The sequence below is a fragment of the Choristoneura fumiferana genome, chromosome Z (genome assembly GCF_025370935.1).
Source record: "Choristoneura fumiferana chromosome Z, NRCan_CFum_1, whole genome shotgun sequence".
Classification (NCBI taxonomy): Eukaryota; Metazoa; Arthropoda; class Insecta; order Lepidoptera; family Tortricidae; genus Choristoneura; species Choristoneura fumiferana.
In genome coordinates, this window is record NC_133472.1 from 42,358,221 (window position 1) to 42,495,187 (window position 136,967).

A 136,967-nucleotide genomic window follows, 5' to 3' on the forward strand; every position below is an offset into this window, starting at 1 on the left:
TAAAAGGGAAACATTCTACGAAAGTGAATCGCAAGTTTGTAAAGTAACCAAATAAGTTAAGTGAAAGTAGCGTGTTCTCCCTTGTCACGACATGAGCTTGCCCAAATTAGACGCAAGTTTTATTGTAACGAGAAATGCTAAGGTAACGTACGAGCGCTCGTCACTGCCCCAATAGTTGGCATCTTTAATCTTACGTCATTAGGAGGGTGGATCAACTAGGGGAGACTGAGGAGAATTGTGACAGAGGAGAGTAGTGACAAAGTTGTTTTTTCGGAACTTATTAACTGCTAGCGAGTTCGCAATAGCGCGCGTTTTTTAGTTCAAGTCTCGAACTATCAAACGCGTGCTGTTGCAAGCTCGATATCAGTTAATAAGTTACCAAAAATCGACGTTCTCAATGCTCTCCTCTGTCACAACTCTCCTCGGTTTCCCCTATTCCTTGTTGTTATTCTATCCCGTCAGTGAGTGGCAAAAGTACTACAGTTTAATAGAAGAAATGTTGTCTCACATTATACTAACATGCTTAATACATGACCAATTATAGAAGGGTCTTAAAACCACCACAAAAATGCATGTTTGGCAAATTTTGATCCTACAAACTTACGGTTTAAGGAGTGACTCAGGAGACTGTAACTATAGCAACGAGTGACAAGAAAAAGTTGATCGACCCCGGAGTAGATGACAGCAGGGTGTCGTCTATTGGGTAATAGCGTGATGAGCACTGGGACGTTTACCTTTATTACACACATCATAAAAAATGGGATACTCATCATTATAACTAGACAAATGGGTCAGTCGAAAGTTTCAACCGTCTCATTTTTGTGGACTTTCTTCTGTGAAAATGGCCGAAGATTCTTATACAGTTTTTGAGTTCATCATCATCCCAGCCTATATACGTCCGAAGCAAAGGGTAAAAATGGAAACCCTATTACTAAGCCGTCGATGTCCGTCCGTCTGTCACCAGGCTGTATCTCATGAACCGTGATAATTAGACAGTTAAAATTTTCACAGATTATGTTATAAATGTGGCCGCTATCATCATCATCATCCCAGCCTATATACGTCCCACTGCTGGGCACAGGCCTCTCAGAACAAGAGGGCTTGGGCCATAGTTCCCACGCGGGCCCAGTGCGGATTGGGAACTTCACACGCACCATTGAATTGCTTCGCAGGTTTGTGCAGGTTTCCTCACGATGTTTTCCTTCACCGCCAAGCTCGTGGTAAATTTCAAATGTAATTCCGCACATGAATTTCGAAAAACTCAGAGGTGCGAGCCGGGGATTGAACCCACGACCCTCTGTTTGAGAGTCGTGGGTTTTTGAGTTATCTGGTAGAAATACAGGAGCTCCAACTGAACTGTACTCTCTGAACTCTGAACTCGAATTCGTAAAAAAATAACCAGAAAAATGAGGTTTGAGTCTCTCGAATAATTGATGTTTTGACTCATTAGTAATACTAATACGAGTAGGTATGCCTATATTGAAATGTTCAAAATTGTTTACTGATAAAAAATATCCCTAGAGACTTTTGATGAGTGTATTGTTATTACTGGTACCCACCCGCAAACGTAAATCAAATCCAGCAGTTGAATAGAAATTCCGGTGTTATTAATGTTAACCAATGGCCAAGCCATGGGTATTCCCAAATTTGTCGCTCCATAAAGAAGTAGATATGGGGACCGAAGGAGCTGGCAGCTACCTCGGATAAAGAATTGGCTTAGCCACGGCTTAGCTATTCAAAGAGAGCGCTGCTAGCATGTTAGGTACCTTGCCTTAGGGGACTTCTTTCAATAATTTGTTTCAGTTTTATGCATTTTAAGTTTAGAATAGTGGTATGTCAATAGATATACTACCTACTTTAATTGTTAATAACTGTTTTTTGTTTACGCGTATAAAAAGACGAAAATTTTATGATTAAAATTCGGGTTTTATTCCGCGTACCTTGGTTTTAGCGAAGCTCGATATTTCGCGCCATGATCACGAGAACAAAACCTGAATTTAAGTCTTAAAATTAGTAATGACCGCAATAGTCTAAAACATTTTGTTCAAAAGACTTAAACATCGTGCAAAGTCACACCTGCCACCTCTATTCAAATTCAAATTCAAACCATTTATTCAGTAAATAGGCCGCAATGGGCACTTTTACACGTTTTTTAAACTACCAGCGCTTTTGGAAACACCATCATTGCCAAGAAGAATGCGCCGCAAGAAACTTGGCAGAAAGTCATTTTTTCAAAAATCTAGTCTATTGACGTATTATGGGTATCAAGTACAAGTATGAAGTACGGTACTTGTACGGTCAAAAATACATCCAGCAAAAGAAACTGGCATTAAAAATGTTTTTTTAACGAACCATCTCGCTCCCGCATAAAGTCTGCTATTTACATTTTTGATTTCCTTTTGAAATCGAGGCGTAATCCGACAAAGTTAACCAGTGCAACGGCCAAAATTGGAAACTCAAATCTACTAGTAAATTTTTCCTATACCGTGAGACACTAGCGCCATCGCCAGCGGTAAAATAAAGTTGGTATCCGAGGCGTCTCGTCTGGACACAAAAAATGCATTCCTAAGGGAATTTAGGGCGCATCCCATGAAATTATCCAAAAAAATTAGGCATGCAGTTAAGCATGGAAATAATCGGCCGCGTGTTGAAGACTCGTGCTGCGGGTTCTGTAATTCAAAAGCAAGCTAAAACAACTTTTTCTACAGTAGGTATAGTCCAGGAAACATTAATTGACCATCTGTAAGCTTCACTACGTACAGTCGTACCATTTGATTCCTGATATCGTAGAACGTTCTCACAGTAAGTGTCATAATGAATTCCCTTGTCAACCAAAGCGAGTCACTATGACTTTTTGACCGACTTCAAAAAAGGAGGAGGTTATCAATTCGGTAGTATTTTTTTTTCTACGAAAATGTTCCACAGTACGTAATAAGTTACCAATTTATTAAGATTGGTTTTTTTGGAATCTTTTTGTATTTTTTATTTCAATTCCAAATTTTTACTTTTACGGTCATCCTGTAAAACCGAAATTGAAAAAACCACCATCAGTGGTGTAGCGGTATAGCACGCGGTACGGATTACCGAGGACCTGGGTCCGATTCCCAGTGATGGTCTTATTTTTCTGTTTGACCATCAGTGGTGTAGCGTTATAGCACGCGGTACGGATTACCAAGGACCTGGGTTCGATTCCCAGTGATGATCTTATTTTTCTGTTTTTTCTGTGCATCTATATTTCAGTTTGTATTTTCAATTTTACCAATTTATATTTCGTGAACTATAACTTAATGGTACACTGGAAGGGAGTCCTAAAAAGGGTTCCTTTCTTTCTCCTTTTGAATACGAAACCCTAAAAGTGTGGTCACGATATTCCTTTTGGGCGGGCCCTATACTACGAAATACCTAATTCGGACTTCGTGTCTTGCCGTCCCGCTGACGCTTATATTATTTAATACGAGAGTGAGAGGGACGGTACGATACGAACTTCGATTTCCGAATTTCGAAATAGCCCCCCCAAACAAATTTGGTGGAACGTGCGTCATTATACGGTGAAATTTTATGCTATAGCACAGAATAAGTAATAGTACAAGTACAGAAGTTTCACTGCCGTACAAAAGTGACGTTTAGGCATAAGAATCGTGCCTACTGTATGCTTCTCTGTCTATCGCATAACTCGTGTTCACTCGCACGCGTTGAGTCGCACTGAATCGCCTCAACGTTGGGGAGGCCCAGTATGTACTTGTAGCTCGGCGGCGGAATGGCCTAGTGACACCCCCCTGGCTATAGGCAACAATTTTATGTTCTTAAGACACGTTTTAACATAAAGATGGGTTTTCGTTTCGTACTAACTAGTTAACAGCATTGCATTTCAGGCTCTTTAGCTACTACGAAGTGCAAAGTTCGATTTGCCGTTGCTTGGGCCAATCGTCTTTTTAACGTAGCTTGTTACCATGGATTGTTGTTGTAGATATAGTTTAGATATAGTTAGTGTTTAGTATTGTAACTAAGGGACCCCATACATCCCTGTATTTCTTTTATTATTATTTTTAATTTTTTTCTTTAATTGTATAATATAGTTTTTAAGTATTTTATTTGTAATTATATTTTTATGAAAAAATGACTTTCTGCCAAGTTTCTTGCGGCGCATTCTTCTTGGCAATGATAGTCGTTCCGAAAGCGCTGGTAGTTTAAAAAAATGACGTGTAAAAGTGCCCATTGCGGCCTATTTACTGAATAAATCATTTGAATTTGAATTTGAATGGTCCTGAGTTACTTATTAAAAGTATCCCTTTTACGGGGTACCTACAAATTCACTATAAGTTAGGAGTTGTGGCGGTTTATGGCAATTTCTACACACACAACATTTTTACTATTTTTACTTTATTTGACTATTTTGTATATATTTTATAAATTAAAACTTAACAATGCCTTTTATCGAACAGAAAAACAATTTTTAAGCTACCTTTACAAATAACAAAGTTACACAGTTTTTAAATTCAAGATTAGACAGAGAAAGACATACTGGCATGTGACGTCACACGCCAGTACCGCCATACTTGCTGTTTTTTCCAAAAAGTCTATATAAATCCAATTTTCAACCGATTTAAATTTTCTCTTCGCTAAACACTATCTGTTTATCTATATTTTCATAATAATATTAAGATATGGCAAAATCAGGAGTTGTCAAATACCGTAATTCTGCTTTTATAGAACACAGTAGGTTAGGTTAGATTTGTTTAATGAAAGTACCGAAAAATATATAGTTTCAGAGAAAATCCTTAGTTGGCAAATTAAGCAAATGAAACATTTGGGAAACGTGAGTTGGGAAAGGCAGAGAACCCATTTTTATTTGTCTTATTACGAGTTCTGTTGGTTAGACAGTTGGTAAGGCTTTAGCCAAGTCATTAAAGCTTGATGTCGTTATAATGACAAGCCGAAACAGCGGAAGCGAGGGTCTCGTGACTTCCGGTGTGAGGGGGACTTTTTTCCAACTGGGAACTTTATTGCGAAATTTGTTTTTAGATAATTTGAATGTAATTTGAATTAATATGCCGCACGTTGTTTGAAACTGTAAAAGTTCGTTTTTAAAGCTAAATGGAGCACACGATAGCTCCCGAACACAATGAAAGACAGGTTGAATGTACTATGTGTTGGTAGGTAATATTTATTGGCAAAATATAACTTTTTCATCACACTTGCTCGTAAACAGTGTCGAAACATGCAGCCTACCTTGGTTGCAACCCCCCAAATAAAACCCTCGACCTTAATGTGCTTGTCATGAAGCCCGTGGTCGGTAAATGAGTCATTGCACGTACAAATTTTCTTGTCATGAAGCCCAAGGTCGGTAAATGAGTCAATGTGCGTACTGATGGTGCTGCGCGCGCTGCTGCAGGACCACATGGAGGAGGCGGAGAACGGCACTGCCAAGAGCGCAGCCCAAGGTATCGCCAATATTTGGAACAATTTTTTTTTCTTTTACAAATATAAAATTTTACTCGCAAATGTGATGAAAAACATTGTATGTCGCACGGGCGGTACTAGAATTACGAACATCTTCGACTTCGGGCTTCTAATAGACTCTCGTTCGTAATTCCTTATTAACCGCCCTTAAGACACAATGTACTATTTTTTAAAGGACAATATTCATTTTATTTAAACAAACGCATTATAGAAAAGGTATAATTGAAGTAGGTACTTATACTAAACTATCCTAAAACTAACTTAACTATATATTACAATTCCCCCAAGTCCTGTCCCTGCGGAAGAGTGCCTATAAGGCTGGTTTCATTTCCGCGCTGTATCCTGATCCCAAGAATTTATTTTTATTTTGTCAAAAAAATGGTGTATATTTACAGAGCTGGTAACTCCAATTTTGACAGGCAGGTAGCTGACGTTAAAATATAATCGGCCTACTGCTACTGCAAGTTGGACTCGCGCACACGATGGTAAGACGGACAGACGAAAATAGAAACATTGGAACATAGAACTTTCTCCTTTTTTGAAGTCGGTTAAACACGTGAATGATATTGAATAACTACACGTGGCAACGATAACTGTGAGATTTGTAAATGAAAAAAAAAACAACAGACACAGCTCTCTCGCGCGTGTGATGGCGGAGCAGTCACACGCAAGTCGGTCGACGCTTGTTTCCAGCGATAAATCTGGTCAAGTGACCCTATTTTGAATTTCCCGCGACTCAAAAAAGCCGATGGCTGCTTACAGGAGTGATCTTAGTCTTGGAAGCTGATTTATTAACCTCCTTTAGTGGCAGTCGTGGCAGTGGTACAAATAAAAGAAATTGGAATGAATGGAAAAAACAGTTATTTCCTAAATTGAAGAGGTTTTTTTCCAGCGATAAAGCTCAACATTTTCAGCTTTATCGCTATATGTCACGTGACCAGATTTGACGCTGGAAACGAGCGTCGAGCGACTCCATGTGGCCGCGCCTTTAAAGTTGTAGTTTACTGAAGGTCAAGTTTATCAGCTCAGCAAGGAACGCGCGCAGCTTCCTCTGTTATTAAACAAGCGGTGCCGTTAATTAACAGTTAATTAAACGCTAACGTAATCGCCCCGCGTCGCGGCCACGCTCGAGTGACGCGGGCGCAGTATGTAGATACAAATACCTAACCAAAAGCCCGGCGGGGCTACTATGAAATTCGAAAATCGAAATTCGTGTCGTTCCGTCTCTCTGGCTCTTTAATACGAGAGTGAGAGGGACGGCACGATGCGAACTTCGATTTTCGAATTTTAGAGTAGGCCCTCAGTACTACGAAATGCGATTAGAACTTCGCATCGTACCGTCTTGCTCATCTCATCGTACAGTGAAATTGTGAATCAACTTTTTATCAGCAGTGTTTCCGAACTACGAGAACTTACACGAAAAGGGTTTATACAGTGTGTTACCGGCCGCCAGGGTTTTTTTAAGGGAGGTTAAAGTAACGTATTTCTGTAAGTAACTTAACCGTGATATTAATTTAATTCATACACTAAGGGGCTGTTTCACCATCCATTGATTAGTGTTAACGGGCGGTTAGGTGTGATGCCGTCTCTATTTGTTTTGTTCGAATAGACGGAGACGGCATCACATTTAACCGTCGGTTAACGCTAATCAATGGATGGTGAAACAGCCCCTAAATTTAAGACTTTGTTAACTTTCTAACAAAATTATAATTGCCAGCAATGTCCGTGAATAGTAGGGAATCAGTTACTGTCCAGCTGACCTAATTTGGCAGACACTCCAATGACTTCTACAGGAAGTAAAGACACGTGTCAAACGAATGTCAAAGACTCAAAACAAACCTCGATTGAATGTACAGCAAAGTAAATTGACAAGTAACAATCGAAGTATCTGTCGGCTGTCATTTACACACTTACTTGTCAATTTACTTTGCTGTAAATTGCTGGCAATTATAATAAAATAAATAAAAAATAATAAAAATGTATTTATTTATCAACTCACAAAGGACCACATTAGATACATTTTCACATAAGTTTGTTTACGCAAGTTCCAAACATGAAGAATCCTTTGCGAGAGACTGGAGTCTGAACTAGGTGGGTACCTGTACTACAGATCACCAGCAAATTTATCGGCAAAAATAAATTTGTTTGAAAGTTAACAAAGTCTGAATTTTAGTTTATTAATTAAAATAATGTCATGGTTAAGTCATAAAATTAAAAAAAAGCCTGGTTGCCGGTAATACGCCGTATTTTTTTAAAGGCTGGCAACGGAGCAATGATTCTCCTTGAGTAGTTGGTACTCATGGGCGGTGGTGATCATTTCCCATCACATCCGCTTGCTCGTTTGCCTCCTTGTCATAATATAAAAAACTAACCCGGTTTTAGCTTGATAGCTATAAGAATATAATAGCTATAAATATAGCTTTTAAAAACAATTCAAAGTCAAAGTCAAAATATCTTTTCAATTTAGGCTATAACATGCACTTATGAATGTCAAAAAATCTACCACCGGTTCGGAAAAACCTCCGTTGAGAAGAATCCGGCAAGAAACTCAACGAGGTATATATTTTTTAGTTTTTTAATATTTCTAAATATTACCTATACTGTACCTACAGTTCATTCGCATCAGCCATGTAAAGCAACATTTTTTATGTTTGTAGCGTGACAGGGAATGACAATTATTGGGCTTTAAGATTTAGGATAGTGTATAATAGAAAATAATATTTAATACTACCTTATGCCCGCGGCTTCGGCTTCTTTCCACGTGAAAGACAAACATACAAACACAATTTCGCATTTACAATATTAGTATATGCCTGTATGGAATAAGGGAAAATCTAAAAATCTCTTATTTCTTAAAGTCGCTGAACTAATGTCGTTCAGTTTGACGAGTACCTACGATCTACTTCTAATTATTTGCTCCTGTTAAAGGGCACATCCTGTATAACACAGAAGATAAAATATAAGTGTCAACAGTAAAAGTACAATAAACAACATTTCTAAGACGCAACTGTAATATAACACTAGATATTTTTTTTATCTAGTCAATGAGGCTATCGCGAATGAATTCGCCGCTAGAGGCGCTAGTGTAAGCGTGAGGTCTCCGAAATGTCAAATCTCATAGTTTTTGGGTGAACTACGCGGGTTTATTTATAATTAGAATAATTTTGTGAATATTTTGCAATATCTGAAATTAATTATGGCAAATATGCGTTCCGGGGCAATGAATGTCTATGTTTTGAGACAGTTTTGTCTTTCGGAAACCTTTGTCCTCCCTTTTTTCCGAACAAAACGGGGACTTTGCAACACTGTGGCATGCTCGATATTTTTATGCTACGGTTTTAAGGTGTATTAAATATGATTTTAATCTAAACTTTGTTTTAACGCCCGTAATAACAGACTTTGAAAGCCATACTTAAAAACCTCACGCAACAGTGCGCCATCTAGTGAGACAAAAAACGATAGCCCTCATTGAGTTTACATCTCACTATAACCATACAAAATGTATGGGAGGGAACGAGTGATGCCAGATCTACTGATAAAGCAGTAAGATCTACCTGATTTTAGAACTATCCACTGATCTACTGTCTTACTTTTAAAATTGAAGAAATCTACCTGATTTTTTAATTGCACGGATAAATCCAAGCTACTAAATATACAAAAACAAATTTCGTCTCAAAAACGTGTCTGTTAGTGGTTTTTGCCTACTCTGTGGTAACGTCGATGGGAACTAACATATACTAGTAGCGTAAAGTTTTTAAAAACTATGAAAATGGGAAGCATCAATAATTTGAGTCGAAACTTTCGACTTTCGCGTGGGACCGGCGCGGGCGCCGCAAAACGCTAAAAACGAGAACGACTAGCGAATCACGAACGATGTTTATTCTATATTGAATAAGTATCTTTACGTTGGCTCTGGGGGGCTACTACGAAATTCCAAAATCGAGGTTCGTATCGTACCATCCCTCTCTTTCTCGTATTAAATAGTATTAGCGTTAGCATCAGTACTGTACCTGTGCTTTCTCACTTCTTACTATGTTATGTTTAATAAAGAGTTATTAATCCTAATTTCACATTGTATGTAAATTTGTCGTATTTCGGTTCCCGTAGAATTATTGTGTTTATATATCTGCACTAGCTTTTGCCCGCGGCTTCGCCCGCGTATAATCCGGTTATCGCGCGCTGTTCCCTTAGGAACTGTACACTTTTCCGGGATAAAAAGTAGCCTATGTCACCCTCTGGCCCATAAACTATCTCTATGCCAAAAATCACGTCGATCCGTCGCTCCGTTTCGTCGTGAAAGACGGACAAACATACAAACACACACACTTTCGCATTTATAATATTAGTATGGATTTAACAAAAATTCTATTCCTCTAAGTACGAGGCGGGGGTGAAAGATATTTACTAGCCTTAGTAAATTAGCTAAATTTATAAATAAATAAATAAGCACACGTCAGGAGATAAATTCTCGTTCCCGAAAACATTCTCAAAAGTTGCCGAGAACTTCTCATGTTGAAAGTTTCGCAACTTTGGAAACTTCTCGTCGGTGCACTGCTAAGCTTTACTCGAAGTTTTTGTTTTTTTAAATCGTTTTTTTGGAGAACATACATGTCTAAATATGTTTTAAAAAATAAACATAAATTAATTAAACATATACCTAAATTAATACCCTAATTGTGATTTGTATTTAATAGTAATAATAATTTATAATCTTACGACATGATATCGATTTTTGTGATCTGAAATAAATTATTTATTACTATGAATAAAAAGACAATAAGAAAACTAGGTCGCGTTCGATCTTGATTTTAACTCTAGATCTCTAGTTTGCGAATCCAACACTATACCGCACACCGCTGAACCAACACGCCAATGGTAGAGCTATCGAAATTGTGCGTGTAAGTTATACTAAAAAAAACACTATGGCATAAATAAATGCATTTTCCCAGGGATATGATGCCGATATCAATAAATAAACAAATACCTACACAAGAATTGCTCGTTTAGAGATACAGGATAATTAATTCTGTGATGATAATCAACGTCAAAGCAGCTGTAAAATTTTAAGTAAATTATTGCAAGCTATTTAAATACTTACTTAGTTAAACGCACTGTTTATCGCACTCACATTTATTCTCTTCATCGAAACACAATTCGATGTGCAAAGACCATTTCAGAGAACGTAATTCCACGTTTTATTGGTTTTTTTAATAAAAAAAAACACTTCGAAGCACGCATTTGCTTTCTAGGGTTCTTTCAACCTCCTAAGGGCCATCTGTCACAGTCACAGTGTTGTATCTATAAAACCACACCAGATAACACACTGTGTTTTTTTTCTCTAATTCTTATTCTATACCTAATTATTATTCTCTTATGCACGACTTTAATTAGATAAAATACTTGTCGCTTAAGCAAAATTTTTACATTCTAAAAATTGCCACAGAATCCCTTGTTATCGCGAAGAACTTTAACCGCTATCTTCAAACACTATTGAATGTGCGAATAAGCCAATCAAATAAAAACTTCATTCATTCACAACACATTCGATCCATCGTTAATAGTCATGAATAAGAGTTATTTTACTACACATTTTACGCTCTAAATATTACTTAAAAGAAAAAAAAACTGTTCTGAAAAATGGATCTACGTCCACGTCTTTACAGCGTATTGATTTTAAAACCCTATCAATCAAAAATACCGTTCGAAAGTGGTCAAAATTGTGCTCAATTTGAAGTACGAGAGGAGTTAACAGCCTCAATTAATCTCGTCAACTTGTGAAGATACGCAAAATTTACGACACGACTTTCGAACGGCATTTTGGCGGATGCGTTTCCAAAAACGCTCCGCACGCAAAACAAAATTCAAAATTTGCTTTCAGTTGTGTAACAAACTTTCCAAAAAATTATTTCGCGTTGTTTCTAGAAACATATCAACATGGTTAATTTAAATTAAACACTAATGCCGAGCTGTATAAAAAGCCAAAACGCCTTGTTTTAATCACCTGCGACTAGAAGTAGTGTTGTCCATCGATAAACATCCATGGTGTTGTTTCACTGAACTTCACTCACGTAACGCATGGCGCGCGGCGGTCGATGCGGCACTGGCGCTGGCAGGTGCGCGTGCGTCGGTGCGCCCGGAGGGGTGGGGGGCGCTATGGCGGGAACGCGTACGAAATACTATTCGCCGTTTACTATAGTCACTACCCTATGGGGTACAGTCGAACAAAATGTATCATGTACCAAGATACCTTTGTGCTACCAATCCATTCCAGCCTGTATACGTCCCACTGCTGGGCACAAGCCTCCTCTCATAACAAGAGGGCTTGGGCCATAGCTCCCACGCGGGCCCAGTGCGGATTGGCAACTTCACACGCAACATTGAATTGATTCGCTGGTGTGTGCAGGTTTCCTCACGATGTTTTCCTTTACCGCAAAGCTCGTGGTAAATTTCAAAATGATGTGACGTGTGTTTATGATGTGTAGCTACGTATTAATTAATTTACTTTGAAATATATATTATACTTACTACCTACAAAAAGGGAACTCTATTAATGTCCCTTACTGTCTGTCTGTCACTAGAGATGCAAAATTAATTTCACTGAAAATGCTGATAAAATACGGTAATTTATACAGCGTGTAAATTTTATACGGGCGTATATTGTAATGGCGATTAGTATTAGACCTAGGTAACCTATTTACATTCATTTCTTTAGGAAATTAGGTTTCTTTTCTGTAGCTACGTTTATGCAAGAAAATGTTCAAAGCGTGTGTGTTCTTACAGTGTGGAGGTGGAGGAACTGCACGAAGACACATTTCTTGTATGAACGTAGCTATCATAAGGTCACGGGTGAGCAAGTACCTAATACAAGTTAGGAGTATCACATAGACGAAGGAGTCACAACCACAAGGGGTTTCGGGAGCATAAAGATCGATAATGATGATTGTTGTTTTATAATGCGTTGACTCGAGTACTGTTGTGCGTACGCGCATAGAATACGATGCGCACTGGGTCAGCGGGGCACGTGCTGGATACCAGAACAGATATCCCCAGAGCTTTGGAGACGTTTGCATTGTTTAAATTAAAGGTCTCTTCTACCATTACACCGTATCACACCACGAGCGTAATAGGGCGTTTACTTGCCCTTTCTTTTTTTAAATTTTTGAAAGTAATGGTGTTTTCCAACTCAGAATCAAGATCGAGTCCGATCGTTTAAAAAATGACCACAGTTTTATATTAAAAGCAATAAGTCAGTTTTGTCACGGTATCGTGTGTGAAAAAGACGTCGCAAAACTGTCATTTTTTTGGGGATTTTTTTTAACTATCTGAATCGATTGTGCTCTTGATTCTGAATAGGAAAAACTATTATTTTTCCAAAATTTCAAAAAAAAAAGAAATGGTATACTTTACTAGGTAGAAATGGTATATAAACGCCCAATAGCAATGTGTCAGGCAAAAATATATTCTTTGTATTGAAAAGTATGAGACTATACTATCTATGCCCACTATCAGCGGCGGCCTTACCCATTGCGAGGCTCCGGGCGGCGGCTCTATGTCCTTCGTGAAAAGTATGTGATGCAAAAATATCTAGTTGAAAAATCTATATTTTTTAGGGTTCCGGAGCCAAAATGGCAAAAACGGAACCCTTATAGTTTCGCCATGTCTGTCAGTCTGTCTGTCAGTCCGCCCGTCCGCAGTTTTTCTCAGGGACTATCAATGCTAGAAAGCTGTAATTTTGCACGAATATGTATGTAAACTATGCCGACAAAATGGTACAATCAAAATTACAAAAATATTTTTTTTAGTGTACCTCCCATAGATGTAATGTGGGGTGATTTTTTTTCTCATCCAAACTTGTAGTGTTGGGTATCGTTGGATAGGTCTATCAAAATCATTAGGGGGTTGCTAAAACGATTTTTCGATTCAGTGATTTGGTTGCAAAATATTCAACTTTAAAGTGCAAATTTTCATTAAAATCGAGCGTCCCCCCCCCTCTAAAATCTAAACCGGTGGGTGGTAAATTTTGAAAAAAATCAGAATGGTAGTAATTTTATCAAACTTTCAAGGAAAACTATAAGGGCTAAGTTTGCTTGATATTTATTAGTAGTTTAAGAGTAAATAGCAGCCTAAGTTATAACCTCTTCAATTTCGGCATAAACATTGTTTTTTTTTCATTCACTCCAATTTCTTTTAGCAAGTGTAGTAACTTAGAAGACGTAGTTTTATAGTACCTAGGTAGTATAGATTTACAGCTATCACACGCACTATCGGTGATCACACGGTATTCTGGAGTGGTATGATTTTAAAAATCGATCCCCGCCGCGGCCTAAAACATTACGGAGAAGCTAAACAAACTGCGGGGCTACTACGAAATTCTAAAATCGAAGTTCGTGTCGTTCCGTCCCTCTGACTAACTAACTAACTAACTAATTTGGCTCAGGGACCCAAAGAGGGTCTTGGCCTCCGAAACGAGAGCACGCCATCTGTCCCGATCGTGCGCAGCCTCTTGCCAGTCGTCGACTTGGAGACGTCGCAGATCCGCCTGGACACTGTCCTCCCAGCGGTACCTGGGTCGCCCGACCGGGCGGCGACCAGCCGGTCGTCCCACGTATGCTCTTTTGGCAGCCCGATCCTCTCCCATTCGTAGTAGGTGGCCGAACCAGCGAAGTCTGTGTGATTTTGTTACGCCGATGATGTTGGGTTCAGCCACCAGCTCCTGGATCTCTCTGTTTTTACGGATCCTCCACGTGCCGTCGTCTCTCTTGACAGGTCCCAGGATCTTACGCAAGACCTTCCTTTCCGCTACAAGGAGTTGATATTCCTCTTTTTGTGTTAGTGCGTCCCTCTGACACTTATACTATTTAATACGAGAGCGAGAGGATCTTCGAATTTCGGAGGAGGCCCTCTAGACTTTTGTATAAAACCGAATGCAGCATAAATTACGCAACACACAAGTCAAAGAATAACTCTCGTTTGGCCTCACCCTAAGAAGCAGAGACGCGGAATGCAAGTTCCATGAAAAAACAAAATCGAGTTAAACTGCGCTTCCGGTTATTAAAAAAAAAAAAAGAGTTTTTCTCATAACTTCCCTTATTGCACAACTTTACAAGTAGACAACCGAGACAGATCAATTGCGCGAGAAAGCGACGGGGATTGTCTAAAAGTAGTATGAAATTAACTCTCGTTAACGAGACCCTGGTACCGGCTGCCGTACAAACTGAAACGAGAATTTACTAATATTTTATTATTATTATTATTTATAATATACGACAGGGCGTGATGCGTGTACTTCATGTTTCACTTGTGTAATTGTAGGATACATTGTCTTCAAAGTACTTATCAAGTCAGTTTTTAAAATAATTTACTGAAGGTGCACTGATCACTGTCGCCTTTCGGCTTAGGACGGCAGTTTTGTAGCCCTTCAGATACGGATCCATAGAAATTAAGTTACTTCCATAACAATTCTATAATACATCCGTAAAATCCATCAGGTTTGTGCAGCTCTCCTCAAAATGTTTTTCTTCGCTGTAAACTACTTTACAATACTCATAAATACTTACTTATGGTATTTTGCTCATGGATTACGAAAACTCAAAGGTGCGAGGCCGGTTTTGAACCCACGATCATGTGCTTGAGAGGCCAGAGGTCAAACCACAGGTCACCATGGCTTTTTTTGTACAATCAACTTCATAAACTGGTGAGCAAAAATTTGATCAAACATATCTGAACATGCTTCTACGCCGTTAACAAAAGAATCGTGTTCAGATGTTTTTGATCAAATTTTTGCTCAGAAGATATTCTTCTTTTAAACATTTGTGTGGCAGCCGGCAATCGAGTCCAGAGCCCTAAAACACAAAGTTCTATAATTTGAGCAATTCCTCTATGCTTTGTTGGCGACGCTCCATAAAATAAAATACCAATTTATTTAGTAATTTAACAGGTTTTAAAACTTTTCTTGGTCGCGCAGCAGGAGATGCGCAAAGCACCATAACCTCCCTATTTTTTTTTGATCCAAAAATTGGTAAACAACTCAGAAATACTTTTGAAGTAGCGTAAAACGTTGATGTTTGCTTTTTATCATTCTAAACACATTAAGAATAATCGTCTAAACAAAAATGTCGTCGAAGTGTTCGATCGTGAAACACTGGCCACATCGTTTCTATGAATACCTCCTATCCAGTGTTAGCAGAGCCCCATTCTTAAGCTTGCAAATTTAGGTACGCAATGTGGGGTAATTTTAGGTTTTCGTACTTTTTTTGCACACACAATGAGGGCTATCGCGTATGAATTCGCCGCTAGAGGCGCTAGTGTAGCGAGAGGTCTCCGAAATGTCAAATTTGCCACGCGGGTTTATTTAGCAAGACCGTAAGGGCCCGGGCCCACTTAGCGTCTTTCGAGCGTTGTCGTCTAGTAAACGCCCGCGCAGCGCCGACGTAACGTTCACGTTGCGGCGCCGCGACGCTTGGGCGTCTTTCGGACGCCAGCGTCTCGTTAACGCCCACGCAGCGTCGACGCGGCGTCCGCGCGTCCGAAAGACGCCACTGGCGTCGCGGCGCCGCAACGTGAACGGGGCGTTTACTAAACGACGACGCTCGAAAGACGCTAAGTGGGCCCGGGCCCTATCGTCAAAATAACCCCACGATACTAACGCCATCTAGCGATATTAGCACTCATTTATATGTAGCCTACAACTTGAATTGTTCGTTTTCTTACAATCGTCATGGCATGTTTGTGAATAAAGTTTTTATCTATCTATCTACTAGCTTTTGCCCGCGGCTTCGCCCTCGTGGAATTCGGTTATCGCGCGCTATTCTATGTATTCGGGAATTGTGCATTTTTCCCGGATAAAATCACGTCGATCCGTCGCTCTGTTTCGACGTGAAAGACGGACAAACATACAAGCACACACATTTTCGCATTTATAATATTAGTATGGATTGCAGCTCAACGGCAGCTTCCCTGGTATGCAGGTTCAGTGGCGACGATTGGGGCCAGAGGGGCGGGCCGCGCGGGGCAACTTTCTCTACCTGCGCGTGCGACTCTACGCATTATCAGAGGCTTGGCTTAGATTCAATGTCATTGTTTTATTGACGGTATCTCTTCTGCAAACTTATTTGAGGACTCACTTGTGTTAAAAAAAAGTTTAAGAAAAGTAAAGTACACTCAGCGGCAATAAATCTGGCCCTCATATGTATGCAGTTCCATGTAATTGTGTATGTAGAGTGGGCCAAATTTTGTGCCGCTGATATCTCTTACGATGACCAGAGCCTGGTGGATAGGGGGCCTAATTACAAAACTTGAGGTCCCAGGTTTGATCTTCGGTCGGGATAGATATATGAATGTAAATTACGAATGTTTGTTCTCAACACAACAACTAATAATTCAAGTAATTTTGGTTTTTAATCTGCTTCTAGTGTTCGGATTGGCTTGAAATTTGGCACTTTAACTGATGGTTGTATGTCAATGCAAATTAAGCACCTACTTCACCTTAGGCTCTAAGGCTCTATCTATCTCACCCTCCGATAAAACGCCGCTCCCGAATACAGCCCAAGCATAAGTCAAACTCAAAATATTTTTATTCAATGAGGGCTATCGTTTTTTGTCTCACTAGATGGCGCACTGTTGCGTGAGGTTTTTAAGTATGGCTTTCAAAGTCTGTTATAACGGGCGTGAAAACAAAGTTTAGATTAAAATCATATTTAATACACCTTAAAACCGTACCATAAAAATATCGAGCATGTCACAGTGTTGCTTAGTCCCCGTTTTGTTCGGAAAAAGGGAGGAAAAAGGTTTCCGAAAGACAAAACTGTCTCAAAACACAGACATTCATTGCCCCGGAACGCATATTTGCCATAAGTAATTTCAGATATTGCAAAATATTCACAAAATTATTCTAATTATAAATAAACCCGCGTAGCTCACTCAAAAACTATGAGATTTGACATTTCGGAGACCTCACGCTACACTAGCGCCTCTAGTGGCGAATTCATACGCGATAGCCCTCATTTAGGTTATAGCAAGCACTTTGCGAATGTAAAAATAATCTGCCACCGCTCCCTCTTGTCGGAAGAACATGCTTTAACTCAATCTAATACATAATGTTATTCGAGACAAGCAGCAAACGCGTCTTGTTTTGTTTACCATGTCACATAAATATATTCATTCATTAATGAGATGAATCCACTGTATTAAAAATGCGAACGTTTGTATGTGAGTTTGTTTGTTATGGGTGACACTCTTTCCCGGCCTGGACAATACCGACATGGAAATACCGACCACGTTTTTCGTGTACTGTACGCCCTTAGAAGCTCATATCAGTTTCTATACGAATGTACCATGAGCCAAATAAATGGTCTATTAATTTTTCCTATCAAATAAATATGTCGCTTAAGTCGAACTTTCAAGGTGACGGACACGTCTATTGGCATTACAGTTTTATGACATGCAAACGATTATCAGCTTCAGGGTGTTAGACCACCACAATATTTGGCTGATGGTGATGGTATTCCCGGGAAAGAGTTTCATCCCTTATTATTCTTTCACGCCTCCACTGAACGAATTTGTACGAAACTTGGACGTCTAAATGACATAAGGAAAGGTTGTTATAAAATTTAGCACAGTTTTTTCGGGTCATTTGCAGACATTTTATTTATTTAGTGTTCCGTAGACAAAATGGCAAAACGGAACCCTTATAGTTTCGCCATGTCTGTTTGTCTGTCTCTCTGTCCGTCCGCGGCTTTGCTCAGGGACTATCAATGCTAGAAATCTGTAATTTTGTACGATTATATATGTAAACTATGCCGACAAAATGGTATCTACAATAAAAAACTCAAAAATAAAAAAAATTTAGAGTACTTTCCTCCCATAGACGTAAAGTCATTGGATAGTTCTTTTAAAACCATTAAGGGGGTTGCTAAAACGGTTTTTTGATTCGGTGATTTGTTTGCAAGATATTCAACTTTAAAGTGCAAATTTTCAATAAAATCGAGCGTCCCCGCCTCTCTCTAATATCTAAACCAGTATGTGGAAAATTTAAAAAAATCTTGATTGTAGTAAGTATATCAAACTTACAAGGAAAACTATAACGGTTAAGTTTTCTTGAGACTTAGTAGTAGTAGAGTAAATATGCAGCCTAAGGTATAAAATATCTAAACTTGGAATATTCCGTACCAATTACGAAATCCTTAGAAAAATATTACTGATTTTTTTCGTAATGGCTACGAAACCCTATTCCGGGCGTGTCCGACACGCTCTTGGCTGGTTTTTTAGGCTTATCTTAATCAGAATCGTTTGTACACCTCGCTGCGCGCTCGCCTCGCTATCAACTCGCCCGCAAATCGCAAGTGTGGTAAGGCTCTACGCCTACACGACGAACGTATTTAAATGTGCGTTTGGCTAACAATATAGGGGAGTGGTTTGAACACTGTCCGTAAAAAGAAACACTGAACACATTCACATTCACGTATGTTTTTGGCGAGAAATCATCTGCAACTGAGTGCAGTGCAGGGTGCTGCGCGCTGGGTGCTCGGAAGTGCTCGGGTACTGACCACTTCCACTATAAAGTACCTAAACAGTAGCCGTCTTAAACATTGGAGCTATCTATAATCCCGCTAATATTATTAAAGTTTGTGAGTCTCTTTGTTAGCTTGTTACTTCATCACGTCTAAACCAATTAACCGATTTGTGAATATGAAATTCGGTATACAGATAGTTTGCTTAAAGAATTATTAAAGATAGTTAGCGATTAACGAATTCTACGCCGACGGAGTCGCGGGTAACGGCTACCTTACAGTACCCTTAGTTTAAGTTTTCGGTTACAAAATACGTCTCGATCGCGTTCACGTTAAAATCTCAATTTGTATGGAAACACGAACATCGCAAACGTTCCGCTAGAGGCGCTGTTCGTGTTTCCATATAAATTGAGATTTTAACTCGATCGCGTTCACGTTAAAATCTCAATTTGTATGGAAACACGAACATCGCAAACGTTCCGCTAGAGGCGCTGTTCGTGTTTCCATATAAATTGAGATTTTAACGTGAACGCGATCGAGACGTATTTTGTAATCGAAAACTTACACTGAGGGCACTGACTAGATATAAATATTTTCATTTCTTTACAAGTATATTTAGTATTAGATTCTTGACCAGAATTTGTTACACATTTATTCTTAGTTATGATTAATTTTTTGAATTTTTGACCGCTTATAGTTTGTTTTATTTTTACTTTCTTCAGTACTTACCTAATATGTACAGCCGTGGTGGCCGAGTGGTTAGACCTTATGGCCTTTTAAGCAGAATATCCTAGCTTCAAACCCCGGCTCGCACCGCTGAGTTTTTCGAAACTCATGTGCGGAATGACATTTGAAATTTACCATTTACGGTGAAGGAAATCATCGCGAGGAAACCTGCACAAACCTGCAAAGCAATTTAATGGTGTGTGTGAAGTTCCCAATCCACACTAGGGCCGCGCGGGAACTACTTCCCAAGCCTTAGCTTCTGAGAGGAGGCCTATGCCCAGCAGTGGGACGTATTATATAGGCTGGGATGATAATAATGACGTTCAGGCAAACCATTTGATTCCTGACCCACCGTAGAACGTGTCGTAATAAATTCGCATCTCAAGCAATGCGAGTCACTATGACTTTTTCTACGAAAGAGTCCACAGTAGGTCATGATTCAGTTGGTTCGAGTGTACTTACCTAACGTACTTATTAATCTTTTCATCACACTTGCTTGTAAACAGCGTCGAAACATGCAGGCTACCTTGGTTGCAACCCCCCAAATAAAACCCTCGACCTTAATGTGCTCGCCATGAAACCCGTGGTCGGTATATGAGTCATTGCTCGTACAAATTTTCTTGTCATGAAGCCCAAGGTCGGTCAATGAGTCAATGTGCGTACTGATACTGCATGGCGCGCTGCTGCGCATGGTGCAGCAGCAGGACCACAATGACCACATGCACACGCGGCTCAGGCACATGCTGAGGGGGGGAGGACGGCGCTGCCAAGACGCAGCCTAAGGTATCGCCAATATTTGGAACAATTATATTTTTTCTTTTACAAATATAAAATTTTACTCGCAAATGTGAGCAAAAACATTGTATGTCGCACGGGCGGTACTAGAATTACGAACATCGACTCATTAAAGCCCTAAGTCTTCGACTTCGGGCTTCTAATAGACTCTCGTTCGTAATTCCTTATTTACCGCCCTTAAGACACAATGTACTATTGTACATATTGTGTGTAACTAACTTGAATTACAGAATTTTAAGATCCACCTGAGTCACTAATTCAGCGCAAGCTCAGTCCGAAATACTGCTTTTATTAGTTACCTACTCATGCGCTTATTACTTACAGTATGTATTCAGTTTGCAAAGCCGACCTCTTGGAGAAGAGCCAACTGCATGATACAGTCATTGTGTAATCATTTATATTATTATGTACATGCTTAACATACTGAATATTCACAGATGGCGAGTCCGATTTGTACTTGGCCGGGCTTTAGCTTTGCAACAAATAAATCTATGTTACTGTTGAACAAACTGAATCATGCGACCCAGGGTGGAAGTGGAACCTTTTAATAATCAATTTCACTAAGATTTCTTTGACAAAAGCACAGGGCGGCCACGCCATACAAAATACGCGTTCTTGCATCTACATAGGCACGACGACGTGTGTACACGCGTCAATGTGTGCGTAAGACACACAGGGCTGACTATCGCAAAACCCTAGTACTATAGGGTATGTAGGTATGGCTTAGATGTGTAAATAAATGTAATCGTTAATCATATATTTTTATTGAAACCTACTTAAAATGTGTCTGTCTATGTATTTAAGCATTATTATTTCAAATTACAATTAATATATGACTACAAACTTGAACGAATCATTCGGTACCTAAATAATTTGTTATTTCATGTATTAATTGCGATACTTTTAGAAAGCATTATTATTTACATTAGGAAATCGAAAAAAACTCCTTTTCTTATCTTTGGCTGTTGGCAAACACCCATACAATGCACAGTATATCACCATTTCGTTCGCAAAATTATTGCTCCCGAACTTAGTGCCGTGCGACGACGGTGCGACCGACACACATCGCGTTGCGCGCCCGACTGCTTTCCTGCGGTTTTCCTGCAATCTGCGCTTGAGGGGTGGGGTAACTCGAACCGGTGCGGGGCGGAGCGTGGCCATTCTGTACGTCAGTACTATTATATATTCTGTGACAAAAGTATGAGATGTCAATATGACATTAGTAGCACAAAGGTTCCACCTTGGGTCGTGATTCAATTTGTTTGAATGTACATAAAGTAGCTCACTAAATTTCACGAATATCGGTTGAAAAATGTCGAACAAACAACCGAACAGCGTCATCTGCAGGTGGTAGGACCTTGTGCAAGGTCCGCCTGGATTGCTACCACCATCTTGCTCGCTAATCCTCCCGTGAAGCTGGTGCTTGCACTGTTGTGTTTCGGCGTGGAGAGTAAGACAGCCGGTGAAATTACTGGCACTTGAGGTATCCCATCTTAGAACTCTAGGTTGGCAACGCATCTGCAATCCCCCTGGTGTTGCAGGTGTTTATGGGGAGTGGTGATCTCGTACCATCAGGAGACCTACTTGCTCGTTTATCATCCAGTCGAATAAAAATAATCTGTCAGTGCGACTTTTGGAATAAAACAAAGTAGGTAGTTTCATGTTGTGATATACACTGTTGCGTGCGATGCGTAATTGATTTTATAAGGAGAATAAGTAGTTTTTTTTAATAAATGAAGATGTTTGTGTTTATTGGACCCCTAGTATAGATACCCTTAATGTTTGCGATTGTAATAGAAATACTGGCACTTCGGTGATTCAGAAAGTTAACAATTTCTGAAAACTACAGATTTACGATCCTATTTAGAACGAAGCATTGTTACTTATTTTAATATGCCACTATAATTAACAAATGTATTGACAATTAGACACCCATTACGCTACCTTTAAGGATAACTGACCCCATTCGACTAAAACAAAAGCATTTGTAGAAAACTAACCTACTTTAATACAATCAACACATACTGATACCCCTTCCATATACGTAAAAGGATTGTAAATTCTACACAATCCATCAAGCCGTCCATTTGTGTTTGGACAGTCTATATTATCGCCAACATACCACTTCATATTAAAGTACTATAGCTTCCAAGTTATACAGTTCAATTTGGATACAGAGCGCGGTTTATTAAAGTGGTGATTTTCAAATGGGTAGCTTTTGTAGACGACATTATGGTATGGTATGCGGGAAACACTTTCTTTTAACGCTTGTTTGGATGTTTAGATGAGCCAGGCTGGCCAACAGGCTATAGATAACAGGGGTTTAATGGACTGACGGTGCTGCTTGAATAATGATGAGGCTTATCGGTCTAATGGACATGGCGACGATTTGGCTTGAGTTTTGGCTTGAAATGTGCATGTTTTGGTTTACAACTTTTAGAAGTGAACAGTGGCAGATGGAGGCAGTGACAACGAGGGGCTAGCCGGGGCAGCACTGGGGCCCCCAAAGTTGATTAGCAAATTATAATTAAACTTATTTGTTACTTCGTTTTATTGCGTAACACCAAAAGCTACTTTATTTCAGTGCATTGGTTTTTTGGCCGAGCATTAAAACAAAATCATCAATGAGCTAGCGAAGTTCGAAAATCCAAGTTCCCATCGTACCGTCCCTCTCGCTCTCGTATTAAATAGTACAAGTGTCAGAGGGATCGAACGACACTAACTTCGATTTTCGAATTTCGTAGTAGCCCTGCAGCTTTTTCATGCTGAAGTCAAATTTCACCAGCAGTGATCAGCGCCGCCCATGGACACCTACTACAGTACCATAGAACTGCTCTGCTGACGCTTAGACTAGTATTACTTACCAATAGGTACATGCTGTTTGATTAAAGTAACTTTAAATAAGTAGATTGTCATTAATTTCATTACTTACTTACTTATTACTATCCGCAAACAAGAGAAGTAGATTTTTTTTGTTTTGATAATTTAGCTATAAGAAATAAGATAGACATAAATAATATCGTTGATTTTGATATAAATTATGGTCATTTTGATCTCATGCTTATTCATAGTTATAAGGGCTGAATACTGGATTCGTCGAGGCTGATTATTGGATTTTAGAGGCTGTCCACTGGCAAAAAGTGCCATTTTTTGTTTGAATTTAAATATAAATTTTATAAAGAGAAGATTGTTTTTGATATATTTTGTTTAAAAACTATAATAAACAATGAATTCAATCATGTACTACGTTTCATTATTCGACGAATCCTGTAAAAATGCCAGCTTTCCAAACTTCAAAAAGTCGTTATGAGGCTGACCACTGGTGCCATTACCCTACCTACCTAAGCTAGTTTTTAACGTTTTAAACTTTTGTGGTTTTCACTCATAGTCAAAATACCAGAGAGAGAAATGACAGTTTTTGTATGCGCAATCTGTCATTGGATTGCGATCCATCGGAAACGTTAGACAATACGGCCTAGTCAGGACTTATCACGCTAAAACACACGAGTATCTAATTATTTACTTCGACGTAAATGATTACTCCTCGTGTGTTTTAGCGTGATAAGTCCTGTTTGTGATATGTTGACTATAAGCTAGTTTCTACATGGCGTACAGTCACCAGCATTAATATCTGCCACAGCGGAGCGTGCAAAAATATCAGATATTTATGCACGATTGATGTGTCAGATATTGCTGCTGGTGACTGTACCGTCGACATCGGCATGTTTTGTTTTTTATTTTTTGCTAATGTTTATACCCTCTGTTGCGTACCGGTTATGCACATAAAATATGTAGTTAAACGCAGTGTGAAATTAAGTTTTTAACGACAATTTTTTATGATCAACTTGACAAAATAAAAATCAAAACAAAGTCTACACATGTGTAGAAGAAACCAGAAACATTCTACATGGTCCGTGTACGTCAGTCTTTATAAATGTCAAATTAGAAGCGCAACTAGCGTGCAACGAAACGTATTTGTGTCTAATCAATAAAAACCGCCCAAATGCGATAGACTTACAGCGCCCACGTTCCCCACACTTAATAACACCTACTCAATTTACCAGCATTAGGTAGTAGAGTACGAGAATAACACTTGCATTAGCCCAACAAGCCCAACGTTAGCCTTTTAGCTTAGGGTATGTAAATAAAATATGAGTTAGAATTACTTAAAATCAACAATATAGTGAGATAATAGTGTTCGTTAAGTATAGATTTGTGTAACAGTGCCTAATTTAACAAATAATGAGCGATATGAGTAACTTTAAGATGCCGGAAGATTGCGCAAAGCAGTGGGAGATATTGCTGCTTCTTTTATCTTCTGAAGAGAAGAAAATAGACAGAACGAGTGACTTTGAAACCGACACGATGAACTACTTTCTGAAAAATGAAGGAGTTAGGTTAGTAAATATTTATTTAAAATATAGGCCAATCAAATAAGATCCTTAAAAAACGATTTACAGCTTGCTGGAAATTAAGTCTTCGAAAAATTCTAATTGCATTGGTATTAAAAATATTTTTAAACCCGGACTACAAATGAAACCCCGTCTGGACGCTCCCCGGACGCCCTCTAAACTAGGACAAATCCGGGGAAACCCGGACGGATGGCGGCCCTAACGGTACCTCTTTTTAAATAATTGCCATTGGAAAATGGTAAAAATTTTTAAACAACGAAAGTAACCCTTAGACTATAAAAACAGGAGGACCAGGCTGGGACATAGTTCCTGGGCCATTCACCATGTCACCTCTCAGCACTGAAAGGTTCAGCCTCAATTTTTCCTATTAATAAATGAGTCATAAGTATGAAATTGACTTTTTTATTTATTTATTCGACTGGCTGGCAAACAAGCAAGTCTCCTGATGGTAAGAGATCACCACCGCCCATAAACATCTGCAACACCAGGGGTATTGCAGATGCGTTGCCAACCTAGAGGCCTAAGCTGGGATACCTCAAGTGCCAGTAATTTCACCGGCTCTCTTAGGATTAGCGAGCAAGATGGTGGTAGCAATCCGGGTGGACCTTGCACAAAGTCCTACCACCTGCAAACTATTAATTTCTATCTATTTCATTATAATTTTATTTCTGTATTATCATTTCAGAAAAATCCTATTACATTGGCTTAGTGAAATGCGTTCGACGTATGCAAAAAAAGTTAGTGATACAGACACCGCATTGAAATGTGATGAAGTATCACTCCTCTGGCGGCAACAGGGGAATGAGAAATTCCGCGCTAACCACGTACTGGACAGCTATAAGTGCTACACGAAGAGTGTCATGTACGCTACACATGATGGAACAATGTACCCTCTGGCCTTGGCTAATAGGTCTGCTGCTTTGCTACGGTTAAAAAGATTTCAGGTAATACTTTATATGCAGTAATACTACTTAACTTATGTGATAATATTTTATATGCATTAATATTTTTTTAATTAATTTTATTGTGTTAAATGATCTTGTAACTAATAAACTCACGTCTTAAATCGAGTTTAGCTCGACATGTTTCGGGCTATGTCGTAGCCCTTCTTCATAGGAGTACGCAACTTATATGAGTGAGTCTCATGGTAGTTTCATGTTAAATTTATTGTGCCACTATCATCTGGTTAAGATCACTATGTAAACATTAATTACCTTAATCCTTAAAGTCGTCATGACTTATTTTGTACCAAAGCTCGGTACAAAGTAGAGTTTTAACGGAACTCCACCTCCATCTCCATAATTGTGGAAGTTCTACAAGAAATCATATCTCCACCTCCTTGTCTGCGGCCATAATATTACTGAGTTGTAAGGGAGGTTTATTTATGTTGATAAAATGTGTTTAATTAATGATTCTCTAACCTAGGCCTCTGTTAGGCAAAACTATTCATATGACAATTTATATGGAAAAATACTTTGATCACAAAAGCGAATGTCAATCAACCATTAATTGCAACTGCAAAGTATAATAGTTTTATAACAGTCTAAATAGCTGTTGCCGCTCTATTTGCGAAGAATTTGTTTATCACAATCCCGCGGGTGCTATGCCATTTTCTTGGATAAAACTATCCTATTTTGCCTTCAAATTATCCTCATACTAAATTTCATCTAAATCGTTTTGCAGTTTAAACACGAAGATGCAACAAACAGGCACGAGCTACTTCCGCTAATATAATTAACGGAATATGGACTATAATCTAATATACAACTCCTTCGAAACGGCTTGAACGATTTTTATGAAATTTTTTGTGTATATTCGGTAGGTCTGAGAATAGGATGTAAAGTATTTTTCATACCTCTACGCGGACGGAGTCACGGGCAACAGCTAGTATAATATAAGATTATGTTTAATGATTTATTGCCGTGGAGATTTCAATTGAAAAAAAAAACACCGATTTCAATTATCTGCATACCAAATCTGTTTGATCGTTCTAGTATAAAAATGCAACTAATATATTTGCACACATAAAATTGTGTACTTATAGTATGGTAGAGTGCTTGTGCTCATATAATGAATCTCATAATTTTATTTAAATTTTAATTGTGTTTTTGATTTTTTGAAATTTTTATTTAACTGCTAAGCGAATGTGAACACTGCTGTCCATCGAGAAGTTTCCTAAACGCGAATATAATTTGACCAGCACTACTATATAATGTGTACTTTCCTTATGTAACAATAATCTACTGACCTGCCAAAGGAAACTTTCAAAAATTGCGGAATTATTCATATAGAAAAATTTCGAAAACTTGTCACAATTTTGTATGGGGATTGAAACTTTCAATTTCTTAAATTGAAATCCCTACTAATATTATAAATGCGAAAGTAACTCTGTCTGTCTGTCTGTCTGTCTGTTACGCTTTCACGTCGAAACCACTGAACCGATTTTGATGAAATTTGGTATATAGGTATTTTGAACCCCAAGGATCAACATAGGATACCGCGATAACCTAGATCCGCGCAGACGAAGTCGCGGGCTTAAGCTAGTTTCCTATATTTCTTGTGAAAGTTTCCAGAAATTTCCGAGAACTTTCTCAACTTTTTGGAAACTTGCTACAACTTTCTGGTGCTTTAAATGCATGGTCCATGGTCCACTGCTGGACATAGGGCTCTTCCATGGCGCGCCAACACGCTGTCTTCAGCTCCTCGCATCCGCCGCCAGCGACCCTCTTAAGGTCGTCCGTCCACCGTGCCTCAGGACGCCCTGCACTACGTTTTCCCGTCCGTGGTCTATTCGAGGACTCGTCTGCTCCACTGTTCATCAGTCCTGCGACAGACGTGGCCAACGCCACTTCAGCGAACTAATTCATGAGCATGAGTTTCGCATCCTCTTTTGTCCAGGAGTGTCTCTCGGACGTGAGCCTGTCGCTAGAGGCGGGCTACCCGCGCGAGCAGCGGCATAAGCTGCTGCTGCGCCGCGCTGACTGCCTCGTGGAGCTGCGCCGGCGGCGCCGCGCCGCCGCCGCGCTAGCAGAGGCGCGCGCGCTCTCGGCGGCGGCGCCGCTATCGCCAGCCGATACAGGTCAGTGTCTTAAGAGGAAACCCTGAGGGCGAAAGAATGAGGGCTATCGCGAATGAATTCGCCGCTAGAGGCGCTAGTGTAGCGTGAGGTCTCCGAAATGTCAAATCTCATAGTTTTTGGGTGAGCTACGCGGGTTTATTTACAATTAGAATAATTTTGTGAATATTTTGCAATATCTGAAATGAATTATGGCAAATATGCGTTCCGGGGCAATGAATGTCTGTGTTTTGAGACAGTTATGTCTTTCGGAAACCTTTGTCCTCCCTTTTTTCCGAACAAAACAGGGGCTATGCAACACTGTGGCATGCTCGATATTTATATGGTACGGTTTTAAGGTGTATTAAATATGATTTTAATCTAAACTTTGTTTTCACGCCCGTAATAACAGCCTTTAAAACCACACTTAAAAACCTCACGCAACAGTGCGCCATCTAGTGAGACACAAAACGATAGCCCTCATTGAGAAATAGGTATTTGTAATAGTTATTTGTGTCACGAGGGAGCTAAATGATGTGTTTACGGCGAGGACGGTACGTTAATCCAGAATGTAGCGAAGGATTCTGCAACAGAATCCTAAGCGTAGCGAGGGTTTCTAAAGTAGAATCCTGAGCGTAATGAGGGATTCAAGTGTTAACGCGCAAGGTGAAAATAATTTTGACTCATACAACTTTTGACACCATGACGAATATTGAAATAAAACAATTATAAATATAATTAAAGAGCAACCAGCATAGAAAATGGCATGGTTTTACAATAAAGTTCAAAAAATTGCATTTGCAAAAAAATACTCTGAAAATAATTGAACAGAAAAGTTGCACTTTGATCCCTCTCGTGCTCGTCAGGGAGGAAAAGTTACTTTTCTGAATGAGAGGTGTGAAAAATCTATTGCTGTCGCCTCAACGTCAAGCCTCCCCCCCCCCGCAGAACGCGTTGGATACAACTGCAGCTTCGACCGAAAATACTATTCAAAAAAATACATAACATCAACGTTTCGTAGTCCCCTGATTTCTTCTCCAAAACATGACCTATTAACTAATTTTTACATAAAGAATTAAAGAAATGCTTTGGCCGTGTTCCAATGTTTTCCTTTTTTTTTATAATCTAGTCAAATTTAAAAAAAATCAAAGTCACGCAACGAGCTATGGAGAGAGCTATGCTTGGAGTTTCTTTGCGCGATAGAATCCGGAATACGGAAATTCGTCGAAGAACTAAAGTCACTGACATAGCTGGAAAAATATGCAAATTGAAGTGGCAATGAGCAGGCCACATCGCTCGAAGAACAAATAACCGTTGGGGGAGAAAAGTCCTCGAGTGGCGACCACGAACCGGAAGACGAAGCGTTGGCAGGCCTCCCACCAGGTGGACTGACGACATCGTGAGAGTAGCGGGAAACCGGTGGATGCAAGTGGCGAGTTGTCGTTCATTGTGGCGTTCTAAGGGGGAGGCCTTTGTCCAGCAGTGGACGTCTTCGGACTGATGATGATGATGATGATGAGTCAAATTTGCTTTCTGGATGTTTCAACACAGCGGAAAATCTGGCATTTATTAGGTTTTTGTAGGTTAATATCCCTTTTAATACTTTATGAAAAAAATAAAAACATAAGGCCATAGATTTTTGGAAAAACAAATATTGCTTTACTGGCATTATCCAGGAAGCAAACAGGACACTTATATGGAAAAACGGACCTTGTGTTTCCTCTTAACACTCGTGTACAAGCCAATTTTGATTCTTATAAAACTACTATGGTCTCCTACAAACGTCATCGGCCGCTTACGGCGTCACGTCGTACGCTGCGTCACTATCACAATGCTTATTATAGCAATGTATTGTTGTGGTCTCTTTCACACGTTGACGTTGGCTTCTTAACGTCAATATTCAAACTAAATAAATGTTACCGTATTTTGTGAAATTTTAGACAAATTTTTGACTAAAGATAAAATAAAATTATAAATGTAGTTTTTTTTTATGTTCATTCTTGTTTCAATGTATTATTACCTGTAGTGAACTGTCATATCATAGCTTACTGTATCTCATCATCTATATTATTTAATGTATTTATTGTTTAGTTTAACTTAGTGTAGTGTATCGTTATCCCACCGAAAACTGGCTGATTATCAAACAAGTCGTCCACCTACCCACCGTGTCTCTGTCAACCTCGACACTGGCAGAATCATTAGGAATTGATGGAGCCACTTTTCCTAAATTTGAATTGAATTGAAATGTTACCGTATAAGTTATTATACGAAAAACCATATCTTAACTGAGATTCTATCCCAAGACAAAAATTGCAAGTCTGCTATACCGCCAGCCACCGCACACGCCTAGATAGTATTGAAAAGTAGCAAATTTTGCACGCAATGCCTTTTTTTTTTATTCGACTGGATGGCAAACGAGCAAGTGGGTCTCCTGATGGTAAGAGATCACCACCGCCCATAAACATCTGCAACACCAGGGGTATTGCAGACGCGTTGCCAACCTAGAGGTCTAAGATGGGATACCTCACGTGCCAGTAATTTCACCGGCTGTCTTACTCTCCACGCCGAAACACAACAGTGCAAGCACTGCTGCTTCACGGCAGGATTAGCGAGCAAGATGGTGGTAGCAATCCGGGCGGACCTTGCACAAGGTCCTACCACCTGCAAAAAAAAAGCTGCTGTACTGAAAAGTAGCAAATTTTGCACGCAATGCCTTTTTATTTCTCAGTGGAGTTCGATCGGCTGGTACAAGCTATGGAGGACAAGATGGCCGCCCAAGAGGACAAAGAGGAGACGAAGGAGGAGCCCCTCCCGGGGCTGTATCTGGGGGAGAACCCTGACTTCCACGCCGCATCCAATGCAGTCGAACTAAGGTACTGACAGAGCTGGACGTCTAAAAAGATAATCTGACTAATATTATAAATGCAAAAGTTTGTAAGTCTGTTTGTTACCTTGTCACGTCTAAACTGCTGAACGGATTTAGATGAAATTCGGTGTACAGATAGTTTAAGCCCCAGGAAAGGATATAGGATAGTTTTTTCTCAGAAAATTGAATAGTTCCAGCGGGGTAGCGTAGCGATAGAACCAGACATAGGAGTCCAGGGGCCAAATTTTAGGACAGATAGAGAGTTCCTATATCGATAAACTGAACTATAGATGCTTTTTCCATGTACTAGTGATCACCCCCAGCATTGTGTGTGTTTTCCATATACTAGTGATCGCCCCCAGCACTGTGTGTGTTTTTTCGTAAGTATTGTTCTGTAGACTATTATAAAGTTCATATAACATATTTAAATGAAATGATGAAAAAACAAGCTGAGATATGTGGTGCATAGGGGAAATTCGTGTCTGTACACCTGTCCAGTGGTGGTGTAGCGGTATAGCACGCGGCACCGAATGCCGACGGCCTGGGTTCGATTCCCAGCGCTGGTCTATTTTCTGTTTTTTCTGTGCATCTATGTTTCAGTTTGTATTTTCGATATGGATTTTACGGGATGACCGTAAAGGTAACGAAATTTAGAGTTGAACATAAAATACAAAAAGGCTAAAAACCAATATAACTTTTAATAATAACAAATTTTGCAAACAAAACTTTGAGTGATCGCTAGTATATAGAAAAACATCGATAATTGAGTTCGTCCATAAATTAACTCTCTAGCTGTCATAAAATATTACCCCCTGGATTCCTATGTCTGGATTTGCTCCATGCGGCGACCGCAAAGGTGTAAGGAACACGGTAGTCGGCCGCATTCGGCGAGCGACAGCTGCACCGCCTTAACATGGCCGCCGCAGTAGACGGACAGACTAATGTAAAGACGACGTTCGTTCGCTGAAGTAGTTTGAAACTACTAGCTTCATGTACGATTGTATTGCTGTTTGTTTTCCTCAATAAAGAAAATAAAAATAAATAAATAAATAAAATAAACAAATTCGGTGACTGCATTAGGTGAACGACATTATTTTGTATTTTTCTATAATTGTATAATGTTGTTTTTATGTATTTTATTTGTAATTATTTTATTTTGAAAAAAAAAGACTTTCTGCCAAGTTTCTTGCGGCGCATTATTCTATAAATTATTTGAATTTGACGCTTTATATTGACGTTTTTATGCATCTTTACTCTAAAAAGTATACTTATCCATGAATATTTATTTTTGTTCATAGACGAAATGACGCGGCCGGCCGCCACGTGGTCACAAAAGAGGCGACGCGACGGGGCGACGTCCTGTTCTCAGAGGAGCCCTACGCGTGGGTGGCGCTGCCGACGGACAGCCCCGTCTGCGAGGGCTGTTGCCAACAGGACATCAACCCAGTGCCGTGAGTAGTCCACTCACGGTAAGACGTCGGGTGACAACCAGAAGTCACTAAGTACCAAATACCTTCTCAATATGAAATTACTAACGAGATACGATATTTTGAAGAGCAGTGGCAGAAATTTTAGTGAGTTTTGCTTGGAGCCGGCGAAGGCGAAAGAGAGCCTGTGGAGTCGACATTGACATTAAAATTAAATAAATATCATGGGACACTTGACACCAATTGACCTAAAACTAAACAAAGCTTGTACTATGGATACTAGGCAAGGGATAAATATACTTATATAGATGCATACATACTAATATTATAAAGCGAGAGTGTGTGTGTTTGTATGTCTATTCCGTCTTTCATGTCGAAACAGAGCGACGGATCGACGTGATTTTTGGCACAGAGATAGTTTATGGGCCAGAGAGTGACATAAGCAACTTTTAATCCCGGAAAATGTACAGTTCCTGAGGGAGCAGCGCGCGATAACCGAATCGCACGCGGGCAAAAGCTAATACATATTAAATATCCAAGACCCGAGAACAAACATTCGTATTATTCATACAAATATCTGCCCCGGCCTGGAATCGAACCCAGGATCTCAAGCTTCGTAGTCAGGATCTCTAACCACTTGCCTATCCGGTCGTCCAAAATACAATGCTTACTGATAAATGCGGATGTTTGTTTGTTTTTTACACTTTTTTTGGTACTTACATTATTTAAAGGTACAAGGTTTTTTAAAAGTAGTGACAATGTTATAACCCTACCTATACATACTTATCCTACTAAGAGTTTGTGAGTGAGTGAGTGAGTGAGTAAGTGAGGGAGTGAGTGAGTATGTTTGCTACTCCTTCACGCTGAAACGGCTGGACGGATTTGGATGAAATTTGGTATATAGATATCTGGACATCTGGAATAAAACATAGGCCACTTTTTATTCCGACATTCCCACGGGATAGAGATAAAATCTCGAAACAACAACCGCTGGGCATAGAGTCATGAAATTTGACATGATTGTTTTTAATGTAACGTCAACGAAAACCACGATTTAATTTTCCAGAATTCCCACGGGAATTTTTTAAAATCCCAAAATTTTAATTCAGCTACTAGATCTAATGATTTACGTGTGCGAAGCCGCGAGTAAACGCTAGTATGTATATATACCTTGTTTATAATAACGAATGGAAAATTGACAAAAAATGGAATGCCTTGAAAGAGTTGAAAGGAATAATTGAGACGTTTAGGCCCGCCGCGCACGGTTGATTTTCCAGTGGCGCGTTCGCGGACACTCGTGCGCGGCGGCCCTTGTCCAATTAATGGCATTAGATAGATCTGCACGTATTGTCGCTTTCTAATTACTAGAAGAATTTTGTTGGAATAGTCAAAGTCAAAATATCTTTATTCAATTTAGGCTACAACAAGCACTTATGAATGTCAAAAAAAATCTACCACCGGTTCGGAAAAACCTCTGCTGAGAAGAATCCGGCAAGAAACTCAACGAGGTATACATTTTTTTAAACAGATTTACAATATTATTAAATGATATGTATACATCACAAGTATTTAACACAACTTTATTTTTAACACAGTAGGTTCGCTATTTGAAGGGCGGAAATAATTTAATATTAAAAAATAATAATTTTAAATTGCCCTGTTTGTTTTTGGGTCGATTGTTGCAAGTTCATTTTGACTCATTTCCAATGGTCGGATTGGCTTGACATGGATTTATTTGGTATACGTAAGTTTGATGACAATGCAAGTACAGTCAACAAAAAATACAGCCAGAGAAAAGCTAGTATTAAAAATGAAATTTTAACAGTAACTTATTCTACTATGTTACTATGAAATACGATATCTAGAATGAATAAAATTCAATCATTTAATAATTTAATTTTTATTTTTCAAAACTTCCGGGTTCGATTCCCGGACTGAGTGCAAGTTTTTTTTTAAATGTATCAATTCAGTTTTTCTTGTTAAAATCGATGGCATGGCTCCTAAGAACAGATCTTCGTAAGTCTTATAGTTTGACCACCCTGTATAAATCAAATGAGCCATCCTGTACAAAAACGTTTTTGTTTGTGCACAGTTGCGGGGGCTGTTCGCGGGTGGCGTTTTGCAGCGCGTCGTGCCGCGCGCGCGCCGCCGCCCACCGCTGGGAGTGCGTCGGCGCCGCAGCCAACCTCTATCCCACTATCGGGATCGCTCATCTCGCTCTCAGGTATAGTGGTACAGTACCCGGCGAAAAAGATTGCACATCGGTCTTCGGAAAAAGACAATGAAGGCTATCGCGTATGAATTCGCCGCTAGAGGCGCTAGTGTAGCGTGAGGTCTCCGAAATGTCAAATCTCATAGTTTTTGGGTGAGCTACGCGGGTTTATTTATAATTAGACTTTTTTGTGAATATTTTGCATTACCTGAAATTAATTATGGCAATTATGCGTTACGGGGCAATGAATGTCTGTATTTTGAGACAGTTTTGTCTTTTGGAAACTTTTGTAATCCCTTTTTATCCGAACAAAACGGGACTAACCGACACTGTGGTTGCTGGATATTTTTATGGTACGGTTTTAAGGTGTTTTAAATATGATTTTAATCTAAACTTTGTTTTAACGCCCGTAATAACAGACCCTGAAAGCCACACTTAAAAACCTCACGCAACAGTGCGCCATCTAGTGAGACAAAAAACGATAGCCCTCATTGGCTGTTCACGACGATTCCCGAACACTGGCGACCGTCCTAATCATGGTATTTATTAAGTGACGTTTTGTATCAAATAAATACTCCACAGAAAACCCAGAAAAATCCGAAAAAATGAAAAAAGAAAACCGGAAAAATGGGTTCGATTCCCAGTGCTGGTCTTATTTTTCTGGTTTTTCTGTGCATCTATATTTCAGTTTGTATTTTCAATTTAGGTTTTACGGGATGACCGTAAAAGTAAAAATTTGGAATTGAAATAAAAAATACAAAAAGGTTCCTAAAAACCAATCTCAAAATTAATCAATAAAACTAAACAATTATAATTATATAGTAAGTAATGCATAAACATAGTAAGTGAACTATTGTTTCAGTGGAAATATTTCATTTCCTCGCCATCGAAGTGAAAGCAGAGTGTAAAACTCGAGCATTAAACCTATTTTACCCTCGACATGTCTATCCACCCTCGCCGTATCGGCTCGAGTGGCAATATGAACGTCTCGGGTAAAACGGCTCGTTTTATGCTCTTGTTCTACAATCTACTATTATTTATTTCGTATATCTTTTCCCCTTCCAGGGTACTATTAATAAGCGCGGAGCACGGGTTCCCCCCCCTCCCGCGCGACGAGCCCGAGCCCGCCACCGCTGAACAGCTGTTCCGCGGCTACGAGCGCGTCGACTCCATACAGATATATAAAGCGGACACCCACCCGTTCTACAGGATGTTCAATCTGGTGACCAACTTCGACAAGATGAACAATAGCGATTACATACAGTATGCTCTGGTGAGTGGACAACATTTTTGCAAGCTTGTGTTTGTATGTTTAAATGGGATTTTTAAGAGTTTTTTTTTCAGACTGCCACAATGCTCACGCTTTATTTGGAAAACTACACGGAATTCTTCAGTTATCTGCCATCCAGGGTGAGTGAGTTAAGTTTTAAAATCTAATATATAAAATTCTCGTGTCACAATGTCTGTAACAAAACTCCTCCGAAACGGCTTGACCGATTTTTATGTTTTTTTTTTGTATCTGTTCGGTAGGTCTGAGAATAGGACGTAATCTATTTTTCATAATTCTATGCGGACGAAGCTGCGGGTAACAGCTAGTAATATAAAGGGTAGCTCATTTAGATCGGTCAGTATGGGAAAGTCTGAAACTATCAGACATACTAAGATCTGTTCTTAGGAACCATGTCATCGATTTTAATAACAAGAAAAACTGCATTCATACATTTAAAAAAAACTTGTAATAAGTTCGTTAATCGAACCCGGTCGACTTCAAAAAAGGAGATGGTTCTTAATTCGTCTGTTTTTTGTATATTTATTACGCGATAACTCCGCCAATTGGGGACCGATTTTCAAATTTCTTTTTTTAGCATCAAGTCAAGCATTTTCATTCAGAGATCATTAAAGGACGTTGTCGCAGGTGCCGTACGCGCTCTCGGGTTCGCAGTTACGACTGGCGGCGGCGGGCGTCGTGCTGCGCGGGCTCGGCCAGCTGGTCTGCAACGGACACGCCACGCTCAGCCTCGCCGCCGTCGACGATGGCGACGGTAAGCAAAGAGTCCAAACGTCACCGTCTACAGACGACAGCGCCTCTGGTGTCTGGATGACGAAACACAACCGCCAAAGATGTCGGTCTTTTTTGCCGCGAACTTGCAAAATCTGGAACGAGCTTCCCGCTGGGGTCTTCCCATCGAGTTTTTTTATTTTTATTTATTTGACTGGATGGCAAACGAGCAAGTGGGTCTTCTGATGGTAAGAGATCACCACCGCCCATAGACACCTGCAATACCAGGGGGATTGCAGATGCGTTGCCAACCTAGAGGCCTAAGATGGGATACCTCAAGTGCCAGTAATTTCACCGGCTGTCTTACTCTCCACACCGAAACACAACAGTGCAAGCACTGCTGCTTCACGGCAGGATTAGCGAGCAAGATGGTGGTAGCAATCCGGGCGGACCTTGCACAAGGTCCTACCACCGGAGTTACGACCTGGGTGCCTTTAAGAGGCGAGTGTACAATTTTCTGCAGGGCCGACAACGCACTGGCATCGCGTAAAGCGCTGCGGGTGTCTATGGACAGTGGTGATCACTTAACATCAGGTGACCCACTAGTTTGTTTGACACTCTGAAAAAAAAAAAAAAAAAAAAAAAACAGTAAAAGTTGACTGACCCAGTAAACGTTACCTGTGTAGGTCGGACGGTGACCGAGCGAGAGGTGCGCCGAGCTACCGCCATATACCCCTCCGCCGCCATGATGAATCACTCCTGCGAACCTAACATCATCAACACGTGAGTATAAGTGCAATATAATGTACACAATAAACAAAAGGGTGCTTACTATAGGGAACAAACGTAAGATGACCAGTTGTATGTAGTAGTAACGTGTCCGTATTCGCTGGGTGCGAAGTACTAGGTGGGGGTAATGAAATCTATCGCAGCGCTAATAGTGGCCGAAAGTAGAAATAATGTAGGCTCTGTCATCTGTTGTACTCATATGAATCTGTCATTAACAAAGCAATTTGTGTAGACTTAACTGCCTAATTTTAGTAATAGATGTTTGTCTTCTTGAATTATTGAACACTGTCCCTGTTTTGTTCTTAATTCCTCTACATCCCGGACATGTCCAGCAGATACCAACAATTTTCCTTTTGAAACGGTTTGTGGTTGAAATGTTATATTGAGTAATACACAGACAAAATTTAATTTATTACTAGCGATACAAGAATAATTATATATGTTTACTATTATTTAAAGAAACCATTAAAGTAGGTTTATCTTTTTGTTTTACAATAAAAGTACGACTAAACATGAAGTAAACAAACCCTGACATAACCAAAATAAAACACACTTTTTGAATAAATTTTACTTACCTCATTTAATTTTAATGACCAAAAATGAATTCACAGCCCTTTGTCCACCCAAATCACGGTATCACAGTAATTTTGTATTATAAATTAATACGTGATAGGTTTGATTTTTGTCACAATGTCGCAATGAAATTTCAAAACGTCAGAACCTCAGAGCCGGCAAACTTGCGGACGCTAGGTGGCGCTGATGTCGTGCACAGAGCCAATACTTAGATAAGTTGATGTTCCGTAATCGAAGGACTTAGGTCCTATATTATCAATTATGTGCATATCCGCATACAACACAGGTCGTATTGCCTAATGTTTCTGACGTTTGTGATCGCAATCAAATGACAGTTTTTGTATGCGAAATCTGTCATTTGAAAATGTGACAGAGTAATAATTGTTTTGTTTCTTTATCGTTTTACATTGCGCCAGTTTAATTCCCGAATAGTGTTGTAAAAAAAAAACGGTATTCTTTCTGAAGTGAATAACAACAACAATTTTTTCAAGACGAAACTAAACTTTCATTAGATAGTTATCATTCAATATGAGTTCATATTCATATTTATTAATTCGCAATTGAAAGCTTTTTGTCCATAAATATTTAAAATATACCTACAATGATTGGCACCACATCAGAGAAATTTCTTTCCAGGTTTCCGGTTATCGTTTGCCCGAATTTCATATGCCATAATGTATCGTTTTCTATCATTTTCATTGGTCATAAAATAATTTATTTCTGAAATAGTATTTTCCTCAGAGTTGACATTAAACTAACCTAACACTATTGCATTCTATAAGATGAAATTAAAAAAAAACTCTGGAAACAGCACGGTTTTATATATTTTATGGCAAACGTTGGTATTGCAAGTAAAATTATGGCAAATGAAGTTATGGTAAGTGAAGTAATTCGCTTTCTGCATGTGAGTGCCTATTAAAATTATTGTCAAAAGCTGGCAAACAAACAATCAATGTCGTTTTATATTACATTCAGTAAAAAAAGCAAGCCTAATAATAATATCCTTTTCACGCTTTTTTTTAAATTTTTATTACTATTCTCGAAACAATTAGATTCAAATTGCTTCTCAAAACAACACCTGAAACAACAACAATAAAAAAAGTTATGCGTGGTCATACATAAATAAAAAGAAATACACGCGTCGACTTGAAAACCTCCGTTTTTTTCGTCGGTTAAAACTTCGTCCAAATTTTTATGGTCCCCCGTTTGCAGCTTCCACAAGAACCGGCTGATAATCCGCTGCGCGTCGGAGCTGCCGGCCGGCGGCGAGGTGTTTAACTGTTACGGCCCTGCGCGTGCGCGCGAGCCCGCCGCGCACCGCCGCGCGTCGCTGCGCGCGCAGTACATGTTCACGTGCGCGTGCACCGCTTGCCGAGACCCGCAGCGGCGCGACTTCGTGGTCAGACCCTATTCGTTTTTTTTTGCATTAGAATGAGGGTAAGCGATATTGGCGAGTTTTAATGAAAAATACGTCACAGCAAATATGAAATACAATTAGCAAAGTCTATGATAATTTTCATTATTTCGATATCATAAGTACTTAATAGTTACTGTTTTTAAACGTTTTCCAATAAAAAAAACTCGTCAAGATTGTTTACCCTATTTCTAATGTTAAAAAAAACAATAAATTAAAAATATCAAAAAACCCGACTGCCTTAAAATATACTCAAAAGAAAAAAACAAGCCTAGTGGGCTAGAACTTTGTTAAGTAGCTAACTTAAAGTTCAACAGTCAGGACCAATTAGGTAAGATTTTTTGAGCGTCACGATTTGAATGAGTCCTGACTGTTGAACTTTAAGTTAGCTACTTAGCAAAGTTTCTAGCCCACTAGGCTTGTTGTCTTCTTATTAGTATTTTTTAAGGCAGTCGGGTTTTTTGATATTTTTAATTTATTGTTTTATTTCACACTTTTTTGTGAAAATGGTATAACCCGTAAAATGGTATAATGGTAAAACGGTTATAACCCGTATATTTTTAGAAAGGGCTAATTATTAGCTTTCATCTGATACCCCACTTGATAGGTTTGAATAAAAAACATTTTTTGAAAACTTACAACTTGGCAGAAATCCGCCATTTTGATTTTTTAAGAATTAAATGTACCCAGTGTCACTCGCGTCGTTAAGACGAATCCAATGACGTGTCATTGAGTAGTTACGAGAGGACATAGGAATAGACATACATACATACTTTCATACATACATACGCGTCAAACACATAACCCTCCTTCGCAGTCAAGTAAAAAACAAACTATACGAAGTTTAAAATTAGAACCTTGTATCTAGCCGTCTCACTGACGCTTATTATTATTTAATACGAAAGTGAGAAGGAACGCTACGTTATGAATATTGATTTTTGAATTTCGTAGTAGCTCCCCATTGCACTCCGCACACTGTATACTGCAAACGAACCGCCCAGCCCAGAGAGATGGGCATTTTTAGAATAAATGTTTACTCGAATAAACAATTCGAATAATAGTAGATTGTACAACAAGAGCATAAAACGAGCCATTTTACCCAAGACCCGATAGACCCGTCGAGGGGAAAATGGGTCGAGTGGTCGATGCTCGAGTTTTACACTCTGCTTTTCACTTCGATGGCGAGGAAATGAAATAGCAACAGTGGAAACAATTATTCACTTACTATGTACCTTTTTATTGTTCACGCATTACTATTATAATTATTATTTTTTAGTTTTATTGATCTATTTTAATTGATTTTTAGTTTTATATAAATAAAAAAATATGTAGAAACTTCTTTGTTTGTGGCTGTTTACACCTGATTGCCTTAGTCTTAGACGAAGATTTTACTTTATGCACTAGAGCATAAAAAGTCGTTTTATGTCGCCTAGATCCAGCATAAACACGAACTTTACGAGCATTAGAAGTGAAATCAATTTTTTTTTGCGAATAACAATAAACATCACGCCTGTATTCCCAAATGAGGTAGGCAGAGCACACGAACCGTTGCCGCTTCGGAGCCACTTAGCAATTTATTCTCGAATCATTTACGAGGAATCGTCATTTGAAAAAAAACGTACAACAATATTTACTGCTGTCCTAGATTCAAACCAGGGCCCAGGGGGCGGTCATCCTCCTCCATCCCCCTCCAAAATGATTTATTCAGTAAATAGGCCGCAATGGGCACTTTTACACGTCATTTTTTTAAACTACCAGCGCTTTCGGAAAGACCATCATTGCCAAGAAGAATGCGCCGCAAGAAACTTGGCAGAAAGTCATTTTTTCATAAAAATATAATTACAAATAAAATACTTAAAAACTATATTATAAAATTAAAGAAAAAAAAAAGAAAAAATAATAATAAAAGAAATACAGGGATCCAGATTCTCCTTTGCTATAAAAATAATACTGTACGTGACGCAACCTTGAGCCCAGGGCGGTTACGACCCCTTGCATCTAACACTAATTTATTTATTTGTCGTAGGATAGGACTTAGAGAGCCGGGATCCGACCCTGACATGATCAATGTGGGCATAACAAGTGGGATTCGGACAGAGAATGAAACTATTCTGAAGAACTAACAAAAGTCCACTAATTGTGGTCAAGATAAAACCAAAACAATACGACACTCATTCATTGAAATCTTAGAAATGCAACTATCATAACGATTCACAATAACTTAAGGCAAAGCCTAGTTAATAATAAAGAAACGCGTAACAGTTCCTGAGACTGTCGACTCGGGCCAGACTTCTTTTACAAACTGACTGTTGACGATCGCTTTTCCCGCGTCCAGATCTCAGGCTCTGTCAAGCGCGCCACGCATGGCAACACTGGCGTTTCGTTAGTGCTATAATGCCAATCCTTAATAAACCACACATGGTAATGACCATACAAGGACCATACTCATAATTCTACGTATTTATTAATACTCATAAATAATATCAATGAATGAACAAAACTATCTACTGTTGTTGACCCAGCCCAGGGCCCATAGGGGTCATGACCCTACATGTACTGGTGTACCAAGGGAAACTTTCCAAAATTGCGGAATGTTTCATATAGGAAAATTTCGGAAACTTCTCACAATTTTGTATGGGGATTTCATAAAATTTCTTATGTTTATTTCCGAGAACTTTCTCAACCTTTTAGAAACTTTCTGCAACTTGCACATTGTAGTCCCTCCGGATCCGCCGTTACCACTGACACCCTGTTACAGCTCCTGTTCTCTGCCTACGCGTGCCAGTCGTGCAAGGGCCCGGTGGTGTGCGCCGGCGCACGGGCGCAATGCGCGCAGTGCCGGGCGCCCTTCCAACTGGCGAAATCACTCGCCACCATAGAACGGGCGCACGAGCTACTTCTACAAGGTAATAAACATCAGCCAGACCACACTACAAAACACACGTACAAAATACGCGTTCGTGTAGATTCAACTACATAAACACGATGACGTGTACACGCGTCAATGTGTGCGTAAGACACACAGGGCTGACTATCGCAAAACCCTAGTACTATAAGTACTTATATGTAGTATGGCTTAGATATGTGCAAATGAATGTAATCGTTAATCTTAGGTACCTATGTATTTAAACCTACTTAAAATGTGTCTGTCTGTGTACTTCAGCATTATTATTTTCAGTTAAAATAGATATACGAGTACAAACTTAAACAAATTATTCGTTAGGTAGTTATTTCATGTATTAGTCGCGATAATTTCAGAAATCATTATTTATTTATAAAAGGAAGTGGGTACCGTTACCATTTCGCAAAATTATTGCTCCCGTACTTAGTGCCGTGCGGCCAACATACATCGCGTTGCTCACCCGACTGGAAAATAAGCCTAGTGGTCTAGAACTCTGTTTAGTAGCCAATTTAAAGTTCACCAGTCGGGACCCATTACTAAGAGTTTTTGAGCGTCACGATTTAAATGGGTCCCGACTGTTGAACTTTAAATAAGCTACTAAACAGAGTTCTAGACCACTAGGCTTATTTTCTTCCTTTAAGTTTTGGCAGTCGGGTATTTTTTTTTAATTTAATGTTTTATTTAACACTTTTTTGATATTTATGTGAAAACGGTAGATTAAAAGTATTATAACCCAAATATATTTAGAATGGGCTAATTATTAGCTTTCATTTGATACCCATATTGTTACAATACAAAATATATTTTTTCATTCCTTCGCCATATTTTTTTTTGCGGACGCCATATTGAAATATTATATAGCCTATGTCACTCCGACAGTTATGACGAATCCAATGATACCTCATATGTTAAAATCCGTCCAGCCGTTTAGGCTGCAGCGAGGACCAAAGAAATGGACATACATACCCACATACATACATACATACGCTCGAAAAACATAACCCTCCTTCGGGCAGTCGGGTAAAAATACATACCCCACAACACATCCTTGCACATCTCTGGTGGAACGCAGCCTTAGCTCCGAGCGGTGTTGATGACGTGTGACGTCCCAAACTAGAGCACGTCCGAACCACCAGAGCACAAGTGTGGCACCATCTCGTCTTTTGCCGTCGTCCATCAGCATCCCGCTCGGTTTATTCATTTTATTTTTGTTTTATCGCATTATACAGTGTTTTTTTTTAGTATTCACATATGAAAAGAAACAAAAAATTAGGCGCAGGTAATTTTTCGTTGCGTTTCGAGTAATTCCGAGCGATTTGGTTCTATCGTTCCACAGAGTGCAGTGTCTGTGGATTGCTCTCTCGTAATGCACTAATAGTATAAAATGATATGAATAGTTCGTTCTAGTTCATTGTAAGGAACTAATTATTTTTAGTACAGTCGGTGCCCTAACATAAGTATCCACTTTTTTATGCAACTCGTATAAAAAAGTGGATAAATAAGTCAGGGTACTGATCGTACATTAGTATCTTATTTCGTAATGATTTTAATTTGAATTTGAAAGCATTCGTTACCTGCAGAGATAAACTTTCAGCTTTTATAAAATAACGAAGATCTTACTACCGCTTGCTCTTGCTCTATGATTGATCTCTTTCCTGCCAGCGGACCGAGCGTCGTCGATAGAGGAGAGATGCGAGCGGACGCACGCGGCGTTCAAACTGAAGCAGCAGGTGTGGCACCGGCACCACAGCTCGCTGCGCGCCGCGGCCGACCGGCTGGCGCGGCTGTACGCTGACGCAGGTGGGGGCGCGCCACTATCGGCTCTGTGCACGACATCAGCGCCACCTAGCGTCCGCAACTTTTATGGCTCTGATGCTCTGACGTTTTGAAATTTCGTCGCGACATTGTGACAAAAATCAAACCTATAACGTACTAATTTATAATACAAAATTACTGTGATACCGTGATTTACTGTGACAAAAGGTTTGTGAATTCATTTTTGGCCATTAAAATTAAATGAGGTAAGTAAAATTTATTCAAAAAGTGTGTTTTATTTTCGTTATGTCAGGGTTTGTTTATTTCATGTTTAGTTGTACTTTTGCTGTAAAACGAAAAGATAAAGCTATCTTATTGGTTTCTTTGAATAATAGTAAAATTATATTATTGTTGTCTAAAATTAGGTAGTCTAGTAGCTATTACGGCTCAAGAGATAGAGCCTCGTGACAGACGGACGGACAGACGGAGTCTCAGTAATAAGGTTCCGTTGACACCCTTTGGGTACGGAACCTTGAAAAAACCACCAACTCAACTAAGTATATCAAAAAACTCATCAGTTCTGTTTAGACAGAGAACGCGCTAGTTGCTTTGTGATTTTTAAAACGTCTGTATCATCTCACCATCATCATCCCAGCCTATTTACGTCCCACTGCTGGGCACAGGCCTCCTCTCAGAATGAGAGGGCTTTGGCCGTAGTTCCCACGCGGGCCCAGTGCGGATTGGGAACTTGTGTCTATCTGTTTCAGGTGAATTCACGAAAAGCGTCGAGCTTATAAAGCAGAACATACAGAGCCACGAGTACCAGTTTGGTTCCTTTAGCGTGGAAGTAAGTACCTCTCACGACCAATAGGCGCCGATGGATGCAATATGGCGGCGAAAGCATAACATGGATAAGACTTTCATATAATTTTGAGTAAATTTATGCATAAAAATTGTTTACTCAGCAAGTACATATTTTACAAGCTAATTTAAAAGAAATGAGGCCTTTGTTTAGTTTATTTTGTTTATTAATTCAAAATTAGGTATATTACAACATACTTTATATAAATGTCAAGTTACAAGAATTTATTTTTGTTTAGTTTTTTTTTCCTCTCTTTTCTAAGCACCCGTGCAAATTCGGGGCGGGTCGCTAGTACAACATAAAAAACTACCACCACGCAATGTTTGGGAATGTAAAATTGTGAATTTTGCGAGCGAAGCGTAGTCATGTGCTGGTATTTTATTAAAAAAAACTTGGTCTAATGGCAGGTGGCGCATGAGCTGAGGAAACTATCAGATGTGATGCTGGAGAGGATACTGAATTCGCCGCAGAATCCTGACTATAGGTGAGGCGTTTAAAATATTCACAGCTCGAATAATAAGTTTGACCCTGTTTACTTCAATCCATTAAAATCGCTCCAGCAGCGATACAGTGCGGGGTCACAAACCTAACGAGTTGCACGAGATCAAAGTCAAAGTCAAAGTCAAAATATCTTTATTCAATTTAGGCTGCTATTTACTTCGATTGAGAGGAAATTAAATAACAACAGTGGAAATAATTGTTCACTTACTAGGTACCTTTTATTGTTAGAGCGAGACCGCGCTTATTACCATTTCATTATACAGTACCTATTTAAATACGTATCTAAAAACAAATCAAAAATAACAACATATACAGAGATGTACTTATCCATAACCCAATCGATGTTTCCAGAGACTGGTGCCTCGAAACCCACAAGATATTAAAGAAGGCGGTCCAGCTGACCTCTCTGAACTACGGTTCGTGGGAGCCGCTGGTCCGCCGGCTGCGCGGCCACGAGGCGCTGGTGGCGGGATTACTGGCAGATAGTCAAGCGCCCGCGCCGGCCAACACCGTACACAGAGACCTGCATTACAACCTCAAGATATAGGTGTCTTGACCGTTGGAGAGGCCTGTTGAAGTATACCATTCAAACGTAGTACATATACGGTAGTCGAAATTTAACCTTATTCTCAACATCGTACGGACTGCGCCAATGTAGTATACGGTAGTCGAAATTTAACCTTATTCTCAACATCCTACCGGCTGCGCCAATGTAGTATACGGTAGTCGAAATTTAACCTTATTCTCAACATCCTACCGGCTCCGCCAATGTAGTATACGGCAGTCCAAATTGAACCTTATTCTCAACATACTACTGGCTGCTCCAACTTAGTATACGGTAGTCCAAATTGAACCTTATTCTCAACATACTACTGGCTGCTCCAACTTAGTATACGGTAGTCCGAATTGAACCTTATTCTCAACATCTTACCGGCTGCGCCAATGTAGTATACAGTAGTAAAGAACACGCGAAAGTCCGAGCAAGTGATTTATTCAAACTTAATCCAACTCATGCCTGCATTATATACACATAAGCGCGTGGGTGAACAACAAACTGACGCGTTTTGAACTCAACCAGAGTTAATCCTCAGAGCAACACAACCGTTCATCGTCAACCGTTAGTCTAACATCTGGTTGCATGGTTGACGGTTGTGTTGCTCTGGTTGGTGGCCGTTGGGGCCGACAACTTCTCGACACGCGCTAGGACGTCCATCAACGAGGCAGACGGATGACCTGGTTAAAGCCGCGGGTTCAAGGTGGATACAGGCTTCCAACCGAAGCAACTGGGGGTATATGGAGGAGGCGTTTGTCCAACATACTTCCCTATGGCTGATATGATGATGATGACTTAATTGTAACTCGTTTCGGACCATTATGTAATCGAGCTAGTATTTTATTTCGTCATTTGAAATGGAATACGGTATTTGACTATTTTGTATATGTTTTATAAATTAAAACTACACAATGCCTGTTATCGAATAGAGAAACAATTTTTTAGCTGCTGTACAAATAACAAAGTTATAAAGGTTTGAAATTCAAAGAGAGAAAGACATACTGGCATGTGACGTCACACGCCCAGTAGCGCCATACTTGCTGCATAAAGAAAAGCGTTTGAGAAAGAGACAGGTATATAGATTTTTCAAAAAAATCACTAAGTCCAATTTTCAACCGATTTAAGTTTTCTCTTCGCTAAACACTGTATCTATATCTATATTTTCATAATAATATTAAGATATGGCAAATTCAGGAGTTGTCAAATACCGTATTGTCTAGTTTAAGTAAACCTAAATGTAGCACCAATATTGAACATTGCATTCCAGACGTGAGTTCCTATAACAAATTTTATAAATCACTGCTAATACGGTCGTTGAATATTGAACAATACAAAATGTAGTTTTACCGATTCACTGACACAACAGGCACACCGTTCTGGTGGAGTACGTTTGTCTTTTAATTTTTACTCTCCTCTAAACTCATTTGACTGGGTAACTGGTTGGTTGGGCGATTTAAAAAAAATTACCTTTTTTTATTAATTTTGGAAAAGTATGGTTTTTCCTACTCAGAATCAAGAGCGCAATCGATTCCGACACTTTAAAAAAATGACAGTTTTGCGACGTTTTTTTCATACACTCAGTATGGGCGTGGCGTGACAAAACTCACTGATATAATTTTGTATGAAAAAATGGGGACATTTTTTTAAACAATCAGAATCGATTGTGCTTTGTTTGTTGTTCATTCTGAATCGGAAAAACCATATTTTTCCAAAATTTCCGAAAAAAGAATGGGTAGGTACACTTTTTTTTAAAAACGCCCGGTTACCCTATGACTAAGATATGAGCTCATAGCTGCAGGAACTCGCGGCGGTGGCATGTCGCACATAGAAATTAGTGATCGAACGCTTTACTAAAACGTAGCATAGACTAGCTTAGCTACTATTTTTATACAGTATGATGATAAAGAGTAGAAAAAAAACTTTTTTTTAAGATTTGTTGCCATATCTTACGCAAAAAATGACAGCTGATGACAGTTGCAAAAAGTGGCAACCGTTTTCTAATCTCTATCGTCGTACTTTAACTTCGATCAACAATAATGTTAAACAAATATAAAAAGTTCATTCTTTAGTATGTAGACACGGAAATAAATATGGCTTTTTAGGGCTTCAGACCCTAGACTTAAACGGAATCCTAGACTTAGTAGGGACCACTCTTATGTATTGGCACTTTAATATATATAAAAAAATAGTAAAAATGTCACTCCAAATGGCTTTATTGTTATTATTGTTGATCGAAGTTCCATAATAATATTAAGTTAGTAAAACACTGCGCCTGCGTTTACCATTATTTGTGAATAACTCATAAGCATCGAATATTATTAAGATTCTATCGTTTGCCCGAATTACATATGAAATAATGTATCGTTTCCCATAATTTTTCATTAAATATTTTTCCTATCTAACCTAACTTACTAGGTACATTTTATAACGAAATGTTAAAAAAAATCTGTTTACAGCAGGGTTTCATATATTTTATGACAAATTATATTATAGCAAACGGAAGTGATAAGCGTTTTGTTGATTGGTTATTTTATATTTTCGGTCTGAAACCAGCCTACAACAAACTAAATTAAATACAACGCTTCAGCACACTAAGAAGCGTCAGTTAAAATATTAATTACCCATTACTTACGATTTTCCACACATTTTTACATAGAACTATTTTAGTATCAAACTAATTGACGTCTCTAAGTATGGCGTTAATTTTTCTACGAGCAATGCGGCTCCAGTCTTAATGCAATAAACGTGTATATAGTTGGTGTTTTTGTAAATTAAATCGTAAGTTATATCACAGTTTTATAATGATACCATTACAGTTTCTACTATTAAAAATTGTAACAGCTAATTGTTTTTTATTTGAACCTGTTCAAGACTCATTGCAGCAGTGACGTTACCATAAACACCAGAGGCCCGTGGCCATGGACCGTCCCAATAAAAATCGTAATATTGTTTTTTTCCCCATCGTAGGTTACTTCGGAGCTCATTTGCTACCCCTGCCATCCTATGGTTACGCTGCTGTGATTTGCATAGTGTATTTCTTACTCTTTCACACGAATTTTGTAAACGAGGATTTTGTGTCTATATTCACATGAGATCGGGTTATAGTCAACCATTTTTATTCATAGGACAACAATCATGTTTCAAATATGATATCCAAAGACAGAGGGCACAGAACCCTATCGTAATGACATTTTACGTCATTTGATAAACGTTGTTATGCAAATGATATATACTATAATAAGGATTCATAGTGGCTCAGGAATCAACTTGGTTAAACATACATACGCATAAAAATCAGCATCCCCGAAATCTCAACTGCTAAGTCTAAGGCACTTGTCTCACCGCCAGCGAGGAAACGATTGGCTATCGACTATTTTCTCGCTCAAGAAACGAACAAAAGATATAAGATCCTGTGTGAGTAAAAGAGACACATATATTAATAGTTGATCGCTGGCTGTTCACACTGTCGGCGAGAAGAGCGACATTACATCTTTTGTCGCAGCGACAAGAGCTATAAAACTCGCCGAGCTATAGATACTCGCTCAGCGATGTCAGCTGGAACGAGTCAAGTGGAACGAGTAATCGACTGTCGCACGCGAACACTCGCTTGCAGCCGAGCGACAAAACTACACTCGCTTCTCGCTGCTCGCCCACTCGTTTCTAGTTACTCGCTCTACTCGCTTTTCGCTCATCGTCGGCGGTGGGCAATGAGGGTGTTCACAGAGGTGAAATATCGCTAGATGGCGTTAGTATCGTGAGGTCCGTTTGAGTTTTGACGTTTTCTTGCGATTGGCTCATTAACCAATCACGAGCAAACGTCAAATGGACCTCGATACTAACGCCATCTAGCGATATTTCGTCTGTGAAAACCCTCATTATACTCCCTTGCTCGTATTTGCGTCAAGCGTGGGAAACAGGTTCTATTTTCAAGTCTAATACAGGGTGACCCAAGAGGGTAGGCCGAATAAAACAAATAATAATATATTATCTTTATATTACCTTTTCAAAATAATCTACGCGTACAAAAAAGAAGGTACATTGCTTTGTGTACAACCTTGCATTGGGATTAATCTCATACGTTTATACAAATAACTACGTTTAAATAAACTAATAAGGTAAACGTACGAGTGCTAATGCCCAATAGACGACACCCTGCTGTCATCTCTATTCCTAATGAATGACATAAGATTAATGATGCCAACTATTGGGACAGTGTCGACCACTCGTACGTTTACCTTACGTCGCATTGATCTCAATAACCTCACAGTAACAAAATAAAAAAAAAGCTTAATTTAGGAAGACATTATAATAATAATGACAACTTGCCAAAATTATTATTACAAATTTTAAGAAAAACACATTACTTTGTTTAAAAAAACCTCTAAATCATGTTAAAATCCTCAAAACACTGCGTAACTGAATACAGAACAGTAAAGAAATAACATAGAGATCTTTAGATTAATTCATACTAACAATTTGCTAATTTAACTATTTCGTAACACAGTTGAAATACTCCGCTAAAAAAGAACAGCAAAAAATTAAAGCTAAATACAGAAGGTAAATAAATTTCCATTTTTGAATTGCGATCGGAACATAACTTGAAAAAAAAAAAAAGTCGCGTAGGTAATACAGCTATACAAAATTAGTGTTTCTAGCTGAAATTATGCGGGACAATATAACTTAATTGTTAAGATGGGTTTGTGTAAATTTGGGATGTTCATACTTTTTCAAAATTAAATCACAGAAAGTATGGACACCCTAAATTTTAATAACAATATTGTAAAAAAAGAATTTTGTATCGTAAATATGTAATCAAATCAGTCGCGTATGTAAAAAAGTCACCTGTTTGTATTAATGCCAGTGTATACCTAAAGGTTGTCATCATGTTAAAATTGGACTAATTTTTAATTAGTTAACAGATAGCAAATAAAATAATACAAAAGTTACAATTAGTTACCAAATGTTACGGTTTTGCACAATGTTGCTCTACAAAACGTGGTCCCAAAGGAAGACCAGCGCCGTTCGCGAGACCGGCAATACGGTATTTGACAACTCCTGATTTTGCCATATCTTAATATTATTATGAAATTATAGATATACAGATAGTGTTTAGCGAAGAGAAAATTTAAATCGGTTGAAAATTGGACTTATAGTGATTTTTTGAAAAATCTGTATACCTGTCTCTTTCTCAAACACTTTTCTCTATGCAGCAAGTATGGCGGTACTGGCGTGTGACGTCACATGCCAGTATGTCTTTCTCTGTCTAATCTTGAATTTCAAACCTTTATAACTCTGTTATTTGTAAAGGTAGCTTAAAAATTGTTATTCTATTCGATAACAGGCATTGTGTAGTTTTAATTTATAAAACATATACAAAATTGTCAAATACCGTATTTTGCTGATTTGGGACCATTTCGTGACTTACTACTTTTTAATTTTTTTATTTCTTTTTGTTACTTAAATGATTCCTTTCTTTCAAAAGTTACCTTTTCCAGGCATCGTGCATTATAGCGACCACATAAATGTACACAAATATTCTATCTTACTTAGGGGCTGTTTCACCATCCATTGATTAGTGTTAACTGGCGGTTAGGTGTGATGCCGTCTCTATTTGTTTTGTTCGAATAGACGGAGACGGCATCACATTTAACCGTCGGTTAACGCTAATCAATGGACGGTGAAACAGCCCCTTAATTTACAATATGGTACAAATTCAATTGAAGTCGTTAAAAATATTATTTTTAAATTAATCCCTCATAGCTAAACAATATGAAACCATGATTCATTTTGTAGCAGCATATCTAAATGAGCGGGGCCTGGGAAAAGGCTATACTTCGTTTTTTTAACATTAGAAATAAGGTAAACAATCTTGACGAGTCTTTTTGTTGAAAAACGTTTTAAAAAAACAGTAACTTTAAAACTACCGTGAGACTCACTCATATTAAATGATATTGTAACGTATAACTCACGTCTTAAACCGAGTTTAGCTCGACATGTTTCGGGCTATTTCGTAGCCCTTCTTCTGCGGCTGCCGCAACACGCACACTACGCACACTACTAGTCGCGTGCTCCTGAGAAGAAGGGCTATGAAATAGCCCGAAACATGTCGAGCTAAACTCGGTTGAAGACGTGAGTTATCCGTTACATTACAATATCATTTAAAACAGTAACTATTACTTATGATACCAAAAGAATTAAATGATCATATTTCCTTGTTAATTGCTACATATTTGTTGTGTGTTACTTATTTTTCTAAAGTGTTTTTCAATAAAAAGACACGTCAAGATCGCTTACCGTCTTTCTAATGCTATAAAAAATGAAGTAGGTATACCTGCAGTGTGGATGCACCTAATTCTAACTATTCCACGGAACATGTGTTCTATACAACTTTAAATATAACTTTGATAATGCTATATGTCCAACCCAAAACGCTAAGTTATTTCAATTTTTTCGGACAAAAATATAATAACACCACTGTCTGTGGGCGCGTCTACTTGGTAACGTTTTGATTCGTTTATGTGTTTAACAGTTAAGTGCGGAGAAGTGGACAAACGAATAAAAGTCACCCTCTAACGTATTGTGAGGTACTCTGGTAGCACAGACGGTTCACTTCGTCACTCCGTCCTTATGCTAGGTTTACACTAGCTTAGTACTTGTCATTAGCGTTAATAATAGGGAATATTACTGAAATTTTCTCCCGTCAGAGTGCAGCACTAGCACAAAACCGTAAACAATTGTTTGAGTATCTTAAATGCCATTATATCGTATTATTTCAATGAAATTTTAGGACTATCGTTACTATCGATGTAAAATATCATGTTATTTTGTTACTAATAAATATATCATGATTTCTATAGGTCCTAATACTCTTTGGTCATGATCTGTCATGGCGACAAAATATAAAGAGAACTGACGTTGTCAAAGGTTTGCGCTAGTGTCGCCCCCTGTGCGGAGCTTTGCCTAATATGCCCTTTTAGATATTCACCTGGAAAGCGACAATAGTAACTGGGTAAATATTCAGCGTTTTGCGGCTTTCTTATTCCTCATTACCCTTTGAGATAATGCTCGGGGTTACATTTTTATGAAACTAAACACAATAACGATGCTTAATCTAAACGAGGGTTTGCAATGAAATTTAACCGAGCTGTCAAAACTTTTGGAATATTAACCCAACTGAGTATAATTTTTGACTGTTTTAATTGGGGTTACAAGTTTTTATTTGCCGCTTAGTAAACTTACACTGAAACTTGAAAAGTGAAAATTACAAGTACTAAAGTATTAGTTCCTAAGCTCGTGTTAACTTAGCATTAGTTTAATAGTGTGATTGATTTGATACCGACGAGCAAGAAATGTGAAACAGCCTATCAATCCTGAACGCAGTACCATGACAAGATAAGGACAGAAACATATTATCATAGTTAAGTGTACTATTCACACAAAAATCCGTAACAGTTTATAAGATAAAACAACAGTTTGTGTATTTACCTTCGTTTAAATGCCTAAAATAGATGAAGTCTCTGTTGTATAAAAAAAAACGGTTCATTTAAAAAAACAAATTTCGTAGTTTTAAATTTTAGATAAAGCAACAAATTAGAGAAACAATTATAATCGGGTAACATTCCGCACCACGAAAATAACCGAGCGACAATCATAAAACAGAAGTTTATCAAATCGTGGTTTACTTATGTACAAAGTGTACAAAAATATGATAGTTCCACGAAACAATATCGGAATTACCCACTAAAGTAAGCTGCCAGTCTAAGGAAGGTTTGATTAAAAAGCAAATAATACGACAAACAAATGCCATATCTTAAAAAAAGGCTATCAAACACCACCAGGAGACACACTTGCGCGTTCGCCATCCAGTCGAATTAAAATAAATAAATAAAAAAACCCAAAATCCGTTTGGCTCGGCTCAAGCAGCAAAAGTCGAGACGTCGATAAATACTTATACTCGAGTTCAGAATTAGGCGAACCAACTTGACAGTTCATTGCACACAAATGTTGCCACAGTTTCACCAGTGCTGTAATATCGATATAAAAAAAAACTTAATACGAAATAATAATAAAATAAGTCCTTTATTTGAACGATTTGGAAAAAAAAGCTGTTGAACATCGGTAAGGACGCCGTTCGCCATTTTGTTTTGTTGACGTTTCATATATGTCATTCGACTTGACTGCCATTAGTTTACTGGGAACTATCACTCGTTATTGTGTTTTTTTTTCTTATGTTCAATCAATCAATCAATATATCTATTTGAATAAACAAGGGTCTAAATATAGGTGGTTGTTGATTTATTTTTAATTGTGTTTGAAATAAAGCCCAAAAGTGACAAACATCGCTCCGCAAACATCATTCCGCGTCTACACAAGGTTATATCGACATTATTCCTGACTATATTTTTTTTTGCTATGTCTGGTAACATTTTCAGCTGACAATCTAGTTCGCTAATTCTGGACTCGAGTATAATTCACGGCATATAATTAACTTTAGGGTCGCGACTGCTGCCTCCTAATTAATTAGTTTCAAATATTGTGTTTCTTATAAATTATGTTAGTCTTTAAGATATTTAATGTATAGGTCGTGTTGCCTGAAAAAAAATGGTTTATAATTTATTATTATAGCAAAAGCTGAGTCCATTATCAATGTACAATACGATAATAGTTGTATAAGCGATTGGATGATCCTTAAATATCTATGAAACAGCACTGACACGACTGGACCTACAAATTTGTAAATTGGCAGAGGAATAGGCTCCAAAACGTATCAACCGCTCATCGAAAAGACCTAGAAAGAGACTAGAGATTTTAACCGAATAGATTTTGTCCACACATCGGACTATGACAATCTGAAAAACTTCGGTCTTTAAACTAAGAAAAGCGAAATATCTCTAGATGGCGTTAGTATCAGGTTCTTTTGACGTTACGGTCTGACTTGCGATTGGCTTATTTGGTTATTAGTCAATTACAAGCAATACCGTAATGTCAAAAAAACCTCACGATACTAACGCCATCTGGCGATATGTCGCCTGTCTATAGCCCTCATTAATTTAGCTTACTCTGAAACAAGTTTTAATGAGGGTTTGGTACCGAAAGGTTCGTTTGATGTTACAGTGTTGCTTGTGATTGGCTCATTTATTTAACCAATCACAAACGTGATAAGAATTTGAAACAGACTTCAAGACACTAATTAGGGATGAGCCGAATATTCGTTTTATATTCCGTATTCGGCATATTCGGCAGATTTACCGAATATTCGTATTCGGTCGAATATTCGGCAAACTGCTACTCGAAATTTTTACTGTATTGAGCCACGTATGAGTTGAGTGTTAAATGTGTTATTTTTGTGAGGTACAGTGACGTTTTTGTTGACACTGTAGCTTTATTTCCAATAACAAAAGATAAAAAAGATGTTTATTAATTAAAATCAAAATATAAGTAGGTATGATCTTTATAATAAAATAATATGTTAATATAATCGCTCAGGTCTTTATCGTGACAAATTAAGCAAGCTTTTTGTTTAACTCAAGAGTTAAATTAAATTATATTTAAAAAATTGAAAATGAATCATATTTCTAGTTTCTACTTAGGAATCAATTATGCCGAATATTCGGTTCGGTAAAAGTTTTACCGAACATTCGGCCGAATATTCGTATTCGGTGAAACCCATGTTCGGCCCATCTCTAATACTAACGCCATCTAGTGACATATAGGGGCTGTCTTACCATCCATTGATTAGTGTTAACTGACGGTTAAATGTGATGCCGTCTTCGTCTATTCGAACAAAACTAATAGAGACGGCATCACATTTAACCGTCAGTTAACACTAATCAATGGATGGCGAAACAGCCCCTTAGTCTGTCAAGAAACCCTCATTGACCGTGTAGGAACAGTTAATAATATAGATTCAAACAATCGCTTGTACACCTTTAACACCATGTCTTTACGAGGCATCTTTTAACAACCAGGTAACAATTCGAAACACGGGCGTTTAAAAAAAAGTGTACCCTTTTTTATTTTGCAATAAAATATGGTTTAACCTACTCAAAATCAAGAGCACAATCGATTGCGATCGTTTAAAAAAATGATCCAATTTTTTCAAACAAAATTTTATGAGTCAGTTTTGTCACAAAACTGACAATTTTGGCGTCATTTTTGCAAACTATCGGAATCCATTGTGCTCTTGATTCTGAGTAGAAAAAAACATCTTTTCCAAAATTAAAAAAAAGAAAGTGTACACTTTTTTTGAGAACGCCCACGTACGCAGTTCACAAGTATTTCCAGAACTAGAATCCAATAACAAAGAGTAGAGACAGATTAACGAGAAACTAGACATGTTCAAGCAGTTTGCATTAAAACAAATACAGTATTAATAAAAAACACGGGACTAAGGGGCTGTTTCACCATCCATTGATTAGTGTTAACTGGCGGTTAGGTGTGATGCCGTCTCTATTTGTTTTGTACGAATAGACGGAGACGGCATCATATTTAACCGAAGGTTAACGCTAATCAATGGATGGTGAAACAGCCCCTAAATATTGATGTATCACGAATAGACGTCCGAATAGCCAAGTGGTTATAGAACCTGACTATATATACTGAATAACAAGACTCGTTATTGTGAGTAAATAACGTGAAAGTTTAAAACTTAAAACGTGACAGTTACGAAGCGAGCGCACAGACTTAAACAATACAAAATAGTAATTTAATAATTCAAATAATCATGCCAGTTTTTTGCCACCCCGAAACCAATCCGTACCCCCCACTTAGTCAGTCTCTCATTGAATTTCTGCTCTTTACCGTCGCACTCTAGCCATGGATGGATATGTTTAAACTCTGTTTAATTTTGTAACTGGTATGTTAAAAGCAGACTCGCAAAAGACGTACCGCCGTACACAGTCATAAATTGACACTTAAAACATTCGCAGGTGTTCTTAATATTCTTAAATCAAACGGTTTCGTGTCCCTCAAATATCTCTGAGTACGACGGTTAGTTATCTAACAGTCAGTCCATAATTTACAATATATAACCATGCCGCGTTCGCATATCAAAAAATATATGACATTTTACATCTACGAGTATCTACATACTTATTGAAGTATGAACACAGTATGAAGCCAGTAAGTAATCTACAGACGCACCTGCCCAAGCTCACTTTCACACACTGCTTTCGTAAACTATGACATGAAACAGCAGAACAATAATGAAAAATGACACTAAAATTTTACGTAAAAAAAATTGACATGTCCAAGCGTGTTACGTGAACAATGTGGCATTTATAAAGACGGTAGCGCTCTGCTCTGATTTGTTTTCTACTATTTGATACCCTATTACAGTAACTGTGCTATGTAGATTACTTATTTCTTTTATACTGTGTTAGTCACAGTTTTCAAACATATGGCGACGTTCCTTAACTTAGCGAATATGTCATGTCATGAGATTAATTTACACTACATTTGTTTATTCCAAGTCCCTTTTACTAGAACCAATTACGCGGGCAATTCGTTTATTACTAGAGCCTGCCGTAGCTAAAATGTCTTTTTTTTAAAAGCGATATATTTAACTACTAGTTCAAGTTTAAAACTTCTCTATTGGATCTAGTTAGGCGTTAAGTTTAGTTTCTTGGTTGCACAAATTTTGCCCTCTTTATAAGTATTTATTTTTCATCACACTTGCTCGTAAACAGTGTCGTAACATGCAGGCTACCTTGGTTGCAACCCCCCAAATAAAACCCTCGACCTTAATGTGCTTGTCATGAAACCCGTGGTCGGTAAATGAGTCATTGCCCGTACTGATGGTGCTGCTGCAGGACTACATGGACCACCACATGCACACGCACGTTGCGCGAGGGAGGGGGAGGTAGAGGGCGACGCTGCCAAGAGCACAGCCTAAGGTATCGCCAATATTTGGAACAATTATATTCTTTCTTTTACAAATATAAAATTTTACTTGCAAATGTGATGAAAAACATTGTATGTCGCACGGGCGGTACTAGAATTACGAACATCGACTCATTAAAGCCCTCAGTCTTCGAATTCGGGCTTCTAATAGACTCTCGTTCGTAATTCCTTATTTACCGCCCTTAAGACACAATGTACTATTCTTTAACTAATGGTGGGATCTTTACTGGTTACCTAATGTTACCTTATGTAAGTAAATTGTACCGTTTGTGCCCAAATAAACATTAAAACATTGAATCAATGCGTTTTCAACCTTAGCAGCTCCGACAATAACGCCACTAGGGAAAATATCAACGGGACGTGGTCAAAATTTGTACAAGAATGTATTAAATCACCGCTAGAATATTTTTTTCAACTAGCTGATAACCTATAATTACAGCGAATCGCGGGCATAAGTAGTACACAATAAAAATGAAAATCGTGCTCCGAGCGCTGAAGCACACACAAGCAGGTTTTTTTGTCTGTTTTGCTTACGTTGTGAAAAGCACATAGCATTCTCAGAGCCCCAAGATATATATACCTCTTTATATACGTGATATCATTGATTAGTTGGTAGATACTATATTATAAAAAAGTACCTACATTTTTGAATGACTAAATCAACGTAACCAGAAACTTGAAATGCGGCCGACATATTCCTTAAGGGTCATAGAGGTGCACTAAGAAAGACTTTTTTGGAAATTCTTACGAGATAGAGAGCTGGCCATGTTTATGTTTCCGCGGAAACGAAACCGCTGGATAGCTAGTATATATATAATATTCTAATCCCGATTATTTACATGAATGGAAATTGAACAAAACGACAAAAAATCCTCTCTTTTTCATTACATCGGGTATGAGTATTGTAGAAATAATTAATTTACCATTGAATCTTATTTGGCATAATAAGACATAAGGAACATGGTCTTATGTTTGAAAACCACAGATGATATTAGAATAGCTAGACTTAAATACATATTTACAAGACATTAGTCACTTGTCGATAAAATTTAATATATTGGCTAGAGATTACCTTGTTAGCAGAAATTAAGAAATTATCATTTCGTCCACGTGTGTATGATGTTTGTATGTTTGTCCGTCTTACACGTCGAAACGAGCCACGGATCGACGTGATTTTTGGCATAGAGATACGTTTATGGGCCAGAGAGTGACATAGGCTACTTTTCATCCCGGAAAAATGCACATTTCCCGAGGGGACAGCGCGCGATAATCGAATTCCACGCGGGCGAAGCCGCGGGCAAAAGCTAGTGAACTATAAACAATTACTCACCCGCGAGCTTACGATAGCTGCATCTACGCAACAAATGTGTGTTCATGCAGCTCCACCACCTCCACGCTATAAGAACACACATAAATCACACGAACCGTCCCACCAGATGTTAGACTAAACTCTCTGAGGATGAACTCCGTTTGAGTTCGAAACGCGGTCATTGTAGTGTGGCGGTGGTGATAATTGGATATGTGTGATTTGTGTGTGTTCTTACAGCATGGAGGAGGAGCTGTATGGACACACATATGTTGCATACACGTACCTATAGTTTGCGCGGAATAAATCTGGATAAAAGTTGATTCACCCCACTACGCGCCTACGTTTGCAAGCGCCTTGTGGCAGGGGCGCAAAACCGGGTCGCCTGTCACCATCGTTCGTTTTCATTCCGTGTTCGGCAAGCGCTTGCGTTATACGTACTTGGGAGTGTCACTTTTTTGTTGTTAAAATTTTAATTTGTTAAGAGTGTTATATTTGTTTTGTTTTCGTTACTTAATAGTTTGTCAGTTATTTTATTTGATTTGATTGAGTTTGTAGGTTGAGCGATAATGGAGGCGGATGATATGTATGTTATTAAATAAATCAATAAATAAATGTAGCAATAAAACGAGTTATCATAAATACTGGGTTTTTTAAATAAACTTTTTCATTTCAATTAAGCTCTTTTTTTCATCTAATGTAATGTTTAAAAAAGTAAGTAGTGTAGAAATGTTTGTCACATCTGCAAGATCACGCGATCACCCCTCCTTCTACTACGATACGCAAGGTGAGGCGTATTTGCGATAATTGTCATAGATTTTGTATCATATCGTTTGGGAAAATGGTGTACATTGGTAGACAGGTGTTAATGCACTTTTATCCAGATTTATTCCGCGCAAACTATAGCTATCGCAGTCATTTTTATAGTTCATTCATATTGACCTGCGCAAAGTAACGACTATTTCAATAAACTAACCGTAAGGGTAGGTAGTGTTAGTGTTGCCTAGTGTTTATACCGGGTGTGGCCTGTAATATGAGCAAAAAATTAAAACATAGATCGTCCTCGTCAAACTGAACAACATTAGTTCAGCGACTTTTAAAAATAATTCGTTTTCTAATTTTTATTACACTTTTAAGTTTATTCGAAGAAGCAATAAAGCAAAATGCTTGATTTTTGTAGCGTGACAGGCGACGTCAGTTGTGTTCTAGGATGGCGTACATTGATAGCAGTATTTAATTTGTATGAAAAAAAGAAAATTCAGACTCCATTATTTTAGAAAGTCGCTGAACTGATGTTGTTCAGTTTGACGAGAACGATCTACGTTTTAATTTTTTGCTCGTATTACAGGCCACAGCCGGTATAGTGCCTAACGCTGCCTGAGCACGCCACTTATAGATAGTCTATCTATCTAATGATAATTTGCATTATAAGTAGCAATTAAAGCCGAGTTTAGACTTGCAAGAAAAATACGGTATTTGACTATTTTGTATATGTTTTATAAATTAAAACTACACAATGCCTGTTATCGAATAGAAAAACAATTTTTAAGCTACCTTTACAAATAACAAAGTTATAAAGGTTTGAAATTCAAGATTAGATAGAGAGACATACTGGCATGTGACGTCACACGCCAGTACCGCCATACTTGCTGCATAGAGAAAAGCGTTTGAGAAAGAGACAGGTATATAGATTTTTCAAAAAATCACTATAAATCCAATTTTCAACCGATTTAAATTTTCTCTTCGCTAAACACTATCCCCCTTATTCATAAAACTTAACAAGCCTATGTTAACTAACAAATGCTTTGTCCCTTTCTACAAACTCGTTGGTTACGGTCGCAAGTGCAACTTGCACTTTTTTTTGCAAACTAAACTGCATTTTGCAACCCTGATTGCTACCACCATCTTGCTCGCTATTCCTGCCGTGAAGCAGCAGTGCTTGCATGTTGTTTCGGCGTGGAGAGTAAGACAGCCGGTAATTACTGGCACGTGAGGTATCCCATCTTAGTAGTTGGCAACGCGTCTGCAATACCCTGGTGTTGCAAGTTGCATTACATTTCACTTGCTCGTTTGCCATCCAGTCGTACAAAAAAGTTGGCTTTACAGCACTATATTGCTTGCAATTTGATGACAACTAAATGCACTTTTTAAAGGTATGTAAGTTTTTTTGTAGCTTTTAGTAAATCTGTTATAGGCCCAACGCAAGGCCATATAAAAAAATGCGACAAAATACGTTTAAAATTATATATTTGTGATACTAGGCCTAATTTATCATATTATGCACTCTGTGAGACAGTAAAAAACGATTGAAAAAATACAAACTGATGCACAGAAAAACCCAAATAAGACCAGCACTGGGAATCGAACCCAGGTCTCGGCATTCCGTGCCACGTGCTATACCGCTACACCACTGCTGGTGTTATTTCTGGTTCAGGAGACTCACTTGGTGTCATATAAAAAAAATTTCAGCTTTACAGCACTATATTGCTTGCAATTTTTACTAAATACCGCAAAACAAGTTTTTATGTAAGTTTTTTGTAGACGCAAGGCGCAAATATAAAAAATGCGACAAAATACGTTTAAAATTATATATTTGTGATACTAGGCCTAATTTATCATATTATGCACTCTGTGAGACAGTAAAAAAACATTGATTGAAAAAATACAAACTGATGCACAGAAAAACCAGAAAAATAAGACCAGCACTGGGAATCGAACCCAGGTCCTCGGCATTCCGTGCCACGTGCTATACCGCTACACCACTGCTGGTCTTATTTTTCTGGTTTTTCTGTGCATCTATATTTCAGTTTGTATTTTCAATTTAGGTTTTACGGGATGACCGTAAAAGTAAAAATTTGGAATTGAAGTAAAAAATACAAAAAGATTCCAAAAAACCAATCTTAAAACTTTGATTATTTTTTGTTCCATAAAAATATGTTAGCTGTAATTTTTTGAACGGATTACTTATAAAAATATATCTTACAACATTAAAAGCAAAGCTGAAAAGTTTGTTGGCCTTATTAAAAATATAAGAAATGTGCAATTAATTCTAAGTTACACTAAGATCTCCTTTGTAATAATTTCTACCCCTAAATGTATACATATAATATAATTACACGATATAAATATACTCATTTGGCATATCTAGCACACCGTTTACCCACTAGTGGGCTTTGTGACATATCGACCACCTCTTAGTTAGCTGGACAGTAAATATATAAATTGAAATCATGAAAATATCTAGAAAAAATCATATACAAGGCAAGTTCAAAAATATGTATATGTATATCGGACCACTGTAAAATATATACCGCGTGCTTATTATGTTGGAACGAGAGCCTGTGGTACATATCTTTGAAGCGTTGCACAGGTATAGATGTAGTGAATGAATGGGCATTTTTACTATAAATGATGCAACTTAATTATTTTTTTCTGAATTTGGTAATCCTGGTTTCTCCGTACTCAGAATCACGAGCACTATTGATTTTGACGAAGAAAAAAAAAACGTCCCCAATTTTCCATAAAAATTTTGTGTCCATTTCGTAACGACCCATATAAACTATGTGAAAAAAAAAGTCACACAACTGACAAAAAAAAATTGGGACACTTTTTTTCTCCGTTTAAATCAATAGTAATCGTGATTCTGAGTAAAGAGAATCCAGAATGACCTTATTCTGAAAAAAGTTATGTAGCGCCATTTAAAGTAAAAATGCCCGAATAACTTTTGGAAAAGTTCCTTCGTATCCTGCTTTCGCAACTAGCTTACTGAAGTTAATAGAGATAGCAAGATAAATACGTACTTATCCGACTAAATACGACACAAAAATATTATTCAGTACATCTGTAGTACATATTTTTCTACTCAACCGGATCATTACAATTTCAACCACTAAAAATAAAAAGGTTTTCATTCATATTTAGTATCATGATTCTCACAACGTCAATATTGATTAAGATACACATTATTTAGCTGATGTTCGGTAGATTTGACTCGTGAAATGTTCAATATTTAGCCTTCCTTCATGATCAACATCTCTCGTGCTGAGAGGAGACCTGTATCCAGCAGTAGGTGAAACTATTGGTTAATAAGTTAATAACTTCCTGAAATATAGCGGAGGAATCTACAGAGACCATGCTACAGTACACAAAAGATTGCTATAAAAAGACGGTATAATTCGTCTGTGTGATAAGAAATAAATTAACCTATCTCGATTTGAATTCTTCAACTTTCTATCTGTTCTTAGAAGAAAAGAAGTCGAGAATTAACTAAAATCTAGACTAAGCAAAGGTCTGTCACAACCTTTTTTTTGCAACTATCAAGTTGCACACACTTACTTTGATTTACAAATAAAGTTCAAAACTTCAAAATATTTGGAAGATCAATCAATAAAATTAAAGATAAGTGCAGTCCAGTCCAAAAATACATAAATCTCGTCACTAGTTTAAGAAAAATCTGATTCATGACTAAATCGAAAATACAAACTGAAATATGGATGCACAGAAAAACCAGAAAAATAAGACCAGCGCTGGGAATCGAACCCAGGTCCTCGGCATTCCGTGCCGTATGCTATACCGCTACACCACCGCTGCACATCATGACTAAAGTTCATTTAGAAAAATTACCGATTTTGTGGTACAAGTTTTTTTTAAAGTAATGACCATATTTCTAAATAAGACTGCACATAAAATGTGTTAGGTATTTAAAATACTTCATCTAACATAATCTGTTAGCTTGTGATATACCGCGGCTTCCGCCATTTGTTCAGCTTCAACTAAACAAGACATTGTACTAAAATTTAATGAGTAAAAGACAAAATTTCACTAAATAAAAACTAAAGTATATAAAAGTCTTCTCCATCTAATCACGCGACAAAATAAAGAATACTCGATAAAAATGAATCTTGGGCCTTAAGGATCCTTTGCTTTTATTACACTTGTAAAACTGATTTTTTTTTAAAGTAACTTTGTTATAATGTCATATAGACAACTAAAAATATACATGATATAATTGTACGCATACAATAATAACATACTGTTTTAAAATCGCCAGCCATATGTTGAACACAATGTATAACGGGGTCGTTCTTACATTCATCATTGAAATTGTTAAAGGAACCTGCGCTGGCGACGACGCCCGAGCTTTCCCGAAGTTTCCCGAAGCGGCGAGGCTAGCATGTTGACAGTAGGATAGGCCTAAGCGTGGTGCATGGGGTTCGACGGCCGTGCCGGCCCGATGTTTAGTCGCCGACGCTGCTGCCGGCGGTACTACGCCTCCTGATAGATATAGTTTAATAAGTTTTTGACGAAAAAAAAATATTAAATATACAGGATGCAAAAAATTCATGGACCCTGAAGGGAAAATGCCTTAAATCCTGTAGTTAGTTGATTTCACTTTAAGGAAACATCCTTTTTTTTTCTCACATAACAGAATACATTGTTTAAAGAAATTATCTGCCAAAATGCATGACAGTTTGTTGGCAGAAAAAAAAAAAAAAAAAAAAAAGACGCATAACTAACTGCACCCCGCATGCGGATGTAGTTAGAATGCAGGGGCTCCACCCTAAAGTTCCCGGCAGCTAAGAAGTCAATCCTGACACATTGCACAACCATGAAGTTCCTGATTATTGTTAATGTCAACCATTGAAAAATAGTAGATTGTTGCACCAAGCATTAAGTTATTTATTATTGCACCGAGTGCCGATTTGGAGCCCGAGCGTCAGCAATTACTTAATGCGAGGGCATAATCTGCTTTTCCTTCAACTATTACAGGAATAGTAGAAAAAAAAAACTCATGCTAAACAATTAATAGGAAAGAAATGTCACTAGCACTCGATGATTCCATTTTTGTAAGTTTACATTTGCACTCTCAAAAAATGACCACGGAAAATCGCAAGGTTCCCGCCAATTTGTTTTATTTTTAATTTCTTACTTTTTTTTGGCAGAGTTAGTAGCCAGTAGCAGATATTTTTACCAGCGATCTGTCAAATTTCGGATGGGCGCCAGGACTTTTTACACTATGCAGGCTAATTTTATAACAAAAATACTTGTTACCTCTTTGGTGGTGCAATTAAAAAAGAATCTAAAACAAGGCAATAAAGGATTTTCATAAATTTTTTCTGCTCTAGAGCAGAAAAGTCCCGCTTTGTGCTGGGTATTTAGTGCGGTTATGATGAAATTAAAGCATAGTTGGAAGAAAAATGGTATACATACTCCGTCGCTCGCAAAAAGAAAGCGTTGCATTTTGTCTATGATTCATATTGTTAATATTCAGAAACTTTATAGTTTTGCAATGGGACAGCATTTACTTCATAACGGCCGTTGACTATAGTGAACGCACTCACTCTTGATAAAAAAAATCCGAAAAGGTCTAACCGTGAGTTGAACCATTCAATTTTGTTTTTCCAATTCTGATACAAACTTGAGACATTTTCGTGATCATTTACGTATACGACGGAACCAGAATCTATTTGAAGTGGGTTATAATACTTATAATATAACCTAACATAACCAACTTAAACAAGTAGAAATACCCCCGACATTATAACTCCAAAGAGCAATATCTCAAAAACATAGCCTAGCTAAGAACTATCGCGACGAAATTCACCTTAATGTAAAAATAAGTTTTTGTTAAAAATTTCATTTTTAATACAAGCTTTTTTGCTGACTGTACTTTTTGTTGAATGTACTTGCATTGTCATCCAAGCTACATTTCCGTACCAAATTTCAAGTCGATGCCATTAACCGTTGAGTTCCGTTCTGCGAAGAGGACCCTGGCCGGTCTACCAGGATTTCACTACCAGATTATTGTATTGTCACCAGATTTACATAAGTATGCCAAGTCTCAAGTCGATCGGACCACTGAAAGTGGGTCAAATTTAGCTTCCAAGATTTGACTCAAACAAATAAATAAACAGGGCAAGTTAATGAAAAGCTTGGAACTTGCAACAACCGCATCCGAGAACTACGTTGAAACAGATAGATATTGCTGTGAAACTTATAACACCCCTCCTATTGCGACAGGGGGTTGTAAACGAAGGGCACTGACCTGTCGGCAGCCATTAAGGCTTGGTGCGCGTCCCGTTGCGCGGAGACTTGCACCAGCTCCGCTACCGTCGCCGCCTGTTGCTCCGCTATAGACAATTGGAACTCCATCAGTACTTTACGTACACCCTCGTGCGACCCAATGTGCAACAGACCCTGTACAGTCACCAGTATTCATATCTGCCACAGCGGAGCGTGCAATAATATTTGACACGTCCTTGCGCCCCGGAACATCATAGCGTTGCGTGGCTAGAAATGAATCTAGTTCATCTATTACATTAAGTGAGGATAAAAAGACTATTAAACGTTCAACTGTACACAGTTGCCGGAAAAATCTGGGTCAAAACCATATCGACACCATCATGGATACTTGTAAAAATCAGGTCTGCAAAACTTTTCAACCTGTCAAAGAAGTATTTGAAGATGCGGTCATTCAATTAAAAGATGAAGCGGAAACTGTCATATATATATATAATACCGACATATAAGTCAAAAAAAGATTGTTGTTATTGTTGTTGTTAGTATTCCTTTATTTATCTAAAGGCAATTTGAAACTAACACATTTTATAAAAAACACTTACTCTACAAAATTATATTTCATATCCTGCACAACACTCCACACCGAGTTGCTTTGTTCGCGACCAGCTATTTAGACCACATGTATTTATGACGAGTTGATAATATGACAGTAGACGAAATAATTTTCTGACGAGTTGCTTCATAGACCGATTACGTGTTCGACTATCTGCAAATTTACCCAAATGATTTTTAGGTGAGTTAATGCGGTTGACCACTTGATTAACCCGAAATCGTATCAGATATTTATGGACGCTTGTTGTGTGAGATATTGGTGCTGGTGACTGTACTACGAAGTGCAAAATTCGAACTTATTATCTTTCCGTCTCCCGCTGAGTGAGAGGGACCACGTCAAAGATATCTTTACAATTTACTGCCTCGTCGTTGTTGCTGTTTGAAATTGCCAAAAGGCATACCTACTAACAAAGTAGGTACATAAGTAATTTTAAATACAAACTGAAATATAGATGCACAGAAAAAACAGAAAAATAAGACCATCACTGGGAATCGAACCCAGGTCCTCGGTAATCCGTACCGCGTGCTATACCGCTACACCACTGATGGTCAACGGTACCGACACGAATTTCCCTATGCACCTCATATCTCAGCTTGTGTTTCTTACTTAGTCACTTAAGCAGCGACGCTAGCGACATCTATGCTAGGTACATAAGTGTAAAGATATCTTTACCTCGGCTGTACGCAATAAGTTCAGGGGAATCACGGACGTATGACAATGTGACAAAGTAAAACTTCTTTTGTTTGTATGCTGTTTTACACAATGGCAGTTTGACTTTATTATCATAAATATACTTTGATATATGTGATTAAAAAAATATATTGTACACAAATAAAATGATGGGCGTTTGTCCATTTCGTGAAAATTACCACGAAATCGATTGGCAGTTTGTAATATTTACCAAAATTAGAATAACATATAATTTTAATATCAACTAAGATTTTTGCCCTAAGTATTTATGTCGTCAAGATTTAGCGAGAACAGCATGTTTGGATTCGTAATGAAACTGCAAATTATATGGTAAGCTTCATACAACTTGATGATCAAAAGCACAAAATATTGAGCTTGCTTCTAAGAAAGCCTAAGAAAGCAATCGTCGTAAAAATATTGAATTTTGTATCTGTAAGTAACCTTCTTGTCTAGGAATGAGGAGTGAACGAAAAAGAAAAGGGATTAAAAAATGACGATGAAAAAAATATTATTTACAAAGTATATACAAATTTTTGTATATAGCAAAAGCTGTGGCATACTTACATACATACTAAATGTTGTAGTATGGATATCGCCATTTCAATGTTTTTTTTTTATATTTTTACCTGTCATCGGGCGCAACGACGGCGCTCAAGCCATATGAGTCGCGTGTCTCTCCGCGTCCAACCGCGTATCTAACCAGAGCTGCATCTCTTCCTGATGCCTGAGGATTGCGTCGCTTTAGCCAGGGTTACCTGACAGCGGGCGCGACAGCCGGCGCTCGAGCCGCGTGAGCCGCCACTAACCGCGCGTCTAACCAGAGCTGCGCCGCGTCACAACACACGTCTTGTTGGTCGCTGTGGCCGGTGTTACCTGACAGCGGGCGCGACAGCCGGCGCTCGAGCCGCGTGAGCCGCCACTAACCGCGCGTCTAACCAGAGCTGCGCCGCGTCACAACACACGTCTTGTTGGTCGCTGTGGCCGGTGTTACCTGACAGCGGGCGCGACAGCCGGCGCTCGAGCCGCGTGAGCCGCCACTAACCGCGCGTCTAACCAGAGCTGCGCCGCGTCACAACACACGTCTTGTTGGTCGCTGTGGCCGGTGTTACCTGACAGCGGGCGCGACAGCCGGCGCTCGAGCCGCGTGAGCCGCGCGTCGCGCCGCGGGTCGCGCGCGCGCCTCTGCGCCACCAGCCGCGCCCAGCGCGCCTCGAACCAGAGCTGCATCGCGTCCCGCTCGTCCGCATCCTCCGGCGGGCCTGCTGTTAGTCGTGTTACGTGTGACGCGTGCGCAAATCATAACGAAGCAAAACCGTGGTGACTTTATACTACAAACTGTGGCCTTGTCTAACGTTATGGTACTCGCGATTGCATTCACCATCTCTTTTTATTCTCATCTCATACTGTGTGACAGAAAGAAGTGGTGAAAACGATCGTGTTTTCGAGTGCGTGACACACAATCGGACAATAAGGCCTGTGAACCTAGTTCGGTGACAAGCTCACTAATTTTTCTTTGGGATAGGTATTATATTCCCAATAACCTAGTGCTTCAAAAACATTTAATTAATCGCCGTCAGTTAGATTATCAGAACATATTGGACATTTTTTTTCTTTTGACTATTAAACCAAAAATTATGAAGACTTTGTCAGTTAAAGTTCCGCGTGACGTGACGCCGTGCGTTACTTTTAGCCAGGTAAAAGTTCCGCGTAACGTGACGCCATGCGTTACTTTAAGCCACTTAAAGTTCCACGTGACAGCCGTGCGTTATTTTAAGCCACTTAACTTTAACGTTACTGTTTAGCACTCCCAAACTTTGATGCGCTTCATATTTGTCCTATTTCAGTTGATTGACAAAATTAAAAATATGTATGCAATATTTTCTGATAATCAAGCTGAGGATTGAATAGAATATTTTTTTCACCCAAGAAACTACCCAATTCTCGTGTCTGCATCTTTTTTCAACTGTGCACATATTGGGAATATTTCCCATTTTCCCAACAAGAGGACAAATGTGAGTAGTTTGCAGTACGAACAAAAGGGTGCGGAATAGACCATTTTTATTCGTGTTTGGTATTCCTAGATAGTCGATGTCACCATTGATTTTCTTTTCGTCAATATTTCAAACATTTTAAAATCATCAGTCACCGCGGTTTATGGTAAATATGATAACAAAAATTAAACATGGAGTAACCGAAAATAATTGTTATGTATGTGTTTTTATTATTCACGAATGGAGTTTCGTTAAGTTTGTTACAAAATATGAACTGATGTAACGATGTGTAGCAAATGAGTTAACTTTCTATGAACAGAGCTACATTACAGGATTTACATAGATGACATTATTCTTGACAAACATTTCCGTTGAATCTTTTAAACGCCTAATAGATTGCTGTGGATTTTAATTAAGAACGCAACGTACAGTTTTTAATAGGATGACAATTAAAAAAAATATATATGACAAACAATAATTCGGCCAAACAACATTATGACTCGCGAAAACTATGCGAACTTTGGCGCGCCCTCTGTTACCTGGCAGTCGCGCGGGGCAGGGCTCCGGCGGACAGTAGCGCGCCGGCGGCGGCGGGACCGGCGGTGGCTCCAGTAGGGTGCCCGTCGACTTGTGCGCGGCGTAGCAGCTCGCCGGGGGATCCTGGGGGGCACGCGCGGTCGAGTTACTTACCCGCGCTCGGGTTTAGCACGAGTCCGAAGGGAACTAAAGGAAGCATGGGCTCGGAGTCTGTATGCTCTACAACAATAATAGTGGCAAGTTTTTTTTAAACTATTGTAAAATAGAGTATTTGACCAATACTTTATATTATTATGAAATATATATAGCAAATGTTTAGCGAAGAAAAAAATGAATACGGTTGAAAATTGGATTTAGTGATTTTTTGAAATATTTATACATACATATGTCTCTTTCTGTACAGAGTACCTCTTCAGAGGTACCTCTTGAGAAAGAAACAATGCACTAAAACCGCAGCTAAACTGCTAACATGCTTTTAAAATATTAACGATAAATCACACTCAGTTTTGTCCCAAGAGCCTCTTTTGTTCCCCTACTATATTATTCTTAGACAGTGCACGCATTGTCACAAACATGGAAGCAGTATAAAAAAGCAATCTCAAAAAGATATATTATAGAAAATTGTAGCTGTCAAACCATAATGTACGAAAGTATCATATTTTTACGACAAGATTTCTTCTACACACCTATCGCTCCCTGCTTTTTTTTGTGGCAAAATATAAAGCTATCGCAAATTCCATAGTGCTTGAATTCTTATTTCATCTGTTCGATTCACTTGATGTGAAACAGAAGAAAAAATAGACCACAACATGAAATATGCTCTGGTTGAAAATGTTGTTTATCTTTTGTTGTTTTCTTTTTTGGCTTTTTATGCTGACTGTATGTTCTGACTGATTGAATGTTCTGTTTAGGCAAGCTTTTTTGCTGATGTTTAAAATTGACGGCAGTGGTCAGTGACCTTACTTTGCGTTGTAGTTTGTGGTAGTGCATCCTGCTCGAGTCTCAAAGGGCTAGTAATTTCAGCTCATTTAGGGGCTGTTTCGCCATCTATTGATTAACGTTAACCAACGGTCGAACAAAACAAATAGAAACGGCATCACACCTAACCGCCAGTTAACGCTTATCAATGGATGGTGAAACAGCCCCTTAGACGCCAAGTGCCTGCCAAGCACCAGCAGATGTTTCTGCGCTCCGACTTCTGGCCGGAGTGTGTAGTGTAGACGGACGTTCAAAAATCCCTAATTAGTTTTTTTTTGTATGTTTTTCTTATGCATAATTTGAATTTTACAGTGCATTAGTTTTGTAACTGTAATGCTGTAATTTTTATTGATAAATAAATAACCGATCAGTCAGATGTGTAAACTAAAATCGCTCGTATAACATAGTGCGCTAACTAGGCGGTATTGTCGACGAAACATAGCTGAGAAATTGATATTACAGACAAAGAAACTTGTTTAAAATACACAGATATTCAGTTAAAAGACAGTTTTAGTATTCACTATTTTGTCGACCGGCATAAACTATTAAAAGGAGATAAGGTGGGAGAATTCGAGCGTTAAAGCCTAATTTATTAAAAAAACAGAGATAAATAGCTTAAAATATGCACAAAAGTTCTGCGTGCAAAGAAAACTTGGCATAGCGATAATCTGAGCGTACAAACAACACATCCAATAAAGTTTCACAAGACAACGAGAGACAACGCGTCTAAACAACACGTATTACAAACCACAAATAGTCATACATAAAATCCAGAAGACAGGGAAGTAAATTAGAAGTAAGTTTTCATAGAAGTTTTAAGAAAATATGTGGGGTAAATGGCTAGTATCCTAAAAAAGGGTTAACCCATTACCACCAATTTGTTACAGGTGAGAATTTTTTCCCCATCTTTTACCATTGGTAACTAATGGGAATAAAATTTCCGAGCTGTTACCACTAAACGAATTGGAGGTAACAACTGGGATTTTTCCCAGTATACATACAACCAATTACTTTAGTGGTAACAAATGGGAAAAACATTCCCAGTTGTTACCACCGAGTACGGTAAAAGATGCGAAAAAATTTAATAATAACGGGTAGTTTTTTTACCCAGGATACTACCCAATGAAGGCTAAATGATAGGCGAAATACCGCCAGATGGCGTTAAGTATCATGAGGTTTTTTGACGTTACCGACCGTTTAAGACCGTAACGTCAAAAAACCTCACAACACTAACGCCATCTAGCGACACTTCGCCTGTCTTTTAGCCCTCATTATCATACTGGATATTTTTAAATACCACGTATTATACATTCAATTATGTACATGGGTATTATTTTAAGACAAGGCAGTGCCAAACATTGCCACTACAGCCCAGACATTTTGAAGAAACCTGACACAACCCAGTACAAGGACAGCACAAGACTGAATCATGCCCCTTAATCTATGGGACAACAGTACCACGCATGCACCCTACATTCACGTAGCCAACCATACATTGCAAGTGTCGTAAACAACATAAACATAAAGTATAGGTGTACAACTTATATAGCTCGTCTGCCCCTCTTAAGAGTACGTAAAAAAAAAAGTTGACCACAGAACCAATAAGATGAATATGTGACACGGCCTAAATGCTCGAGGCGCCGTTGTGGCTAGAAGCCGTAAATCCCCTCGGCTTAGTCTGTAAGGAATTGTTGCTAGAGTTAACCGCGCATATTAGGTTATGGCAGTGATAGGCGTCATCCTCCTCATCGGAACTGTCAAGAAGCTTAATCTTTTTTTCATACATATCTTAATTGTTTAAGATCCCCGAATTGAGGAAGTTTTTTTTTATATTATCATACATAAAGTACTTGTGTTGCTCTCGTCATTACCACCTACCCGCTTTAGTTCATAGATTTTTCTTCACCATGTTTGTGTGGTACCCTCTCTTACCTAGATTTAAGTTAAATTAATATTGTTTTTCTCTATAAGTGATTTTTTTGTAAATCTTTTGAGAAAATAAATATCTTAAACCATAAATAAGCCGTGGTGGCCTAGTGGTTTGACCTATCGCCTCTCAAACAGAGGGTCGTGGGTTCAAACCCCGGCTCGCACCTCTGAGTTTTTCGAAATTCATGTGCGGAATTACATTTGAAATTTACCACGAGCTTTGCGGTGAAGGAAAACATCGTAAGGAAACCTGCACGAACCTGCGAAGCAATTCAATGGTGCGTGTGAAGTTCCCAATCCGCACTGGGCCCGCGTGGGAACTATGGCCCAAGCCCTCTTGCTCTGAGAGGAGGCCTGTGCCCAGCAGTGGGACGTATATAGGCTGGGATGATGATGATGATGATGAAATAAGACAAGATAATACCTATAGTCAAAATACCACGCACAGGACTTATCACGCTAACACACACACGAGTAGTGCCGGTACTATTTGTGATCAAGTGCGGGTAGTTCGAAGACTTGACACCCCACACTTCAGTCTACTCGTGACCACGGCCACTGTTATGTTGCCGAAACGTCGAGGTAAATATTACTCGTGTGTTTTGGCGTGATAAGTCCTGTGCTAGGTATTTTGACTATGAGGGAAAATCACGAAAGTTGAAGACATTATTAGATAATACCTTCTAAATTGTCAGTTAGACAGAGATCCGACGTGACATATGACATCTTATGACACGCCGACCATAGAAAGCCCATACTTAATTTAATTTTTCTAGAAAGAGACCGAATGCACATTACATTCTCTTACATTTCTTTTTTTCAACTGACACTGATGATTTATTTTTTCATGTTCAGTCATTTATAAGCAGCTCTCCCATTACTATTCATCTTATAATTACTTCTGTTTAGAATTGTAGATCGAGAGGAAATGACGATCTCGCTTATACAAACCCCAGCTCTATAAGTTGTACGCCTTTATAAACAGCAGCCCATTGATATAGCGACTAAAGGTCAAAACGACCACGTGACTGACGTTGGATAAAAAATTAGTCCGACTTTTCTGATCATTTACCTTTGATCTCATCCTTAAAAGTGCCAATGAGACACGCGTACAGAGAACTCTGTGCCTTAAAAGCCAGAAAACATAAGTTTGTACTTTACTTACAGCTTTTATGTAAAACAAGAGCAAACTCATGCACTTTGCGTTGCCATCGAGTTATGATATGCAAGAAGTAAGGACTCATAAGTAAGGGTCTCCCTTATACCTATTGAGGCAGAATCGGTTTTAGCTGATCAAAAAATGCTTTACATTCACGCAATATTCAAGAGCGAAAACGACTTCGATCAGCTCGGTCGACGGCAAAACGTTTTTCAGACGACACCTCGAAAACAATTCTGTCCTAGAATTTCTATGAAGCACAAAGTTAATTTTTGCTGGCCTTTAAATTTGTACGAAACCTTCTTCAGCACGCGTATGCGACATACTGAGTGTGTTTTTTCCCGGTAACGACAAATTTCACCTTGTTTTGTCTCACTCAATCGACATGTATACCTTTCGCCGCCTAACTATGCCTAAAAGTTCATTGCCACGACTAGTACCACAAAAACTATAAAGGTATAATTCCAATAATTGAATAGGCACTATACCGTTAAGCGATTCGAGCACAATCCGGGAGTAATGTAAAAAATGCGTCAAAACTGAGTATTAAGTAATGAACTTTTAGGCAGATATATATGGCGCGTGGTATAGACTATTTTTTATCCAACATCACAGCAAGCCGTGCACATAGCGATCAGAGCGGCTAGCACGACACATCGCCGGTGACATTTGACTTTTCATTAAAGTCTTTATCGGTAGCAACAGTGTGTCGTGCTAGTCGCGTTGCGAGCATGCCACGACACGTAGTTTGTTTCCTTACATGTGACGAGAGCTCCGGCTCCGAATACCACTGCAAAATCAACGTGTGTTAGTCTACTGTCAGGGTGTCCTCGACTATGTGTTTTTGAGCATAAGAATAGAAACATCCTCAAAAAAAAAAGGAAACTTGGTCTTATTTGTTAGGCGTACGTTAAATAACTAGATAAGACAGGGTAAATTTGGTCATTTCAAATAACATCCATACATACAATACATTTCAGACACTGATTTGCAAAAAAAAAAACACAGATTGGTAATGTGAATGAAACTGAACTGAAATAACATAAGTCTCTCAATATGTTCCTATTCATAATGACTTAAAAAAAATGACAACAAAATTCTTTGGTTCGTGAAAACAAATATGGAAATAGCACACAAATTAATAAGAAGATTATGTAACTCAAGCTAGATTATAAGTAAATCAGTCTCAAACTAAACGAAGGCAAAAAAACTTTTTTAGAAATGTTCATTTAATGACAACTAAACAAATTTGATTTAAAGAGGGAATAGTAAGAAATATCTGCCAAATGCAAAATACATTATTATACATTATTTAATATTTTAGTATTTTATTTCGTTTTTATTCTTATGCAATAAGTGATTCGAATATAATTAACAGTGGTCTAACTACAATTGCCAATTGCTGGACACCCCATCTAATATTAAACTGCCACCTTCGTCTACTTCGATTATTTACATTATTAACAAATGATACCCCAAAAAGAAACAAGTTCAAAAACAATACCTTCTGCCGTGGTCCAAGCCGTCGATTCAAATAGTTGGATATACTCTTCATGATGCTTTTCCTACGTCGCTCCCTCGCTAGCTCCGGGTCTGAGAAGGAGGGGGTGACTTGCATGAGGGGGGGTGCCGGTCTGGGCGGGGGAGGGGGGATTTCCGGCGGGGGAGGGAGAGGCGGCGGCGCCGGGAGTGTAGGAGGCGGCGGTACCGGCGGTGGGACGTTCGAACAAGGGGATATCTTCGTGCGTCGCGTGGACTTTCTATTCAACCTTGGGCCACACCCTAGCCTTTCTAGGACCAATCTCCGTACCACCTCGGTCTGTTCCTCACGCTCCCGCTTCAGCTCTTGGACTTTGTCTGTCGTGTTTAGTGGCACAGGGCTGACCGGTGACACGGACCCCGAGCTTAGCATTATAGAAACAGATAGCTCTATACTCCGGGATGGCGAATCGGTGCTTCTCGAATAGGACAGGTTGATGTTATCACTAGCGGACCTACATATGGCTGGCGAGTATACCCGCAAACAGGGCGTCGCGAACGGAACTGGTGTATTAGAATTGTAAAGGGAATTCGTTTCGTTCGGCGTCTTTGGTGTTTCGGGAGCTAGTGGTGGGGATTCAGACTCGATTTCAGGCTTTTCGTCCTTTTCTAGAGGCGGTGAGATTTCCGAGAGAGAAAGAGAGTCTATTATCATATCCGGTGACAGGGAGTCTTTATTGTCTTCAACAGGATCGACCGTTTCGCTAAGTTTCTCATTGTCTAAAGGTGTAGTCAGCGGTGCTTCTGGTTTAGTTTCTGGCGTTTTGACTTCTATGACCGGTTCTATTTCTACAACTTCGGATGCAGCCAGACAGGGTTTAACGACGGTTTCGGAGCATGTTCTCTCGATGAAACACATGGACCTATCGTTGCTGGGTGAATACGGGTCGTATTCGTCCACGAGCTCCATATAACCCTCGTTTCGGGGGGTAACCGGGGTCTCTATCGACGGGTCCTGGTCGCCCTCGTCGGCGAACTCGAAATGCTCCAACGCGTTAGAATAGACCACGGCCTCCGGGCTCGCCTTGCCGCAGACATGTGAGGATATTGTGGATATATTTTTGGCGTCGTGCACGGTTTTCAAGCCGCTCAGTTTTCTAGGTTTGTTGCGTTTGCTGTCGTCGAGGCATTCGTCTAGTACAGCGCTCTCTGCTGCCCAATCGGAGAGTTCAGTCTCCGTGAGCGCCAGTGTTGTCGCATCCCTGCATGATTCTGATGATTCTGATTCAGCAGCAACTACGGTCGGACCGGTGGCTGTCGCCGTCCCTGACGCTTTGTCCTCCGTGTCTTCCGTGCTATTTATAATGGTTAAACTATCCAGCTGTATCAGCTCCCCTCCTTCGTCGTGGACTTCTACTCTAGGTACTGACTTCGGCGCTGTTTCTGTGTGAGAGGAATCCGATAAAGAATCTGAATCCAGCTCTTGTTCCTTCTCCTTTATAGTATCTTCTCTCCATTCTTTATTCACGGCTTTTATAGACTCTCTCGACAGTAAGTCAACAGGAGCATCGTCGCACAGATTTTTGATGATGTCGGGCATAGGTTGGGCTTTCTTTTCTTCTGTCTGGAAAGCGACGACAGGACTCTGATTGGCTGTAGTTGCAGGGTGGAGAAGTTTCTGGAACTCCGTTATAGTAGATCTGAAGGCTTCGAACTTCGTGTCCAATTGGGAGGTCGAATCAGATTTTCTGACAGCGGGTGGCGAAGGTTCGCCGAGGAGGTATCTCCTCTTTAGTTCTAAAGCTCGTTTGGTGGCTAGCCCGCCAGCTGATTTGGTTCTGCTGAGGGGATATTCTATGATAGGTTTGGGGGGAGGTGGGGGCTCGGTGACGAGAATAGCGGGAGGGGGAGCGACCTCCTCGGCCGCGAATTCGCTGTCGGTGGAAACCTCAGTGGCTGAGGATACGTCGTCGTCGCTCGAGGAGCTTTCATCTTCGGACTCCACCTGTGAGCGGCGCGATGTAGTTGGCAGGAAGCAAGCAATTATAACTTAATTGGGATGTTGAAAGATTGTATGTGAATAATTTCGATATGGATTTTTCAAACGGTTGACATGTTTGACCAGAGAAAAGTCATAAACATAGATAAATTGGACTAATGTTTTCACAGTTAATATCTACCGCTAGAGAAATTCCAGTGAAATTAAAATATAGTCAAATGCACTTTAACCAAAAATATATGATTGAGATAGTAAAAGCTAGCCACGACTCTACTTAGAAAAGATAAAGGCATAATAAGGCTGTATCAAATTATTATTTATTTATCCAATCATATATCTTTGTGGCCAAAGCTCACTTTACTCCAACCCTTTATGTGGAGAAGGACTTTGAGAATCTTTTATCTAAAACGTGTCTCAAAATTAATATTCAGTATTTAACTAATACCATGGACCACACCAAAATGTGACGTATTTATGGATAGCCCTCAATCTCTGACGCGAGATGGTGCTTCGCCAACTATTTGAGATACGCTTAGAACTCATTTATATTTGCCATTTCGTTTCGCTTCACGAAATAGAAAAAAGAGGGAATATAATTAGTCCCCGTTTGTACCGAAACCAGGGTCGTCGGAAACGCTCATGCGTATTTATCTACACTTTGGAATCTTTGCGATTTTTAGTCTTAGTATCTATTCACAAAAAGTAATCATTTCTGAACCGGTAGCATAATTAGAACGGTATATCGTTGTCTTGTTGTACGTATGTAAATGAGAATTGCATTCAATGTGCTGCCACCTAGCGTTGAATAAGGGAAAGATAATTGACGGCTGTTTATAAAAATGTAGCCATCTCACGATAGATGTCTTTAAAATATTACATTGTAAAATGAACTACACGTAATAAACTAAATATTTAATTCATTGAATCAGGCGTTTCTTTGCGGAGGTCCATATCAATGAACTAAAAGAAAAAAGGTCGCGGGTGAGCAATTCTTTTAGTTCATTAAACTAAATATGCTCAGTTATCTTACTTACGATCGGCGTGTCCGTTGACATGACATTCCCTCTTTTTTTCCATTTCGTGATTTGTAACCAATAAAATAATAAGACTGTCGAATTAAGATTAGAAGGTTCGTCCTTTAATAGCTTCCTATTTTGACTTATTTAAATAACTACAAAAACATACACAAAAAAAAATGTCCTTTATATTGTCCAGTTGCTAGTAACAATAATTTTGTTTTAAGTAACAAAAAAGACTAAAAGACAAAGAGACGGGCGTTATAGTAATTTTCAAGGTGGTTTATGTTCTTTTCTATAATTACTTTGGTATCTATTGAAGACAGATTAAAGAAATACTTCACACTTTTTTTTACAATGTAACTAAAGAAATATTTTAACATCAAAAAAAGGCAGTCTTATTATTTTATTAACGTCCATGTCAATAACAAGATCAATAAAAGTCAAATTTGCACATCACGCTCCAAAGACTCAAAAGCAAAGTGTATAAATTAGGAGTCGTTTTACGCAATTTTGACCTTTACCGCTTAGAATAGGAAAGTGCGCTGTGAATGGTATCCACACTAACTTACCGCCCGCACTTTGAGATGGCACATTGCTTGTCAATTAGTACTCAAAATAGCTTGAACAAACTAGGTAATCGATTCGAACATTTTCATAAACATTTCCACCAGCTATTCAAGCAATTTCGATCCCAAACGACTTCCCACTTGACACCAAAATATAAATACAATAAAATACAAATGTTATATAAAACCCAACACAGCGTTACTTACACGTATAGGTATATTATAAACAGATATATACATACATCGGATTTTTGATACATATTTATAATTCAAAGCAGTTAATAACAGAATTAAGCATATATAGATATATAGACATCAAGAAGCGCCATCAAATTGTAATTGCTTGAAGGTTTTCAAAAATCAAAAAATTATGAATCTCTATGGAAAAAAAAACTATGTTTACATCGATAGCTATTGCACAAAAAAATGAATTTATTTTTGATCGGCCAAGACCGAGTCGTGCTCACATATAAAGAGTTCCGTACCACGCATATATAGTTATGATACGATTTAAAAATTGATTCAACCATTTCCTTTAACCTCCTTACTCCGCTATCACACGTGTACATATTACATTACATTACATACATTTTGCGTGGTGTTTGTGATAGTTGAGCCTGTGCGGCCCCTTTTGATTCAGGTGAAAGTGGAAGGGGGTTGTTTCTACATGAAAACACGCGTCGCACAGATGTAGCCTTGCACATGTGGTAGCAGAGTAGCGAGGAAAAAACATTACTGGTAATTTATTGAATCAGACGTTACTTTGCGGAGGTCATATCAATGAACTAAAATAATTTCCTTGCTCACCCGCGACCTTACGATAGCAGCTATCGTAAGGTCGCGGTGAGCAAGGAAATTATTTTAGTACATTACTGTACTTGAGGTATCCCATCTTAAACCTCTAGTTGGCAACGCATCTGCAATACCCCTGGTGTTGCAGATGTTTATGGGCTGTGGTGATCTCTTACCATCAGGAGACCCACTTGCCAACCAGTCGAATTAAAAAAAAAACCCCTCCTTCGGACAATCGGGTAAAAATAAGCTCACTGATAACATCGAAACACACGAAACTCGTTTCAGAGGGTCCCCGTATTTTTTAATTGACGGAGCCACCTTCCCTAAAGAATTAAATTGAACTTTATTTTAGCTGAAGCATCTACTTATTACGGCTCAAAAGATAGAACCCTGTGACGGACGGAAAGACTGCGGTGCTTTAGCAATATAGTCCTATTGGCACTATTAGAAAACGAAACTTTAAAATAACAAAAGAATATCGAGTATGCGCCTTATTTTAGCTGAATCGATGTTCAAAATGTATTTTTTTTTTTAATTAAAAACCTTCAACTGTTGGACGATAGTTAGTGTGGGCACACTACACTCTTACCGCCTGGCAGCCGCCCCCGGTTAAGCTAGCGTGAACATACAGTGTATGACCGTGAGTGATCTGCCATATTGCATCCCGACGGGTGTATTAAAACTCCCTATATAGACGGGGATTTTCAGAATGCAGCTTAGAATGAAACAAAGTTCTCTTTGTAATGCCAGTGCATTGAAGCTAGTGCAGTTCCAAATTGTATGAAAAATATTTGTTTATTCAACTTAAAAAAAAAACTAATAAAAAAATCCGAGTTCATTTACCTTTTTTCTGATGAAAAGAAACAAAGTACATGTGTCAATTCGCACTTTGTGCGCTCACAACTATGACAAACCTAATTAGCCTATTGTACGAATGTTTGAACATATAGCAAAACATTGAATGATTGAATGAATGGTTGATTGAATGGGTGAGTGGACGAGGCGGCGGGGCGGCGCCAGACAGGCTCACGGCGCACCTCCCTACCGCTTCCTTAGTTCGATCCCGGAGAGGCCTCCAGACACAAAGCGACGCGATAGTTCCACAACTAATTACCCTGACTTGCACTAATTAAGTAATAAAATAATAATAAATGCTTAGTGAATTTATAAGTTGAGCGGTTTGATGTTGACTGCAAATCAAGTTGAATATTTTGTTTTTTGATTTACTTTTGAATTAAACTAATAATCAGATCTTTTCCACTAAATCTTCATTTAAAAAGCGCTTACATAAAGTAATTAAATATAAATCAAGACTATTTTAAATTTGACTAAATTTCAGATCCTTTTTCCTTGGAAGGTCCAGCATACTAAATTAAGAACATTCAACTCGATCGACATTTAGGTTCAAATTCTGATAATCAAAATTTGACGTGGCTCTAAGCAGGTCTCATTCGATATTTACACAGATTTAGACCTTTCATTATCCTAAGTTAATTCTAAAATTTACCTATTCTTTAAACAATTTACACACGTCTCCCACAACCTTCCGAAATACGGCCAGACTCGCTTAAATTTTTCTCTTTCGAAAATTATAACTCAATTTACATCCACCTTCCAAAACCCTCCAAAATCCGGCTACACTCGTGTTATCTTTTGTAATCGTTTTTTTTTTCACTCAATTTACTCCCATCTCCCACAACCCTCCGTAAGCCGGCTATACTGGCGTCAATATAGCGGCTCTCTAACACTAGTTGTGGAACTAACGTCCGCCTGGTCAGGCGAGCCGGCAGCGCGGTACCTCGCTGCTGTCGGTGGGCGGGCGCGCGTCCGCGGGTACCTCGCGGCGGCGCGCCTCGCGGGCAGCGCGCATGCGCGAGCACGACTCGCCGCCTGAGGACTCCGCGCCTGCGGGGACATAGGTTCACGCTTAACGGAGAGTCGTGGAAAAAAATATAATCCAGTGAATAGGCGCACCATTGAAGCATTTTTAGCGATTAAAGTGGCGCCACACATATCTTGACATAGCACGTTAGTAGTATTTTCTAAAATACACAATTCTTGATCGATTTTAATACCTCGGAGGGCGAATTTGTTACATTAGCGTTAGGAGTTGAACCTTTATCAAGGTAGAGGTATATAATAAACCTTACAGGTTTCGTAACATGATACCAATTTCACTGTATCTTAAGATAATTTGACTTACTCCAAAACTACTCGTTAATACCTACCTAATAACTCTTGTAATTGTTTTTCTGCATCAGTGTCTACTTTAGCAATCCTCCCAGCTCACGCCAATAGTATTTTATAAGTGCGTGAGAAGGACAATATGATAGGAACTTGTAATTTGCGAATGGTCACTTTATCTCGTTAAGACAATGAACTCACACTCGGGGCCTGTGGAGAGGTCGTCGTATCCGCTCGACTCGTCCGAGTAGAGCGAAGGCCGTATGCGGGGCGGCGCCGGCTCCGGCGACTGCCCGCCCGACTGGTCCGAAGCGGCGTCCGTGTACTCATCCGAACTGGACTCGTCTTCGTCACTGATGGAAAAGAAAGGGTTGCTTTTGAGTTCGCACTATACAATGTGTGGCCCAGGACCGGGGATAATATTAAAAACAGCGGCTCCATAGATCAACGGTAATTGGATCATCATGGTCCCACTTAATTAAAAACAAAACTTAACTTTTGTTTTTTTTTGTAACAAACTTAATTTTAAGAACTTTTTAATGTAATTTATATATTATAATTAAATAAATTCCATCTATGGTCTGTCCCAGAATTCGAGATACTAAAATGACAGTCTGAAATGTCAAACGTAAAAATAATGTGGCCAGCATAAAAGGAACAGTGCTGCTCCGTGATTTCGGTTTCGTAAATAACCGATAAAATGTTTATTTTACGATAGCAAAAATAACATTAATGCATTCAATATTCTACTTTCCATTTTACTTTATCATACGATAAAGTGTTGAAATCTAAGCACAGGTAAAAATACAGTGTTCATCACTTAGTGCCACCGTAAAAAATAATACAGAGGGGCTACTACAAAACTAGAATAACGAAGTTCGTATGGCACCGTCCCTTTCACTCGCGTATTGAATGAGATAAGCGTCAGTGGGACGGCAACATACGAAGTTCGAGTTTTGCATTTCGTAGTCAGGGCCAGCAGGGCTACTACGAAATTCGAAAATCGAAGTTCGTGTCGTTCCGTCCTTCTGACACTACTATTTAATTTAATACGTAAGTGAGAGGGACGTTACGGTACGAACTTTGATTTTCGAATTCCGGAGTAGGCCCTCAGATATCACACAACGTCATTGTTCATGTTTTTCGTATTCAAGTGGTATTCAACCGATTTTCGTTACTTTACTCGTATTGTCATAGAAGATATGGCGGAAAATTTCATAATAAACGTAGGTGATGATGATGATTCTGAGGCATCTAATTCAAGTACGACAAATACTGAAAGTTCAACAGATTCAGAATAAAGAATTTCCAATTTCAACTGTTTTTTTTTTATTACCCCTGTGTATCGTTTCATAGAATAAGCAACACGCAGAAAATTTATTTTGAAGAAATTTGAATTATTGATTTTGTTTCAAATATATTTTTTTATTTAGATATTCATATCATAGAATAATAAATCAAATATTCATTATTCTCATATTATTTAGTTAATGTAACACTTACTTAGAATGAAATTGAAACTTAAACATCAACATCTATAAAAAGTCGAAATATCTCGAAAACGGTCGCATTTTTATTAGACCTATTTTACCTTTTCTAGAATGTCCTAAGTGCCCTACATTTTAGTACATCACAGATCCGTTCATATCTTAATATTTTACGACATACATACATTGGTACCTACAAAATCTTTCGGTGATAACCGGTTGCGGCACATCACTATTTATGAGACGCAAAAAACAGGTAACACATGAAACGTCATTTTAGTATCTCGAATTCTGGGACAGACCATAATTGGGTTTTTGGACTCTTCGCCTGCAAATTACATATTTGGCATGGCAATACCGACCCTGTTTTTCGTGTACAGTCACCAGCATTAATATCTGCCACAGCGGAGCGTGCAAAAATATCTGACACGTCCTTTCGGCCCTAGAAATAGAGTCGTGTCAGATATTAATGCACGCTTGTTGTGTCAGATATTGGTGCTGGTGACTGTACACGGGATATTAATAAATTTAGTAGAATATAACTTAATTTGGGCCTGGCGCATCGCCAGCCGCTGCCGCGGCACGCTCGCTCGGCTCGCTCATTTGTGGTCACAATTGAACCTAACACAAACGGGCGGGAAAAACAAGTCGGTAATTATTAGCTACCGTCGATTATCATGCCGGTATATATCAGGTCGGGAAGGTTAGAGCGGTATTTATTCATACCGGGTAATTTACCGCGCTGTTATTTCGAAGCCATTTGAGCTACCAAATATCAGGTCGGTATTGCTCGGCCGGTAAAGTCATGTCGGTTTTGATTGCTCCCCTACGGAGAGCAAGGTTGTGAGGTGTCACCTGAGCCCGCCGGCCGCGCTGGCCTCGCTCAGCAAGCAGTTCCGATCCGTCCATTCGTCCTCGTCGATCTCGCGCGCGCCGCTGTCGGACACCTCGACGCTGATCCGCTCCGGCGTGGGCGTGGCCGGCGGTGGCTCCGGCGGCGCCGCGCCGTGCCGCAGGCACACCAGCCGGCTGCCGTACCGCTCCATCGTGTAGCTCCTGGGGAAACGGCACCGTTCGTATTTAAATCCTGCTAATATTACTCATCAAAAGGGTAAGAAAGTATCATTTCGTCTAAAAAGGAGCTGGTCTAAGCAGCAAACTAGCAATGAGGGCTATCGCGTATGAATTCGCCACTAGAGGCGCTAGTGTAGCGTGAGGTCTCCGAAATGTCAAATCTCATAGTTTTTGGGTGAGCTACGCGGGTTTATTTATAATTAGAATAATTTTGTGATAATTTTGCAATATCTGAAATTAATTATGGCAAATATGCGTTCCGGGGCAATGAATGTCTGTGTTTTGAGACAGTTTTGTCTATCGGAAACCTTTGTCCTCCCTTTTTTTCGAACAAAACGGGGACTATGCAACACTGTGGCATGCTTCATATTTTTATAGTAGGTACGGTTTTAAGGTGTATTAAATATGGTTTTAATGTAAACTTTGTTTTCACGCCCGTAATAACAGACTTTAAAAGCCATACTTAAAAACCTCACGCAACAGTGCGCCATCTAGTGAGACAAAAAACGATAGCCCTCATTGGTCTGAGTAGCACTCTTGCTAAGAAGAAACTGGTGTAAGTAGCAACTTGTCCAAGTAGCAAGTGGTCTAAGATTGTTTGACTCAAAGTCGACGGAGCAGCGGAGCTCCTATTCCGCGTAGATGAGGCGCCGCGTGGCAGTTTTTTTTTCAAGTTTTCGACTAAAACAGATTAGGAACAATTGTTTTTTAGACCAGTTGTTTTTTAAACGAAGTGATGCTATACGGGATATTTTTTAACACCAGACATTTTTTAACATTTCAATATAGGATATCACAAGTGAGTGAAAACATCCAATTTGAGTAGGGATAATGAATATCCCAAGAATTTTTGATGTATGTATAAATAAATGCGAAAGATAGATTAGATAGGATGGCAAATTCTGGATATGTCAAATATTGTATTGTTTTAGGGACTTCGAACATGAAACACTTCCTATCTCTCTCCCTTCTTCTTTCTCTATCCCTCTTTTCCTTTCTTTCTCTCCCTCTCTATGACCAGCAGGGCCGGATTTAGAGAAGGGCAAACGGGGCAACAGCCCGAGGCCTCCACAAAAGAGAGCCCCCACAGTACAAAGATCGTTTTTTTTTTAAATTCTGACGAGTAAACACAATCAATCCGGCAATTAGTAAAATATCAAAATCTCAAATGGTCCTCATTGTTGCCCCAAGGCCTCCATCCATCCCGCCCAGCCTAAAACGGCCCACTGCTGGGCACAGGCCTCCTCTCAGAACAAGAGGGCTTGGGCCATAGTTCCCACGCGGGCCCAGTGCGGATTGAGAACTGCTCCGCAGGTTTGTGCAGGTTTCCTCGCGATGTTTCCCTTCACCGCAAAGCTCTAAATCCGGCCCTGGCGTCCAGCCGGCTCCAACACTCACCCGGGCCGCAGCACGGCCTTGCACACGGCGCAGCGGAAGCACGCGCGGTGCAACTGCAGCCCGTCGGCGGTGACGCGCTCGGCGGCGAACACGCGCGTGCCGCACGCCGCGCACTGCACGCCCGCAGACAACGGACCGCCCCACTTCTTCTTTAACTACACCAAAATTGGTGACTTTAGATACATCTCGTCACTACTTTGAAAAAAGCTGGTATCTCAACATCGTTGAGCTTTCCGAGTGAACTTAATGAACATTGTTTTAAGGGTCAAATTTGTTGACGTATTGATTTGAGATACGAGATTTTTTCAAAGTAGTGAATATCTATATACTTCGTTTCTTTAGCATTAGAAAAAGGGTAAACAATCTTGACGAGTCTTTATTGAAAAACATGGAAAAAAACAGTTAAAACAGTAACTATTACTTACGATACCGAAAGCATGTAAATGGATCACAATGTCCTTGCTAATTGATACATCTTAGTTTTCAAAAGTGTTTTTCAATAAAAAGACGAAGTAACGCCCGAAATAGGGTTCCGTAGCCATTACGAAAAAATTAACTAATATTTTTCTAAGCATTTCGTATTTTGCACGCAATATTCCAAGTTCAGCTCATGTCAGTTTCTATGGGCATTGCACATGAAAAACAGGGTCGGTATTTCCATGTCAGTAATATTCGGCCCGGTAAAGAGTGTCACCTGTCAAAACGATCGAGTCAAAGACACATATATTCTTTTTATTGTTTTTAATTCTGGACTATGCAACAACCCGCATCCGACCGGACTGTCGTAATTGGGCGGTTGAGAAAATTCTTTCATTTTTTTTTAATTAATTGATGCTACTTAAGAATCGGATATTTTTTTCTGTTAATAAGAAAGGTTATTTCTAATGATATAAAAAATACCCCATTGGCCTTAAAACTTTCACAACTCCTAACTTTTAGTGGATTTGTACCCCATAAAATCATACTTTTAATAAGTAACTCAGGAGACGATACCATGGCAACAAGCTTCACTAAAAAGAAACCACTGAAGCAAACTTGAAATTTTTATTACAGCATATCTCATCGATTATTTCGAAAAACAACCCATAGAGATGAAATGTTGAATAGGTAATCAAAACTTAAATTTTAACTTCACATCGGTCTAAATTAAGGGTATATTTTTTTTGTTTGTTTGTTTATTAAACTCTTTGTTGTACAAAAGTAGGAAATAAAAAAAGGTAAAAAAAACACGGAACTAGTCAAATTTAAGGTAAGAAGACGTCTACTTACCTCGTCTTTCGGTTGAACTTTGGCATCCGGTTCCTCCTTTTTAACAAACTTCGTTGCTAAGTTGGCGACCTGAGAACAAACAGTAAGAACAAAACAATATTTGACACCGCTGACCAAAAATTCTAAACAAACAGCTCTAATAAAAAATGTCTAATTTTAATTTGGAAAACCGGTTTAATGATCAATTAACTCAACAAACATTAACTCTAACATATAGGTGACGTCAGACAGTCCATTCCTTTACCTTCTTAGTGCCGTGGTCCGGGCGCCCCGAGTCCTTCAACTTCTGGTCGAGCTTCTGGAGCGTCTCGTCGATCTCCCCCCACTTCTCCTCGTTCTCGCCCTCCTTAAGGCGCCTCTGGCGGCCCAGGAACTGAAACAAATAATACATAAACACGTACAACAATGAGTAGTTTTCTGGCAAAATAAAACCTCAAAAACTTTTATTTAGGATACGTGGCCTAAGCTGTAAGAAATGAGTTTTCAATCGTGCAACACTTGAACCTTTTGAACGCCACCGTCGGCCACACACACGATACTTACATACAAGATACCCGCGAAAAACAATACCACTCCTTGCAGTCGGGTAAAAAAAAGGCTGAAAATCGTGCCATAGGCGTCACGAAATGCCTATGGCTCAATGAGGGCTATCGTTTTTTGTCTCACTAGATGGCGCACTGTTGCGTAAGGTTTTTAAGTATGGCTTTCAAAGTCTGTTATTACGGGCGTGAAAACAAAGTTTAGATTAAAATCATATTTAATACACCTTAAAACCGTACCATAAAAATATCGAGCATGCCACAGTGTTGCATGGTCCCCGTTTTGTTCGGAAAAAAGGGAGGACAAAGGTTTCCGAAAGACAAAACTGTCTCAAAACACGGACATTCATTGCCCCGGAACGCATATTTGCCATAATTAATTTCAGATATTGCAAAATATTCGCAAAATTATTCTAATTATAAATAAACCCGCGTAGCTCACCCACAAACTATTAGATTTGACATTTCGGAGACCTCACGCTACACTAGCGCCTCTAGCGGCGAATTCATATTTTATTTATTTATTTTATTTTATTGTTTTGGGAAACATACAGCACAATTTATTACAGTTGAAATATCACATCTTAAATTATACATTAGCCAAAACAGCTTCCACTAATAGCTTGTACATTTTATGCTCTTGGGATTCAAGGCTAATCTTTGAAAGAAACATATGCGATAGCCCTCATTTTCAGCTGTCGTATGTTGCCGACTGTAGCTTACAAAAGACTGTAGCTTAAAAAAATACCCTTTCGCTTGCTAGTTATAATTATTATTACTAACGTACGTCTAAGGGAAATACTAACAAAATATGGATCATGCTGTCTGGATAAATAGATATTATTAAATAAATAAATAGTTAGATTTTTTCTTTTATCAATCAACAAAAAAATTATAAAGAGAATTCGAAGCGTAATTTTTTTACAAGCTTTTATTTAGTTTCACCTGTCTGTCTGTCTGTAGTCAAATCTTGCAAGTTAAATTGGACCCACTTCCAGTAGTCGGATTGACTTGAAATTTGGCATACTTATGTAAAACACGTGACAATACAATAATCTAGTAGTGTCATCCTAGTAGTCCAGCCAGGATCGTCTCCGCAGAACGGAACTCTTCAACGGTTAATAGCATCGACTGGAAATTTGGTATGCAAATGTAGTTTTGGTGACAAAAACAAAAAGTACAGTCAACAAAAAAGTTTTTTTTATTTATTTATATTTTTTATTATTCGACTGGATGGCAAACGAGCAAGTGGGTCTCCTGATGGTAAGAGATCACCACCGCCCATAAATATCTGCAACACCTTGTTCGGATAATAGATAACTGGCCAAACCAACAAACGAATCAAAAAACCCAACTCACTTGCTCCCTATCCCACTTGGGCACCCTCTCGGCAGCTTTCGGCTCGGGCCTTCCCATCTTGTTCTCCAATATCTTCCTCTCTATCTCTTTGACGTTCCAGTCGTCCCTCTCTATCTTCCCGACGGACCGCATCAAGTCTTTAGGTTTAGAGGACTTGGGGGAAGCCGGTGGGGCCGTGCCCGAGAGCTCGGCTGCGAGGCGGGCGACGCGCGCGCCACCCCCCGCGGTGCGGCCGCCGCCGCCAACTATGCGGCCTTCCTCCTGTTATTGAAAGATAGTGTTAAGTTGCTGGTCGAAGTTAGAAGGCTGCGGTTCGATTTGCGATTTGTTTGTGGCCATTACTTTTTTATAAATCTTTTGTCACGTTTATTCAGCGCGGCTTAAGGGTCAAAGCATTATCGTCGCTACTTTTAAAAAAGCTCGTACAGTCCAGCTCATAAACTTCTGAGCAAATATTTCATCAAAAATATACGAACACGACTATATTGTTAACGGCGTAGAAGCGTGTTCAGATATTTTTGATATAATTTTTGCTAAGAAGTTTACGAACTCGACTGTACAGTCGAGTGTTAAAATACAACTTATCTAACCCTTCAAAAATATGTACCATAGACTCTTATTAAGACGTAGTAAGGCTGTGGTAACATATTTTTGAGCGGTTCGAATATATACATATTTTTGCAGGAATGCACCTGAAAATCGATGATCTTCAAGACAATTTTACTGACGTATTTACTCGTATTTGAGATACGACAAAAGTGGTCAAATGCGCCAAGCATTTCGCCGTCAAACTACTAAATATAAAAAAAAACTTGTCAAATCGCACTCCACCTGTCCAAAGTAACGGTCATCATAACCATAAAAAACCGCAAACCAAATGGCAGCCAAAATTAATGTTAGTACAAACAACGTGAATCATTTTCAAAACAACAAGAAAGTACACGAGTGTACCAATCCGAAAACGAAGCAAGCCTTCAACCAAAACACGCACTAATTGTGAATAACACCAGACATCTTAACGCATTCACTGCCACCGACGCACATGTGCGTTATCGGAACTTCGCCCAGTGCCGCTGTCATAATTATTCATACATTTTGAACGCACATGCGCGTCGGTGGCACCTGTGGGAGTCAGGTTCATTTTCGGACTGTATTGAGTTGAGCATTAAAACGGTGTGAACGTTAAATAAATAGGAAGTAACAAATAATATGAAATCTTTAGGAAGTATGTTTTAAATCTTGGTGTTCTTAAATTGTACTTTATATGATAAAACTTTACGGGTAATAGAGCTTGGAAAGGATAAGCTATTTTGAGTTTGCAGAACATGGACATACCCTGTCATTTAATGGTAGTTGTTACATAATCTTTCGCTATCTACAAGTGGATACTAGACGCAAGAAGAAATGTTCTATACATATAAAATGTGATACTAAAACTGATACTAATTCATTAAATACAATAATAGAAAAACTAGAATAAATTTAAAAGCTTAGTGAGTATTCGTTTTCAAATGTACGTATTATCATTATCATTTCAGTTTAATCATAATGAGTAAAGTTTTGTTTTGTGTTAATAATTATTTTCAGGGTGTATCCATATTAATATCTACAATTGACAGAAAATGTTATGCATTCACTACTATTTGTTACTTTTACAGTTTAATTAAATCAAACAATCATGCGTCATTAAAAATATACCGATTCAGATCGAATGTAAGGTTTTTGTTATAAAAAAAATCTGTATAAGATTTTATGGGCCCACAACACTTGCAAACAAAGAAAATGTGAGACTATTTCCGAAAATGATAACCAAAAACCTTTATTCTGTAATTAACCTGCAAAGGGCTCTTTTTCATGTCACTTTTTAAAGACCAACAGTGCCAAGAAGAATGCGCCGCAAGAAAATTGACAGAAAGTTTTTTTTTTATAAAATAAAATACTTATTAGAAAGAAAGAAAGAAAATATTTATTTAAAGTAACAATAAAACAATACAGATAAAAATAAAATATAGCACAGATTAAAAATAAGAGTAAAAAATAATAATAGTAGTTTAAGGAAGTTTGAATTAGTTATGCTCACTGCTTCGCAAGTGTAATGGGGCCATTTAAAAAAACACAGTTTAAAACTCCTTTGGTTAAAAGCCAACACTATGTTAAAACAAACGTGCTTATAAAATATTATTAAATTTCGTATTTCGCCTAAAATCTACAAAGTAACTTGTTGATTTTTTATCGTGACTGCTCAGATACATTTACTGAGTGTAAAGCATGTTATCAAAAAAAAAAAAACACAATCCAAATAAACGCCACGAAAAAACCTACAACGAACAGCCACAGAACTGTGACAACCAACTGATAGACCAACGAAGTCTTGTTGCTATTTTTTTTTCTATTTAGAGACTTTTAGAGCCTTGCAACGTCACACGTTTGCATCTTTATCGCACTTCTAGAACTACCCCCCCGAGTCGCCATACTCTGTCAAGTTCTTGTTAACTTAGTCTATGTGACAGAATATCTATGACGCGATCGGCTTACTTTGTTAGAATAAACAGAGAGGGCATCAAATATATCTACGAGTATTACCAGAAAAAGTGGTGAAACTGAAACAGGATATAAGACTTACCCCCTGTCTCACCAATTAGATATTGATAACTTTTATGTGACAGATAAATGTGATGCTGTCTTTATTTATTTCGTCAAATTGAAGTGTCGAAACAGGCGCTTAGTGTAGAAAAACCAGAGATCAACTAAAACAGATTCCCTAACATGTTTCTCATCCCCAAAAGTAGCCTAACGTACAGTCACCAGCATTAATATCTGCCACAGTGGAGCGTGCAAAAATATCGGACACGTCCTTCCGGCCCTAGAAATAGAGTCGTATCAGATATTTATGCACGCTTGTTGTGCCAGATATTGGTGCTGGTGACTGTACCCAGCAATTAGTGAGCGCATGCCACACCACATAAAACCTCACATAGTGCTGCAACTGTTTCTCCAGCGTTTTCACCCTCTCGCCGAAATGGGGGGCGCTGGCACGGTACTGCTGCAGCCCGTAATCGTTATCCAGATCGGCAGAGGCGAACTCCATCCTCGGCTCAGCGGCCAACATCTGTAGACTCTTCTCGAACCTCTGCTTCATGACGACCCTGGCTGCTTTCCTTCTGCCGCCGCTCTTCTTCTTCCCCTCCGCCCTCTTCTGCATCATTTCAGATACGCGTTGCAAACGGAACGCTTGCATTTCGGTAAGCTCCGACCTTCTAACATCCTCGATCTCCTTTGGCTTCTGACCGTGGATAAGCTCGTGCATTCGCTGCCTGCGTGCCGCCAACTCGCGGTTACCTATCGACTCGGTTAACTTGGCTCTTTCTGGACTAGAAGTGTGTTTGCCTTCGATCATTTGCGCCATGCGCTGGCAGCGCAGCATCATTTCGGGGGTGCTGATGGAGCTGGAGCGTATCGTGCGGGACTCTGGACTGGGCGTGCTCCTCCGCGAATGACCTTCGAACATGAGCGCTATTCGTTTCGTGTTCTTCACTATTTCCGGAGAGTCTATGGAGTTCGAACGGTGCTGGAGTTTCGCTTCGGGACTTTGCGAACTCCTGTTCCTGTTGGCGTATAAGACTTCAGATAATCTCCTGCCTTTCAAAGGACTCTCCACGGAAGATGTCCTGGTCAGCTTAGGTGTTTCAGTAGACGATGAGCGTGTGAATTTCGGTGAGGATCTTTTGAACTCCGAGCTGACTAGAGTAGCGTCAGTATCGGCAGAGCTATCTTGAAATATATCTGAGAAATCTGGCACTTTAATCGAGGAGGCGTCTAGTCCCTTTAACCTTCTCGGTGGCTTGATCGGTTTCTCTACTTGTTGGTTAAAATAATTCATCACTGTTCCAACTTTATCTTTATTCTTGACTTGGCTTTTCGTCGTGCCCTGGAGGAGGTTGGAGAGGGTTTCTCTTAGGACCTTAGGGTCCGGCGTGTCGTCTGGATCTAGAAGGGCTAGTATTTGTTCCTGCAATTCTTTCTGTTTGTTGGCGTATGTATCACTGGCATCGTGGCCGTCGATGAGGCGGGCTAGAGTGGTTATATCGTTGAGGTCAAGCTTCCCTATCTGCTTGCGGATGTACTCGGCGGGGTCGGTACTTACTTGGGGTGTGCGGAGACCGCGACGCTTCTTTCTATAGGACGAGTGGGATTTCTCGGCTTCGGCTGCGTCTACGTAAAGAAATATACTAGATTGTACAAGTGCATAAAATGCGTCGTTTCACTCGAGGTTTATACCCACTCGAGCCGTAAGCGAGGGCTGATAGTTAAGTCGAGGGTAAAATTACTTTTATGAAAAAGTTATACGTTCTGTTTTAACCCATAATAAGGCCCCATTTATTGGAGCATACTACCACAGAATCAAAAGCAGCTATCGAATACTCGCACATACCTGACAAAGAATATTTTTAAAGCTAGTCCTATTTTCAATAATTACAATGGAAATTGTGACTTGATGAAAACCTTGATTACTATGAAATTTTAATTGCAACAGTGGAAACAGTAAATGTTCATTTACTACCTTTTATTTTTCAGAAATTGCTACTTATTAGTGTTATCCAGTTTTATTAATTTACTAGCTTTTGCCCGCGGCTACGCCCGCATAGAATTCGGTTATCGCGCGCTGTTCCCTCGGGAACTGTGCATTTTTTCGGAATAAAAATAGTCCATGTCACTCTCTGGCCCATAAACTATCTCTATGTCAAAAATGACGTCGATCTGTCGCTCCGTTTCGACGAGAAAGACGGACAAACATACATACAAACACACAAACACAACTTTCGCATTTATAATATTAGTATGGATTAATAAAACTTTATGTTCGCGGATGTTGTTGTCTGATTGCCTTGCTGTTAACACTTATTTTAAACGCTGGCAACATATCTAAATTTTAATTATAATACGTAGACTATGGCTTTTAGGGGTGTTGACAAATATCGTATAACGGACATAGTGTGCACTTACTCGAATAAACCGATATCGCATCGTTCGTTGCCCTCGCGTGCTTCTCGCTCTGCTGGCTTATTTTGATCTGTAAATTGGTACAAAACTTTCAAGCAAATCTGTAAGTCGGTCGAATAAAAATTCAACTAATTTGATAACCTCCTCCTTTTTTTGAAGTCAGTTAAAAATGGTGGTGAATTTCTGTGCTCGGGTTTCACTTTATCTTTCAACGTAATCCAAAATGAGTGATATTGACGCGACTCATAAGAGAGACAGACATAAAAAACTCACCTTTCTTATCTTCTTTTGCTAAACATACTCGAACATGCATAAAGGACGCTATAGATAGGAACTTTATTAAAAAAAAATGTACAGTCAACTACAAAAAGTTACAAAAATATTTATACGCATCTTTATTGACTTACCACTAAAATCGTGTGTAGGTACGGTCGAGTTCATAAACTTGTGGGCAAAAATTTGATCAAAAATATCTGAACACGACTCTGTTGTTAATGTCGTAGAAGCGTGTTCAGATATTTTTGATCAAATTTTTGCTCACAAGTTTATGAACTCGACTGTAGATGTTCTTTGTAACTTTAACCGTATCGATCTTTGTAGTTGACTGTATACGGATCTACCGCGCATGACCATCACAATTCTTAAATATCATTTTATAGTAAGAAATAGACCGCTAACGTTTTGGAGAAATACTTCATCTGATCTGTTGAATGTTTAAAGTTTAAGGTCACAGCTCATTAGATCCACCCGGCACCCGATCAGCACCGCCTCGCCGCGAGCTGTTAGTATTCTTTATATAGATCTGTATGGGCATGCGCTCACTACATCACCTCCGTAGCGTCACCGGATGGCCTCGCTCGCTCGTGTCCGACGCGCGGACGGCGAGTGGCTACTAGGGTTGTGTAGTTCGCGAACGAACTAGGTCCTAAGAACGCTCCCGCACACGAACTACGCGAACTAGTTCCCAGACCGCTCGCTCCTTAGTTCGTTAGTTCAGTTCACACGATGAGTAAGACCGAGACCGAACGAACTGTATATGTACTGTATATAGGGCGGGGAGTAAACGAAAGAGCGCGGCGCCGGCGGCCGGAGCCAAAAACAAAAATCAACGTTTTATCGCCAAAAGAATTGATATAGCAAAAACCGTCTTTTCAATGAGGGCTATAGCGAATGAATTCGCCGCTAGAGGCGCTAGTGTAGCGTGAGGTCTCCGAAATGTCAAATCTCATAGTTTTTGGGTGAGCTACGCGGGTTTATTTAGAATTAGAATAATTTTGTGAATATTTTGCAATATCTGTAATTAATTATGGCAAATATGCGTTCCGGGGCAATAAATGTCTGTGTTTTGAGACCGTTTTGTCTTTCGGAAACCTTTGTCCTCCCCTTTTTCCGAACAAAACGGGGACTATGCAACACTGTGACATGCTCGATATTTTCATGGTACGGTTTTAAGGTGTATTAAATATGATTTTAATCTAAACTTTGTTTTCGCGCCGTAATAATAGACTTTGAAAGCCATACTTAAAAACCTCACGCGCCATCTAGTGAGACAAAAAACGATAGCCCTCATTAAGTACTTAACTATTATTTTTAAAAAATATTTTATTACATTAAAAAAAAAATCCAAATAAATTACCACAAGTGCAATGCAAAAAGTATAAGCATAATAATATGGGAATCCTTCCTCTGGTTCGAGACGGGAGCGTTGATCAGCGTCGGCGTCGGGAGCTGACGACCTAAAAGAGCGAACTAGTTCGTTGGGGAGCGGCGAACTAAACCTAGCGCTCCTACTAGTGAACTACTATGCGCAACACTAGTGGCTACCACGCTCGCAGCTTGTACGCTTGCCTCGCGTCCGCACGCGGCCGGCGCGGCGCTCCCCCCCCTCATTTCATAATAGACTATAGTCCATTAGCGTTAAGAAAATAGTGACTCATCGTTGTCACTCAGCTTAGCCACGCCCCTTGACCAATTAGAACATAGTAAATTAGAAAGCCGTGTTCACATTGACCATTTGAAGTAAGCCCTTCAGACAGTACAGACGTGTCTTTTGTCAATTTTAAAAATGGATACCTCACCTGTTCATATTTAGTTGACGAAACCGCCAAAGCAAATGGCATTGACATCCTCCGCCTACCATCGTACCATTGTAAACTCAATCCAAAATAGTTGGTTTGGGCTCAAATAAATAATTATATTGCTGTCAGTAACCCCACATTTAAACTTAAAGAAAAGCTGTTTTACGACGGAATAGTAACAATAGACTAACAAATGGAAGAAATGCTGTGAGCACGTGGTCAGTGAAGAAAAACCATGTGGGACTTAGACAATGTAATGGAACTCGCGGAACAGAATTCTTTTATTATAATAAAATTCACATTCACATTTATAAATGTGAATGAAACTTCTGACGATTTTGAATAATTTTTAAAATAATTACGTAATATTTATATTTGAAAATAATGTGTAATAATAAGACTGCTTTTATGAAATAAATAGTTTTATTTTAAACCCCAGTATGAATACGGCTTTAGTCTGCAGTTGCACTGATGAGACATTATTTTCTTAACGCGAATAGACTATACTCGGAAATTCGTGGACCACGAGACGTCCACTCGTTTACCAAGCGGCGTTCACCCATTTTTTTTTTATCCGACTGGATGGCAAACGAGCAAGTGGGTCTCCTGATGTTAAGAGGTCACCACCGCCCATAAACATCTGCAACACCAGGGGTATTGCAGATGCGTTGCCAACCTAGAGGCCTGAGATGGGATGCCTCAAGTGCCAGTAATTTCACCGGCTGTCTTACTCTCCACGCCGAAACACAACAGTGCAAGCACTGCTGCTTCACGGCAGGATTAGCGAGCAAGATGGTGGTAGCAATCCGGGCGGACTTTGCACAAGGTCCTACCACCTGCAAAAATGGACCCCATGGACCACCTGTCGACAACGAGTGGACGCCAAAAGCCGAGGCGGTGCTGGTCGGGCGCCGGGTGGCCTTAATGAGCTGTGACCTTAATCGAGATCGATTATTATGGGCACAGACCTGGTCGAACACGTCGGACTGGTGATGCACGTGCGGTATCTCCCCCTTGAAGGCTCCATACACCCTCAAGAGGTACGAGCGCAGCTTCGACTCCGCAATGTCACGCGTCGAGCCGCTAGCAGAGAATGGAGCGATGCCTGAGAGATATAAGTTTGTGTTAGAAATTCATTTTTAATATGTACTAGCTTTTTTGCTGACTGTATTTTTGTTGATGAACTGAAACAATGAGGGCTATCGTTTTGTCTCACTAGATGGCGCACTGTTGCGTGAGGTTTTTAAGTGTGACTTTCAAAGTCTGTTATTACGGGCGTGAAAACAAAGTTTAGATTAAAATCATATTTAATACACCTTAAAACCGTACCATAAAATATCGAGCATGCCACAGTGTTGCATAGTCCCGTTTTGTTCGGAAAAAGGGAGGACAAAGGTTTCCGAAAGACAAAACTTTCTCAAAACACAGACATTCATTGCCCCGGAACGCATATTTGCCATAATTAATTTCTGATATTGCAAAATATTCACAAAATTATTCTAATTATAAATAAACCCGCGTAGCTCACCCAAAACTATGAGACTTGACATTTCGGAGACCTCACGCTACACTAGCGCCTCTAGCGGTGAATTCATACGCGATAGCCCTCATTACCGTTGATTTATGGAGCCGCTGTTTTTAATATTATCCCCGTTCTGGGCCACACATTGTATAGTGCGAACTCAAAAGCAACCCTTTCTTTTCCATCAGTGACGACTTTACGTATATTGCTTTACTTACCCGCGATTCTCCAAGAAAAACATAGTTTCTCATACATAATGGGGCCCTAGTGAAAAAGGGGTTAAGTCTGCAGAAATTACACAGCTATTTTCTATTTTATGTGTAAAGGGGCTTAAGTCGAAATCAGCGGTTCAACTTCTGCAGAATTAACCCCTTTTTCACTAGGGCCCCAATTTACTCTGACTAAAACATGTATATCTCAGTTGGATGCTGTTATGCAATAGTGTGTTAATTCTGATTAATTCTGCAACACAGTTGACATTGTATTGCAAAATGACAGTGAGTTGACTCAGTATTGCAAAACAGCGTCCAGTTAAGCAATGGAATTCAACTTTGTGCACATAGAACGAAATAAAGTAGATAAGCAAACCTTTTTAATGACCTAACTCTCAGCTTTGTTGGTTATTGGTCCATTTTGACGCGTGGTCCATTAGCTTCCAAAATTTGACCCATGCAAACAAATAAATAAATAAATAGTCACTGACCCAACTCCATTTGCAGTGCGAGATGCGGCGCGTCCCCCAGCAGGTCGGGCCGGTAGCGGCGCAGCAACTGTTGCAGCGCGGCGGGCCCGCAGGCCGCCCGCAGCCCGCCCTCGGACACGCCCGCCCACGCGAGCAGCACGTCGTCGGAGACTTCCGCTTCTGCGAGAACAATAACAATACACGCTTCAGCGCCGTGCCACAGATTACATAATGCCGCATTTAGAGCGCGTTCAGACTGGCGGGAATAGCGCGGTACCATATTTACATGAAAATGTTCCAAAGCGTTCAGACATAACCGCGCGGTTGCCACCAACCAAACGCTAGAAAATACAATCGCGCGGGGCCGCCCGATTTAATTACTATAGAGCTCGACGAGAGCGTTCAATGAGGGCTATCGCGTATGAATTCGCCGCTAGAGGCGCTAGTGTAGCGTGAGGTCTTCGAAATGTCAAATCTCATAGTTTTTGGGTGAGCTACGCGGGATTATTTATAATTAGAAAAATTTTGTGAATATTTTGCAACATGTGAAATTAATTATGGCAAATATGCGTTCCGGGGCAATGAATGTCTGTGTTCTGAGACAGTTTTGTCTTTCGGAAACCTTTGTCCTCCCTTTTTTCCGAACAAAACGGGGACTATATGCAACACTGTGGCATGCTCGATATTTTTATGGTACGGTTTAAAGGTGTATTAAATATGATTTTAATCTAAACTTTGTTTTCACGCCCGTAATAACAGACTTTGAAAGCCACACTTAATAACCTCACGCAACAGTGCGCCATCTAGTGAGACAAAAAACGATAGTCCTCATTGCGTCGCGGATACTGCGCGGATTGGACGTCACATTTCAGGAGGCCACGCAGATTCCCTGATCAATTCAAGCACTTCAAAAGATTTTACTGACATTTTTAAATAGTTAAATAATTTTTCCTCGAACATTCTTAGTTTGAGATATAATGCATGTTCGGTGCAATACACCTAACACGTGAAATAGCCGCGTGAGCATCGTCAGCAATCGACGCAAATTAATTACATACTTACATTATTAGTGCATTATTCGGAACCGCCGCGACCGGGCGCATTCGATAACATTTTAATAACATTTAACATTCTTAGACATCCTTAACTAACTTCTAGTGATTATTGTAGTTTAAATTGATAATAAACCTTTAACGTTCCTTTCTATTTGGACTTTGAACATCCCAAGCAAACCCTCACCGCACAACGCAACGAAATGGCCACGATTGAATCGATCACTAAATATTGGATGCACCCAATATCGCCTTTTTCTTCTTTTCTTTATTGTAAGGAACCACAGATACAGTATTTCATTTCCTCTTCGACGTCTATCTTGTAACTAAAAGCCAATCGCTAAATAACCGCGGTGTCTGAATAGTACACATTTTTGCGTTTCAAACCGCGCAGGAATCGCGCGATTCCCGCCAGTCTGAACGCGCCCTTACACTCGCGTACGAGTCGCGAGGCGAGGTACGAGGTGAGAGTGTGACCAGACGCGCGAGACCAGTTATGCGGGATTTACACTCTCGGTTCGTGAAACGTCTCGCGCCTCGTCTCGCGCCTCGTCTCGCGCCTCGTCTCGTATCGCGGCGCGTATTTAAATTAGAGACATTTTCATATCCATTATTTTTTTGTCAAATGACAAAATACAATGGGTACTGAGTTAATGAGGGCTATCGTTTTTTGTCTCACTAGATGGCGCACTGTTGCGTGAGGTTTTTAAGTATGGCTTTCAAAGTCTGTTATTACGGGCGTGAAAACAAAGTTTAGATTAAAATCATATTTAATACACCTTAAAATCGTACCATAAAAATATCGAGCATGCCACAGTGTTGCATAGTCCCCGTTTTGTTCGGAAAAAAGGGAGGACAAAGGTTTCCGAAAGACAAAAATGTCTCAAAACACAGACATTCGTTGCCCCGGAACGCATATTTGCCATAATTAATTTCAGATATTGCAAAATATTCACAAAATTATTCTAATTATGAATAAACCCGCGTAGCTCACCCAAAAACTATGAGATTTGACATTTCGGAGACCTCACGCTACACTAGCGCCTCTAGTGGCGAATTAATTCGCGATAGCCCTCATTGAGAGAGCATGATAAATACGAACTTTTCCGATAAAACGCGATGGAAAATCATTGATTACTTCAGTTCGTAAGACGCATTTCCCATTGTCGTCATAGTGTGTTGTATGTTTTTATATGTTTTAGTTTTTAAATGGGTCCCACTGAAAAACAGCGTTGCGGCTTGCCGTAACATTATGCTGAGTGGGGTCCACTTTATACTATTCGATGTTATTTTTTTTTCCATCTAATGTATTTTTAAGTGTATCGAATATGTGTAAATAAATGTTTCTCTCTCTCATTTATTAAAAATATAAACATTTGGAATAGGAAAACATTTATATGTTTCTTTGTCTCTTCCTAACTAACAGCTGTGTAACATCTAGACTAGTGAACATACCGCGGCGCCGTTTCCGCAAAGCGGTCCCGGCGTCTAACGGCAGCGGCTCGTCCGAGTCGTAGAAGGAGGCGACGCGCGGCACCGGCACCGCCGTCCGGTTCAGGTTGCGGTACCGGGTACCAGGGTCCAGCGTGTACGCGCCGAAGTCGCGGTGCAGGTTCTCGGGGGTCGTCTGGGCTGGAATTAGAGGACGCAGGTCAGTGAGAACATCTTGCTAACGCATTACCCCCTTATTCATAAACGACAATCAAACTATTTTAGTTAAAATGCCGCTAAAATTCGTTTGTCCTTATCTGTCACTTCGACATTTGTATTTGTTAGAAAGGACAAAGCATTTGTTAGTTAACATAGGCTTGTTAAGTTTTATGTATAAGGGGGTTAGACTATGGTCTGTCCCATAATTCGAGATACTAAAATGACGTTTCATGTGTTACCTGTTTTTGCGTCTCATAAATAGTGATGTGCCGCAACCGGTTATCAGCGAAAGATTTTGTAGGTACCTATGTATGTATGTCGTAAAATATTAAGATATGAACGGATCCGTGATGCACTAAAATGTAGGGCACTTAGGACATTCTAGAAAAGGTAAAATAGGTCTAATAAAAATGCGACCGTTTTCGAGATATTTCGACTTTTTATAGATGTTGATGTATAAGTTTCAATTTCATTCTAAGTAAGTTTTACATTAACTAAATAATATGAGAATACGCTTATCTCATTTAATACGCGAGTGAAAGGGACGGTGCCACACGAACTTCGTTTTTCTAGTTTTGTAGTAGCCCCTCTGTATTGTTTTTTTACGTTGGCACTAAGTGATGACCACTGTATTTTTACCTGTGCTTAGATTTTATCACTTTATCGTAAAAGTGCATTTATATTTTCAAAATGGAAAGTAGAATATTGAATGCTATAATGTTATTTTTGCTATCGTAAAATATACATTTTATCGGTTATTTACGAAACCGAAATCATGGCCACATTATTTTTACTTTTGACATTTCAGACTGTCATTTTAGTATCTTCATTTCAGAAATAGACCATAAATAAAGTAATCAAATGTTCAGGCGCGCACGGCCCGGGCGGCGTCCGGGAAGCCGCGCGCGCAGGGTTGCCATACGTTAGGATTTGTCCGGACTTGTCCGGATTTTCGACCCTTTGTCAGGATTGCGGTCGGACTTGCCAACTGTCAGGATTATTAGAAATGACCTCATTGAAAAAAAATAAACATTTGTTTTCATGATACATTTCATTGTGGCTCTTTTATCTTTTCATTGTACTCGTAGCGTCCACTATTCTTATTCTTATTATTATTTATTTGTTAATTTCATGTGTTTTTATGTACAATAAAGAGTTTACACACACACACACACACACACACACACACACACGACGATATAAAGGTCGAGTTTGGTTTTCCAGCGGGCCATGGCGCTACTCCATGGGTTTGCATCCGATGGGAACAGAGCCTGTGGTAAAAGGTTGTCGTGTCGGTAGAAAAGATGCAATGCACTATTTACAGTTTATTTACAATTAAGTTTACACACACACACACACACACGCACACAAACATCACGCCTGTATTCCCAAATGGGGTAGACAGAGCACACGAAACGTTACCGCTTCGGAGCCACTTTTAGCAATTTTAGGTTTTTAAGTTTGACAAAAACGGTACAATAGTGACACGTTGCTAGCCTGTCGCCTACGGTATACCTTAACCTATATCCTCAGTCGCCTCTTACGACATCCACGGAAGAAATGGAGAGGTGTAATTCTAACCCGACACCACACAAGTTTACAATACAATACATTTATTACACGGAGGGAAAGGTAAGCGTAGATCCACGATACAGTATACAGTACACCGCGGACCGCAGCGCCGCGCCGGCTCGTCCTTCAACCTAGGTCCAATCTCTGTTACAAGAAACGTCAAGACTTTCAGGGCGATGTCAGGACTTTTGTCAGGACTTTTCATTTTTTCATATGGCAACCCTACGCGCGCGCAGCCCGCGCCCGTCGGCCACAAGGCTCAGACAGAGCCGACACGACCACCGCAGCTGTCTCACTCACCCAGCAGCCGGTACACGCTCTCGCGCTCGGCCAGCACAAGCAGCGGGTGCGCGGCGGAGCTCCAGGCGCGCACGGCCCAGGCGGCGTCCAGCGCGGACAGGAATCCGCGCGCGCAGCCCGAGCCCGTCGGCCAGAACGGCTCCAACAGACTGTCCCCGACCAGCTGGCAGAGGAGACGCCGGCCGCGACGCTCGTACACCTGAAGAAACACACATTTTCTTAAACATGCTCGGAAATGTATGCGTTAATGTCACGAAATGGAGACATGAAGTTTCTCATTTATGGCTCCCTACCACCTCCCTACATAACTTCTTGGCCTAGGCCATGAAGTATATATGAAAATCCATTATTGTCCGCTGCTCTAACTTTTTAAATTTGCTTACTAACATTAAACTGACAAAGGAAAAATTACAGACAGCCAACCACCACTACTCTGTAAGCATTTGCGATACTGTGAAGCGATGCGATGCGATGCGATGCGATGGACGGACGGACGGACGGACGGACGGATGGATGGATGGATGGATGAAATATTTCCTCACATTGTTTGAGAAAAGCACTATACAAACCTCGGCCAGAACAGGGATTGCTGGACTCATTTTATCCGGGTCTACCCCGAACTCGTCCATCAATCTCTTACTTCATGGCCTCTGCAGTAATGTACTATTATTATACGTATCGACAAACTACTTTTCGCTCAAGCAGAACTAGGACGAAACTTTAAAAAAAAACGCTTCGAATGAGGGTTTTAACGCAGGCGAAATATCGCTAGATGGCGTTAGTGTCGTGAGGTCCGTTTGATGTTTGACGTTAAACATAGAGCGCGAAGTCAGGTTACGCGGTTTGTTAGATCAATTTCCCAGGATCGTTATTTCGTAGTAGCAAAATTTCTATTCTAATTTTTTTTTCAAATGCTTTTTTTCTAACTATGGTTTTTTCCTGCAGCTTATTTTAAACAGTAGCGTTTTTTTTTTTTCAATTTGAATCGACACAGACACAGTATCGATGGAGCGGATATATTTATATATTTCTGAGTAGATTTAAATTGGGGAAAAACGCGATTTTGCAAATAAGTTTCAGTAAAAACCATAGAAGAAAAAAAGCATTTGGGAAGATATGCGAACAGAAAAGAATGATGGGCCAATTGGCCCTTACAACCAATATAAATCTCATGTATACCACGTGAAAGCTAGTTACATAAGCTTCATTTTCTAATACGGGGACAACCTTCAAAAACCCCGGAGAAGAGAGTTATCAGCCTTCAAATACACACACACACACACACACACACACACACACACACACAACGTTTATTACTACACTAGCTGTGCCCCGCATGCGTTGTAATGCTATATCCGACTCACGCTTGACCGTTTTTCTCCCAGCCTTCACAGTCTAGTCGTTATAATAACAATTACAGCAAATAGTGGGATCAATAAGCCTACCTACCTTCTAATTCTATTAGTGATTGGGCTGGGTACAGTCGAGTTCATAAAGTTGTGAGCAAAAATTTGATCAAAAATATCTGAACACGACTCTATTGTTAACGGCGTAGAAGCGTGTTCAGATATTTTTGATCAAATTTTTTCCCACACGTTTATGAGCTCGACTGTACCATACATTTTTGCCCATCATTCTTTTCTACAAGAAAATGACGATTCCCAGAAATTGATCCAACAAGCATATGGATCATGTTGTCTTTATAAATACATTTATCTACACCCATATAGTAAATCCTCAATTATGCGTTCAAAAACCATAGGTAATGACCAGCATTACGACATTGGATTCTGTTACGACATTGGATTCGACACTAGTGTTTTAAGGACCCCTATTACGATACAGTTGCATTAAATACTATTATCCACTCACCATGCTGGCGTTCTCCGCGGCATACATGGATGTGAAGTCAAAGAGCGCGACGTCGGGCTCCCCGTAGTGGTTCAGCGCGAACTCCTGGAGAGGCAGCCTGCCTTCCGTGGAGAAGCGGGCCGCTTCCTGGGCGTACCGCATCAGGGCGGCCCGGTCCACGTTCTCTACGGAGAGCAGGCGGGACACCTCCGCGAAGTCCTGGCACAAAACACAGATAGTTCAGAAGTCAATCTCCTGTATGTACTTCACTTTTCATACCTACGCTCGGCGGTCGCTCGAAGGTTGTCAACTGTGGCTTATGCACCAAAACACTATCGTGGTAGCGGCACTCTTATCTAGTTGTATGATTTATTGTTGAGAATGAAACGGGAAGAATGTAATTATAAATTAAGTAATAACTAAAATATTTTATTTTAAAAGTCATTGTTATATTATTTTGTCACAGAAAATGTGCATTAGTGCAGAAGTGTGCGTAAGACGTTTACCGACGGGGAGACGTCTTTTTCGCTCTTACTGTGTGGACATAAAAGTAGATTGTACAACGAGGGCATAAAACGAGCCATTTTACCCAAGACGTTCATATAGCCACCCGAGCCGGTACGGCGAGGGTGGATAGACACGTCGAGGGGAAAATGGGTTTAATGCTAGAGTTTTACTCTGCTTTTCACTTAGATTGCAAGGAAATTAAATAGCAACAGTGGAAACAATTATTCACTTTCTATATACCTGTTACTTTTTACGCATTACTATATAACTCCATTTTTAAAATTTTATTGAATTATTTTGATTGTTTTTTAGTTTTATATAAATTTATAATTATAAAAAAAAAACATATAAACTTTTTTGTTTGTGGCCGGTTGACACCTGATTTACCATGGTCTTAGACGAAGATTTTATTTTACACACTAGAGCATAAAAAGTCATTTTATGCCGCCTAGATACAGCATAAACACGAACTTTACGAGCATGCGAAGCGAAAAAGCGTTTTTTGATTCGAAGGTCACTCACGTTCAGCAGCACCCCTTTATCCAGCAGACTGTGCTTCTTCGCGGTCATCACGAAGTAGTGCGTGTCGTCTTTGTAGTATACTATGTTCTCCAGATCGATCCCGGTGACCTCGTACAGCTCCTTGAAGAACTTCTGGTTGAATATGAACGCGACGCCGCTTATTTCCGGCACCTGCATCAGGATTGGAACAGCTTTACATTAAGGGGCCGTTTCACCATCCATTGATTAGCGTTAACCGACGGTTAAATGTGATGCCGTCTCCGTCTATTCGAACATAACAAATACAGACGGCATCACACCTAACCGCCAGTTAACACTAATCAATGGATGGTGAAACAGCCCCTTACACTTACAACCCGAGCCCCTTACACTTAAACAATCAGCAGTGGGCGGATGACGGATGCGATTTACGTCAAAATCATAGCGAAGGATATACGTAATATGGATATGACTGCAACTGGTTTAAAAAAGAGAACATAATTGAAAAAAATATAATTTTATTGTTGCAGTAAATAATCACATTTTTTTCTATATTACATATTTTCAGTGCATTCTTTCTATAGTTCACTATGCACTTATGTAAGAGGTGCGTATTCGTAAAGATACATCACCATTATTAGGAACATTATCACCATCACTCAAATTGCTTCACATTTTTATACAAAAATATCAATCGATGTTTAATAAAAAGTCTTATCCATCTTATGCTTTCGTCACCATATTGCATCCATCGTCCGCCTTTAAACAACCAGGACCAATAGTTAAATTGAAATTCCGGTATCTTACTAAATTTCGTTGGGAATTCCTGAAAACTGCATCGTTGATTACATTAACGTTGTATATAAAACAGACGCGCCTAATTTATGTAGCATTTATCTGAGCTGAATCATTAAAAAAAAATTGAAAATTTATTCCGTTTCCATGGGAATATCGGGATAAAAATTAATAAAAAAATACCCTATGTGCTTATGCCAGACCTTTATCTATCTACATGCCGAATTTCATCCACATCCGTCCAGCCATTTTAGTATGAAGCAGTAACAAACATACAGACATACTCATAAACTCTCGCATTTATAATATAAGTAGGATTTACGTTAACTATATGCCTTAAAGATTAATAATTTCTCAGAGAAATTGAGCACCGACTATTCTATGAACATACCAACAGCCAAATAAGTGGTCTAACAATTTTTAAACAACTTCCTATCAAATTAATATGTCTCTAAAGTCGAACTTTTAAGTTGACAGACACGTCTATTGGCATTGTTGATTATCAACTTTAGGGTGGTAGACCACATATTTGGCTGTAATCGATTCTACTCTGGATTCTGAGCAAATTACTTTCTGGTTTTCAGTTATTTAATTAATATATAGTATAACATTAATAACTGCGTCAATATTTAATGAATAGAAATATTGTTTTAGGAATAAATTTTTTATATTTTAAACTTCAAAACGTGTATTATTTCTGTTACAACGTTATCCTTTTTTCAGAGTATTTTTTTTAATTTCCATATCAGTTATCTACAAAATTAAAATAGAAACTTATAAAATATAAAAATAAGAACAAAAAAACAATTCTTATATGTAGGATACGAAATCATGATCATTAACGAGTTTATTTAAGCAGCCGATCAACTCAGCTATCAACACATTATTACTGTTACGGGATAAAATATCGATCATATCATAATAACTGTTTAACAGCGCCATCTAGTTCATTTCTTGTGAACACTTAACAAAATCGCCAACTCTCGTGTTCAAACGATTATAGAACGTAAGGTGTCCATCCACTTATGCAGGCCATTGTACATAAATGCGGTGGCGGTGCGCGTCATACCAGATCAGACAAGACAAACCCTACACCGTTAAACTGACCGAGGCCTCCTGCTCCGAGTGCCGGTTGATGAAGTTAGCAGTGATTGCCATGGCGAGCTTCCCCCGGAACTCCTTCCGCTTGAAGCCCTGCAGCGTGTTCCGTTTGCCGTCGGCGCCGAGGAGCACGTCGAACTCGTACTGGGACGCCGGGTGCTCGGGGGGCGACACCCGCGCGCGCCAGCCCAAAGCTGGTGAAATACGGGCATAGAACTGAGGGGTTATAGTTTGCGCGGAAAAAAATCTGGATAAAAGTGAATTGACACCTGTCTACCAATGTACACCCTTTTCCCAAACGATCTATGATTATTATCGAAAATACGCCTCACCTTGCGCATCATTTTTGAGAAAAGCTTCATATTAGTCTCGGCTGGAATAGCAATTGCTGGCTTCGTATTAGTTTAAACAGACTCGCAAGCTCGTCCGTTTAATACTCATACTCAGCCAGCAATTGGCTACTTTCAGGCCACGACAATAATCTACTAATACAGTTGCCATGACACTACCTGCCCATCATCTGATATTATTCCACAGCCGCCACGGACACCCCAAGAGTGTTGCGACTAAGAGAGGTCACACTTGGGGGTTGTTTCACCACCAATTGGGATGCACCAAAAAAAATAACCTATAGTTTTTATTTTATTTTTGGAAAGAATAGGATATTTTAAGATACCATTTTCATTGATTTTGAATTTGGATGAGTATTTAATTTTTTATTTTTTTTTTTTAAGAAATACGCTGGATGTCGTCATAGTGAGACAGCCACGTTCCATTGCCTAGAAAAATTCAGGTCGTACATAACATAATCTGTGGCATTACAATTTGACAATAATTCAAGCACGGCTTAGGGTCCTAAATGAATCATGACCATGACCAATAGTTTTATTTATTTCTCTTCTTTTAGCTTCGATTATTCCTGTTTGTTTAATGGTGTAAAAGTAAATAGATATTTTTTTATTAAAATCTGATATTTAAATTATTTTGTATTTACTTGTAACGTAGTAATTTAATCATTTAATTTGTAGAAATACATTGGGAATACTCGTATACATTTGGGACTTTAAGATAAATGACAACTGTTTAAAGCCGGGTGCGCATCATGTGATTAAAGTTCTATCTTTGTCACTCTTTGCTATTATAAGCAGGACAGCAACATTTTAAACTGTCAATTTGCTTAAGAGTGTACACCTGCTTTATAACTGCCTTTATGACGGGTTAGCAGGGGTCCAATGAGAGTCATTACTTAAATTTTGTTTATTTAATTCAGTTTATCACATTTTTGGAATCTGATTTCTGAAAACGTGTAAATGTGATGCCGTCTCTGTTTATTTTGTTCGAATAGACGGAGACGGCATCACATTTATCCTTCAGATAAAATCAATCAATGGGTGGTAAAACAGCCCCTTTAATGAACTGAAACAATAACTTTGCACACCCGCGTTGTGTTTTCAGTTCATTAATATGGACCTCCGCAAAGTAACGCCTGAATCAATAGAACACACTCACTTTCGGAATTCTCTGTGATGGTTGGCTCTAGTAGCCCCTCGAAGCTGACCCCCTCGTGGACCTCCACTCCCAGCAGTAATGCCACCTGTCAAAAAAAATGATGAACGAGTTGTTTTTGGATGCAATTTTGTATGTTCTTTTATTTCTTTTTGTGTATCTATTTTTTTTGTGTAAGCTTACCCCGCCGGCGCGCTTGCCCCGGCTTACCTTAATCTGAGTTTTACAGCGCATTGATTTTAACTGCACTGCTGTAATTCTTTATTGACAAGTAAATAAAAAGCTAACCTTTGAAAATGTATGTATGTATGTATGTAAACTCTTTATTGTACAAAAGAAAATTAACAAAATACAATTGACAAACTTTAAGATACTTGTACAAAGGCGGACTTATCCCTTTAAGGGATCTGTACCAGTCAACCTTTGAGTGGATGAGAGAGGAGCAATACGTTAGAAAATAAATGAATGCAGTTTTTTTTTATAATTCATGAATCATTATACGATAATGGTGAAATGATTAGGCCTTTTAACTATCGGCTTAATAAATGTATGGGAGGGTTTGAAGTTAATATTTGGTACATTTCTGGTTTAAAAAAAAAAATGTGATTTTACTCATCCATTGCACAACGTACTTTCAAAACCAGTTTAAAATTTACTGATACCTCTTATATTTATGGAATTACACCCTGCGTATTACCTTGAGCAGTATACACTGTAGCTGCCTGATGCTGATGTGATCTATGGAGCCTGCGCAGAACTTGCCGAAGAACTTCTTCGCGGCGAGCGAGCGCAGGTCGTGTATCACGAATGGCCACAGATGGAGCACGTTGTTTCGCGACATGCGATCACGCTTCTCAACGACCACCTGGTAATGTTACAGCGCACGATGAAGAACGTATCACTTGAGGCTGTGCCGTCGTAACGACTCGATTCCCATCGGCTCGCCTAAATTTTTAAACGCTAAAACGGAACCCTTCTAGTTTCGCCGTCTGTCTGTCTGTCTAGGGATTGCAAAATCCGGTCTTTTTTCAAATCCGGATTTTATGAATATCAACACGTACAAATCCGGATTATCCATTCATTCCATTTTCGATTTTTAACATAATTTTACCAATTTAAAAAATATGGAATTACATTAAGAAAATGTAAAATAAACTGTGTTTTTTGTATATTACGCGTTTAATCAGTCTAATACTCTGATTGGAAACACTAACTGTAGTAAGTCTGTGAAGCCTATCTGCCTGCGGTTTTGCTGTATCAATTGAGCATAACTTTGGTTCTAGGAGTAATTTTTCTAATAAATGTACATAAAATGAAGCTAATTATATAACGCATTCTATAATATTTTTTTAAATTTTAAATACATATTTATTTAAAAATAGGTTGACCATTTTGTGATTGTCGCACTCACACGTCGAGTTACCAATATCACTTTGCGCAAATACTTGCTAATATCTAAATGGTGAAGGATACGCCATGTTCACATTTTCATGGGAAAGTACATTAGTTCTGTTTTAGTTATCACGCAGAGTGATCCTCCAACTACCGAATTTTGTGTGCCTATCAGTACAAGTCTTTCGCGCGATGTGTATGGGTCATCTTAAAAGTAATTTCCGTGGATCCCCGTTGTGCGATATACAATGATTTTAATTCAATGTTTCTATTTTTGTTTATTAGTTGACTTTGTTCTTATTTCTCAGAATAGAGCTACTCATGCAATAATAGTTTAGCAGTAATCGCCAAAATACTTTGTTGTCGTAATCTTCGGTGCCGTAATTCCGGTGCCATTTTTGTTCACCGAAATTACAGATATGGCAGCGAAATTACTAATTATGCTTCATTATGATTGAATCTAACGGTCCATCCCATCCATCCCAGCCTATACACGTCCCACTGCTGGGCACAGCCCTCCTCTAAGACAAGAGGGCTTGGGCCATAGTTCCCACGCGGGCCCAGTGCGGATTGGGAATCTAACGGTAGTTTCATGTTAAACTCACTCGCTTGCTCGCGTCGCTCTCGTGAAATATAAAGGTACGGATTATGCTTATTACTTAGCACAAAAGCATGCTATTAATGAGTAATTACTACCGTGATACTAGCGTGTGTATATTTTTTTGTGGCATGCTGGCTATATGGATCACCCTGCTTTCTTTGAGCGTACTACCTGAGACGGAGGTGGAAGGATGAATGTTAATAACAAGTATAAACGCGTCTGCTTAATGAACATGCCTATATATTGTGTCTGTCATTTACAGTAGGTGCAAGTGCGACTTTGCAAATTATGGATTATGAAAGGTCAAGCGAATCGATTTCGCATTCGATTTATTTTGATCGAACCTACATTCAAATATTGGGAACAAAGAATAATTTTAATTAATAATTTAAAACGAATATGTACATGTAGATAAAATAAATTATAGTTACGTACATAAATCATAGTAATAGTTAATTTGCAACTAATTTCCTATGTAATTAATAAAGAAGTAATTTCGCTGTCAATATCGTAATTTCGGTGGCGATTTTTTTTTAAATATCGCATAGCTATTTTGCTATTGAATTTAAATAGGTACCTCTTCTATCATTGAAATCCTAATGCAAAGGAGTATCCCAACGAGTGTTTATTTTCACCAAAAGTAAAAAAAAATTGTACCCTCCGGAATTACATAAAAAAGGTATTTCAAAAATTAACCTTCAATGCCAAAGGCACACACAAAACCTTAGATGTTTATTCTCAATTAAGGAACATTTACAATAGCAATACCTAATTTGATTTTTTAATCCGGTCTTCTAAGTAAACGAATCAATCTGAGATATGATTGGATTTTCGTGAATCGGTTAAATAATTGCAGATCGCATTCCATAACATCGATCTTTTACAAAATCGATTCTTATTGCGCATCACATGAAATCACATTCCTATAGGTAGCCAGCGGGGCGCGGAGGGTGCCGAAAAGGTTATGTCACGTGGCAGGCAACTATGACGGCTGGCTGGCAGCGAAGCGAACGCATGAATGAATGAATGCGAGCAAGTTTAAATGTCAACTTAAATTGAAATCCGAAAAAACCGGATTTATAGTTTAAAATCCGAATTTATAAAGACAGCAAAAATCCGGATTTTTTCGGTTATTTCGGATTTCGAACTATCCGGATTGCAATCCCTATGTCTGTCTGTCCGTCTGCGGCTTTGCTCAGGGACTATCAATGCTAGAAAGCCGTAATTTTGCACGGATATAATATGTAAACTATGCCGACAAAATGGTATAATAAAAATTGTAAAAAAATTTTTTTAGGGTAATGTAAAGTGGGGTGATTTTTTTTCACATCCAACCCTATAGTGTGGGGTATCGTTGGATAGGTCTTTTACCATTAGGGGTTTGCTAAGTTCGATTCAGGGATTTGTTTGCGAAATATTCAACTTTAAAGTGCAAATTTTCATTAAAATCGAGCGTCCCCCCCCCCCCCTCTAAAATCTAAACCGGTGGGTGGAAAAATTTGAAAAAAATCAGGATGGTAGTAAGTATATCAAACTTTCAAGGAAAACTATAACGGCTAAGTTTGCTTGAGAATTATGAGTAAATAGCAGCCTAAGGTATAAAATATACCTAAACTTGGAAGATTCCGCATAAAATACCCGGTTTTTATTTGATGTGAATGATGACAAGGCAAAGCTTGTGTACACTAAATACGAGGAATTATTTTCGAAGACATGCCTAACTCACGTTTCTCACATTCTCCGGGTTGCCTTACAAAAACATTCACTCCAAGCATCTGTCATTTAAATGGGTAGTAATTAAATAACTGAAAACCTAAATGTAATTTGTTCAGAGTCCAGTGGAAGATCGATTGATTATACTTAAATCAGATTTATTTATTTTTAACTCCCTCTTTTACTGTGTTCAGTCTTAAAAGTTTACAAGTGCAACATAGTTTTATTTAGGCAACTTAATACTGGCCGGATAATAATACCGGGGCCTTATTAGAGTGCTCTTTTATAAGGCCACTTGCCACTTTGGCCCCGAGCAGCTGGTACTCGACGGCGGCGCGCAAGCCGCACGACCCAACTTTAATAATGAGCACCTTGTATTGGGCACCACGGCCCTCCCCTTAGGTACACTTAGTGCTACTCACGCGTCTAACGTATTCAACAAGGCCTGGGCTTTATTACAGTCCTCTACAAGGCCACTTACCACTTTGGCCCCGAGCAGCTGGCACTCGACGGCGGCGCGCAAGCCGCAAGGCCCAGCTCCGATGATAAGCACCTTATTCTGGGCACAAATACGGCCCTTTCCATACACCTTATGGTTGGCTCGCGCGTCGAACTTCTTGAATAAGGCCTGGGCCTTCCATGAACTGCTCAGTTTTGTCTGTAAAATGAAAGGATTCTTTTAGTTTAACGTTATTGTAAGGAGCAACAGACCGTGTTCCTGAGAAGAAAGGTCTTGACAGACTGACGCATAAGAAAGTGATTCTATAAGGGTTCCTTTTTTGGCGACTGAGCGACGCAACCCTAAAAACACTATTTAATTCCGGCAATATTTTCAAAGTTCTTATTTTCACAATACAAAATAAAACATAAAATAAAAGCTAAAATTAAAGTAGTTTTAAATATTATTATTAATTATAAATATGATATGATTATGTTAGTCTGTAACAGGGTTTCGCAAAGTGGGGTACGCGAACCCCTAGGGGTTCGCTATTCGACGGTAGGGGGTTCGCGACAAGGTTTACGTGATGGTGGCGGCAAGATGATTAAGATTGGTTTTTGGAGTCTCTTTGTATTTTTTATTTCAACTTCAAATTTGTTACTTATTTGTTTGTTACTTGTTGTTGTTTGTTTCAGTTTGTATTTTCGTTGGCAAGACTATTCTTACCTATATTTGTTAACTTTTATTGAAATAAATAGTATACATCATATTATCATGATGATTGAAATAAAAATGGGGGGGGGGGTAGGGGTTCGCTGTCGTATAGAAACTTTAACAGGGGTACGTGGAGCCATAAGTTTGAGAAACCCTGGTCTATAAGGTATTTATTGTATGGGCCAATTTGCCCGAAATAAATGAATTTATTATTATTATTAAAACACTAGAATAAAAAATAAACATACTATGCCACAATTATTTTTCATCAACAAATCACATGAAACTTTATGGTAAATATAAATATATATTACAAAATCGCTTCTGTTTATCGCTAACCAAAAGAGCATTGCAAAAAAAATTACACAACTTATTAAAAAAAAACATGACCGAGCATGGTGCGTACAAATCGCATTATTTATAAAGTCTTAATGTAATGTTCGTCTTTTTTTTTTCTAGTCGAAGTCGAAAAGAACCGAAAATTCTAAAGATCATCCTGTGCAATTTTATAGATAAGGTTAGATTTGTTTTATAACAATTCAGGACAATTCATGGATTCAGAGAAAAAAAAGAGTTATGAGTTATGATATGACCAAGGACAAACAATACATAAGTACAGTCAACAACAATGAGATCGATACGGCGAAAGTTACAAAAATATGTATGCACGACCTTAACGTTAAGTTAATAAGTCGTGTAGGTATATATTTGTTTAAGTCTTACCACCTTTAAAACAATTATAGGACGTTTTCAGAAAAAAAGTGTACCCTTTCTTTTTTTCTTGGGAAAAATATGGTTTTTCCTACTCAGAATTAAGAGCACAATCGAATCCGATCGTTTAAAAAAATGACCCCATTTATTCATCCAAAATTATATGACTCAGTTTTGTCACGCCCATACTGAGTGTATGAAAAAAACGTCGCAAAACTGTAATTTTTTTTTGGGACGTTTTTTTAAAGTATCGAAATTGACTGTGCTCTTGATTTTTAGGAAGAAAAACCATATTTTTTTCAAAATTAAAAAAAGAAAGGGTACTCTTTTTTTTGAAAACGCCCATATGCGCAATAAAGTACTGAGTACATTATGCCAAACATACATTATGACTTTTAACAACTATGCGAGCCTATACGGCCCCGATCCTACGCCAGGAAAAAATACAACACGACCAAGTAATATTCGCTCGGTGCGTACATTTTCAAAGTTCAAACACATTAAAGCCCACGCTTGGCCGTAGCGGGCTCATTATTTTATAACAATTCGCATATTTCGTTCGCTCAGCGTGATGACGAAATTAGGGATATCGGCCGCATCCGGGTTTCGTTCACCCGAGTCAGTTACTACTGAGGGGCTACGATATTCCAAGTTCGTATAGTGTCGTCTCTCTCGCACTCCTGTTAAATATAATTAGCGTGAGCTGGTCGGGATAGTATAAGGCCAGTATTTGACAGCAACAAACATTGATATAATACGGTATTTGACAACTCCTGATTTTGCCATATCTTAATATTATTATGAAAATATAGATAAACAGATAGTGTTTAGCGAAGAGAAAATTTAAATCGGTTGAAAATTGGCTTTATAGTGATTTTTTGTAAAAATCTATACCTGTCTCTTTCTCAAACGCTTCTCTTTCTCTATGCAGCAAGTATGGCGGTACTGGCGTGTGACGTCACATGCTAGTATGTCTTTCTCTGTCTAATCTTGAATTTAAAACCTTTATAACTTTGTTATTTGTAAAGGTAGCTTAAAAATTGTTTTTCTATTCGATAACAGGCATTGTGTAGTTTTAATTTATAAAACATATACAAAATAGTCAAATACCGTATTGTTATGAGATGTCAAAACGCAATTCTTTTTGACGTTTTGGCATCGCCTAATTGCAAACTCAATTGACTGTTACGCTAATTTCATCATTCGCTAAAAGATGTCCACTGCTGAACAAAGGCCTGCCCCCAAGAACGCCACAACGAACGACCACCCGCCACTTACATCGGTTGCCCGTACCTCTCGCGATGTCGTCAGTCCACCAGGAGGAGGCCTGCCAAGTTTCATTTTCCGGTCAAGGTAGCCACTCGAAGACCTTTATACCCCGACGGTTATCTGTTCTTGAAGCGATCTGGCCCACTCATTGCCCCCTTTAACTTGTGTATATTTTTTATTTATTTATTTATAACCTACGAATAAATAATAAGTCAGGAAGCGTAACTCAGAACAAATTCCACACAAAAAGTAGCCATATTTTAAGCTAATACGAATCATTTTCGAAGTTGCAAATAGACGTGCTTGTTGATTGGTTAAAATTCGGAAACAAAGCAGGGATTGGTTTGCGCGCGTGATGTCAGATGCACGACAAATGACGCATAGAACACGGTCTTTAGGGTTCCGTAGCCAAAATGGCAAAAACGGAACCCGTATAGTTTCGCCATGTCTGTCTGTCCGCGGCTTTGCTCAGGGACTATCAATGCTAGAAGCTGTAATTTTGCAAGAATATATATGTAAACTGCGCCGACAAAATGGTACAACAAAAAAATCAAAAATAATTTTTTTTAGAGTACCTCCCATAGACGTAAAGTCATCCAACCTTGTAGTGTGGGGTATCGTTCGATAGGTCTTTAAAATCATTAGGGGGTTGCTTAAACCATTTTTCGATTCAGTGATTTGTTTGCAAAATATTTAACTTTAAAGTGCAAATTTTCATTAAAATCGAGCGCCCCCCCCCCCCCTCTAAAATCTAAAACGGTGGGTGGAAAAATTTGAAACAATTCAGGATGGTAGTAAGTATATCAAACATACAAGGAAAACTGTAACGGTTAAGTTTTCTTGAGAATTATTAGTAGTTTAAGAGTAAATAGCAGCCTAAGGTATAAAATATATCTAAACTAGGAATATTCCGTACGAAATACGATATCCTTACCAAAAATATTACTTTTTTTTCGTAATAGCCACGGAACCCTATTTCGGGCGAGTCCGACACGCTCTTGGCCGGTTTTTAATCCGCGCCTACTACGACTCGCACTCTCGGACTCTCATTATTAATTCGTAGTTTATAACAATTACAATACCAATCGCCTATAAAATGCTGCGAATCAAGTACCGCCATAGAATCACCTCATCATCATCATCATCATGTCAGCCGAAAGACGTCCACTGCTGGACATAGGCCTCCCCCAAGGCTCTCCACTCAGACCGGTCTTGTGCTTTCCGCATCCACCGCGATCCCGCGATCTTAACCAGGTCGTCGCTCCATCTTGTTGGAGGCCTACCGACAGCTCGTCTCCCGGTCCGCGGACCACCTAAAAACCCGCGGAGAATCACCTAATATTACGATATTCAAAATTAAATTTGTTTATTACTGGCGCTGATATTACTAAATAATTCACACGGCCGCACATACGCTACATTTTATTATTCACGGACATCTTAAACAGCTAGTGTAACATTACATTAGCAATAACTTACGAACTCGCAATGCAGAAATATACAATTATGAAAGGTTCAGCGTTGCGTATAGTGTTATGAAATAAGTTTTTATAATTAAAAGAAAGTGGCTTGCATAAATATAGGCTGTTACTCATCGCCTAGGACTCGTAATGTTACTAACAGGTGCGGTTATAGTTGGTACTATTCGTCACAAGATCTATACTCTATTTGTTCTAACATGATTCAAATCGTCACTACTTTTAAAAAAACTCGTATTCCAAAATGGATAATTTTACTGAGTGCACTTTATGACCATTAGGTCAAGGTTCAATTTTGTTGCCGTATTGATTTGAGATACGAGATTTTTTCAAACTAGTGACGAAATGACACATGATGATTATGTAACTTTGTGAGGCGGTAGCTATTTTTTTAATTTTTCCATCAGAGATAATGCTTGAAAAAATGAAATCACATTAAAACTGCAGATTGTTTGCTAGCAAATACGGTATTTGACTATATTGTATATCTATATAAATAAAAATGAATCGTAAAATGTGTTGCTAAGCGCAAAACTCGGGAACAACTGGTCCGATTTCGATAATTATTTTTTGTTGTGTTCGTTACTATCAGGAGAAGGTTTTTATGGAAGAAAATAAAGAAAAAATACAACGGGGGCGAAGCCGCGGGCAACAGCTAGTGTTTTATAAATTTAAACTACACAATGCCTGTTATCGAATAGAAAAACAATTTTAAAGCTACCTTTACAAATAACAAAGTTATAAAGGTTTGGAATTCAAGATTGGACAGAGAAAGACCTACTGGCATGTGACGTCACACGCCAGTACCGCCATACTTGCTGCATAGAGAAAAGCGTTTGAGAAAGAGACAGGTATATAGATTTTTCAAAAAATCACTATAAATCCAATTTTCAACCGATTTAAATTTTCTCTTCGCTAAACACTATCTGTTTATCTATATTTTCATAATAATATTAAGATATGGCAAAATCAGGAGTTGTCAAATACCACATCACATCATTACAAATACCGCAGAAGTTTTTTGCAAACATATTAAATTGCATTTTCACCTGACTGTTTATGGCTGCCGCCTAAACACAATGGCGAGAGACATAAATTCATTTAATTGACACAGCACGAACATAACTCTGACAGTTACACGAGACAAACGCAAGAATAAGTAATAACAAGTGTCAAATGCATTGATCTGGCACCTAGCCTGTGCCTGTGTGCTTTATGCATGAATTACTTCAAACGTTCACTTTTATGCCTACCGTAAACTGCTTCAACTTTGCCTTCTGCCCCCAACATTGCCTGATTCGATTTAGAGTCCATAACTCAGCACTCTTATAGGTTTAAAACTTTAATCTACACGGGAATTATTATTACGCGGGAAAAAACTTTAAAAACCTAGAAAGGTGCTAGTTATCGACTCTAAATTGAATCAGGCAATGTTGGGGCCAGAGGGCAAAGTTGAAGCAGTTCACGGTAAATGTACATATTTAAAATAGATTTTTCACCGTAATGCCATGTAAGATAATTAAAACACAAGGAAGCCATCTTGCGATTCATTTGTCCCTTCTCTTTCTCTCACCTACATAAATTGTTTCTGTCTCATTTTTAACCCCCGACGCAAAAAGAGGGGTGTTATAAGTTTGACCGCTATGTGTGTCTGCGTGTCTGTGCGTCTGTATGTCTGTGTGTGTGTCTGTCTGTCTGTCTGTGGCACCGTAGCTCTTAAACGGGTGGACCGATTAGAATGCGGTTTTTTTTATTTGAAAGCAGGTTTTCTAGCGATGGTTCTTAGACATGTTTTATCAAAATCGGTTCAGACGTTTTTGAGATATTGAACTTCGAAGTGACAAAGTCGGGGATTTTTATATTAGTAAGATTAACAATTTAATTAAATAAGTGATGAGATTTGTGACCAGGAACAAAATAATGTCGTTTTTTATAGAAACAGGTGTGACAAGGGGAAGGGGCTAATAAATGGTCAAAATTGATGTGTCGTACTTTGCGGGTGACCCCTGTTTTAGTTGTAAAGGATAAAATAACTTTGTTACCCGCCGATAGATGGCGGTGTACGCCTTTGCATTAGGGTATGCATGGTGCACCTATAGAAGGTTGATTAGATTTTTGTTTACGTGAGAGAAAGAATTTGCAACACTATCGAAGTTACTGTATGAAAGTGCAAATAAAGTGGTTGTATAATTCCCTACGAACTATGCCCTGCCCTGCGTGGGAACTATGGCCCAAGCCCTCTTGTTCTGAGAGGAGGCCTGTGCCCAGCAGTGGGACGTATATAGGCTGGGATGATGATGATGATGATAATTCCCTAACCATAAAAATTACATGTTTAATTTAAGCTTTTTGCTGACTGTACTTGCGTTGTCACCCAAACTACATTTGCATACCAAATTTCAAGTCGATGCTATAAACCGTTGAAGAGTTCCGTCCTGCGGAGACGATCCTGGCTGGACTACCGGGATGTCACTAATAGATTATTGTATTATCACGCAATTTAAATTTCAAGTCAATCTAACTACTGGATGTTAGTCAAATTAAACTTGCAAGATTTGATTACAGACAGACAGACAGACAACGGGACAGGTGAAACTAAATCAAAGCTTGTATAATAAAGTTTGATTTTAATTCAGAGGCCATTTAGTTCAATCTCGTACAGCCTCCATGTGCATTCCCACGGGATCGGAACCAAAAAAAACAACATTTCAACCACTAGTATTATAGAGATACTAGCGTTTACCCGCGGCTTTGCACGCGTAAATCATTAGTTACAGCAGTTGAATTTAAATTCCGGGATTTTATTAAATTCTCGTGGAAATTCCCTAAAATTACATCGTGGTTTTCATTGACGTTAAATTAAAACACCGATGCCAAATTTTATGACTCTAAACCCAGCGGTTGTTATTTCGATATTTTATCTCTATCCCGTAAGAATATCGGGATAAAAAGCAACCTATGTGTTATTCCAGATTTCCAGCTTTCTACATACCAAATTTCATGACTCTAAGTCCAGCGGTTATTAGTTCAAGATTTTATCCCTATCCCGTGGGAATATCGGGATAAAAAGTATTCTTTGTTTTAATACAAGTTATAAGCTAACTTTTTGCCAAATTTCATCCAAATCCGTCCAGCCGTTTCAGCGTGAAGAAGTAACAAACATACTCACTCACTCACAAACTTTCACATTTATAATATTAGTAGGATATGATAGGATAATAACAAAACCATTTATTGCGGGCAACACGGCCCTTGCAATATGAAAATAAATATTATAAATTGTAATATTATTTATTTTATTTTTATTATTACGGGGCTCAGGGTTTTTTATACAAAGTAAATGAACGAACGAAATGAACACGATAAATTTTTAGGAACTTAGATCATCATCATCATCATCATCATATCAGCCATAGGACGTCCACTGTTGGACATAGGCCTCCCCCATAGACCTCCAGTTGCTTCGGTTGGCATCGACCGTGAACCCGCGACTTTAACCAGGTCACCCGTCCACCTCGTTGGTGGACGTCCTACGCTGCGCTTGCCGATCCGCCTCCACTCGAGAACTTTTCCGCCTTACCGGCCATCTGTTCTCCGTGCTATATGGTTTGCCCATTGCCACTTCAGCGAGCTAATTCGCTTGTCTATGTCGGTGACCCTTGTTAACCTCCGACGCAAAAAGAGCGGTGTTATAAGTTTGACCGCTATGTGTGTCTGTCTGTGGCACCGTAGCTCTTAAACGGGTGGATTGATTTGAATGCGGTTTTTTTTAATTGAAAGCAGGTTTTTAGCGATGGTTCTTAGACATGTTTGAGATATTGAACTTTGAAGTGACAAAGTCGGGGGTTTTCCAACTTTTAGTTGATTAGGTTATTTTTCTACGAATCTCCTAATTCATTTCGACTGTCAAATCTAATGGATTACGCGTGCGATGCCGCGCGTAAACCCTAGTATACAAATCAATAACCAGACCTTGTATATTAATTATATTAATAGTGAACAGACCGACCACGCTTCAATGACACCATACAGCACTTGTACAGCAATATGACCCGTATACCGTGGTGTTAAGGTCCACTGTCGCAGTCTAAACGTATGCATATGGATTTCATTTACCATTCAAACTGGCATACTTGAATGTTAATACACTATGAGTGATTTTCTTTCGCTAGCATAGGCCCGACTACTTGCTACTGACTTCGACTGTGCCCGTATTTGCCTACAGGGTAGTTCCGTTATTGTGTGATTTTTAGGGTTCCGTACAGACGAGTGCATAAATAAGTATCTATTCGAACCTCTCAATAACCAACAAAAAGTTTGAAAACCCACGACTTTGTCCCTTCAAAGTTCAATATCTCAAAAACGGCTGAACCGATTTTGATAAAACCTGTCTAAGAACCATCGCTAGAAAACCTGCTATCAATTAAAAGAAATCGCATTCAAATTGGCCCACCCGTTTAAGAGCTACGGTGCCAGACATAAAGACTCACACAAACACACATAGCGGTCTAACTTATAACATCCCTTTTTTTGTGTCGGGGGTTAAAAATATGTTCCTACGGCGTTATTGCATCGGAACAAGAGTCTGTGGCACATATTTTTAACACATATTTTTTTTTTTGTATTTTTTTTTTTTGTTTTATTTGTGTTTGCTGTTGTTGTTTTTTAGTTTGGTTGTATTTGTGTGTCTTTGTGAATGTGAATAAATGTCTTCTATCTATTCTATTCTATTCTATTCTATTCTATTCTATTCTATATTTTCACACTTGACTGTACCACAAAAGACAAAAACGAAATCATTATAGGACTATTTTTGTTGTCGGTCCCGTTGGCCGGTTTCTTTAGGTTCCATGCCCGAAGGGTGATAAATAGAACCTTACTAGCTTTTGCCCGCGGCTTCGCCCGCGTGGGATTCGGTTATCGCGCGGTTCCCTCGGGAACTGTGCATTTTTCCGGGATAAAACGTAGCCTATATCACTCTCTGGCCCATAAACTATCTCTATGCCAAAAATCACGTCGATCCGTCGCTCCGTTTCGACGTGAAAGACGGACAAACATACAAACACACACACTTTCGCATTTAGTATAGAAGTATGGATTACTGTCGCTACGCTGTCCGTCCGTCTGTCCGCCACAGAGCTGCATCTCAAGAACCTATTGGGGAGGAGGAGGGGGGAGGGACAAGATAATTACGACTGATGCACAGTTGAATAATCAGGCCGGGATTGACAACTCCATATTTTAAATAATTTATTGAATCAGGCTTTACTATACAGAGTTCCATAATCAATGAACTCTATAGTCTGACATCTGGTACGAGTAGCATGGTGAACGGTTGTTGCTCTGAGGATGAGCTCTGGTTGTGTTCGAAACACGTCAGTGTAGGTGGTGATAGTTGGGCTTGTGTGATTTGAGTGAACTTTGACTGTAAGAATACAGTGTGGAGGCGGAGGTACTGCATGAACACATTTCTTGCACAAAAGTAGTTATCATGAGTTCACTGGTGAGCAAATTGTTTTAGTTCATCCATACATTTTGACCATACTTAACCCTGGGTTAGCCGTATGTAATAAAAACGTCATCATCATCATCATGTCAGCCGAAAGACGTCCACTGCTGGACACAGCACAGGCCTCCCTCAAGACTCTCCACTCAGACCGGTCTTGTGCTTTCCGCATCCACCGCGATCTTAACCATCGTCGCTCCATCTTGTTGGAGGCCTACCGACAGCTCGTCTCCCGGTCCGCGGACGCCATTCGAGAACCTTCTGGCCCCATCAGTCCTGCGAGCAATGTGCCCCGCCCACAACAAAACGTATCAGGAACTTAATGTCAAGCGCATACAAGACATGACACGCGACGGATGGTTTTTACCCGACTGCCCAAAGGAGGGTTATGTTTTTCGAGCGTATGTATGTATGTATATGGGTATGTATGTCCATTTCTTTGGTCCTCGCTGCAGCCTAAACGGCTGACGGATTTTAACATATGAGGTATCATTGGATTCGTCATAACTGTCGGAGTGACATAGGCTATATAAATTTAAATATGGCGTCTGCGAAAAAAAGTATGGCGGAGGAATGAAAAAAAAATGTTTGTATTGTAACAATATGGGTATCAAATGAAAGCTAATAATTAGCCCATTCTAAATATATACGGGTTATAATACTTTTAATCTACTATTTTCACAGAAATATCAAAAAAGTATAAAATAAAAAACATTAAATTTAAAAAATCAAAAAACCCGACTGCCTTAAAAACTAAAAGGAAGAAAATAAGTCTAGTGGTCTAGAACTCTGTCAAGAAGCTCATTTAAGGTTCAACAGTCGGGACCCATTCAAAACGTGACCAGCTCAAAAAATCTTAGTAATGGGTCCCGACTGTTGAACCTTAAATGAGCTTCTTGACAGAGTTCTAGACCACTAGACTTACTTTCTTTCCTTTAGTTTTTAAGGCAGTCGGGTTTTTTGATTTTTTAAATTTATTAGCCTGTCACGTTGCTGTTACTGTCATGGTATGATACGGTATGGTAGAGACCTTAAACCAGTTGCGGTGTGCGTCGAGCTTCCACTCACTAGGTCGGATTGTTTTCAAATAGTCCCGCCCACCCTCTGTTGTAGCCTTGACGTCCACGCGCAGCCATTAAAGACTCTACACGGTACGCGGAAGGTCGTAAACCGATCAGACGGTGCAATCTATTTATTGTTCCGATTGAATTGATCGGAGTGATTCGCTGTTCGTACGCGCCGTTTGATTCCTGGCCTATTTTCATCATCATCATCATCATATCCGTTCAAAAATCCCTAAATAGTTTTTTTTTATAATTTATTCAATCAGGCGTTACTTTGCGGAGGTCCATATCAATGAACTAAAAGAATTTCTTTGCTCACCCGTGACACTTGTTTTGTGTTGCTCTGAAGATGAGCTCTGGTTGAGTTCAAAACTCGTCAGTGTAGTGTGGTGGTGGTGATAGATGGGTCAGTGGGATTTGTGTGTGTTCTTACAGTGCAGTGGTGGAGGAACTGCACAAACACGCATATCTTGCATAAACTTAGCTATCATAAGGTCGCGGGTGACCAAGGAAATTATTTAAGTTTTTTTATTTTCTTCTTGTGATCGTACATGGCTCGGACAAGACGAGGATGACGTTTTTATTTTTTAAATGTGGTTGGGTACTGGCCACTAAGAATGGACTCGTTTAAAAAAAATTATGTCACAAGAAAAGCAGAAAAACTAAAATCGGCGGGAGGGGTGACGCTAAGTACGAGTATTTACCGGTCCGGATAATATTGACATGGAAATACCAAACCGATTATTCGTGTACACGCCCATACAAACTCATGTCAAACTGACATGAGTTTCTCGATCGTCGATCCGTTTCGACGTGAAAGACGGACAAACATACAAACACACAAACATACAAACCCACGAACACACACTTTCGCATTTATTATATTAGTATGGATTTTACTGAAATAGGGTTTGCATATCAACAGTAAACACACGTTCACAAACTATGTTTTTCTTAATTGGCAGTATGCCATAGATATACAGTGTGGAAAGTTGAAATGGGGCAGCAATACACTAACTTTAGTTAAAATGTTCAGTTTTTAGTTGTCTACATACTGTTTAGTTTTTTTTAAGCATAAAGGAAACATTACATTCGTAAAAAAACAACATGCGAAAGTTTCACTTTGACTTTGCATTTTTTTTAACTAAACTTTAAATTACTTAACTTTAAACTTTAAATTAGTACGCTACGAACTGTATGGAATAAGTTTTCTTTGATTTGTGGGTGTTCTAGTACACGCCTATACAAACCATATGCCATACCATATGCCAACCTTAGTTGGTCTCAAAGAGTGTTTTAATCCTTGATAGAAATGGGACCGATTGGCATTTAAAAAAAAAGTCAAATCGTCGATTTTCTCGCTGACTGTACATTTTATCAAAAAAATTATGAATGTCGATTGTCATAACTCAAAAAGTTAGGAAAGGTCTCCTAAGAGCATTTTCACGTAGCAGCAAGGGATCTAGTAGCTGCCCTTGCTGCCCCATCTTAACTTTCCACCCTGTATAAACAATTAAAAAATAAAACCCACTGAAACCAAAAACAATATCTTTGTTGGCCATGGCCAGCAATGTTGTAAGAAAATCCATTACTGACCTCTAATTTCAAATTAGAACATTCGTTCGACAAGTGCTAATACAAAGACGTACTTTGAGTTCCATCATCACGAATATAAAGACGAAATTTCCTTGGATGTCTGAGAAAAAGAGATGCGTGTCATTTTTTTTCTGATAATGTCCCTGACGGACTAAATGAAAAAAAAAACAAGGAATCTACGCAATTATATTTTTTCCACTAACGTCGATAAGCCAAAGGCCACACAGGTTTGCAAAGAAATTTCTTACGCCACTTATTAATTGTCTAAACACAAAAAGAATCAAACCGAAGTAAGTAAACCTAAGTAAATTAAAAGATTATATATAAGGTGTTGTTTCACCACCCAATTTTATTTGACGGATGAATGTGACGCCGTCTCCGTCTATTCGAACAAAACAAACAGAGACGGCATCACATTTATCCGTCAGATAAATTTTATCAATGGATGGTGAAACAGGGGATAAATGGATGGACGGTTCCACTAACAAAAGCTTTCTATGTCACTCAAATCACAACTCTATTGCCTACAGCGGAACCTTCAATTTCAAAAATCCTCGCAACACCATCTTAATTTAACATCTAGAGCATAAAATATCTACTTTGTAATTGACGTAAAAAAGGAAAGTGCGCATCGTAACGTAATTTGGTTAATTTGTTTTTTTTTTTTTAATTAAGTCGCTCGGTGAACAGCGACCAACGAGTGTCTACTTGATTAAATAATTAATTCCTGACTATTTGAACCACAAATCTAAAATAACAAGAGGAATAATTATGTTATGCTTATACTGTTTAAAAACGCGATCTCGCATCCATACTTATATTATAAATGCGAAAGTGTGTTTGTATTTTTGTGTGTTTGTCCGTCTTTCACGCCGTAACGGAGCGACGGATCGACGTGATTTTTAGCATAGAGCATAGAGATTGGCCCGAGAGTGACATAGGCTACTTTTTATCCTGGAAAAATGCACAGTTCCCGAGGGAACAGCGCGCGATAAACGAACACCACGCGGGCGGAGCCGCGGGCAAAAGCTAGTATGGCGATAAATGTTACATAAAGACCCGTAAAGCGGAAAGGGAGTTAAATGGTCCTCATAAAGAGGCCATTTATAATATTTGAAAACCGTAGTATTACTTGTATGACTTACAACCACAAAAAAAAGTTCATAACTTTTTCAAAGATATGCAAAACCTATTTCAGTAAAATTAAAGATGCAGAATGTTTATGTATTTAACATTTTTACCTATATCCGCCGAACGAGCAAGAGTCTTACTTTACATCTTTACACTTTTTGACCCGCATAATGAACTATCTAAATTCTTGATCATCTTTACACTTTTTGACCCTCATAATGAACTATCTAAATTCTTGGCATCTTTACCTTTTTGACCCGCATAAAAATGAACTTTATCCTTAAATTCTTGATTCATTCTTTTTTGTTACACTTTTTTTTTGAAAAACCCCCGCTAATAATTGAAAACTATCTTAATTTTTCTTGGCCATCTTGACACTTTTTGACCCGCATAATGAACTATCTAAATTCTTGATCATCTTTACACTTTTTTGACCCTCATAATGAACTATCTAAATTCTTGGCCATCTTTACACTTTTTGACCCCGCATAATGAACTATCTAAATTCTTGATCATCTTTACACTTTTTGACCCGCATAGTGAACTATCTAAATTCTTGGCCATCTTTACACTTTTTGACCCGCATAATGAACTATCTAAATCTTGATCATCTTTACACTTTTGACCCGCATAATGAACTATCTAAATTCTTGATCATCTTTACACTTTTTGACCCGCATAATGAACTATCTAAATTCTTGGCCATCTATACACTTTTTGACCCCTCATAATGAACTATCTTAATTCTTGGCCATCTTTACACTTTTTGACCCGCATAATGAACTATCTAAATTCTTGGCCATCTTTACACTTTTTGACCCGCATAATGAACTATCTAAATTCTTGATCATCTTTACACTTTTTGACCCGCATAATGAACTATCTAAATTCTTGATCATCTTTACACTTTTTGACCCGCATAATGAACTATCTAAATTCTTGATCATCTTTACACTTTTTGACCCTCATAATGAACTATCTAATTCTTGGCCATCTATACACTTTTTGACCCTCATAATGAACTATCTAAATTCTTGAATCATCTTTACACTTTTTGACCCTCATAATGAACTATCTAAATTCTTGGCCATCTTTACACTTTTTGACACCGCATAATGAACTATCTAAATTCTTGATCATCTTTACACTTTTTGACCCTCATAATGAACTATCTAAATTCTTGGCCATCTATACACTTTTGACCCGCATAATGAACTATCTAAATCTTGCCATCTTTACACTTTTTGACCCGCATAATGAACTATCTAAATTCTTGATCATCTTTACACTTTTTGACCCGCATAATGAACTATCTAAATTCTTGACCATCTTTACACTTTTTGACCCGCATAATGAACTATCTAAATTCTTGGCCATCTTTACACTTTTTGACCCGAAATGAACTATCTAAATTCTTGATCATCTTACACTTTTTGACCCGCATAATGAAACTATCTAAATTCTTGGCCATCTTTACACTTTTGACCCGCATAATGAACTATCTAAATTCTTGATCATCTTTACACTTTTTGACCCTCATAATGAACTATCTAAATTCTTGCCATCTATACACTTTTTGACCCTCATAATGAACTATCTTAATTCTTGGCCATCTTTACACTTTTTTGACCCGCATAATGAACTATCTAAATTCTTGATCATCTTTACACTTTTTGACCCGCATAATGAACTATCTAAATTCTTGATCATCTTTACACTTTTTGACCCGCATAATGAACTATCTAAATTCTTGGCCAATCTATACACTTTTTTGACCCTCATAATGAACTATCTAAATTCTTGATCATCTTTACACTTTTTGACCCTCATAATGAACTATCTAAATTCTTGGTGATCTTTACACTTTTTGACCTCATAATGAACTATCTTAATTCTTGGCCATCTTTACACTTTTTGACCCGCATAATGAACTATCTAAATTCTTGATCACCTTTACACTTTTTGACCCGCATAATGAACTATCTAAATTCTTGATCATCTTTACACTTTTTGACCCGCATAATGAACTATCTAAATTCTTGGCCATCTTTACACTTTTTGACCCGCATAATGAGCTATCTAAATTCTTGATCACCTTTACACTTTTGACCCTCATAATGAACTATCTAAATTCTTGATCATCTTTACACTTTTTGACCCGCATAATGAACTATCTAAATTCTTGATCACCTTTACACTTTTTGACCCGCATAATGAACTATCTAAATTCTTGATCATCTTTTGAACAGTAAGAGTTAGGCCACTAGTAGCTTAGAGAAATTGACGTCATTTGACCCGTTGAATGTTCCCCTAAAGTTTTTTTATATGATAGGGGCAAAAGCAGGCGATCACCTAATAAAAAACAATCACCATCACCCATTAACACCCATAACAAGTTAAATTACGGATCCTTTTTGAAAAATGAAGGCTCGTTTTTGAAAATCCTCAAGTTAACGAATATCAAAAATAACATGGTGTATAACCACTAGCTTGACCCGTCGACACAAGCAGTGTCCAGTCGCCACACCTTTGTTAATATTCGGCCCTTGCGTCACCTTGGACAACATAATTTACAAAGTGGATTGTTTTAATAGTCTTTAAAAATATAGTCACAGTATAAATCGAGTAACTAATCTACTCAAAACGTGCAACACTGCATTCGCCCAAACGTGTAACATCTAGGGTCCGATTTATCAAATCGCACCTCTGAATATGCCATAAGAAAATACAATACAATACGAGTACCTACAATGACTCTTTATCAGCCAAATATGTGGTCTACCACCCTAAAGTTAATAATCGTTTGCATGTCATAAAACAACAAATAATAGTAAGCGATACAGAAAACAGGTACACAGAGAGAAAATTACAAGGCATCCCATAAGAATTCAGTAAACTCCCAAATTGCAATTTAACTACCAGATCTAAAGTCACTTTAGACTTGCAAGAAAAACCGAGTAAGTTGTAATACATTACGGCACTCTAATGACCACTTCCAACTCTTTCGCTTTAAAATCTCGCAATGCAATACAAATTGTACTTTTCTTGCAAGTCTAAACTGCGCTTTATAGTTTACGCATGCCAAGTCGTGCGGGTAAAATCTAGTAAATCTATAACTACTTTCGACGTATCCTAATTATTTTGTCGCATGCGACAACTTAAGATACGATCTCTTGAGCACTTTGTTACCTTCCTATATTTATGTGATCTATTATAACTACCTTATTGTGATTCCTTTGTTTTAAGTAAGTTTTACAGCTAAACTCAAATTATGTATTCTGATTAAGCCTGTTATACTTAACCAAAATTAATTATATTGCATAATTTAACTGGTACCCCGCATTACTGGAGAAGCCTGGTGCGGAGCCCCCTGGGAATTCTTGCTAAGCACTGTATTTTTCAAATAAACACATTTTTTACTATTTATTACTAACTGAGACGCGTTGCATTCGTTCACTATCCCTGTGCATGCATATGCGACACATCATTACTGGATAACCTACTTGTTTAACACTGTGACCTAGCCTAACCTAGAATCCAGCCGTAAATAGTGCTAAAGCATTCCTGGAAGGTCTCGCGCAGACCGGGTGACCTCCCGCCCTGGACGAATTACTCCAAACCAACGCCATGGCGTGCTGCCAACGGCGTTGCATTTCCCGATTACCTCGTGGGATGCCTGTATCTATTTCACCTGAATTTCTATGATTCAAATTGTTGTGAAGTACTAACTCGTTCCAACGTCAAAATTAGTCAATATAGTAAGGGGCTGTTTCAACACCCATTGATTAATTTCAACTGATGGATAAATGTGATGCCGTCTCCGTCTATTCGAACAAAACAAACAGAGATGGCATCACATTTATCCGTCAGATAAATTTTATCAATGGATGGTGAAATAGGGGGTAAATATAGTATTTATTATAGATATCTTAAAATTCCTTCTAACATGTTACAATATGACCTCTTGAGTACAAACTCTTTTTTTAACAGATGTAGCATTTAAGACAGGTCAACAGTTTTGTTATCATTTTGGATATTACTTCAATCTAACGTTATCCTTTATCGCCTCTTACGACATCCACGGAAGAAATGGAAAGGTGTTTTTCTAAACCGACACCACACGGGGGTTAAGGTATACCGTATGTAGGCGACAGGCTAGCAAACTGTTACTATTGTACCGTTTTTGTCAAAATTTAAACCTAAAATTGCTTAAAGTGGCTCCGAAGCGGTAACGTTTCGTGTGCTCTGCCTACCATTTGGGAATGCAGGCGTGATTTTAGTGTGTGTCACTTCAACATTCTTAAACTTATTTATTCAATGAACAACTTGTGCTTCATAAAGTACCTACATTCAGCAGTTAATCTTAGCGTTAATTTATTCATTATAGAGTATGCGAGGACTCACTTGTTTGTGATTCAATCACGCGCAAATAACTAAAGGGTGGTTATGAGTTCGCACACAGATAGATACAGATTTCGTGCGCACCTGCTTTATGGGTGACGAACGTAGAAATAGCTCAGTAATTTATGCATGTAGAGATTGCGTTTACGCTTGTATAGTATAGTTTATGCGTGTGTTAACCTGGGGTTATGCGTGCATGTTATAAACGCGTATACTGAACTTAAGCGCGTGTATACCTGCTGAGCTGGCAACGTTGCATTTTTATTAGTTTTTCTCGATTATTCTATAAAAATTGAATGAAAATTAAAAATGTGGTCTGACAGAACTCTTCTTAATATATAAGTTAATGTGTCTACTCCAATAATTATTCGTGGTAGACTTTTATATTCTTTAAAAACGAATTAATGCGTAATGAAAATAAAAGTCTATAACGAATAATTATCGGAGTAGACACATTAACTTATACATTAAGAAGAGTTCTATCAGACCACATTTTTAATCTTCATACAATTTTTATGGAATAATCGAGAAAAACTAACAAAAATGCAACGTTGCCAGCTCAGCAGGTATAAGCGCTCTTAAGCGCGTCACTTGTTCATGTGTCTAAGACAAGCAAAATAATATTTTATGTTTATCCTACTAATATTATAAATGTGAAAGTTTGTGAGTGAGTGAGTATGTTTGTTACTTCTTCACGCTGAAACGGCTGGACGGATTTGGATGAAATTTGCCAAAAAGTTAGTTTATAACCTGTATTAAAACATAAGATACTTTTTATCCCGATATTCCTACGGGATAGGGATAAAATCTCTAAATAACAACCGCTGGGCTAAGAGTTAAAAAATTGGTATGTAGGTAGCTGGACGTCTGGGATAACACATAAGCTACTTTTTATCCCGATATTCCCACAGGATAGGGATAAAATCTCGAACTAATAACCGCTGTGTTTAGAGTCATGAAATTTGGCATGGGTGTTTTAATTTAACGTCAATGAGAACCACGATGTAATTTTAGGGAATTCCCACGAGAATTAAAGGGGGTTGCTCTTCCATACAACCTACGGACACCCCGCATAGCTTCCACGGACATGTTTTCTTAGAGGATTTTTTGAGAATAGTAAATTATGGATATGCTCTTCAAGCAAAATCCAAAAAAAGTACATTTATTGCATCAAAAGTGCAGCGTGATGCAGTAAATTTTGATGCATTTTACCATTGTATGAGTACAACTGACAGTGTTCGCAGCGAGCATGTAGTGACATCTTATATGGGTGCGTGAGGCAATGTCACAAAATCAAACTATTGTAAATAGGTATCGACTATTTCGTGTGGTCACGTGACCATCACCTTGGCTCAGATAATACGACAACTAAATGAAGAAAGCATGAGATCACTGAGAGATCAAGTTCAAGTTTCTGAGTCTAGTATCTACTTTTTTTTGTTTTTAAATCTGTTATTTTCGGAAGTTGAAACGCCTAAACTATTATTTCTGATTAATGCAAGGAGACAAACTGTAAGTAAGACAAAAATAGGTAAGTTACTTTTAAAATTGTCATTTAAAATAATAATTATTTAAGTAAAAGACCCAGTCCTCGGCAAAAATTATAACATTGCATACTTTACATACATTATAATGCGGTGCTTCGATCTAGGACAAGTGGTTTAAATTCAACTTACAAATTCTGAACAGATATTAGTTATTTACTCTTACGTAGACAGTAGCGCCACTAATTTATATAAAGCATATTTATTCTCACAATAAAAGGTGCTAGGTGTAATCACTAAACTAATTAGTTAAAAAAATAAGGTCTACATTCAACATACATTGCATGTGTATGTATGAATATCAAGTTTTACAGTGAGGCTCAAATAAATTCCTACATATCACGGCATTTTTACGGCCGCTAAATCTAGGCTCGGTGAATAAAAAGGTTTTCACAATCGAAGTAGTTTTCGTACCTTTTTTATTATTATAACTGGCTAGATAAGTAAAATTTAAACGTCATTATAATACATTTTTGTCACAAGTCAAGTCAATGAGATTGATATTCAAAAGCAATTATGTTTGAATAATTATGGTTTGAACACAAATCAAGAAGTCAAAAAAGTTCGCGGACGAGAGGAAATTAGCAAGAGTGCAACTCTTAAACTATTTATGTATGTACGATTTGATGATGAAAAAATTGGATACACGGGTATGTTAATTTTATCATTTTTGTCAGAAACATTAATATTTGTTACAAGAACACCAGAGGCAGGGCTGTAAGAATTTCATTCCTACTGGGTGGCCAAAGTATGGCTTACCGTGTGTACCAAACTTGTGGTCTGCAGCAACCTACTACGAAAACATACCAAATTTCCCTAACTCTTAGTAGCGTCGTGAACATTTTCACTCCATAGAAGTAAGTCGCTTCCCACCGTCTGTCTGCATATGTACGAGTATGTATAGTATGTACTCTATTATGAAGTGATTCAAGATTTATTATTTTATTTATAAGTGTGAGAAACGGCAGGGGTTATGGTTTTGGAGCGTATGTATGGGCATTTCTTTCGCACGCTATGCAACAAGGCGAAGGCAAGGAAAATAAGTCTTTGTTAGGAGTGACACAAGTTGTTAATTTTATGCGTACATGTCTTTCCGTCGGCTCATCCGTCCGTCCGTCTGTTGATCTGTCCATATGTCTGTCCGTCTGTCTGTGTATCTGTGTTTCGAAGTGAACACTACATCTTAGTCCTATTTTTTTAATGATTGTTTACCAACGCTCACACCAAACCTTTTATCCTAAAAAGCTGAAATTTAAGATAAGGAAAAAATACCTACATAAAATTCTACTGGTTCGTAACTATTATTTAGTTTTTTTGATTCCGTACCTAAAAAGTGCCAACGGAACTCTATTGCTAAGACTCCGCTGTCTGTCTGTCTGTCTGTCCGTCCGTCTGTCACAGGGCTCTATCTCTTGAGTTGTAATAGTTAGACACTTGAAATTTTTACAGATTATGTATTACTGTGGCCGCTATAGCAACAAATACTCAAACCAGAATAAAATAAATATTTAAGGGTGGCTCCCATACAACAAACGTGATTGTTTTGCCGTTTTTTGCATGATGTTAATAACGGCAATTTATTAATTATTCACAGAATATTTAGCTGTGTAATTACTTTAAAAATAAATAATTAAATTAAAATAAAACAAATATTTAAGGAGGGCTTCTATACAACAAACTTTTTTTTCTGGCCGTTTTTTTTGCTAATGTCTAATGTTGTATAGATAATGGTACGGAACACCTCGTGCGCGAAACCGACTTGCACTTGGCCAGTTTATTTTTAATACCCAGGGTAGGTATCATGGAATTCAATGTTAAATTTTACAACTCTACCTCTATATCACTAATCTCTGTAAATTTGACATGCAGGCAGAAAGGAATAGCAAAAATTTAAAATTCAATATCAGGATATTTTGAAAAAGATAAGTATTGTTCACTAACCGATTTTAATGACGATGATGATGCTGATGATGATGATGATGATGATGATGATGATGATGGTCGTATGTCATCGCTGCCGAATTCTTACTTTATTCAATGAAAGACATGGAGAAACTTTGTCACAAAGACTTAATTCAGATAATTTGATATTACGCTGTCCGTCCGTCTATTTCTATAGGATTACTTAAAACTGAAGCAAACTGAAGTGGCAGTGGGCCGGCCATATCAGCCGAAGAACCGGTAACTGCTAGGGTAAACGAGTAAAAGCCTAGCGTGGCGTGGGACGCCCTCAGACTAGGTGGAGCGATGATCTTCACTGGGTAGCTGACAGTAACTGGATGAGAGTGGCCGAGGATCGTGCTCAGTGGCGTGCAATTGGAGACGCCTCTATGTCCAGTAGTGGGCTAAGATAGGCCGATGATGATGATGATGATGATGACTTAAAATAAGACAATAATCCCACTCATATTATAAATGCGAAAGTTTGTTAGTCTGTTTGTTTATTTCTTTATTACCTTTTCACGTCTAAATCGTTGAACTGATTAGGATGAAATTTGAGATACAGATAGTTTGAGTCCCGTAGAAAAACATAGGGTAGTTTTTTTTAATCACATAATTCCCGCGGAATAGCTATAAACGAATTCTACGCGGACAGAGTTGCGTGCAACAGTATGTACATTAGGGAATTTACCTACTGATAGTCTGATTTACGTCCTTATGCTGTAACTAAAAGGCATCGGTCACCTAGGTATCTTATAGTCTGTCTGCTAATACTATTTCTGTATTTATTAATGCACAATTCCTTTCAGATTCAATGATAACTAACTGCATATAACTTTGCCTGGAATTATTATATTGCTGAAGTAGCCTTGGTGCTGTCATGCAATATTCAAGGTGAAGAAAAGAAGAAACGTTTAATGTTGATATGCAAGAAATTTAGGAATATCCGACTGATTAGATTTATTTATTAACGCTGTGTTAAAAAGTTTGTTCTAAATAAATATGATGTACACAACGAAATAAAGTCTTCGTAGGCATCTTTCTTTTAGCGTTCCGTGGGTGGAAATTTTAGTGGAGCTTCTAAAAACAAGAATACCAACAGGTATGTAGTTTTCATTTATTGAATGAAACTATAGTAATTTCAGATGATGAGATAATAGGGGTACATATATATAAAGTACTATAAAACCGTACAACTTTGACCTTTGATATAACTTTGCCCAAGTTGTAATTTTTTAAAACATCTGAAATAAAACAAAATTGACTGATTTGTGACCACTTTGTGACATGCACATTTGTAAATCATTTTTGTATATTTTTTTCCCTGTTGTCACGAATAAATCTTTTCTTTTCCCTCGATATTGGAATATTTCTTTATTCCTGACGGGAGTTACTTCTCCTTTTTAGGGTTCCGTACCCAAAGGGTGCCAACGGGACCCTATTGCTGAGACTCTGCTGTCTGTCTGTCTGTCTGTCTTCTACTGGTTCGTAACTATTATTTAGTTTTTAAGGTTAGGCCAACGGGACCCTATTGCTGAGACTCTGCTGTCTGTCTGTCTGTCTGTCTGTCTGTCTGTCTGTCTGTCCATCCGTCTGTCACAGGGCTTTATCTCTTGAACTGTAATAGCTACCCGTGTGATGTCGGGTTAGAATTAGACCTCTCCATTTCTTCCGTGGATGTCGTAAGAGGCGACTGAGGACCGTAGGCCACAGGCTAGCAACCTGTCACTATTGTACCGTTTTTGTCAAACTTAAAACCTAAAATTGCTAAAAGTGGCTCCGAAGCTGTAACGTTTCGTGTGCTTTGCCTACCCCATTTAGGCATACATGTTGTGTGTACGACACTTGAAATGTTGACAGATTATGTAGGTATTACTGTGGCCTCCATAACAACAAATACTAATAAGTAAAATTAAAAAATAAATGGGAGTTGTCATACAAGAAACGTGTTTTTTCCCAGCGTTTTTGGTTACTAGGCGTTGCTAAAACTTATAAGTGAACTGTTTTAAAAAACATTGTACGTACGGAACCCTTCGTATGTACGAGTCCGACTCGAACTTGACCTTTTTTTATCCTGCTAAGGCCTTTTTGTTACAGCTTATATTTAACTCCGCGGGCAAAATAAATATGAAGGGCAAATTGGACGGTTTTATAGTACTAAAAAAATAGTCTTCTATTTATAACAGAAAACGAAACGACCAATAATTGAAGGATTTTAAATTGTGTTTATGTATGTAGGTAAATTATT

At 38.8% G+C, this 136,967-nt stretch overlaps 3 protein-coding genes across 8 annotated transcripts in view; 1 reads left to right on the top strand and 2 right to left on the bottom strand.

The window, feature by feature from the left end:
• The window catches only part of LOC141437303 (uncharacterized), an 80,261-nt gene extending 68,706 nt beyond the window's left edge, over positions 1-11,555 (bottom strand). Inside the window, exon 1 of the mRNA XM_074100583.1 lies at positions 11,462-11,555. Coding sequence (XP_073956684.1) covers positions 11,462-11,501 — 40 coding nt within the window. The 5' untranslated portion in view covers positions 11,502-11,555. The remainder of the gene's footprint in view (positions 1-11,461) is intronic.
• Positions 11,556-24,575: 13,020 nt separating this feature from the next.
• On the top strand, positions 24,576-48,654 carry LOC141437256 (SET and MYND domain-containing protein 4-like). The gene is made up of 16 exons (XM_074100513.1): positions 24,576-24,886; positions 25,587-25,845; positions 27,800-27,980; positions 30,685-30,829; positions 32,121-32,273; positions 34,342-34,473; positions 35,527-35,734; positions 35,806-35,871; positions 36,377-36,503; positions 37,147-37,243; positions 39,035-39,221; positions 41,995-42,142; positions 43,801-43,938; positions 44,661-44,740; positions 45,163-45,239; positions 45,608-48,654. Exons 1-16 carry the CDS (start codon positions 24,732-24,734, stop codon positions 45,801-45,803), a joined length of 2,349 nt encoding a protein of 782 aa, XP_073956614.1. The 5' UTR covers positions 24,576-24,731; the 3' UTR covers positions 45,804-48,654.
• Positions 48,655-61,590: 12,936 nt separating this feature from the next.
• Positions 61,591-113,483, bottom strand: Mical (Molecule interacting with CasL). 6 transcript variants are annotated; one of them, XM_074100557.1, is made up of 25 exons: positions 113,407-113,483; positions 109,917-110,084; positions 109,223-109,307; positions 107,720-107,907; positions 105,839-106,009; positions 104,831-105,028; positions 102,959-103,157; positions 100,892-101,068; positions 98,406-98,564; positions 97,149-97,285; positions 94,106-94,172; positions 93,246-93,313; positions 89,102-89,362; positions 87,448-87,576; positions 87,204-87,272; positions 85,935-86,089; positions 84,318-84,518; positions 82,177-82,328; positions 81,590-81,696; positions 75,438-77,417; positions 74,694-74,723; positions 69,870-69,990; positions 68,449-68,601; positions 66,062-66,146; positions 61,591-64,290 (listed from the first exon to the last, which is right to left on the bottom strand). In XM_074100557.1, the coding sequence occupies exons 2-25, from the start codon at positions 110,058-110,060 to the stop codon at positions 64,254-64,256; spliced, it is 5,073 nt and encodes a 1,690-aa protein (XP_073956658.1). In that variant the 5' UTR covers positions 110,061-110,084; positions 113,407-113,483; the 3' UTR covers positions 61,591-64,253. The 6 variants fall into 6 exon arrangements, 5 of the variants coding, with proteins under 5 accessions (XP_073956658.1, XP_073956624.1, XP_073956633.1 ...); XM_074100523.1 differs by having other exon boundaries at positions 92,076-93,313; XM_074100532.1 differs by lacking the exon at positions 113,407-113,483 and adding an exon at positions 113,225-113,240 and having other exon boundaries at positions 92,076-93,313.
• Positions 113,484-136,967: the final 23,484 nt, after the last annotated feature.

Coding starts and splice junctions, on each gene's coding strand:
- LOC141437256 (XM_074100513.1), top strand. CDS start 24,732: ATGAGCGATATGAGTAACTTTAAGATGCCGGAAGATTGCGCAAAGCAG. Junction 32,274..34,341: donor CAGGACATCAACCCAGTGCC/GTGAGTAGTCCA, acceptor GTTTGTGCACAG/TTGCGGGGGCTGTTCGCGGG. Junction 35,735..35,805: donor ATTACATACAGTATGCTCTG/GTGAGTGGACAA, acceptor TTTTTTTTTCAG/ACTGCCACAATGCTCACGCT.
- Mical (XM_074100523.1), bottom strand. CDS start 110,060: ATGTCGCGAAACAACGTGCTCCATCTGTGGCCATTCGTGATACACGAC. Junction 94,173..97,148: donor AGTCCGACGTGTTCGACCAG/GTCTGTGCCCAT, acceptor ACCAATTTACAG/ATCAAAATAAGCCAGCAGAG. Junction 82,329..84,317: donor AGCGCGGCCGGCGGGCTCAG/GTGACACCTCAC, acceptor CTTTTCCATCAG/TGACGAAGACGAGTCCAGTT.